The sequence below is a fragment of the Hylobates moloch genome, unplaced genomic scaffold (assembly GCF_009828535.3).
Source record: "Hylobates moloch isolate HMO894 unplaced genomic scaffold, HMol_V3 SCAFFOLD_3, whole genome shotgun sequence".
In the NCBI taxonomy this organism is placed as follows: domain Eukaryota; kingdom Metazoa; phylum Chordata; class Mammalia; order Primates; family Hylobatidae; genus Hylobates; species Hylobates moloch.
Genome location: NW_026652278.1, coordinates 107167197 through 107289092, shown reverse-complemented (window position 1 = coordinate 107289092; position 121896 = coordinate 107167197). Strand labels below are relative to the sequence as shown.

Genomic DNA, 121896 nt, shown 5'->3' with positions numbered 1-121896 from the left:
CTGAGTTTTGAAGGGAATCTCTAGCTTCAATCATAAACTATTACTTTAACCCAAACATTAGCTCTTTTCAACCCTGGACATCCAAATCCTGCCCCTGTGTCTATGTGGAGGGATATTAGAAGCTGCCACTCTAGAGGAAAAATGTCTTAATTCTCATTTGTGTTTGACATGATGATAACCAGTTATGGGAATATTTTAATAGTTGCAGAAACTCTTTCTAAATAATAAATGAATAAATACTTTCTTGAAAACTTTACTTTATTATAGAATCTAGCCCAAGTGTGGAAAATTTAAAAATCACCCTATTTACCAAAACTGTCTAACAATAATCTTACTAGAAACAAAAAACAACAACGATCAGTAAATACCTACACTTAACATTCTTAATTCTGGAACAGAATTTTAAGATCCATGTTGATGTCCTTGTAAGGTAAATCCCTCTGTTTAACAATAAAAAAAAAGTCTCACATTTAACACATTTTTTCCACACTCATAAATACATACAAAATTTGGGAGACCTGTCTTAGAAACACGTTTAAAATGAATATATATAATATTATGAAATAAAATCTGAATAAAAATTTTATTCCAACAACACTTCTCTATTTTAATCACGTTTATTATTTAAGTTTTTATCACAGTGGAGATTAACCTATGCTTAATCATCCAATCAGTGCCTACTGTCAACTTAATCAAATTCCAAAAAAGTAAAATCAACTCATTCATACACTCTAAGTCCTCTTACTATCCCACCATTCATTGCCTGTGTCTTTTTTCCCTTTTAACGGCAACATCGTAATAAGATTGTGAAAAGGTATAACTAATAGGTTTCTATGTATGTATAATACCATTTCTTCAAGTATTCAGAGAGCAGTACATTTGTCTGCATTGTACATTAGAAAACTACTTGTGATATTATTTCTAAGTGCAGGAGAGCAGCTCCTGGTGGGAGAGTAATGAAGTTGTTTGTCATAGTGTATGCCAAAGATTTACAGCACTCTAGAATTTTCACAACTCTTCCATGTTAGTGAATGACATTAGGTAAATGTTGTATTTGCCTACTCTCAGCTATCAGATGTGGGATTTCAAACTACAAACAAATAAAGCATACACTCAACCAACAAGGGTAGTGCAAGTGCTAAGTAAACAGAATGACATGGAATAAATTCATAGTTGCCAACTAGTGAATGCTTCAGCAGGGAGGCCCTGATTTTATGATGTCTGTGACTTGCATCCCTGTTCTCAAATGAATACTGTCACTGTTCCATGTCAGCCACAATGACCGGAAAAGGCTGCTGGGGTGAGGGCTGAGGGAATGACGAAGATGATAGGAACTCATTTTCACAAACATGTGGTTCAATTTATCTGTGACGTCTGTATATGGTGTAAAGTCTGATTTGTTAACAAGATCTCAACCCCCTCCAGAAAAAGCAGGTACCAATATGGAAAACTGCAAATGTTCCATTTAAAAGAATTAAATGTTGGCACCTATGTAATATAGATTGTGTGGCCCAGACAATAAAAGGGATCAGAAGATGGTTTTTTAAAAGTAAAACTTTGGAAATGTAACACCTGAACATTCAAAAGTTACATTATAGAAAAGCCATCAGTTACATAAACATTCAACAATACAATGGTGCTGTTTAAAAATGCCCTAGAAGCAATAATCTTCAGTACTTTGAATAAAGTCAGAATTTCATTGCTTTGTCTTAATTATGCATTCAACATATTGTTACTCATTAAAATGAAACAGAAAAAATTATAAAATTCTTCCAGAGGAAAATTATTGGTAGTGGGAAAACAAAAGTAAAATGTGAAAACCATTGTATACATTTACTTAATTATATGTTTTTCCCCCAGAAGTGGCCATACTCTATCAGAAAAGAAAAGCAATAAAAACAACAACAACAACAAAAAATAACTAAAACAAAAAATACAAAAAACTGTGCCATTTCTTTTTTTTTTTTTCTTCCTCTGCATCCAGTTTTTTGGGGAAAATGGTCTTTCATAGTAGTGTTCTGAGTTCACACATATTAAATGCTAGAAAAGAAACATCTGGATCCTGACTATCCTTTTACTTTATTCTTGGGTGTGTTGTACCCTCAACAAATGTAACAAGCAGCCAGTAAAAATTCTCTTAATTAGGACGCGCACACACACACACACACACACACACACACACATTAAGAAAAATGAAACCATTCCTGATCTGGGACACACACATATCAAGATTTAAAACTAAGGTCTGACACAGTCACTTAATTGATTTAAATAATTAAGGCTTCTAAAAGGTTCAGTGCCAAAACTCTCTACATCAGTATTTGAATAAAATACATTTCTGCATTTTAGGTTTAGGTTTGTGCTTTTTACAGCCATCTTAATTCCACAGAATTTCATTAGTAGATCTCATAAGGGCATGTTAGAATTGTTTACTGATGTTTTACTTTTAGTAGCTGTTAGACTAAATAATAGCAATAAAAATTCAATGAGTGAACCAATTTATTTCTATCACCTGGGCTGTTGGCTCATTTCACTTTCTTTTCATGTTTAATATGGCCATTTCTTTTGTACTTGCCATTGAGGATTCCATTGTGGTAATGTCCATTAACTGTACTATGCTTATTTCTAGACCACAGACTTTTGATTTTTCTGTAGATAAATTTTGTCACCCAAGACAAGAGAAAGTATAACAAGGCAGCACCAAGCAAAAGCACAAAGGCAATATCCAGTAAAAAATACTGACAAAAGGAGATTTGATGGACAGCGGCACGTAGGTGATGGGCTCCATTGTGACGAATAATATAATCTATCCAATAGATAGTTCGATTGACAGGGTGACCAGGTTGATCCTTGTGAATTTCCGAAAGCTTCTGGGCCCTCTGACGGTAGCTATGGAGAGGGGACAAAACACAGAATGATGATATTTATAATAAAGTTCTATATTTATGCATATCTTCATTTAAAAAGGGGAAATAATTAAAACAACTATTCTTTGGTAAGTACCTTGCATGTACAAGCACTGTGTTAAGTGCTTTAAACACATTATCTTATGTTAACCCAATAAAATGTATTTTAAATTGGTGAGAAAAATGAAAATCAGAGACTAAGTAACTTGATTATGTTACAAAGTGAAGACCCAGAATTTTCTGACTCCAAACCCTATGCTGTTTCCACACTACATTACATGTAGTTCTTCTCTCCACATACTTTTAAACAGTATAAATCAACAAGTTTCAACCAGGATGGAAACTAAATTTATTAGATTCTAAAAGAAAGATGGAGAAAAAGACACAGAACTTCATTCTACCACTTTTTAAAGCAATAATATTTAATTTTGTTTTAATTTAAAATAACGTTAAATATGGGGTGAAGATATATTAAAGAGATAAAGAGTTGGGAAACACCATGAAGTCAGATTTGATGTTATATGCAGTATATATGTATAGGTAATGTATGCATGTATATATGTGTAAAGAAAACACCCTCTTAAATGATTAAAAGACCAAGGAAAATGGGGAATCACCAAGTGATAAAATATAAGCATTTTATTTTAATCTAAAAACATGTGACTGCACATTCGTGTGCCAATCTTTGACAAACGGCTAAAGCCCCCTTGCATGAATTCATGACTGAAATTTGTATTGTTTAGACATAAGAAATAATTTCCACCTCGAGAGATACAAAATCTATCATGGAGGATATAGCACTACTGAGTTGTGCATTATAGAGGAACAAAAGATTGGACATGTGTGAAGACCTGATAAACTCAGAGAAGAGTGTAAACTAAATCATAAAAGTGGGAGAGTGAGAATATGCCCAGAACAAATTCATTTTGAAAAAGTATGAAGTTTAGTTAGAAATTAGATTGGAAGAAGATGAGTCTTCCCCATGGGTATTCTGAATGACAAGATATAATAGCTTCTTTCTTAGAACCAAAGAGCCATTAGATCAGGGAGACTGGCTGTTAAAGCAGAGGGAAGATACTCGTGATGGAAAGTCCGTTAAAAAGACCTCAATAATGGCCAATGAGAGACTGACTAAAAAAATGGTGGTGGGATTAGACAGAAAAAGGGAAGGGAAATGGTGTAGTAGAAGAGTTGGCAGGAGTTGGTAAGTGTGGATTAAATGTGAAGGGAAAGGGAGAGATCATATGTAACTGCAATGTTTCCATCTTGAATGACTCACATGGCAGAGTTAATTAACAGGACACAGTAACACAGAACACGGGGCATGCTGCTGGAAATGATTACAGTTTGGGATGTAATGAAAGGAAAGGGCCACAGAGCTACTAGAAATGTGAGGATGGAGCTATGAGATTACAAAGCCTAATGAAAAATCTACTCAGATATTTATGAGTTGATTTGATGAGCCTTTATTTTTTATTATTTGACTCTAGACCTAAACATTAAGTTTTAACAATTATGCAACTAAATTTGAGAGGCAGTGACCAGAAGGTTGTTAGGAGTGAGAGAAAAAACAAATGAAGGCTATTACATAAGTATGTAATTAACAGGCATGTGTTCTCTCTCATCAATGCCTCATAAGAAAATTACGACCAGATAATAAATCTAGTTGTGTTAAAAGTATAAAAACCTCACCAAATATTAAAAGGCCATCCTCAGTTGCTTTGTAATTTATCATAATTTCTAACTGATGGCAAAAGGGAAACTAGAAAGTTTCTACTACTCCATTTTATGAGAAAATGCTTATGGGGCAAAGGAGTATCTTTAAAATACAAAAATGAAATGTGACATCTTAGAAAATAAAATCCAATCTTTTATTTTAACAAAGATGGAAAAGGAGGATAAAAACAATCTTAAGTCTTCAGGTACCTTAATGTCACTGTGTATATAACTCTTTCTCTAGTGATGATTAAACAGATTAAACAGATGCTTTAATGGGAAATCTGACTTCCTGTACTCTTGAATAAATTATTAACTCATATGGAACTCCAATATGTTCACTTGGTCCTAGATAACTAGTTATCAGAAAAGCTCTTGACATCTGACTCAGCTTATCTGAACAGGGACTTTCATCAGTCAGAATCTTAGTCCCACCTAGGAGTAGACTTATAAAGCTGTATTGCTTACTAACCGATTTCATTTTGTATGACTATTCTGTTCAGAGGAGGTCCATGGATCAACTGGAAAGGAATATTGGAGAATTCACAGATAAATTTTTGAGGGGCAAGTATTTTCCATGCTGAAACTTGTCTCAAATTTAGTGTAGTGGCACTGTCCCATGAGCATAGTTTATTTTACAACTCAAAATTCCTTCCAGTAAGAATATGAATATTGCAAAAAATAGTGTGATTAAAATGGTCACTCCAGACACCTCTTAAGTTATTCCAAGGGATCTCTTAGATAAAGCCTCTTTTAATAAAACAATTACCTTGTAAGAGGCTCACATGTACATTAAATTTTACAAAAGTATAAATATCTTCTAATAAAAGTTGACCACAGGTTGGATATGTGCTAATAATGATCAACTCTCCATCTTTCTAACTTATTTTGTAATAATAAAAGCTCCACACTCAAAAGAATCCTCTCAAACAAATAAAAAAGCAATAGGCTTTTATTAAATGAATCCAAAGCATTAGGAAGCAGAGATGTAAGATGTGTAATTTTACTTAAGTTGTGGATTAAAAAAAGGAATACTTCTTGGGGTTTTTGTTGTTGTTGTTATTTCTTCTAAAAAAAGAGAAAACAGAATACATGTGCAGAATGTGCAGGTTTGTTACATAGGTATACATGTGCCTTGGTGGTTTGCTATACCTATTGACCCATCCGCTAAGTTCCCTCCCCTCACCCTCCATCCCCAACAGGCCCTGGTGTGTGTTCTTCCCCCTCTCTGTGTCCATATGTTCTCATTGTTCAAGTCCCACTTATGAGTGAGAACATGCGGTATTTGGTTTTCTGTTCCTGTGTAATGTGCTGAGGATGATGGCTTCCAGCTTCATCCATGTTCCTGGAAAGAACATTACCTCTTTCCTTTTTAATACTGTATAGTATTCCATGGTGTATATATGCCACATTTTATTTATCCAGTCTATTACTGATGGGCATTTGGATTGGTTCTATGTGTTTGCTATTATAATTGGATTGCAATAAACATACATGTGCTTGTGTCTTTATAGCTGAATGATTTATATTCCTTTGAGTATATACCCAGTACTGGGATTGCTGGGTCAAATGGTATTTCTGGTTCTAGATCCTTGAGGAATTGCCATACTGTCTTCCACAATGGTTAAACTAATTTACATTCCCACCAACAGCGTAAAGCGTTCCTATTTCTCCACAGCCTCACCAGCACCTATTGTTTCCTGACTTTTTAATAATCACCATTCTAACTGGAGTGAGATGGTATCTCACTGTGGTTTTGATTTGCATTTCTCTGATGATCAGTGATGTTGAGCTTTTTTACATATGTTTGTTGGCCACGTAAGTGTCTTCTTTTGAGAAGTGTCTGTTCATATCCTTTGCCCATTTTTTAATGGGGTTGTTTGCTTCTTGTAAATACGTTTAAGTTCCCTGTAAATTCTAGATACCAGACCTTTGTCAGATGGGTAGATTGCAAAAATTTTCTCCCATTCTGTAGGATGCCTTTCACTCTGATGACAGTTTCTTTTGCTGTGCAGAAGCTTTAGTTTAATGAAATCCCATTTGTCAATTTTGGCTTTTGTTGCAGCTGCTTTTGGTGTTTTAGTCATGAAGTCTTTGCCCATGCCTACGTCCTGAATGGTATTTCTTATGTTTTCTTCTAGGGTTTTTATGGTTTGGGGTTTTACATTTAAGTCTTTAATCCATCTTGAGTTAGTTTTTATATAAGGTGTAAGGAAGGGGTCCAGTTTCAGTTTTCTGCATATGACCAGCCAGTTTTCTCAGCACCATTTACTGAATAGGAGATCCTTTCCCCATTGCTTGTTTTTGGCAGGTTTGTAGGAGATCAGATGGTTGTAGATGTGTGGTGTAATTTCTGAGGTCTCTGTTCTGCTCCATTGGTCTATATGTCTGTTTTGGTACCAGTACCATGCTATTTTAGTTACTGCAATCTTGTAGTATAGTTTGAAGTCAGGTAGCGTAACGCCTCCTGCTTTGTTTTTTTGTTTTTGGTTGTTTGTTTTTGCTTAGGATTGTCTTGGCTATAGGGGGTCTTCTTTGATTCCGTATGAAATTTAAAATAGTTTTTTCTAATTCTGTGAATAATGTAAATGGTAGTTTGATGGGAATAGCATTCAATCTATACATTACTTTGGGCAGTATAGCCATTTTCACAATATTCATTTTTCCTCTCCATGAGGATGGAATGTTTTCAATTTGTTTGTGTCCTCTCTTATTTCCTTGAGCAGTGGTTTGTAGTTCTCCTTGAAGAGGTCCTTCACATCCCTTGATAGCTGTATTCCTAGGTATTTTATTCTATTTGTAGTGATTGCTGAATGGGAGTTCATTCATGATTTGGCTCTCTGCTTGCCTATTGTTGGTGTAAAGGAATGCCTGCGATTTTTGCACGGTGATTTTGTATCCTGAGACTTTGCTCAAGTTCCTTTCAGTTCAATAAATTTTTGGGCTGAGACGATGCGGTTTTCTAAATATAAAACCATGTCATCTGCAAACAGAGACAATTTGACTTTCTCTCTTCCTATTTGAATACCCTTTATTTCTTTCTCTTGCCTGATTGCCCTGGCCAGAACTTCCAATACTATGTTGAATAGGAGTGGTGAGAGAGGGCATACTTGTCTTGTGCTGGTTTCCAAAGGGAATGCTTCCAGCTTTTGCCCATTCAGTATGATACTGGCTGTAGGTCTGTCATAAATACCTCTTATTGTTTTGAGATATGTTCCATCAATACCTAGTTTATTAAGAGTTTTTTACATGAAGGGGTACTGAATTTTATCAAAGGCTTTTCTGCATCTATTGAGATAATCATGTGTTTTTTTGTCTTTGGTTCTGTTTATGTGATAGATTACCTTCATAGATTTACATATGCTGAACCAGCCTTGCATCCCAGGGATGAAACCAACTTGATCATAGTGGATAAGCTTCTTTTTTTTTTTGAGACAGAGTCTTGCTCTGTCGCCCAGGCTGGAGTGCAGTGGTGCGATCTGGGCTCACTGCAAGTTCCTCCTCCCAGGTTCACGCCATTATCCTGCCTAAGCCTCCCCAGTAGCTGGGACTACAGGTGCCCACCACCATGCCCGGCTAATTTTTTGTATTTTTAGTAGAGACAGGGTTTCACCATGTTAGCCAGGATGGTCTCGATCTCCTGACCTTGTGATCCACCCGCCTCATGCTGCTGGATTCGGTTTGCCAGTATTTTATTGAAGATTTTCACATCGATGTTCATCAGAGATATTGGCCTGAAGTTTTCTTTTTGTGTTGTGTCTCTTCCCAGTTCTGGTATCAGGATAATGCTGGCTTCATAAAAGGAATACTTCTTTTACAGTATTAGTTACTTGGTTTAAACTAGAATATCTCGGACACAATATTAGTGAAGCAAACCAATATTTTCAATAATTATCACCTGTTAAATGTGGAATATTATCACATTTGAAACAAAGATAAATGACTTCAGTTTATATAATGACTTTTAGCAAAGGACATGCTACACAAATCATTGGCATTTTTACATCGACTAAGACATCTTTCCATGTACAAAATCCTTTCAGTTAAATATTTAAGGTTTTCAAGTTACATGCAATTAACTCATCTGATATGTATACTTTTGGGAATGATATAAATTTATTCACTGCATTGAATAACTCTTAAATTAAGCACTTACATATCTTCAATATTCTATAGCTGGAATTTAATTGCCATGTGACCTAAGATTGTAACCTGTTCTTGCTCTAATTCAGCCTGGTTCATGCCTCACAAAACACGGCTGGACTAACTTCCTGCGAATAACCTAGATTTTTGCTCTTTCCTTTTTATCTGACCCAATCTCAGCAGTTCTGCAACTGTTTCCCCATAATTCTGCTTAGGGCTATATTTTACAAACTTTCCTGAAAGACTACAGATAGATACATACATACACACACATATATGATACATGTATGATGTATATGTATGTGTGCATATATATATATGAAATAACACCATGTTTTGAAAAGCACACCTTTAAAGAAAAACTATAGATAACAGAAGAAGGGATATACTTAGGCAACCCTAGTTATGGAACACATTGCTCCAATGGCAGAGCTGTATCCGACACTGGATCCTTTAAGAGTCCAGAGCATGAAGGTCACCCCTGAGCTCACATAAAAGCAGCATAATGAACTTCAGTTGAATTCAGCATTTTATATGCAAGCTGCACCCTTTTATATGAAATAATTTTTCTTATTATTGGTTATTCCTTAGAATGTGGCAGTGTTTCTCAAGTGTTTCTCAAGTGTTAAGCCATATCCCCTAGGCATAAAAAGAAAAAGCTTATGCACTTCTAATATTTAATGCTATTGGAAATGCAAGATAAATTAAATACAATGTCTACAAATGAAGAAAACTGCTGCTTTGTTTTAAAATTACACAGGCCAGTTCTTCACCCTTTGAGACTGATTTGTGAACTAGCTTAACTCAGGACCCATCGATAATTTAAAAAGCAAAATAAAGATTCTGATTCATCATTCACCTGTGTAAATAAATCTCTGTATTTCTGCAATACTCAGTGCTAGGGAAACCCAGCAACACCAGGCTTACCATGCAGTACAAAGAGCACTGTCTTGGGAATCAGACAGTCCTGGCTTCTAATTTCGACTACAATTGCTGTGTAAGCCAAATTACTTAAGTTCTATGAATATCAAGTGCCTTGCCTCTATAATGTGGATAATAAAAACTGTGACATACAGCTGTTTTAAGTATGAAAATGAAATAAAGCACATAACATTTGACACAATGTAGATATCCAAAGATTATTCCCATTGCAGTTTCTCCCTGTTTGGAAGATCCTTGTAGAATATTATCTGGTGTCATAACATGGTGGTCAAATGACTGCTGTTTTCATTTTCTAAATTATAGAAAACATGCATAAAGCATTATCATAGGAATCTAAAGGATATTTCCATAATTTGATAATTTATTGAAAATCTATTGAAAATAATTGGCTACTGACAATATACTGTGGTATGTATGTGCATCAGCTTTAATGTTAATTGAAACCTTACCTGGGATTATTGATAACTTTCACTAGTGCTTCATAGAGCTCTTTTTCAGTAACTGTCTTCCAAAAGGATAGTTCCATAATTTGATAATTTATTGAAAATCTATTGAAAATAATTGGCTACTGACAATATACTGTGGTATGTACGTACATCAGCTTTAATGTTAATTGAAACCTTACCTGGGATTATTGATAACTTTCACTAGTGCTTCATAGAGCTCTTTTTCAGTAACTGTCTTCCATTCTAGTAATATCCCCATGCCTTTTGCCTGTACTCTGGTCATAGTATCATAATGGTCTCCAAAGAGTGGAATTCCCACTACAGGCACACCATGATACATAGTTTCAAAAATACTGTTCAAACCACCGTGGCTCAGGAAGGCTTTAATCTTTGAATGCCCTGAAGAAAGATGAAAAAGAAAACAACTTACAACATTATTACTCTACAGAAGAGATTTTCCCAGAAATTTATTAAAAATCGACACTACAGTAAACATGCATTTCAGATAAAGGATTCCTAAAGGTGTAATTTCACTGATTCCTGCTCTACACCAATTAAAATATTTGTTATATACATAATTGTCAGATTTTGATATATCAATTAAAAGCCATTTTTAGGTAGTTGAAATGTACATTACTATTTTTAACACAAACTTTGCACGACTAACAACACATATTTAAATGGCCAATAATTATTACGAAGCCAACGAAAGCAAGAAATGCCAAACAATACCAGAGTGAAAAAATAGACATCTACCTTCTGGCTACTCAAATGTTTATCAATATTAAAGTCAAAAACACTTTTTAAAAAAAATGTAAAAAAGGGCTGGATTCCAGAAGTCCATGAAGAGTTTGTGTGCTTCTCCAAAAAAAGAATGTTGTAATCACTATTTACAACATTCAAGTTCTATCAGCATTAATATTTCACAATTTTAGGGTTTAATTTTACATTTATGTGCTCAAACATGTAGAGATAAACACTTATAATCATTTATAAGACATGAGACATCACATAACATTTAGTTGTTATAAGAATAAAAGAGATAATTTGTCAAAATTAATATGGAAGTTCAAAACCAAGATTTGTTCTCCTGGTAAATGGCCCACATTTCCATAAAAGGGATCAAAAGTTGGCATTAGAGTTGTAAAAACAAAACAAAACAAAAACATTGTATTTAAGATATATGTTATTGGCCAGAAAGAAATTATAGCTAGCCAAAATGTCGATCTTTTAAAATACACATGTGCCAGGTACAAAATTAATATGTGTGGGAACCATGGTCTCAGTGGTGCTCCCAGAGCTCTTTCATTCTGAAGTCTAGTGGAATTGGTTAGTCAGTGTCTCTAGCCCTTACCCACAAGTGGCTTTTCTGACTCTTAGGTCCAACTAAAGGATCTGCCCTAGAAGTGGATTTCAAACTTTATTTTTAGCAAAAACCCCTCTCTTTAAACAAAACCTAGCACCAAGCCCAACAGTAAAATAAAGCAGAGCTGCTGTGTAAAAAGGAGGGGTGGCTACGAGGGGCGGGGAAAGACATTGATTTGGTTCCTACTTCTCATCCCGGAAGAATCTTTTGATCATAGTTAGAAGCTATTAGAGGACTCACAAGGATCATGCCTATTGTTAAAAAAGATACTGATCTTGAAAAAGTCAGAGAGCTGACACTGAGAAGCCTAGAGCAGCTATCGACTTGAGGAGAGTTTTCAGGCATGGACCTTGCAGTAGAGCCTCACAGTCAAAAAAAAGAAAAAAAGAAAAAAAAAAACAATAACAAATGGAAAACCCACACACAATAAAAGTTTAGATGTTCATACATAACAGTGTCACACTGTTGCACTGAGATAGTTGATAGGTTGTCTTACTTAAACTTCCTGCTTCTTTCCTATCTTCTAAGGAATCTAAGTCATAATAGTAAAGCCATAAAAGATTTAAAAATAAAAAAAATACAAGGATCAAGACAGGTAAATTGCCTTGTATTCTTTTTTCTTCAGTTTTAGCATTTATAGAATAGTATTATAATAAGCTAGATGAAAATAAATTATATACATAAATAAAATTCTTTACTGGTTTTCAGTTAAATTATCTAGATTCAAACACACTTAAAAGATATGCATACACTAATTATTATTTTAATTTTGAGAATCAAAATCCCCAAGATTAAATAATATAAAATGCTTCAAAAATGCCCAATGATTTAGGACTAAACAGAGCAGATAATCCAATTAAAGTTAAAATAAATTGACTGTTCCCGTGGTCTTCTGATTCTCTTTGGTTTCAGACAAATGAATAACTTCTAATTTGTCTTGGTTCTCAGACCATCTGTAATAAACCTGTAACCTAAATCTACAGTCTTATTGTTTTAACTGTTCTACTTTCACCTGATTACTCTAATTAGGTATAATCTTATTCACTACTAATTTATATAGTTCATTAAGTACATAATTTCCAGATAATTAAAATTGATGGCTGGTCTAAAAATTTTAATATAGAGGCTCAAAGGTTCACATTTTGCAAAATGTTTTCCAATAAATAAAGAGTTAAAATTTTGGCCTCAAATTTAAGACTTGAGATACTGGATAAAAAACATAACTCTACCATATACTACACACATACTGTATGAACCTCTCAAGTTAAAAAAAAAAAAAAAGTCACATTTACATAATTAAAACCTAACAGCCAAGTAAGTAACCACACATCACTGACTTACCAAGCAGGTCATTTTGTGGTAACCATTCTATGAGTTTAGTGTTGCTTCCTAGATTCTTTGGTTTGGGTCCAGAAAACCTAAAATGTACACCAGACAATTAGTCTTTTAAAAATCAAACCTTACTCATAGTATGGGCTCTCTGATTAAGTATGAGATTTAAAATAAATGTTTGATGATCTTTTGTTGATATTCTTAAGAATGAAACCATGCTTTGGTAACAACAAATATTTGATTAAGTTTCTTTTTAATAAAAACTTTCACTGGTTGGAGGAAAAACAAGAAATAATTTGCTTACATAGAGATCTATTTTCCATTGGTTCCTCATGCCTATACACATACAGAGATGGGAAAAACAAACAAACAAACAAAAACCAAACAAATAAACCTACACTAGAAGTTATTCCCCACAAGCAGCCAGAAGCTGGAACAAGAAGTGGCAGGGAGGGCTGCCACTGCTATGGCAGTCAATATCCCTAAATCCTTAACACCCTGAGTCTGAGGGAAGGCACAAGAATTGAAAAAAATCAGAAAGTTCTCTTCTTTAGCTTCACCAGAAATAAAAGTTTTGTGGGGCAAAGCACATAATTAGGTTGCTTCCTGCCTGATCTTTAAAAGATAAAACATAAATATGCTTAACAACTAAGAGGGTGACAAAAGAGTCTGAATGGAGTAGACATAAACTGTCCTAAATGAAGCAGAAGAGGTACTTTCTGGAGTTAAGCCTAACAGAGGAAACCCAATGGGACTGGAATCTGAAGGGAAAAGTCCTGAACAGTTAGAATAAAATAAATATCATTGCATAGTTCAGCCAGGAGAAGTGGGAGCTAATCCTTACTCATATGTTATAAAGGGAAAATCTCTATTACTCAAAGCCTACTTGCAATGGCTTGAGGGGCACTTTCTTCCATTCATAGTAGTAACTATGGGACCAACGTTGTATCCCTAGAGTTCAACAGTGGTAGTACGTGTTCAATAAATACATGCTAAATAAAGTGTTCATGTCTGATATTTCACCACTGGGTTGGAAATTCCAAAGACAGTCATGTGTTGGCAATGCCTTCCAAAAGAAGTTGGGGTCAATCTATGGTTCTGTCTTAAACTGTGTTAAATGGTAAGTGATTGTGTTTTTAAACGCCGGGTTTCTTAAATAAAATAAATCAAAAACATATGTAAAAGAGACAAAGTGGGAGCCCAAAAGAGTCCACGGTATTTTAGGTATTCGTTAATCCATCATTTTCTTCCTCATTTCAAAACTGATTTGAAGGAGTATATAAGAAGGCATGCAATTAAAACTAATTTTTAAAATCATAATAAATAATAAAAGAGTAAACGAGGGTAGAACTCTGAGAGAAACATTAAGTATGCATCTGACACAAAGAAAAGTCATTCTGAATCATATCTTCTTTCTGTGCTATAGGTCAGAGGTTTCTTTATCCATCATAGAGCCTTATGAATTAATTCCTAGATTTCAATACGCTAAGAAACAAAATGAAAGTCAAGAGCATCTTGCTAATCTTGTCAGGGAAACAATGTGCTGTGCTTTACTGGGACCTGTGGACTAAACAAGGAGATATTGAATGTCAAGAGCAAAGAAACAATCTACATTGTTACCTTACCTCCAAATCACTTTTTGAGGCAATCTCCCCAGAGCTCCTGCCAGTTTGTTAGCAATGTCTTCTGACAGATACTTGACACCAGCTCCAAAAGACACCAAGACAAAGCCATGTTCATTAGCACCATTTACCCATCTTTGGAGATCCTGTAAATCAAAACATGGCAGTAAGTTTTACGAAGACCAATCTAGTTTATAATTGGTGTTAACAGCCCAGTTAAAAAAAAAAACACCTTTTAAGTAATTTTCTTAAACAATTAGAAAGTAAAGGATACGATATTTTCTTCTAAATAACTGCTTTTGTTTACAACATTTCATCCGATAATGCTAACTGAAATGAGGATATATGGTTTATTTGGTAAGATCAATAAGTAACAAAAACAACTTAAAAAATCAGTAGCTAAAGGCTTAAAATCTCAGAAAAAGGGCAAAAATTGGAAATGACAAATGATGCATGGTCAGAAAAAAATTTGTACGCAGACACAGGCAAAAGATCTGGATTAAACATATGAAAAATCAATCATACTGGCAAAAATTCGTTAATGCATCATTTACAAATTTTTGCCAGTATGATTGATTTGCGTTGAATATCAAAGCAGTTCATTTTAAGAAATACCATCCTTACTTCGTTTTATTCTATAGGCACAAGCTTGTTTTTAATGATGTCATCCCTTTGAATAAATCTTTGCCAAAGACACCCAGCTTCAGTTTCCCATAGGAAAACAAATAGAGACACGGCACGTTGAGGAACACATTAATTCCACTGTAAGAATGACACACTTGCTGTCCATTGATGACTCCTATGCCATAATGCAGTCATGAAAGCAGAAGCCTGACTCATTGTGTGTTCATAATGTGTAGAGTGAGCTGCCACAGTTATATCTCACAGACCCTGCAGGTCTCTTGCTCAGTAAGAATGAGTTATTGCCATGGCTGTGTCAGCCATGCTTCTGCATTTTGCACCACTTTGTAGCATAACCTGATTTGTAGCTAAGGAGTACTGCACAATAAGAAGCATCATCACGGCCAGGCACGGTGGCTCACGCCTGTAATCCTAGCACTTTGGGAGGCCGAGGCGGGGCGCATCATGAGGTCAGGAGATGGAGACTATCCTGGCTAACACGGTGAAACCCCGTCTCTACTAAAAATACAAAAAAAAAAAAAAAAAATTAGCTGGGCATGGTGGCGGGCACCTGTAGTCCCAGCTACTCGAGAGGCTGAGGCAGGAGAACCTGGGAGGTGGAGCTTGCAATGAGCCAAGATTGCGCCACTGCACTCCAGCCTGGGTGACAGAGCGAGATGCTGTCTCAAAAAAAAAAAAAAAAAAAAAAAAGCAGGGTCACAATGGCATCACTGCACAGCTTAATTAAGTATTTAATGGAACATTAAGCCTAAGTTTTCCTTCCTTTCCCTTTTTCCCTTTTCTATTCATTTTATCACCTAAAGAGATTTGTATTAACTTTCTCTATTGCACTCAGCAGGGGACAGGAGACCACATTTTATGTCCCTCAAAAATTAGCGAATAATGTCACTGCATGACCGAGAGTGATGACAGAAAGGAGGTACATCCTTCTAGCTACTGAATGAGTAAAATAGGCTACCATTATTTGGTAGGGAAGAAAACCTTACCAAAACATCGTATTTTCCAGGAAGCTCTATTTATAAATACAGATAATCTTTGACTTATTATTTTTCAACTTTATGATGCTGTGAAAGCGATACTCCTTCAGTAGAGACTGTACTTCAAATTTTGCATTTTGATCTTTTCCAAGGCTTGTCATATGCCTGGGACAGTGACAGTGAGCTGTAGCTCTTAGTCAGCAATGCAGTCATGAGGGTGAATGGCCAAACACAACTGTATACTGTCTTGGCAGATGATTTTCTCCAAGTGTAGGCTAATGGAATTGTTCTGAGTACGTTTAAGGTAGGCTAGGCTATGACGTTGGTATGTTAGGTGTATTAAACACATTTTGACTTAAAATATTTTCAACTTATGATAGGTTTATCAGGACAGATCCCCATTGTAAGTCAAAGAACATATGTATATAAAAGAAATAGAGACTATATCAATTTTGAATTAAAACTTTTATATTCTGCTACATTTACCAAGTATATGTAAGATGCTGAAAATTTAAGTGTTATCCATAGGTTGAAAGTAATAAGCAGGAGCAGAATGATTTAAAATTTTATGTACAGTCCTAAGTTAGATGCACTTAAATATAAATGCTACACAGTAAAATTATATGAATACATATGGCGTACGTAAGCACCATATATAGCCTCTACTGATACATAAAAGAGTAGAAAAAATTATATTCATCATGTTTCCTTCAGGAAAAAAACTCAGTACTTTTAGAAGATATTATTCCACTTGGCTTAGAAGGAAGAGTGGGAATCAAGGTGACATGCAAACTCCTATTTCCTGAGTTAGAGATGAAAGACTAGAGCAGAGATAGTGAGCAAGTGGATGCCTTACTGTCCCTCAATGTAACCCCTCCCCATGATCTCTAATCTTCAGCATAAATTCACAGAACATTTGGTGTGATGGATGCTTTATGGGAACATTGAAGGGGTTGGATTTTGGATTCGGTTGACAAGCAGGTGATTCTGCAGTCATGAACAGATGCAAGAGCCAGGAGTTGAAGCAATCTTAAATTTGCTGAACTCACGGCAAAACTTTGAAATTGGAACTTCATGAAAAGTATACTGGTATCTTCCAGTGGTTTGGGAGGCCCTCAGGATATCTTAGCCATATATAAAAATACAGGATTTTTTGGAATGTAAGACCCAGTTATAAAAGGCAAATTTATTTAATAACAACTCTTAGAAAACAAACTCCATGGTAAATGTGTTCAACACACACACATGCACACACACACAAATCCAAACTCCAGAAATGCAACATTTTTAGAAGTAAAAGTACTTCTGCTCCTGGTCAAATATCTTCTGCTCCTGGTCAAATACCAAATTTTAAAACTGGACTAAATAATTCATTTATAATAGCAACAAAATTCATAAAGACCTAAGAATAAACCTAACAGAAATATACCAAATATACACGAAGAAAACATGAAAACTTTCCTAAAGGACAAAGAACGAAGGAAACCTGAATAAATGGGGACAATGGAACATGATGACAGAGACAATCAGCTATTGATTGAAGAAAAAATATGAGGTTCTATCCCTCCGCTAGTAGAAGTCAAAGAGGGATTAAAAGTTAAACTGAATTATAATTTTTTTTTTTTTTTTTGAGACAGAGTCTCGCTCAGTCACCCAGGCTGGAGTGCAGTGGCACGATCTTGGGTCACTGCAGGCTCCGCCTCCTGGGTTCACACCTTTCTCCTGCCTCAGCCTCCCGAGTAGCTGGGACTATAGGCGCCCCCACTAGGACTGGCTAATTTTTTGTATTTTTACTAGAGACGAGGTTTCACCGTGTTAGCCAGGATGGTCTAGATCTCCTGAGCTCGTGATCCGCCCGTCTTGGCCTCCCAAAGTGCTGGGATTACAAGTGCAAGCCACCACGCCCGGCCTAAAAGTTAAATTGAATTATAATTTTAAAAAGACACTTTAAAAATCAACAAAATAATTAATAGACTGGCAGAAATATTACAATACACCTAATAAAGGATTAATACTAAAATAAAATAGGGGGAATAAAACCACAAACACCAGAAAACCAGAAAGCACCCAATTCACAGACGACAACTAAACGGCATAAACATTAAAAGAACCTTTGTTTCACATGAATAATCAGAGAAACAAGTTCAAATTGTTTTCATATTGTCTATATAGTACTCTGTTGATATTTAATATTTCATTAATATTTAATTCATTTTAAAGAATAGAACCTAGAATTTACCCTTTAGATACTATTTTTTTGTAATTTTCTTGTAACTGTTTTTGTTTGTTTGCTGGAAGGATAAATGTCTTTTCTTAAATGACCTCTGGGTTTACTGTTATTAGCAAGCTTTTCCCACTTCAAGATTATCTTTTAAATGGTCCATATTTTCTTTTCATAATTTTACAGCATCATTTCTTTAATGTTTTAATCTTTTATCCAATGAGAATTTATTTTGAAGGAAAGAATAACAGTGACATCCATCTTTATTTCTAACCAAACGGTTAGCCAGTCTTCTCAACATTAGTTATTTAATATCTCATCATCTCAATTATTTGAAATGCCACCCTCACAGTCTGTTTCTGAATTCTATTCTGTTCCAATGATCTATCCATCTCTGTGCCAGTACCAAAGAATTTTATTTTACATTTTTATATTTGCAATGTTAGATTTTATTACTTTTCATTTTGGGGATTCTGTTAGTTACTCTTATACTTAGCATATTTTTTAAGGACCCATCTTTTTGATAACTCATAAATGGCCATTTACTACCAGTACTACTACTTCTTAAGTAAGTTATGAATATTTGTGCATAAGGTACAGAATAGGCCTTCCATTTCACTCAATACAGGAATTTAGAAATTGCATCGTCTTGTACAGTAGACCAGCACTGCACGCACATTTCTCCACTAGATGGCAGGACAGGAATGGAGCGACATCTGGGCTCAACCTGCTTACATGCCCAATTCCAGACTACCTCTATGGGTACAGGGGAACCTACACCAAGGGGAAAAACTGACATTTTCAGATTGAAAAGAAAATGATCACAATAAGGCACCAAATACCGAACTGGAAATCATCAACACCCATAGGCACTCCCCTCACTATATCAGAATGAATAATTCCATTCCTATGCAATTTAAGTAACAGATACCTACCTATACTTAGCTATAAAGTAATTTTCTATGTCTTTTGAAAAGACAACCTCACAATAAAAATAATCATTTTATCTTCTTGTAGGATTAAGTCATCTGTTTGAAGTCTTTTATGGGAAAAGGTAGCATAATAAGGAAATATGAATAATATACATTCTATTTCCTATAATCAGTTGCTATATGTTAAGTATTTGCATTTATTTTAATGATCGTGATCCAGATAGACACTGATTTGTTTCTAGTATTGCCAGATTTCTTATCTTAGAGTAATTATATACCAAATGCCTTGACTGGACCACAGGAAGAATGATGTAGTGAGGAGTGTGTTGTCCTCCCATGTCCCTCCATGTGGTGCTGTCCAGCTTAAGCCAGTAAAGCAGCCTGGCTCTGTGAGCCTGGAGATGGGGCAGAACAGAAGCTAAGTAATGCACCAGAGTCAGACTCGGGGAGCAACTACTCCCAAAGTATAAAATTTTCATTATTTTCAGGTAATGTTTTGATATTAGGGATGCCAAACAATGGAAGATGGTGAAAAAATATTCAAAGAAGTGGAAAGCAAGATCTTGAAACTTTTAAAGTTGGGTAATGCCTTCTTAAAAATATACTCATTCCCCTATCCGAAAATAAATAATTTTTTTTTACTCATTGTGGCCAATGTAAAACACATCCCAATGCAAGAAAATCATAAGTAGCTTCTTAAAAAATAAGCTTCAGAAACAGTGCAAGAATAATTAAAAGTTGAATGGTGCAAGCCCACCTCCATCCTTGCTATCCTGGATTCTGAGGACATCAGAGTCTTTTAGACCTCTAGAGAGGATAACAGGTCTGAGGTGTGGGGACACACTAGGCTGTCATGTTTGCACTCCAGATCTCTCTTGATACCAGCCTGCAACCCAAACCCACTCTTTTCTCTCCTCCAAGAATGGGAGCCTTGAGAAGGGGCCAGCACAGTGGAGAAACCTATAACACTGCATCCTTTGTTGGCCCCATCCATTCTGAGGAAAAGAATGCCTGGACTGTGAGAGAATCCTACACAGAGATGATAATGGGAGATGAGGGGGGTGGGTGTTGGAGTTCCTTTTCTTATTCCCAACACCAACATCAATAGGCCTCTTTTCCCATTTAATGTTTCTGATATAAAGAATGCTCTGCTTTGGTCAGGTGGGTTGCAAAGAATTTCATTCTGCAAAATTTAGTAGGTAAAATGACAGTGAACATTTTGGTAGAAAATGCTCTTAAAAAAATCTTGGGATATCAAATGTGATCTCTGACTACTGCTAATATAGTTAACCAAGACTTATTAAACAACAACAACAAACAACACTGAAAATATAAAGGTCACCATTCAAAATAAAAATGCACCAATCATTGTTTTCACTGATTTGTTTGGCAAGAGGCTTGCTTCAAACCCCAATTCCACAATTTGCTGTATGATCTTAATGATGCCACCTATTCCCTCTGAGGCCCAGCTTCCTCATCTCTAAAAACACTTATGATACTTTACAAGGACGTTGCAGAAATTAAATGAGATTAAATATATAAAAGTGCTTTGTCAACTAAAAATTATGCTGTTCTTTTCCCTGGCCATGATAGCTGATAAGTAACACACAGATTATGGAATGAAATGATATCCACATTGAGAAAAGGAAAAAAAAAAAAGGTCATTCTGCGCCAAGATATTTTCTCTCAGTTATATTTGTTCACTATGTTTTAGATTTTTCAGAATAAAGCTGTTTAAAACACATAAATGAAAAGTAGTACAAAAAATGTTTACATGCAGCATCAAATCTAGTTTTCAGTTTTTCAGAAAACTCAAATGATTTCCCAGATCATCTAGAAAGGTATAAACTACAATTACCCTATAGAAGAAGCAATAGAGAGATCAATGTCAAGGCAATGGTTCTATTTTCAAAATCTCAAAAGATGCCTTCAACACAGTGAAAGTTCAGAAGAATGAAATAAGCACCCAGAAGGGTGTATTCATTTCCACTGAGATTCTGCAGTATCGGTTTTTCTTCATTGTGAGATTGATTAATTTTGCCAGTACAGTTACAATTAAAATAAGTAAGCAAAATTTGAAACCCTGATTTGACTTTGAAAAGTTAAAATTTCAAGGTTCTTAAGACCTTCAAGGAACTGAACACAAGCAGCAGGGACATCCCGAGGATATGATGACAGCAAGGTACTGAGGAGATATGGAAAGCAACCACGAGATAGAAAAAAAAGGACAGAAATAATAAACGGAGGTGAAACTTTCACCAGAAAAAAAAAATCACTAGGGAAATGACATCTAAATCTTTCTTATGTTACAAAAGAAAACTGATTAATGGACTTGGAAACCCACCTAATTTGCTGGGTCACTATTTGATAAATGATTATTTGATAGCCATGACCAGCTGCTATGTACCATATCTGACACTTGGGACATATCAAAGAATAAATAAACAAAATGTTCTGCCTTCAGAGAGTTTATATTTTTTAATGAGGCCGTACCTACAGTAAGTAGATACGGGGAAATGAAGAGCAGATAAAGTATTGAAACTTGGCCTCAGATTCATCAGGTACCAATATTTTATCTACTCTTCACTCCCCCAAATACAGCCTACCTTGGGTGCCTGAAACTTCCCCCTCACGGCACAGTTCTTTACCAAGATCGCAACAAAGTATCACCTCTATTGTTCTCCCCTGCGAGACCTGTTCTTTGAACAGGGCACTACCACACTTCTTGTAGCATGTGAGTTTATGCACAAGACTTTTCTTCTCCTAGGTGTAAGATGCAGTAGGTGCTCAATACTTATTTCTTTTAATAAATCAAGAAAGCTAATAGTAATCTAAGTCTTTGAAAGGATAAACAACAAGTACACTGCTTTATTTTGCCATTCAGTTAACAGGATAAATAACACTGTCTTTTCCCTAGAACTTAAAACAAACTATTGAGCACTTTAAAGAAATGTCTCCTTTTAAAAATCAAGCTTAGCTACTAAATTATGTGACCTACATAAACAAAAGAAAGGCAGTCTTGCTAGGTAATCTGTCTGCCTTCTTTCTTTCCAGAAAAAAAAAAAAAAAGAAAACACCCAACTTTTTTTCATGATAATCAGTATTATGCCATAAAGACACACAGATTTACATAGCTTCCAATTCTGACTACCAAGGAAAAATTAGTAGTGTGACAGCAAAGAAGTCTTGTACGTAATGCCTTAGTCAAACGATAAAAGTGGACATCATCAATAATGAAGCAAGTAAAAATCACGTACCACCTAATCAGATGCAACATGCAGAATATAGCATCCCTTCTGTGATATTCCTGTAAGGATGCATAACCTGAATCCAATTATGAGGAACATATGATAAACCCAAATTGAGGGACATTCTATACAACAGGCCGATATCCTTCAACAACATCAAAATAATGAGAATCTAAGAAACACTGAGTTCAAGGAGAAGGAGCCTAAAGACATAGCAAATAAAGGCCACTGATAATTCTGAACTGGATCCTTTCCTTATTAAGGACATTGTTAGTGGATCTCATAAAACTTCACTGAGGTGTAAAACTTAGATGGTAGTAACATATCATTGTTAATTTCCTTATTTTTATGGTTTGTATTGTGATTATGCAGAAAAATGTCCTCATGTGCTATATATATATATATATACAAAATGTATATCAATGTATATGCAGAAAAATGTCCTCATGTGCTATATATATATATATATATATATATATATATACAAAATGTTTATCAATGTTTTGGAGGGTGACAGGGTATCATATAGAAATCTTATTGTCAGATAGTTCTGGTAAAAAAGAACTTTGAACTGAGTTTGCAAATTTCCTGCAGACTGACTTAATACTATTTCAGAAATAATCTATTGGGAGATTGTTATATTACAAAAGAAAAATTAAATAAAAAAAACACAGCTTTCAATTTAACAATTCCACATGAGAAACATGGTTTACTATCAACAAGCATTACTACCAAGTAACAAACACCACCACCTAGAATAAGCCCCTGTAACCAATAATCTTCGTTTCAAAACAACTTATGTGGACTTCTTTTTGTCTCTAAAAGCTTCTCCTTACTCCAAACCCCTCAGATGCATGCATGGTCTGCAACAGCATGCATATCCAGCATTGCAGACCCTTGCTATTCCCAAATCAACTGTTTTAGAGAAAAAACACACAAAACAAACAAAAACAAATATCCCAGGATTCTGGATGATGCAAACTAAATAAATAAAATTTTATTGTGGAAAAATCTAGATAATCGATTAATTTTCATTTTTAAATTTAAACTTCCCTCCATCAATTTAAGCATCTGAATAACATAATGAGCTGCAAATTACTTTACAAAAAAACAAAACAAAATAAAAAAAACTAGGTACCGGGAACTGGTAAGCGTTCTACTTTGTAAAAACAATGTAGGGAAATATAAATTATCAGTCATACTTGAAAATTATAAAGCCATTGCAAAAGACATAGGAATTATATTGTGTGGCAGACTGTATGCTCCCATAAACAGCTAAATTAGTATTTCCAGTCCCACACGTGTTTTCAGAAAGTCCCCATCAAGAGGTGCTATGCCTGCACTGTATAAACTTGGGCAGGTAAGCTTTGGCTGACTCATGACTTCTCTGGTCAATTGATCACAGAAGAAGTAATCCTATGTGACTTCTAAGGTTAGATCATAACAAAAGATACACTTGACACCTACTTCTCTCTCTCTTGAAAACTCACCCTTCTTTACCAAACACTATGCCATATCAGTAAAGAAGGCAACATGAAGACAAGGGAAGGTGTTGTAGCTAATAGCTCAACTAAAGTCTCAGCTAATAGCTAATTTTAACTGCCAAACATGAGATTGAACAAGCCTGAGGATGCTCTCAAGTGTTCTAGCCAATTCCCCAGACAGTATAGAGCACAGAAAAGTTGTTCCTGCTATTCTGTCTGAATTCCTCACCTGTAGGTATAATAGATGGTTGCTTAAACGTTACTAGGGTAGATTTTGCAGCTCTAGGGGCTGAAATGTCTCAATGCATGTTCACTTGGTTTCTTTCTCAGGAATCATAAATGGGATCTGAAAAACAGCACTAAGAGATCCACATGAGGTCCCTAACATTTTTTTTTCTCATAAAGATCAGGGAGAATAGAACATAACCAACAGTCACTGAATACCTACTTTGTGACTTTAAACCCATTAAGTTATCTCTTCTAAGAAAATACGAGAGTGGATAAAGTTGAGGCCCAATAATACCAAATAACCTACTTCTAATCCATTAACCTATGGTCTTCATTAATACTCCAAAAAAGAAAATGTAATACTTACTACACGTCCAAATTAATTCCCAAAATAATTCTGGTAGCTATATTCCCTTTTGAAGTCCACTGATATTACCAACAAAGACAGAGTGCACTGCAGATCTTGTTTAACCTGCATGTATATTCATCAATAATTCAGTATCAGTTAACAAACTTTTACTGGTCACCTTCTATGTGCCAGGCACTAGGTGTCAGGAATATAAGAGAGCAAGATATGGTTTCCTCCTCAGAAGTTCACAGTCCATTTCAGATTCATGAGCTTCATTAACAGCACATTAATACTGCCTCTGCCCTACTTCCTCCCTGAAGACTGGGGGAATAAAGAGCCTGAAAATAAATAATAAATTTTCCAAAAATGCACTTATATTAAATCTCTGTAAATTATAGCCCAGTTTTCTCTTGATTTCAGAGTTGAATTTCTAAAGGAACAGTTTAGTGACAGGCAATTAAAGGTCACACACCAACATTTCCAAACCAATTAGAAATACATTTATAATCAGTTAAATTATATGTCAAAAATTCATTGGCAACTAAAGAATCCCTTCTTAAAGAAAATTTCTCTTTTTCTAATGTAATACTGATATTTAGCATTTCTAGATTATACATCTATATAGAGAAAGACAGTAAGTGCAGGACTTGGCTAAAACAGGTCAAATTCACATAATTTCCAGGGTAAATCACTCAAATAGATCCTTCCAGGTCAATGACAGTATCAAAGTATACTTGAGTCAGCTTCTCTCAAATGCCTAATGTAGTATGTATAAAGCTAGGCAAAGACCACAATATGCAATAAGGTCATATCCTATGACTATAACCTCATGGATATTTCCATTAGCTCTAGTGTTTCTATCTTATGAGCATGAATAGCATATATGTTCAAGGGAAGAGAAGTCTTTAACTTTTATGGGGTAAGTGACTATATAGACTAGAAAACTAGGAACTTGATCACCCCTTCTCCTTCATCTCACTCCCCACTTTTCATAATCTATTTCTACAACTATTCAGGAAGTAAACTCGTTTGCAACAATGTCAATGATCCAGAAGGGTATGGGCAATGGTGCATTAATCCTGGGATGAGTGACTTGGTCATCTCAAGGAAAGATTTTGTATCTTGGGCAGAAACATGCAGAGCCATGATACAGTGCCTGCTAGACTGTGTACTCTTCCATGTGCTACCTTATATAAAAACAATTTAAAAATAAATCTTATTCTTTTCCTACATAAACAATGAGATTAGAATAAGATAAAAATCCTAACTGGACCCAGCAAAGACTCCAATGTTAGAATAAACATCAGTTATCAAACATAGCTATTTGGGGTTGCTATGACCCTCAGCCTCCCCTAAAGGAACTGACCTGCCAAGAGCACTCTTTCTTCTCATTATATTATATACAGCCAATTCTGTGGAACTAAAATTTGGATTTATGTGCTCTTCTAATCCTTCAGTACCATGACTTCTTTCCATTAATACAATTTATCACTATGCTCACAGAGAAGTCTGTAACAGAAGTATATCTTTGAATAAGCAGCCCAAAATGTACTTTCTCACCAATTTCTTATCTTAACTCCTAGACCCACTCATAAAAGTGCACTTCCCAATGCCAATCAGTTTATTTTAAAAGTCCTATTAATATACTCTCCATTCAATGCCAATGCTCAAGTTCTCTACACTAGTTACTTAAAAAAAAAATACCCACGAGAAAAATCTTGAAATTTTCATTGGTCCAACTACCAGCTGACATCCAAGGTCCTTCTGTTTCTTACTTCCTACTTTGATCAACACTACATGGTTCTACATTCCCTTAGCTTATCCCGTCCCTGACCACTCTGGTGACTTTATTCTCTCTGATTTCCTTTGTTAGAAATACTTCCATCTATTGAAATTCAACAGGTCCTTCAAGCTCAGCTCAAATGCTAACTTCAACAGATCCTTCCAGGTCAGTTGAAATGTCACTTACTATATCAATTCATGTCTAATTATGGCAAATTTAAGAATTTATCTTCTTTGAGAGTACTTTATAGCTTCTTTGGTTCTGTTCATATTTGAACGTGTGATAAAATTATTTGTATACATATGTCATTTTTTTTTGCAGACTATAAATTCCTCTAATTTCAAGGCATCCAAAATAGTGTATTGCCCGTAATTTGTGTACACTCAATAGGCATCTGATAGCTTATAATTTTCATTGTTTGCTAAATCAAATCCATAAAAAATCCATCAACTCATAAGAGTTTATTCCAATAATTCATTTGTAAATCTTTTCAGAAATCTATGCACATTTTCCCAAAATGTTATTGTTATACATGATAATTTAGGATAAAATTACACTTCAGTATTTCAGGTATATTTTGGATGGACGATTACTTCAAAAGACATCTGGAAGATAATTTAAGGTCCTGGGTACCACAAATTAATATTCTCTACTTCTAATCCTGGGTGTCAGAGAATGACAGACTCTCTGCATATGCTTAACAGTGAGCATGTTAAAGAGCTTATGAATCTAAGATATGTTTGTAACAGAAAGGGCAGGAGGAAAATCCATATCAGTGTAGTTCAGCAAGAGGGCAGAAGTGGTGTATATGTGGAAAACTAGTTTTTCTTGCTTTTAATCTTGAAATTGCCTTAAATTTCACATAAAATTAAAATGAGATGTGAGACTTCTATATTTATAAAAGAGAAACATGTATAAAGAAAAAAAGCTTAAGTAATACTTACTAGAAAAGAACACTTGAAGTATTCCCAATTGTGGAAAAATGGAAAGAGCCAATCGTAACTTGTCAAGTCTTTTCAAATCAAACTGCATATTTTCTCGGTGTACTTTATTTTACTACGTAACTTCACAGGAAAATTGGTAACAGACACTACTCACTAGAATGAAAATTGAAAAAAATGTGGAAGTAATTTTTCCCCACTAAATTAACAGCTACAAGGAAAAACTATGCTGGCAAAGGTCTCAAATATCTTGTCAAGTTCTAAAAACCTGAGTCTAAGATTAGGCAATTGGAGAACACAAGTACAGAAGGAATGTTAAGTAAAGTAGAGATAAGATCTTTCCAGGATCAATCAAGTAAGGAGTTTTTGAAAAGGTGAGTTTCAGGTAGGAAAGTCTATATTAGAGACAGGAAATGGCAGGATGAAAAAGGACGTTTTGGGCAAAGGAAATGACATGTTCTATGAAAAAAAAAGGTGTTGCAGGATAGAAAAAAACTTGCATATCTGCAGAATCAAAACCTTTGTATGAAAAAGCAAGAAAGAAATATATCAGTGAAAGAGTAGGTGCAAAAGTTTTTTTTGTTTGTTTGTTTTTGTTTTGTTTTGTTTTTAAACAAAGCCCTGAATTTATGAGTTCGTTCTGGATTCCTGTAACCTGAAGACTGATTGTGACAAACTGAATATGCCACAAAATAGATTAAAAACCAATGACCAAAAGTCAGAAACATCCCCAAGAAAACAATTCTTTCTAAGGAATGGGAAATCATAGTCATAATATTGGACTATCTCATAAAATATAAGAATACATATATTACACTTTAAATAAAAATTGACAAATCAACTTTAATATATTTGTTAGTTGTAGTAATAGACTGCTTCAAAAGATATGAGGCTTTAAAAAATAGCTCACACCCACTTATGGCTAGTGTTCCATTATTGGAATGCTACGCATGTGGGAGTTATTTATATCCTACTGCTCAAGTCATCACCAAGTTCTGATTTTCCACTCATGCAAAAATTCAGAAAATTGCAACCTCCGGCATAAATGGGTTAAATAGATACAAATGTGGAAAAATTCTTTAATAAGTGCTATTTGCAAAACGTTCCAGGAAGATAACATGCAGATAAGATGCTAGGAAAAGGTCTCCAAGGCCAGCCAATTGCCAGGCATTCTGAAATAATGCAACTCCAAAGGCAACAAATGTGACTACACAGCTGGAGTCACTGCAAAAGATTTAGCACCTGAGGAGAGGAGAATCAATGATCCTAATACACTTGAAGTCCTCAGGGCAATTGCAGAATCGCCATGTGAGCCCAGGGTGGGTAAAATCTCTGCATACCAACGAAAGTGGTTAAAAAACCCACTGATCCAAAACATTGCTGCTTTTAATTAGCAGCTCTCATACAATTTTATATCAGTGTTTATTGAATTTAAATAATCACATATAAATCAGTACTTCTCAAAGTGGAAAAACACCAAAGTGTACCAAGGAATTAATACTATAAAGACATAAGATGAAATTTTAATTTTAATTCATAAAGTTTAAGGGTTTTTTTTTTAAATAAGAAGACAAACATAGGTAGATCACTGTGGAAGACACTTCCTCCACTTCCTTAGTAACAACTTCCAACTTTTAGCTGGGCATACTGCAGCCCAGCTAAAGACTACATTTTCTAGTCTTAGCTGAAGGTAAGTGTGGACACATAACCAGCCAATGTTCTGGTCAATGAGATGTAACAAAAATGCACCATTTGGTGGCTAGAATGCAGCAGCCATCTTGAATGTGGGGTTGAGTGTTGCACAGGAGGATGGTAGAGCAGAGTGTTGAAGGAGCCTGGGTCCCTACTGATTCTCAGCATTGTCATACCACCCTGGACTGCTTATCTCAGAACTTCCTTTATGAACACAAAAATAAACTTCCACTGTGTATAACTACTTACTTTTTTTCAATTATGTGTGTTAAAACATAATCCTAACTGATGCAACCACAAAGAAGAATACAAAACAGGAGACTTCAAATAAATCAATAAATGTTCACGCTGCTGATTGACTGTAAATATGGCTAGGCCAGTATCACTCAGATAGGCAAACTGATTCCTCTGTGGTGTGCAGGTTTGAGAAGGACTGCAATGTAAATTATTAGTATAATACTAATCTGTGTCATTTGAGTTGCTTTAAAACTAGAATACTCTACCCACACTACATTGGCAACCTCTAGTACCCTACGGATCAGAAATTGCATATCCAATATGCAATCCAGTATTATCCCCAGCATCATTAATTTTAAAGAAAAGCTAAAATCATATTGTGTTAGTAATTTATTTTCCAGCTGAGGAAACTGAAGCAAGATATTAACTGCTAGGAGGTAATCAGAAACAGAGTTAGAATTAAGCTCCAGTTCTATGTTCTAGTCCAGTGCCCTCCATCCTAAAATATTAGCATGGCCTTATACTCTGTGAAATAATCTAGGCTATTTAAAGTTCCTCAGAAGAATAAAGTTAATAAATTGAAGCAATTCATATGTTTTTACAAATTTGCTCAATGGTAAGAAATTACGTTATATTATATTCCCCAAAGTTACATTTCTTTTTCTTCCCTTATGCCATATATTTGAAGGGATAAACAATGATATACATAAAGAAATCTTAACCAATTTCGCAACTGGTAAACACTTTGTAGTTGCTGGTCATTCTTTTCTTTCCTTTAAAAGAATTTGTTTTATTGCCTAGGCATTAATCTACCCTAAGCTCTGCAACTGAAGTTTTAAAAACATGTCAACAGCTTGTTCCTCATAAATATATTCTTTTTTAATTATAATCCATGACAAAATTGAAATAAATTATATACACCCGAAGTCTCATTTTTGTGCCATAATGGCAAGATTTAAAAAATAATGCCTTTCCCCAAAACTATTACAATACAGCCTAAATAACATTCATTAAGTATCCTGAATCTGATTTGACTAAAACAAAATAATAGATTTTCTGTATGTCTGAGATGACATATTAATGATACTACTGAACATACATGCTCATGCTCACAGCATTTACAACCCCTCCTTCCTCACCACAGGCAAGAAGTGCATACTCTTCATTTCTCATATGCTTTTGAGTATTAATAAGGCACATAAATGTTATCACATACTGATCTGCTCAGAGTAAGCTCAAATATGTTGGAATGGCATTCTATCGTATACAATGAAGAGACATAAAGGGAATCAAAACAAGAAATCTTTTATTATATATGAAAAGTCAACTAGGCAAAGGACCTCAGAAGGCAGGCTGAATTAAGTGGATTTTAGAGTCTTCAGGAAATAAGAAAATCTCTCTGGCAAACAGTACACCAAACTGATATCAACTAAACGTAAGAATAAGCAAGAACACGACATTGTCCGTGAATTGGAATATCCATCTATGTTCACAAAATGTCTTCCACAGTTATGTTAATTAACAATCAAGAACAAGGACAAAGCAATAAGAGGATATAAGGGACAGAGGCTTGGTGATGCCTAAGAGCCAGTAGCCTGAGTTCAAATTCTGTCTTCTACTCCTCACTGGCTGTGTAATCTTCGCAAATTCCAGTACCCTAGGGTCACTTAGCCTCCTTGGACCTCATGCTAATCTGAAAATGGAGACACAAGCAGTCCTTACCTTCTAGGGATGTTACGAGGCTTGAAAGAGCTAATTCTGGTGGCTCATGCCTGTAATCCCAACACTTTGGGAGACAGAGGTGGGCGGATCATTTGAGATCAAGAGTTCGAGACCAGTCTGGCCAATGTGGTGAAACCCCACCTCTACTAAAAATACAAAAAAATTAGCTGGGCATGGTGGCAGCTGAGTAGTCTCAGCTACTCTGGAGGCTGAGGCAGGAGAATCATTTGAACCTGGGAGACTGAGGCTGCAGTGAGCTGAGATAGCACCACTGCACTCCAGCCTGGGTGACAGAGTGAGACACACACACACACACACACACACACACACACAAAAGCTAATTCATGTAAATTGTTTAGAATGGTAACCGGTATATAAAAGCATTCAATGAGCATTGGCTATTATTATTTAACTGTCATTGTAAGTAATGACATAAAAGAAAATCAGAAATTATTACTATAGATCCTCAGGAAGGAAGCAGTTGACATCTTTTATAACATCTCAGGCAATACTACTGGAGACTACTTACAAATTAAAGTTATAATTGATATATTTTATAAAATCTCTACAGATGTCAATATGACTTTCTAAAAAGAATAAATTATTTACCACTGAAATTGTCAATCTGTTTCTAGTTGTGTATACTTCTACAAACAGAATCAAACTGCTTTAGAATGAAGAGTTCAGACTAAATCCCAGTGACGGTAACATGCTTCTTTCCCTAGATCAATAGTCATGTTTCTGAATTCCGAAAGATTTAGTTCTGTCTCAATCTCTGAAACTTCACAAAAGCCTCTCCCCAATGATTGTGGAAGTATATTTCTGCAGGACTATGACTCCAACATGAACGTGGCAGTGGCCTCAACAATTTTGACCAAATTGAAACAAAAAATACTGTCATTTCTAGGCATATCAAAAAACACTACATCATAATCATGAATTATTAGCATCACATAGCATGGAAATCTATTTCATCAGACTTGCCAATTTGCTTTCTCATCTCTGGTTTTGTGAGAGAATTAGAACTAATGCCCTATCCAAGGTGTCCATTGTGTACAATGAATTAACTTCTCTTGAATGCATCTGGAAATGGTACTATCTCTGTGTCTTTCTGCAGGGCTTAATTCTCCTGTGAAACCCCAGTTGTGAAATGCTACTTCTGGAAAATAATTTTTTTCATTAAAACAGAAATTATGCCCATGATACTCTTAATAATTATTATCATAATGATAACAACTTCACTGTTTATCACACTGTTTCTATGACATTAAGGCTGAAGTGTTTTATTATGCATATATACATATATATACAGATATACGTATGTGTATACAGATATATATATATGTTCATCTGATATACCTTAAATTGGCAGCTTTTTTTCACATTGAATTTCAAACAAATAAATAGTTTATGTTGCTCTTTTGTTCAAATAAAGATATCTGATTCAGGGTTCTTTTAATTAGCAATGAAAATAAATTAGAATTTTTTCCCTGAAAGGCACTTTTGTTCTGTCACTAATCAATCCTATGGAAGTTTTTCTTTAAGTATCATATCACACATAAATCTTGCAAAACAGTATATCTAAGTATATCTCCTGAGCTAATTCACTTTGAAAGATCAATAAATAGATACTCTGCAATACTTCTTATTACATATACTACATCATATGGAAAAAGATATTGTGTCTCTGTGCAGTTATCTATTTAATTGCTTACATCTGACTTCCTGCTTAAAAATGTACATTATTGTTTCATTCTCTCTTCTGTCCCTTCAACCTAGACAAGCTCTATCTCACAGTATGCACTCAATAAACATTTGCTAAATCAACAGAGTCCTGAAATGTGTAAAATCTACCTATTTCACTAATCTATCCCTATACAACTCAGATAAATAGAAGCCGTACATGTGCATCATATCAAGGCACAAATCTAACAAATCTAGCCTTTGTGAAATTGTCTTTTCCCAGATGACATGTCAACTTAAGGTCACTGGTATATATTTGATGACTACTTCTTTAGTATAAGCAGGTTTTTCTATGATGACCATAAGAGAATTTTCCTTGTCTCTATTTCTCTTTTCATCTTGTATAAAATATTAGAAATGTTAGTACACAGTTACCATTTGTGGTATTTTTCTAACAATGTGATACATAAGCACAAAAAATATTATGTGTAATATGGCGTGATGAAAAAAAATTAACTCTATAGTGTCCAAAAACAGTGGTTAGAAATACAGGCATTCAAAAAGACCTGAGCTTGATATCTCGCTATGTGACTTGAATGAAATTACTCATCTTCTCTTACCTGATAAGGAAAATGGGGTTGTCAATACTTCTTACACCTCACAGGATATCATGAGGATAAAATGAAATAGTACATGTAAATAACTCAACACTACACTTCTTCATGGTAAGCACTCACCAACCAATCACCACTGGGATTGTTTTAAAGGGAACTTGGTAGTGAAACTCTTGATGCTTATCCTCATTCAAGAAATGTTCCCATGGCTTGCTAACAACTTTTAACCAATATTTGGATTTGTTAATTTTTTTGCTCATTGAATGTTCTTCAACATAAACACAGTCTGAATTCCCCCTCAAAGGTTCCTTATATTTTCCAAACCTTGAAGATGGTTAGGAAGTCTGTCTGTCTGTGAATTGCATGTGTAGAGTGTTATAATTAATTATAGTAGAAGAATATAGCAGAATTAACTATAGTAGAAGAAGCTGAAAGTAGCTTTAAGGAGCTAATAACCAGATTAGGAATATTAAGACATAAAGATTTGAATGTATAACTACATGTGAAAGTAGTGCCTAAGAATGATAACTTAAGAGGCAAGTGGGCCACTTTCAGCTGTAGAGGGACCATGCAGAGATGTATGTTGACAACTCCATGCTCAACACACCCTGCAGATATGAGGCACTCAATAACCATTAACTGAAAGAGATGAAAGATAGGTGGGATTTTAATAGGCATAAAGCAAGGGATAGAACATTTTAGGCAGCAAAAGGCTTGAAAACGCATAGATCACAAATTATAAATTGTATCAATTCATCCATTCAGTGTATGATTATGAAAGGACTATAATATACCAGCCTCAGGGAGACAATGAGTGCCTACCTCAAAAGGTCCAAATGAGGGGCCAAGAACTCATCACAGTCCAAGTAGGGAAAGGTGAGTAAAAGAATCATTGCAATTCAATGTGATATGCTAAAATAGGTTACGGGATTCAGACAAAAACATCAAAGGGTCCAGGAAGCCTTCCAAATGAAGTGATGTTAAAAATGGGAAACAGATCAGTTTACCTGAAGTGAATAACTGTGAGGCATAAAATGAGAAGGATACCAATGAACAGGTAGGTCTGACTGCCAGCATCAGATATTCCTAATCTGGTTATAAGCTCCTTAAAGCTACTTTCAGCTCCTTCCACTATAATTAATTATAGCACTCTACACATGCAATTCACAGACAGACTTCCTAACCATCTTCAAGGTTTGAAAAATGTAAGGAAATTTGAGAGGGAATTCAGGCTGTGTTTATCATCATTTACACATGGGGCCCCAAAAGAACTATTTCACAAGAGAGAAATGGCATAAGAGGTGCTGTGGTATTTGCAGATTATTCAGTCATTGTTTTCAGTGTAGATTAGATTCAGAGAAGAATGGCACCGTGGCTGAAGGGTAAAGCCTGGAAAACAGGTTACTAGGTGCTGCAGTTGTTCACACGAGAGGTCACAGCAATTTGCAGAAAATAGGAGCAGAAATAAAATGGAACAGAAAAATATAGATGACATTTCTAAGGAGGAACCACCAGTATTTGTTGAAACCAGAAAGAAAGAAGCAATGAGAGTTTGAGAAATGTGTATTTCATGTTTGATGTGTTGTGGCTTTTAAGGGATCCAAATAACATATTAAAAAAGAATGCCTATGTTAGCCAAAGTGATTCCCTTTCTCTAACTCTTATGTAATATGCTTAGTCTTAGTTTTTCCACCACCTGAGAAACTGATGTAAAAACTACAAATGCATTTATTTGTCCAACAGATTCACTGAGTACCTACTGTGCATAATGCCAAATACATACTGTGCTCAGCACTATCAGAAGGAAATACAGTTGGAGTGATTTATCTTTTGTTTGTGAAATACGATCTAAAACAATGCCCTGAAGCTATTTAAAGGCTAACTAGTATTAGCTTCACTCAGAAAAATGTGATAATATAACATTTTTTCTAATCCCCATAAGTTTCTCTTTATCAGTACCAAATGGAAAAGCACAAAACAAGAACAACTTTTTCTGGTTACTATACGGATCAGTGCTATTTTTTTAAAGGACAGTCCTGCCTAATTATTAGTCCCAACTGTAATTCAAGTGGCTTATTTAGGTGCACTATCATTCCCCAAACCTGTGTAACTATTAAAATTTAAACTTCTGTTTATAGTATTTCTTTCTGTTCTGAATATGAGTGCCTAATTACCTAGAAGCCACTGCCATTGACCTGCATCCAGACATTGTTTTTTGTAACTTAATATTAACAAAAAAGTCAGAGAGTATGTGACTGTGCATCTTAAGTCCTGGGCACTACTGTTTCATAGTTTTTACCTTGGACCTTCACCTACAATTATACAAACTAAAACAACATTAAAATAATAAGAACCAAAAAAGCCTTTGTTCTTCTTTCAAATATCTAAAAAAGCTATTTCCCATTGTGGATAAAAATAATCCTTTAAAGGAGTAGTTGTTTCTAATTTTGTTCTGATTGAGGTATGATACTAATCAGAGATCACATAGCTGATCTCAGAGACCCGTAGATAATAATTCACAAAATAAAAATACCATATTCTGCATTAAAAAGAATTTTTCTAAAATATTGTCATTAAACAATTCCACCCTATTTATTTTCTATCACTTTCCCCTTAAGGGCCTTTAAAACAACAATTTTTTTGAAATACATTTTTCTCATATACCAAAAGAAAGCCAAATGACAAGCGAACAAATCCTATTGCTTACAAACTAAAACAGCTACAAGAGAGAAAGATGAAATAAATAAAATGAGCTTTTATTTACTGCAGTGATGAGTGCTAGTTTATTCAGCTGTCCATGCTGGGTGATTCAATATACAGCTGCTCATTCAAGTGAAAATATAGGAGGATTCAGGAAGCAAAATAGTCACAGCCTGAGAAGTTAGTTGGAAAAACATCAGGTTTAGCTGAGCAGTCTCATATTGGAAGAACACATCAATAAAACTCTACCCCCCAAAACTGTAATCATATGTTAATCTTGCTGCAAGCTAAGTTATAGCTACTGCTCACTGAGGGCCTAATATGTGCTGAGCATGGCAGAAAATGGTGCTTTACTCACTTTATTATCCCATTTAAACTGCAAAACAACACTATAAAATAGATCGTTTCCCTTAAAAATGAGAACAGAAGACTCAGAAAGTCCCACTATCTCAAAGATATAAATCGCTAAAAAAAAAAGTCAACAAAGGTTAACATACGTTGAAAAAGCTCAGCATCTTTCAGCTACACGTTGCTGCATCCGACCTTACAATTCTATTACATACATAAGGATCCTGTTAACAATTTTAACAAGAGGAGGCTGTTACTCAAGCATCTAGGTAGCACTAATTCCCATCCACTTTACAAGGATAATAAGCCCCCTTTCCTCTTTTTATTGATATTTATTTATATCCCTTTAAATTTCCAACTTAAAAACTATTGAATGTCATCTTGAAACATCTCGAATTCACTTTTAAAACTATCAGTCACATTGATTTTATTTTCAGTACACAGATATATTGAAAAATATAATGTCTACCAACTTTTCCTTTTTCTGTCAAAGTGTAAAAGAAAATGAGAAGATTAATTCAGGCAATAAAGAAATTTTGATCTTATAATTTATTCAAGTTTGTTTCTGTTTCAGGTTCCAAAAATCTAATAAATTTTTTTTCTGTTCCATTCTCCTCTCTCGTTTTTCTCCAGTTTACTACAGTGGTTTACTACATGGGTTACTACAGTCACTTTACTACAATGGTTAATCTCTCACTTTATGAATCAATAAATATCATCAATAGATTAGAGGTCTTCGTATCACTGTAACCCTGGCCAGATAAACGTATATGAATAAACCTGTGTCTAGCATCCAGCATCCATTAGGGTTTACAGACACCACAGTTTTTTTAAAAACTAACATATTATGAAAACTTTCTAGGTCTAACATTTTAAATTATGAAATAACTCTCTCATAGTTTCCATGAATTGGAGTCTATGATTGGGTCATTCAGGGCAGTTACCAAACTCAAATTTAATATAATCGAAATTCCAAGTATTGCTTTGACTGTGGGAATAAAAACAAAGTGAGACCGAACAAAGAGGGACAGATTTCTCCCACAGATGAAAGGGAAGGAATAAGCTCCTAATGATGCTCTTATTTTAGGGTAACGTTGTCTATGAAGATAGTAATGCCACCAATAGTAGAGCTTTTGTGGTTCTTTTAGCAGCCATTGATTATCAATTGATAAAGATTCATTACAAATTAATTCAGGCTTTAGCTTTAGCCTTTTTAAAGGCTATTAATTTTAACTATTAAATTTAGATATTGCCTGCCAACCTTTTTTGAACACAGCACATGCAAAAGTTTAGTAGAACTTCTCCACAGAAATACTCTACGACTGATAACAATGACTAAAATGCCACAAAGATCAGAGATTCACATAAGGTAAGACTAGCCTGTCCTTTTGGTGATATTTTCTAAGATAGGTCCTGATATGGTTTGGCTGTGTCCCCACCCAAATCTCACCTTGAATTCTCATGTGTTATGGGAAGGACCCAGTGGGAGGTAATTGAATCATGGGGGCAAGTCTTTCCCGTGCTGTTCTCATGATAGTGAATAAGTCTCACAAGATCTGATGATTTTTAAAACAGGAGTTTTTCTGCAAAATCTCTCTCTTTGCCTGCCACCATTCACGTAAGATGTGACTTGCTCCTCCTTGCCTTCCACCATGGTTGTGAGGCTTCCCCAGCCAAATGGAACTGTGGGCTCTCCATTAAACCACTTTCCTTTGTAAACAGCCTAGTCTCAGGTATGTCTTTATCAGCAGTGTAAAACGAACTAATACAGGTCCTTTGGTGAGATCTCCTAGCGTATGTCTTTGAATTAAATAAAATCCAGCTACCTTAGGGTATATCATATATTTTTTTAACTTTAACAATTAAAAAAAATCTCTTATTTTACTTTGGATGTCAGCTAGGGCCTACTTGAGTCAATAGCTATAAATATATTCCTCCTGGAAAATATAATAGAAGTAGAAACCTGAGAAACTTTTTTCTTCTAAAAAGCATATTTTTACATGAAACTATCAATCTATAAGATCTTAACAGTAAAAAGGGAAATGCACTAAATATGAAACTAAACTGAAGTCAACAATTGATGTTCCCTGCACCCAATAAGGCATCCATCATCTTGATTCCAGTTCATTGCTTTCATGTGATCCCCTTCTCCTCCAGGCAAGCTCTGTTTCTGGAAGACAACGCTAGGCAACTAAGGAGAAGTAGGTTTACTGTGTGCCAAGTACTTAACACAATTTATTTTGTTTATTGTTTTACATTTCATGGATAAGTTGAAGTTGTGAGAAATTAAATCATTTTCCCAATGACTTAAAACTAGTAATAGTAAACCCAGGATTACAACACAGGTTTGCCTTGTGTTAAAACCTGTGCTCATTCTAGTACCAACGAACCTCCTTAGGTCATCTCAAAGATAGTTTCCAAAAGGCATCATGCTCAGTTGTTATGGAAAAGTCAAGAGACAATAAAAGAAGAAAAGGCAAAGCAAAATAATGGGAAAGATTACAAAACACAGATTCTTCATTACAAATTAACTAAAGGCCAGCAAGTCTACCTTTCATGGCACCACTTTCTGGATACATAATCCCATTCCAACTCTTGGCTTCAACTACGCCTAGGTTTAATGAGAATGTGAATGTTCTTATGTTAAACAAGAGAACCAGGGACATCAGAACACCTAGAAGATGAGGCTTGTAGCGGCGGGTTCTTCGAGTATCTGACTGGAATAGGTCCTGATACTGAATATATATTTGCTGAGAGAATTGACGAATGACAGAAATGAGTGAATGGAGTCTGATAATGAGTGTGGAAGAGAGTCAGAGACTGCTATTCTTTATTTCCATTTGGGTGTTCTTTCACAAATGGAAAGGACATTGGAATCACAGTGAGCTAGAAAACTTACAGATTGCCTGAAAGATCTTTGAGGGCTTTAACGGCTATGGCATTTTATTTTGTATCTCCAGCATCTAATGGAGTCTCTTGCAGTTGATAGGTACTCAATAAATATTTTCCAAAAAGTAAAAGAATAAGCCAATGATATAGGTATGAAGGGCTGGGCATTTTCTTTTACAAGGATAAATATTCTCTACTAAGATCCCCACCGTGTTAGGAAAGTCTGTGAGAAATCCTCAGTGAGCTTGGAATGGAAGCTAGAAAATCTTCTGCAGTAAGAGATATGTAAAAATGCCAGTCAGGCCTGAGTATAAATGGGCCACAACAGACCTACAAAACTTAGTGGAATTACAAAATGATATAGAGAATTCATCACCCAAACAAGTAGCCAGTGGGAGGAATTAAACTTTCCAATAAAGTAGAGAACATTCAGCATAACCAAAGATCAGAATGACCTAAAATGTCCGTCATGGTAGGAGGAAGGAGGTCCTTGCTCTCTGTCACAGGAGATGAGTTTAAAAGTGAGACAGTGCACAGTGTCTTACACGTGGTGACCTTCAATAAATTACTATGGAAAGAAATGAAATGAGCAAGGAAAACAGATGGAGGGAGGACAGATGAATGCTCCTAAAATTTGCCTCGTCTGGAGTTTTTCGTCTTACTCCTGTTAATGAGCTTTAGTTACTGGGTTCTCCAGAGGGTCTTGATGTCAGTTACCTAGTAAACATTTTCTTAGCACACATCTAGAAGTCAGGGATGGAAAAACTACAGTGGAACACTGTTCCTTACTCCCAGGCCCTAATGTCATACTCTTCAGCACCCTATGCTTTCCTTCATAGCACTTCTAAATGTTGAATAATGGGATTCGTAGTTTAATAAGGGCAAAAATCAAGTGTGTTCTGCTAAATCTTGTCTTCTCAGGAGCTAATACAGTCACTGGATTTAAATGAATACATGATTTACTATTTTTAAGTGTCATTTTCTGGTCTGATCATAATGATAAAAGGATATTTTTTGCTGTTTTAAGTAAATAAAACAAGCACCACATGTCATTCTAAATGTATACCATATATGTATTCTATGGTAAAGTTAATTTCAAAAAAAAAATCTGCCAGAGGTTTAAAATATATTAATCTGGTAGAAAACATGTATGAGGTTACATATTTTAGCCTGTAATTCTGAAGGTTAGTTTAGCCCAAACTCTTTATTTTGCAAAAGAATAAACTGGGCCTATCATGATGAAGTAGTTCTGGAGCAGTGTCTCTGTTCTGTCAGGTTATTAAATTGTCAGTATTCATTGCTTTCAGCATGCCTGCCTCAAAAATGTACTTGCTGTTTTTAACCTTCGTAGGCTTGGAAATAAAATAGCCAAGCTGTTTAGCAGGTATATAATTGGAATAAATTAACTCTGCGTGATGAAGGCCTAAGGGCAGCTACTGTGAGTCAAGTAAATAAATGTTAGTTCCTGGACATTTTGGCATTTATTTTGGCCTCTCAAATGTCTTTGTGACTTTCTTTCTAGCTCTTGGTGTCATTCAGGTAAATGAGACCTCCAGAAAAAGTCTGTTTATTACTGGAGTTAGTAGAAGAAATGACACCAAAACTCTAGAGCTTTGGTTTTCCATTAAATGTTCTCTTAAAAATGCAGCTCATGTAAAACTAAGTGTGTACTTACTGAATTTCAGGAAATCACAACTTCATTACTTCCCAAAATGTGTATTTCTAAACAAGAACACATACTCAACAAAATATGTACAGTCTAAACAGCAACATGGGATGTGTCCGGCCTATTTTATTCTCAAATCAGAAAAGAAATAATTAAACCTACAGGAGGATGTTAAGCATCATGCCAGACATTGTAGCATTCACTATTACCTGTGAATTCACAATGGCCGTGAGATGTGAGATGCAGATGAAAATGCTGCCTTACCTCCTTCCTCAAAGTTTGAGCCATAATCGCCCGTAGGAGTGGACCATAAAACTGGTATTAGGGGCATTCACATTGTGTCTTCCTAATCCTCTGGAACCATCACCTCTCTGACTTTTACTAACCAGATTATGCTGCTGGTATTGATTCTTCTGACTAATGCCTCACTGTTACTAGACCTCCAATTTCAGTATAAAATATTCACTACTGCTTGAAAGGTAATATGTTAAATTGCTATCAGCCATTAACACATAGTGCTGAATGAATGTCTTCTCCTTTATTCTTTGCTGCAGCTAAGTGTATCTGAGGTTTAGAAACAAAGTGGTTTAAGTTTAAGAAAATAAAAAGACAGAGAAAGAGAAGGGAATAGGGAATTTTGGAGCCTGAGCCACAATAAGGTTAACTGAGGATGCTACAGTTGGTTTGTGGCCCCACAGGGTTCCAATGTAGGGTAAAACAAAGCAGAGTGGAGAAGGCAGCGGGAAGTTTGGGGGAAGGGAGAGGGGGCAGCAGAATGCTGAAATGGAGCAGAATAGAAGAAAGTGAAAAATAGAGAAATCAAAGGCTAAATAGAAACTTAATTTTGATAAGGCTGACCATATTTTAAAGAGATTACGGATTTCTGTGAAGGGATAATATCAAGAAATTATTTCTAGTGAGTTAAAACATTTAGTTAAATATTGCCTGCTTTACACATTCAGCACAAATGCTTATAATGAAACACTAATGCGTAAAGATTATTTATTTATGGTTCTCAAACAGAAATGGTATTGTATCAACTCCACTGGGTACGCTTTGTCCGGTTTGATTTTCTAATTAGCAATTCTTAGCATGATTAAATGCTAAATACACAGCTGTGTAAGGCTTCAGCTGGTAGTAACCAGTAGTGCCTAATACTGACTTTTTAAAGAGAATAACAAAAGTACTCAAATACTGGATATAAACCTTTTGAGGCCTTATTCCCTATTCAGCTGAAAGAAGTAATCAACATAAGCACTGATTGTATACAATATGTGAATAAAGCTTGTATCTATGTATTATTTGTCATTTCTGTTAAAAAGTTATGTGGACTAGATGGAAAATAAGCCTAGCTTAAATAATGTATTCAGTCGAAATCACATATATAACATATTACCATGATTTCCATTACACTGTAATTTTAAAAGACTAAAGTTATTACTAAGCAAGTCTAGAGGGATAAACTATACCATCCATATCAAAACATTATCAGAATCCCATATGTTCTGAAAAATGAGCTTTTTTGTATTCATATGAAAAGTTGTATATAATCTAGTACATAAATAACTTCTCTTTTCATTTTTACATTATCTCTTCTTGTAACATCTAATGCTTCTAAAAATTGGAAACAATAGAGACTTTTCTGTCTTCATAACAGGAAACTGACTCAAATTACATATCAGAATAAATTTCTGCTCTTTAAATTTGTAAATATCTGGTAAACAAGCCTCATTTGAAGTTTTATTTACAAAGCAAGTTACTTCAAACTTAGCTGAAATAAATGGATCTTTTTTATGAGGGGGAAAAGCATTTGAACTTTACCAAAATAAATTTGCAAAAGCTTGAAGCATTTTTCTATAATTTCAGTTTTTTCCTTAAAATGTTTCTAAATAAATATTTTACAAAATCTTTTCCACAAATTCTCTATCACAAAAAGCTGAAAGGTATAATTTTTAAAAGGTAAGAAAATTATGTATATGGCTTGATGCATTTCAAAATTCTCTTTAAGATTAAACTTGAAGAAAAAAGGTCTTTCAATAAAAATGGTAATTCAATTATATTCTCGGGGGAAAAATATGTACTTTCTGTATTGTACAAAATCAAATAATACGGTGGCTTGAATTTTTTTTTTTTTGAGACAGAGTCTCACTCTGTCACCCAGGCTGGAGTGCAGTGGCACAATCTCAGCTCACTGCAACCTCTGCCTCCGGGCTTCAAGTGATTCTCCTGCCTCAGCCTCCTGAGTAGCTGGTATTACAGGTGCATGCCACCATGCTCAGCTAATTTTTGTATTTTGAGTAGAGATGGGGTTTGATCATGATGGCTAGGCTTGTCTCGAACTCCTGACCTCAAGTGATGGTGGCCTGAATTTTTAATCATTGGTTTTTAAAAAACAAATATTACTTGTCTTAAGGCTATTTAAAATTATTGCTCATGGTTTACTAAAAAAAAAAAAAAAAAAAAAAAAAACAAAACAGTTTCACTAGTACACAAATTGGAAAATTGATCCTTTTCTATGCCTCTCGCTTGTCCATCCTCTGCAAGACTCCATCTTTATGAATTATCAGAGATCTGCCAACTGCACTAGAAGTGAGAACGATTTAAGAATGGAAGTCTGTATAAGGTTCAAAATTTTCTCTTTCACACCATCACTGAAGTGGAAGACACTTTAAAGACCGTCCAAGCCCTATCACTGACCCACTCACAATTTAGTGATTAAAAAAAAGGTAAAGTGATCTTGTCAAGGACTAGATATTCACCTGGTTCCCAGTGAGTACTCTGTCACCTCTACCAATGGTCTGATGCCACAAATGTAAGTAGATTTGTTAAAGGAGAGTATAAGTTTAGTCATTTATTACTATACATCTACTTAGCAACAACTAAAATTGTCCAGTGACTCAGGACCACAGGTATACATACCCAACTAACTCATGGAAACATCCAATTCACCAACACCAATAAAGGATGGACCTATGATATCATTTTTTCTAGTTATCTTTTATCCTTTCCTAGTCATGACTTCTCATAATTCTTGGAGACTCCTCTTCCTTCCTCCTCTTCCTTGGAGAGTCAATAAGCCACTGCATTTATTTCCATGGCTTTACTATAATCTCTTGGAAGGTAACTCCCATAACTGAATACCCAGCATTGGCCTTTCCTATCAACTCCATGCTCACATGTTCAAACATCAATTTGACTTTTGAATCCCCTCATATACCCACAGGTTTCTCAAATTCAATATGCCCCCAATTAAACAATGTATTTTCCTAAAGAACTTCATCCCTTACTCTTTCGCATCAAGGAAATGCCATCCACCAGTTGCTCAAGCAAGAAAACTGGGTTTTTTAGAACCGCCCATCACTCAACTTCACCCCATTCAATTCTACCTCCCAAATATACTTGGAATTATCCCACTTCTCACCATCTCTGCAGCCATCAATGCACCTCTGAGCTACTGCAACATTCACTCAATTGATCTTCCCTGTCTCCTCTCTTCCCCTTTTATTGTTTTTTTTCCACAAAGCAACCAGAGTGATTCTTTTTTTTTTTTTTCAGACAGAGTCTCACTATATCCTCCAGGCTGGAGTGCAGTGGCGCCATCTGGGCTCACTGCAACCTCTGCCTCCTGGCTTCAAGTGATTCTCCTGTCTCAGTCTCCCAAGTAGCTGGGATTACAGGAGCACACCACCATGCTTGGATAACTTTTTTATTTTTAGTAGAGATGGGGTTTCACCATGTTGGTCAGGCTGGTCTCAAACTCCTGACCTCTTGATCTGCCCACTTTGGCTTCCCAAAGTGCTGGGAAGACAGGCGAAGCCACCACGCCTGGCCCAGAGTGATCCTTTCTAAAAGTAAATCCAATCATGTTAAAGCCCATCTAAAGCCTCAGAAGGAAATCCAAACCTTGGACAGTGACATCTCTGTTCATCTCTCTAAGGTCACCTCAGTCACTCTACCCTAGCTCCATGCCATCAGCTTCTCAGCCCCCACTGATCTTTCTCAGTTCTTCAAAATGTAAAGTCCTTCCCACTTTGGGATGGGTGTTGGTTGCCTGGAATACTCTCCTTCCATCAGCTGTCTCCACCTTCTCAGGAGGCATTACTCTGATCGCCTGAGAAGACTCCTCATTTTCTATCACTGCATTCTTTTGGCTTCTGTTACAGCAGTTTAGCTTTGGAAATATAAATCACATTAATTTGTTTACATCTTTATTATTTCCCCTATTAGACTAGAAGCAACACAAACAAAAAAACTATGGATTGCACTTAACATTGCTAGCTCAGTGCCTGGCACATATTAGGTACCCAATAAATCTGCACTCAATGTATAACTAAATGGCCATCTATCCTTTTTAAGTGTGGCCATCTCTTTGTGGTTTGTAAAACCTTTTCAATGTTATACATGTGAAAAAGTTCTAAGAGGACTTTGTAGTAAAAAAAAAAAGTCAAGTCGGTTTATCTGTTTCTCATCATGGCCTGAAAATGGTAGTCAAGGAATTTAGTTAGCCTCAAGGTTTTAACAATATTTATCAAGTCAATTAAGTTGCTTTTCACTGATAAAAAGTCTGGAAATTTATAGTGTAATAAAAGTTTTATTCCATTTTTGCAAAATAAATTAGGCAACTGTATTGGCTTTTGCAACTTCGGATTACATTAATTCAAAACATATGTATTGAAGCCCATACTGTGCAAGCACTGTAGTGCTAGGAATGAAAGTGGGTGGGACATAAAAGTTGACTGATCTGAGATCCCTCAGTATTGCTTCCTCCATTATTTGTTTCTGAAAGATTTAAAATTCCTTAGAACCTAATGTTTTTCTTAAAGATCTGTGCAAATCAAATCTTTTTAAATGCTATCAGAAGACCTTTTCTCTAAATCTAATTCAGTATAAAATAATTCAATAGACATTTATTAAGTAGTTACTATATTCAATGAAGTACAGAACCAAGTCAGCTTACTTTGTAAAGTTTATTTTTACTCTATCACATATCCAGGGAAGAAAAAAGCAGAAGAAAATTAAGGGAAGTTGGTATCCACCATGTGGTCTTAAGTTTCCCCTCCTGCATACACCATAATTTTTCTGAAAATCCACCCTGTCAAAGGCCGCCCATATGAAATACTATATGTAAATGACCACTTTTATAGGAACTTCTTTGAAGTTTTAGGACAAAGGAAGACATGCTTGTCTGTCTCTTTTTCTCTCTCCTATCTAACAGCAGTTTCATCTCTCACAGCTTTTTCTAGAATAGATGCTCTGTTAACCAACTAATTAACTCTCTATGTTTATATTAATCAGAATTCTTGAATCTTCTCCTCAAAGTGGTTCCTACAAACAGCAATAAATGCTGCTTTACCAAAATATACCCGAAGGCCAAAAGCAAATGGTGAAGATGAATTAAAACAGGGAGAAGAGTTGAAAGTTATTAGTTCTGAGGCCCTTACCTATTATTGACATGCCTATACATGGCCATTCTATTTAGATCTATATCTTAAAGCAAGAATTGATCATTCAACAGCATCATCTTAGTTTCACAAAATGGAACTGTAAGGTAATGAGCTGTTCAAATCTACAATGTAATCCAGGGCTTTTCTAGTTATTGAAATCTAGATACATACCCATTTGTTTGGATGCAATTTACACTGAAAATAACTTTCTAAAACAGAGAAAATCTTTAATTACCAGAAAAAAGATTCTCATACAAAATACATTACGCAATGCTATTAAAATTTATGGATCACATGGATTGTATGAGTTTAAATTAATGGTCTCAAATAGTGGCTGGTCCTCTGACCAACAGTATCAGCATTACCAGGTAACATGGTACAAATTATTAGACCCACCCCAGATCTACTAAGTGGCCTACAATCATGTGCTGACAAGAATTTCATGGAATTCTGATCTAAACAATACTGAAAGAGAATACAATACTGAAGGAGAATACAAGGGATACAATGGAACATTACTTTTCTTTTATTGTTGTTTTTGTTGAGATGGAGTCTCACTCTGTCACCCAGGCTGGAGTGCAGTGGCACGATCTCAGCTCACTGTGACCTCTGCCTCATGGGTTCAAGCGATTCTCCTGTTTCAGCCTCCAGAGTAGCTGGCACTATAGGCATGCACCACAACAACGCCCTGCTAATTTTTTTGTATTTTTAGTAGAGATGGGGTTTCATCATATTGGCCAGGCTGGTCTAGAACTCCTGACCTCAGGTAATCTGCCTGCCTCAGCCTCCCAGAGTGCTGGGATTACAGGTGTGAGCCACCGAGCCCTGCTGGGATATTAGTTTTAATGACAAAAACCACAATTACTTTTGCACCAACCTAATAAATAATATAGGAAGAAGTCAGTATAAATATTGGGGTTGGTTGCTGAGTCTGAACCTTAGATCTTAGAAGAAATTACTAAGGCTTTTTTGGCATTTCTAGGTTACTGAGTCTAGTTCTTCAGGGTCTGAGTGTGGAGGAGATTCAGTACAATGCTGGGCTAGAAGGAGGGCAATCATGTATTTGCCTAGAGTTCTCCCCTAAACTCCCTCAAAAATGAGAATCACAGAGTCAGGAGAATGGATACGTGTGGAGCCAGCAGAAGAGGGGCTGGAGTCCCAGTTCCTCCACTGAAAGGCCTAAAAAATCACAGTGTCCCAGAGGTTAAAGAAGCCAGCATTCTGATGAAGCTACTCCCTTAATGCTTCTTTCCGCCCTAGAGAAGATATATCTATCAATTTCTGTTCATTTCTTAAGAAACTCCAGGTGATCTAAGAACCACATATCTCACACAATTGTCATCGTCCTTCTACTTCAGTAAGAAAAATAATGGAAGAAAGAAAAAAAAGATCCCCAAGATGGAAACAGAAGTACCAGTGTCAATTGCCCGAATGAAGAGAGGTGAAACCATAGATGCTCCACATCCCTCCTATATCTCTATCCACTCTCCTGAGAACCATTCTTCTCCTCGGCATGTGGAAAATAAGAAGTGATCAGTGATTCCATACTCTTGGCTCACTGTAAGTTACAAGGGTTATTACAGCAATAATAAGAGTAATAGAGTAATAACTGCCACCACCAGGTATTGTCATGGCTCTCATATACCAAAAGTCCTCTGAAGTAAGTACTGACATGCTATCCTCATTTTAATTAGGCTGATTCCTTTATCCAAAAGAGTCATATGAAGGTAAGACTAAAAGTCAGGGACATTTGACTAAAAAAGCCCCTGTTTTTCCACTTTGGTATTTTGTACAACAAGGAACATACCTGGAGAGTTGAAATACAGTTTTTTCATATACAAAGCCAGAAAATAGGTAGTTTGTCTTCAGTGCCACTGATTTGTCACAAGCTCATGCTTACACCACAAAATCTGAGCTCAGAAATACATCTGACAAACCCTTTGGCAGTAGCAATTTAAATTTCATAAATAGACCTGTTTGGCTTGGAATAAGAGTATTTGTGAAGAATATCATCCCCAAAAACTAGTGTCAACAGTAATTTAATTGAGAAAATTGTCATTTCTAAAAATTATCAGTTTAAAATATTTCCCTTAAAAATATTGCCAGTGTTTGACTTAATACCTAAATGAACAATTCTCTAGGGCTTATTAAAGCTTAAAAACTTAACAATGTGTGCTGGGGTTAAAATCATGTCAGATCTTGCAATATCAATTCAAAACAAGTTTGTTTGATTCTGTTCATATATTGGATCTCCTATCATATCAGGAAATCCTTGTAAGCCCATAATGCTTATAGAAGCAGATGACAAGCTATTAAAAACTACAATGTTGCTTAGAAAATTTCTGTATCAGTGAACTGAACAGTTAAGTCATTGATAGTTTCAATAGTGCTTGATTTACTTACTTCCTGGATAGATTTCTTTAACAAGAAATTTGGTTTCTTACTACAAATTTGGTTTCTTACTACAAAATAATAAGAAAATACATGATTAACCTATAAAGCGTCTGCAAAAACATTTTACATTAATGAATTCCCTTAGAGAATTTATTTTTTCTGCCAAACTATCAATTAACAGTTCATTAAATATTAAACTTTTATTGAGTGCCAACCACTTTTCAGGCATTCAGGCTATAGAATATCAACCTTTTGAGGTACTCACATTCTGGTTAAGAGAGCCATCCAACAAACAAACAAACAAACAGTAGTTAAAGTACTATCGTTTCTGAACTCAGAATTAGTAACTGGAATGAAATTATTAGTCTCTTCTAAACATTGTCATCCTCAATTTTCTGACCCCCACATAGCTAACAACATAGCATAGTACTACTATATAGATGAAGCTTTACATCTCCAGCTTTAAATTTCATAAGACAACAAATTGCATATGTAATTATCAATAAAATGGCCTTAATTTTCCACATCTGCTGCAACCCTAGACCAAGTCTTTTACCCCCAAGGACCCTGGTCCCATATCCAAGCCTAGAGACTTCATTCATTAATGGTGAAATCAGCTTTCAATCACCATATGTAATAGGAAGTAATGGCTTCTATGTTAATCAGGGTATAGAAAGCCACTATTTTGTTTCTTCATTTCATTTTTCTTCTCATAAACTCACCTGCTCACAAGTGGCTAATCTAATAACTCTGTTGCTCAATCTCTCATTGTCCCCAAGATCATTCTCTGAGGGAGTCCAGCAAATAACAAAATGACAAACAGTGAATATCTCCTGGTCTAGTCCTTGGTCCCATGTGCTTTCTTATCTCTGTTTATCTGTTATCTCTCCCCAAGACTATGCTTCCTTAAATAAAAATGTCTCCACAACTGGTGAACCTAAGATGCCCTAATACTCCTAATGTGGAAATATAGCATCTCTGAAGAGCACCAAATGAGTGCCATGCTGCCTCAAATCATCTTTCAAAACAGCAATAGCTGTCCTGACTTTCAATACTGTCCCTGTTTATATGCATATTAGGAAGAGAGAAAAGACTATTTTCGTTCACAATTGGGTAATGGTATGGTTATCTTCTTTTCTCACCATCAGTAACATTAGTTATTCTAATTCATTAAAATAACTTAGTACCAGCTGGGGCAGTGGCTCATGCCTGTAATCCCAGCACTTTGAGAAGCCAAGATGGCCCGATCACTTGAGGTCAGGAGTTTGAGACCATCCTGGCCAACATACCGAAACCTGTCTCTACTGAAAATATAAAAATTAACTAGGTGTGGTGACACACACCTGTAATCCCAGCTACTTGGGAGGGTGAGGCAGGAGAATTGCTTGAACCCAAGAGGCAGAGGCTGCAGTGAGCCAAGATCACGCCACTGCATTTCAGCCTGGGTGACAGAGCAAGACTCCATCTCAAAAAAAAAAAAAAAAAAAAACTCAACAACTTAGCATGGATTTTGGGGTTGCTTAATGGCTGGGACAGTATACAGACACAAATTTAGAACAAACAGATGATAGTTATAATATTAACATTGTTGCACTAACTGAATCACCTATTTTTGGCAACTATTTCTATTTGATACAGTTCATTAAATATTAAAGTTTTATTGAGTACCAACCATTTTTCAGGCACTCAGGTTATATAGTATCAACCTTTTGAGGTACTCACATTCTAGTTAAGAGAGCCATGTAAAACAAACAAACAAACAAACAAACAACAAAAACAGTACACCAACAACAAACAGTAGTTAAAGTGCTATTAGGTGCTATAAGAGTTCAGGGCTGTAGAAGTTGAAAAGTGGCAGAGAGCAACTGCCTGGCAGCCTAGGCCATTTCAGCCAATGGGAAATCATCTAAAAAGTATCACTTGAAACATTTACTGTTTAATAACTATTAGATTCCCTGAGTAAATATGTACTATTCTTTGGTGGATTATCTGCTAATAAAATTAATAAAAATTAAAATCACTTTCCAATTAGATGTCATTATTTCATTCACATTTAATATTTAAAGGATCTATCTGGCCAGGCACGGTGGCTCACACCTGTAATCCCAGCACTCTGGGAGGCCGAGACAGGCAGATCACAAGGTCAGGAGATCGAGACCATCCTGGCTAACACGGTGAAACCCCATCTCTACTAAAAATATGAAAAATTAGCTGGGTATGGTAGCACTTGCCTGTAGTCCCAGCTACCTGGGAGGCTGAGGCAGAAGAATCACTTGAACCTGGGAGGCAGAGGTTGTAGTGAGCCGAGATCATGCCACTGCACTCCAGCCTGGGCGACAGAGCAAGAGATTCCATCTCAAAAAAAAAAAAAAAAAAGAAAAAAAAAAGAATCTATTCGAATAGGGGCCTGTCTACAGACCTCCTTCTTGATCAAAGGATTTTTATTTTTTTATCTTTATCCATGTTCTCTACTAGCCTGCAATGATAGAGTAGGTAAACCACTATATGAATGTGATCCAACTCAGAATGTGATTCAACTCAGAATTCTTCCCCTTAGTCCACATCGTTTAAAGACTCCTATTAGAGGCAGCCAGGTAGTAGATGATAAGTTGTCTTTCCAGGCACATTTCTGACATGCATTTTAAAATGATTTCTACTATCAAGGCACACAATTTCTTCACTCTACACTGACACAACATTTTGTAATCAAAAGCATTTGAATTTAGGCTGATTTAGTTTATCAAATCTCTAAAGCATAAATAAGAGTCCATATGGTTTCATTTGACTTGAGTATTAAGCCCTGACAATCTTTGAGAGATATAAAATAAATAAGATTCAAAAAACTGCTGTCTCTGCATGGTTTTATCCACAATTATAAGTAAGTAAATGACTAAAATTACTGACAAGAGATGCAATCACCTTGAAAAAACACCTAATAAACAGCAAAACAACCCACATTACACCTGACTTTGCCACAGACTATCTGTGTGGCTTTTGATGAAGTCTTTGTATCTACTATGTGAGAAATGGATGGACTATTCCCTATCTCTATTCTACCTACTTTAAAGGAAAGAATAAATAAAATGAATGGAGCCGAACTATATGCTCTCTACAGGATTTCTTTAGGATCAAACATTGTGAAAGCTTATTTAAAATGTCCTTTATAAATTTTCTCTACCCTTTCATCCCAGGTTGTGAAATTCAGTCCCACTGTCCAATCATTTACAGACATCTGGAAAACCTAATCTATGCCCAGTGTAAGATACCAGGGCAATTAACAATTAAGCTGCTATATGTGAATCATGTGTTCTATGCAGCTACTTTCTGGGCCCTCCTGTGTTACTGTCACAACAATGCCCTGTAAATAATACAGGCATTTGAGAAACTCATTAACTTTCAGAATGAAAAGGTACAGTTTATTATCTCAAATAAATCTACTAGAAAAATCTCACTGAGAACACGTGTTCATAAGCATATAAAACCACATCAGAATAAGGAATACCTGAAAGAGTACTGCACATCATTCTTCAAAATACTCCCTGCTCAAAAACTATAAATAACATTCTGTAATGAAAACAGCCCTTCACAATGATAATCTAACAGACTTCCAATAATAATAATATACTTATCTATGTCCACATACTATATATAACACATGCACACATGCCATGTCTGTGCATGCAACCAAACTAATTGGCACAAAGCAAACTTTGTAAATAAAAAACACATTTCAAAAGAACCACTACAAATAGCCCAGAGGAAAAAGAAGAACTCCACAAAGAAAGTCAAGCCAGTGTCAAATGAGAAATTATGGCAAATTAAAGGATATTTTGAGTAATACTTTATGTCAAGTACCAAAAACCACTAAAAAGATGTTTTTCATGTAAAACAAAATAGTGACACTAGTAAGGACATCTGTGTGCAGAGGAATCCAAGAGAGAAAAAAATGCTTGGATGGTAGAAAAAAAATTCTCACATGCTATGCATCTTTTTGAAAGGTAGAGTATTGAAAATAAAACAAAGTATTTTCCTACACTTATACTGTGTCATTCAAGTTGCTGCAACTCAAGACAAATATACAGCAGGAACTGGAAGGAATGAAAAGGCAATCAGGACAGGACTCTTTTTTTTTTTTTTTTTTTTTTTTTTTAGACAGGGTCTCACTCTGACGCCTAGGCTGGAGTGTAGTGGTGTGATCTCAGCTCACTGCAGCCTCGACCTCCTGAACTCAAGTGATCCTCCCACCTCAGCCTCCTGAGTAGCTGGGACTATAGACATGCATCACCATACCTGGCTAATTTTTATTTTTTGTAGAGACAAGGTTTCACTATGTTGTCCAGACTGGTCTCGAACTCCTGGACTCAAGTGATCCTCCTGCCTTGGCCTCCCAAAGTGCTGGGATTACAGGCATGGGCCACCGTGTCTGGCTCCTTTTCATCATATGCTTCTTCTTCAATCAAGTGACTGAAGAAGAGAGACATCACCCAGATGAAAACCAAAGGGAGCTGGCAGAAGGGGAGTGTTCTAGCTGGGAAAAGATGATGGCCTAGAGAGAACAAGCATGATTTTTGTAACATTTTAAACGACTCAAAGGCAAAGACACACCTTGATTACCAAATCTTTTAGAAGCTGCTTCTAAAATCTGATTTTAGCTACCTTTAGGAAGGTGACTCTGCCAGAGAAGATTTGAGGATTCAAAATGAGCTTGGATAAATTCATGAATGGCTAAGATAAGCTGAGATTAATCCCTATCCTTTACAGTTGACGTCAGAGAGAACAAGTGTGCCCTCATAGCCTCCAGTGGCTGTATATATTTGAAATGCTGTGGGTGTACAGGCCATTTCTATGTTTCCATGTTACATGAAATATATCAATATATTATTTATTAAATATAACTCTAATGGCCATACTAGAAAAGCCTACAGGTCGTATATTTATAATCACCTTATTGCCTCATGACAAAATTCAGCCATGTGATTGTCCTCATCTATATGAGAAAATCTGGATTTACTCTTCATCAAGGCCCTGACAGAATTTTTAATATGTAGTACCAGAGCTAGAAATCAACAATTTAGCAAAATTGTTTTGAGTGGCTATTTCCAGAGGTAGGATTAAAAGTAATTTGAATAGAGAAAGTCCCACAACAAGCCCTACACTTCCTAGTAAATGGGATCTGATGTTGAGGTTAAATTGGGAGATTCAATCTGAGGTTAGAAAACTCACTACAATAGGTATGTGTATGCCTTCTGCTAATGTGGGTTACCTAATAAAAAACAAGGATGGTGAACAGAATATCAAGGGATTTACTGTTGGCTCAACCAGTAAAAAGAATTTAAATTTGACATAGAGAACAGAGTTTCTTAAAGTGCCATTGATTCCATCATTGAAATGAAATTGCAATAGAGCATGCTTTCCTTAAAACCATTACATTTACTTACTAGCTTAAATTAACCGACTCCCTACTTTGATGGAAGTTACCACCTCACTTTCATTATTGGACATAAACTAGTGGTAATAACCTCCCAGAGAAGAACCTCTGTTCACTAACCCGAAGCTAAACATACATACCTGTAATTGTGCTATTTGGGGTAGAACAGAGGGGATTCTGTGTGTAATTAAAGATAAAATCACTTATACTCATTAAAACTAACCATTTAACTATATTCTCCTCACATACTATAACTATTACTTAATCAGAAAACTACTTCCCAGCCAGTCTATTGACCATATGGCATAGTGGTCTTTTCAGTATTATAGAAATGCTCATTCAAAGCAGGAATGTTTCCCAGGGAAGTGGTGGACCCACATGAAGGGACTTTGGAGGCCCCATGTCCTAATCATCTTTTAGGGTACAGTATATATACAATATATATAAATAACAAATCGTATCTCTTCCAAAAATCAAAATTGACTTTTACATTAAAAAAGAATTACCAAGGAATTCAGCAAACCTTACTTCTGGTAGTGGGCTGGCCGGTTTGGTTAGGATTCCTCCTACATAAACAACATTAGGCAGAGTGGGTCTTGGGAATTCCAGTGCTACGTCAGTACACAGCATCCACAGGCTGGACCCATGAACCAAATCATACATGGACTTCTCTGGCAGCAGGTTGTACTTCTGCATTATCCTTTCGTATTTGGGAAGAACCAGAAAGCTGACCCCTAATCTGGAAATGAGGTAAACACCGGTATTTTTCATCCTTTGCAGCAAGTTCATGTGGTCTGTGAGGAGTGAGTTAAACTCTGGGACATATGCTAATGGAGCAGGAGCACCCACTTCAGCAGGATACCAAAGGCCAGTTGAAAATACAGCATATTTAACCCCTAAAAGATGAGCTATCACAAATCCACACATATCATTAGGGTCCACCAGCAGCAGGTCAAACTTTTCTTTCTTCAGACCCTGGATCAGGGCATGGTTGCCAACCATCATGTCACAGTTCTTAGTATAGTGATCCAGTATGTCAAACAGTTCGATTGCTGTCAATCTCCCAGAGAAAATATTCCGCATCTTGGACTGTAGGAAAGCATCTGAGGTGGTACTGTTAAAGATCCCTGGGTAGCGCTGGAGGCTGTAATGATTAGATGGGGCGATGTCTCTGCCTTCAGAGAGGAGGAACACTGTATGGTGGCCTCTCTCGTGCAAGGCTGAGGCTAGCGTCTTGAAAATGTACATATGGCTTTCGAACATAATTGGCGGCACGATGATGATTTTGGCAGCCTTCGCTATCCCAACAGCACTCCAAAGGAGCATGAAATATGGAGTGTAAGACTTCATAGCTGTAACAACAACCAGAAAACAACTTAAAACAAAATACAATGCTCACCATTCAAAACAAGCAATCACAAAGCATTTTTCCCCAAAAATATCTGATCTAATACTTTGTCTAAAAAAAAATCACTATTAAAAATTATCCTGATATTTGTTCTAATTACCTCTTTATTTTTGAAAGATTAATTATGTTTAAGTATAGAATTGAAAGCAAAGTTGACATAAGCTGAAATATATTAAAAATGGCTGTTTGGGAAGAAAATTGAATTAGTAAACTATTTTCAAACATTTGAAATAATGGTAAAACAAACATCCACGTACTTACCACCCAACTTAAGAAATATATATGATGTATGATGCGTGTATTAGAGTTTTCCAGAACAGAATAGGAGATTTTAGATATACATATATATAAAATATATATGTATTTTTTACTATATATATACATATACATAAAATATATACTATAAAATTATACTAATGATTTCCTTGTTCTATTTCTTCATATCTCTGGGTATAAATATTATGTAGACATGGTCATTAAATAATGCTTGACAACTAATAAAAGATCAAATTCATAGAATAATATTAGACATCATTATTTTTGATAAAGAGTAAGAGTAAGGTATTTTAGATTCCTCTCATGAATCAGGATTTGCAAGATATTTGTTTTCTTTTTCAGCATATTAGTTAAGTTGTTTTTAACTCTCTTGGGACCAATTTCGCTCAACTTTCATAAATATTCTGGTAATAATTGTGTCAGCACCAGGAATGTCTAGCAAAATATCTTTCTTTTCTAACAAAGATTAAAACAAAAAACAAACAAACAAACAAACAAAAAAAACATTTTGATAAGGTTGAATGACATATAATATATCTTTTTGGAAGAATATCTATGAAATATCTATGGAACATCTGTTCATCTTCTAATCGAATGTCAATGTTAATCCCAGGAAGAAGAGCTGACCTTTTTAATTTCCAGGTATATCAGCATGCCTCTCTTATTTAAATCATTTTAATTCAATGGTTATGTTTGCAGTTATAATCAAAGCATACCAAAGAAAGATGGTTTTAGAAAATAATTATTTTGAATGGTAGTTTGGTAATTCTGCAGAAAAGACTTTTTTCCAGAGGAAAAATGATCTTTAACATATATTTTCCCTTTACCTAAATATCATAATTGTCCTAGCAATCTATATTTATGTAATCTATGTCAATTTGCTGATGCATTTCAGGGCATTATGTAAAAGAGAAAATTTTTTTTATTATACTTTAAGTTTTAGGGTACATGTGCACAATGTGCAGGTTTGTTACATATGTATACATGTGCCATGTTGGTGTGCTGCACCCATTAACTCGTCATTTAGCATTAGGTATATCTCCTAATGCTATCCCTCCCCCCTCCCCCCACCCCACAACAGTCCCCAGAGTGTGATGTTCCCCTTCCTGTGTTCATGTGTTCTCATTGTTCAACTCCTACCCATGAGTGAGAACACGTGGTGTTTGGTTTTTTGTCCTTGCGATAGTCTGCTGAGAATGATGGTTTCCAGTTTCATCCATATCCCTACGAAGGACATGAACTCATCATTTTCTATGGCTGCATAGTATTCCATGGTGTATATGTGCAACATTTTCTTAATCTAGTCTATCATTGTTGGACATTTAGATTGGTTCCAAGTCCTTGCTATTGTGAACAGTGCTGCTATAAACATACATGTGCATGTGTCTTTATAGCAGCAAGATTTATAATCCTTTGGGTATATACCCAGTAATGGGATGGCTGGGTCAAATGGTATTTCTAGCTCTACATCCCTGAGGAATCGCCACACTGACTTCCACAATGGTTGAACTAGTTTACAGTCCCACCGACAGTGTAAAAGTGTTCCTATTTCTCCACATCCTCTCCAGCACCTGTTGTTTCCTGACTTTTCATGTTAACAGATACGTGTAATAAAGTTGTCTTTTATTGTTTTTAGAGATAAATATACTATACGTGGGGATCATATAGTGTGCAAATACACCCACTAACCTATTCAATATAATGAATTCTTAGACTCTAAATTAGACCCCCAAATAGAAAAAAAGATCTAAACAATTGCTCATGCAAACTGGACACATTTCAAAAATCTCAAAATAGATTTATACACACATCACCAACACACATATAACCAAATTGATACCTATTTTTACTCCTTAGAATACATTAACCCTCCTATTTGTATCAATTCCCAACATCTAAATGCGGTTTTAACAACTATACCTTCTCAACATTCAAACACTGCAAGCAATGTAAAGAAATCAATAGCAGGCAACTAATAGATTCTTCCAATAACAAGACTGAACTCTAAAATACACATATTTCCAGATGCTTTTTTCCTCTCCTACTCTAAAGAAAGTTTCAAACTATTTGAAAGTTGAAATTATACCATTAAGAATAAGTAAAAGTAATGTACATTACAAACATATAATATAAATGTCACATTATTGTAAGGGCTTTAAAAATAATTAACTTTGGAGAAGATACTGATTCTATAGTAAAGTTGACTGTATAATTACAAGATCAGTGAAGAAAGAAAATTAAGGAGCTGATCTTAGAAAAACCTTCCAAATGTTTATTCTACTGTACTGCCTCACCTATGTGTCTCTCCAATGTTGCCTTCTCACAAATCTGAAGAAGGAAAAAATGAGAGATTTTACAAGGAAATATTATGAACTCCAGGGATAAGACTAATGCCAAAAGAGGTAGGTATTCCAGCAGCTACTGCTCACTGCTGTCACTTCTTGCATATTCGAGAGGTGAGTACTTGATGATGGAACAATGGTAGAAAACTGCTCTCCCCACTGGTTTCTGGATCTAGCTGAGCAGACCATAGGTACACTCTGTTCAGCTAGAGTTAAAACTAGTTTATCTATCATAAATAACTTAAAACAAAAATGATCATAGAGAACAAATCCTTTCACTGTGCTTTTGTTTAATTCTTCCTTTTCAATGTTAATATTTTATTTCAGTAATTACTACAAAGTAAAAAGAAATCACGTAAGTTTTAATGAACTGCTTATATTTTAGAATAGCACTGTCAAGATATAATTATCTTATATTTTAATATAATTATGTTATTATAATAGCCTATATTATTTATATTAAAGAAACCTGAAAAATACTCAATAGAAAGAAAGCAAACTAAGCAATACAAATAAAATATGCAGACATATAAAATGCACCATATGCAGGGAATCAACATGGCACATGGATGCATGTGTAACAGACCTGCACATTGTGCACATGTACCCTAAAACCTAAAGTATAATAAAAAAAAAAAGAAAAAAAAATGCACCATAAACAAATATAATGACGAATGATATCTTAGAAATACAACTTGCAACATACATAATAGATATTTAACTTCCCTAAGTATTCTCCTGACTTCATTTAGTGCAGGAGAGGATTATTACCATCTGCAAATCTCGAAGTTATGTCAAATTCTCAACAACTGGGGACTGGTTATATAGACTGTCATTCATTCACATAATGCAGCCACTAAAATAATCTTATAAAAAGAATATGGCATAAGATATTCAAGATTTAATGTTGACTGAAAATTAGGATACTAAACATTATAAATACCATGTTGCACTTTGCAAAATATATACATGTGTACACATATGGGAATGGTACTTGCCAAAATAGTATTGTTTTTCTCTGGATAGTGTGAATTATAAGGGTTTTAACTTTTTCCTTTTATATATTCACAAAGGAATCCACAGTGGGCATGTGTTACTCTTATTGAAATAAAAATAAATATTATTTTAAAGTAACATATGATGAAAAATACCTCATTCACAATAACAATAAAGTGTACAATATACGTTTTACATTACCAACATAGAATATTTGTTGGCTATAACATGGCCAGACTTCCCCTGAAGATATATACACAGGAATATTTTCTAAATGTATAGAAATACTTTTGTTTTCACAAAAGAAAATATTCTAAAAGTTAATCCTTCCCATGTTATAAATAGATTGATACATTTCTTCCAAATCCCACTGGATGATTTGTTGTGTTTTGTTCGAAATTTAATCAAAATTATACCTATGTTCATTGGAAAAATATAAAAAGAAGACAGAATACATTTTTGAAAAATAAACAGTAATGATTTGGGATATCCATATAAATCTTAAAACATATTTTAAAATCCAGTAATTAAAAACTGGAATTAGCCCAAGAATTCTACATGAAATCAATGGATCAGTGTAGGAAGCCTATTGGAATTCCCTGAATAAATATAAGCACAATAGATGACAAAGGAAGTACCACAAATAGATGAGGAAAGAACAACTTATTCAATAGTGTTAAAAATTTGCTTTATATTTGAAAAATAAAATCACTATATTTTTTACCTTAAACCTTCCTTAAAGTAAACTGAATAGCATAGTGTTACAAGTTTTTTAGATAAATCCATTAAAAATATTTAGCTTTAAAGGATTATCTGGAAAGAGAAAAAAAAAGCATAAAGCAAAGAAAACAATCGCTTTTACAAATATTAGATATAATTGTATAATCATTAATATTTTTGGAATGTTTAGAACATCTGGAGCAAGCAGAGGTTTCCAGTTTAAAATGGCAGATTAAAGCAAGTGTTTCCATTCCTTTTCTCCCGAAGCTCCATTGGAAATTTGAGTGAAGAATACAAAAGAAAATAAATACACATGAGTTCTGAGAAGTGGTATGAGGCATTGACAGGGCTATAGTGGAATGACTGAACAAATGAACAAATTAGACTTGTCTCTTATAAAACTGGCAAGGATGTTATTTTTAGTAATAATGCTCAACTCTTGCAAAGGCACAGTGTAGTCTTAAGAAGTTGGTGAAAATGTAAACTGGTGTAAATGTTCTGAAATACAACTGGCATATTATTTTATAACACTACAGAAATACCAATACTTATGTACAAAAATGTCCATTGCATTCATAGCCAACAGCAAACAGCCAGAAACCACTATAAAGCCAACAGTAGATTAATTTAATTACAGTATATTTTTATGATGGAAAATTACAGAACTATCAAAAATAATGTTTGAAAATAATTTTAATATCAGAAAATACTTGTAACATAACACTAAGATCAGAAATAAAATTATGTATATGATATATACATATATGTATATATAAAGTGATTATAATGATAATGAAGTAAAGATGAAACTGATGACAGTTTTAAGGTTATGGACTTGAACAATTTTCTTTCCTTTTCTTATATTTTTCAGGATTTTCAAAGATTTCTACCAAAAGTAGGTAATTCTTATAACAGCTATCAGCTGGCACATCCCTGGAGCTGGAGCCTTACTCTCATCCTCCCTTTGGAGTTAAGCATCTTAAAACATCAGTCTCTATTTGCTGGTCTCCACTTACTCCCCAAATGTTTACAGTCAACCTTTGAATCCACCACAATTCTAACCAAATTCTTACTGTTAAGGGCACTAACGCTTCCCAATATTCACACAAATGCCCACTTTCCACTTATCTGTTTGGACTTCCCTTTAACAGTAGCCACTAGTGATTCTCTCTTCCTCTAAATTCTCTCTTGGCTTCTGGGATACTACTGCTGCTTGACTACAAGATTCTGGCAGTGGAGTAATATGCTGCCAGAATCTGGAAGAAAATCCAAAATTCAAAGAATGTACAAAAATTTGAAGACTCTACACAAACTGCATTATCAGTCTACCCTTTTTTCTTCCTATTAAAAATTATTTCTATGCTTGCTTTCAAGACAGGAAGCCAAAAGCATTTTAATAGGTGTGTCTACCACTCACCACAGGGAAGCCATTTAACATTTCAGTGTGAATTAATTTGGGCAAAACAGTAAGAATATCAGGATATTGGGGTGGTACTGTACTTAAACGTTGCACATCCAAAACGTTCATCTGTAAAAGTGATTTCTCCAAGGCCAAAGGAAGGGTTTGTTTGTTTTGTTTGAGACGGAATCTTGCTCTGTCACTCAGGCTAGAGTGCAATGGCATGATCTCAGCTCACTACAACCTTCACCTCCCGGGTTCGAGCAATTCTCCTGCCTCAGCCTCCAGAGTAGCTGGGATTACAGCCACACACCACCATGCCCAACTAATTTTTGTATTTTTTTTTAGTAGAGACAGGGTTTCACCATGTTGGCGGAACTGGTCTCGAACTACTGACCTTGTGATCCGCCCACCTCAGCCTACCAAAGTGCTGGGATTATAGGCAGGAGCGGCCCAAAGGAAGGGTTTTAAACACTTAGAGCTCCAGAAAACAAGTTAGATTAGCTATAATGCTTCTGTGCCTAGGTATCAATGGTTCATATATGCTGAAATTTGATACAGGAATACCCCAATATACTACTGAAATATTTTAAAGATGAAAATAGAATTTTATAAATCCCTTGTATTTCCCATTTTTCCAAAGAGATTAAAGCTAAAATACCAGAGTTTAATACCATACATGGGAGCCAAGATGGCCAAACAGGAACAGCTCCAGCCTACAGCTCCCAGCATGACTGACGCAGAAGATGGGTGATTTCTGCATTTCCAACTGAGGTACCAGGTTCATCTCACTGGGGAGTGTTGGACAGTGGCTGCAGAACAGTGGGCGCAATGCACCGAGCATGAGCCGAAGCAGGGTGAGGCATTGCCTCACCTGGGAAACACAAGCGGTCAGGGAATTACCTTTCCTAGTCAAAGAAAGGGGTGACAGAAGGCACTTGGAAAATCGGGTCACTCCCACCCTAACACTGTGCTTTTCCAATGGTCTTAGCAAACGGCACACCAGGAGATTATATCCCCCCCCGGCTCAGAGGGTCCTACGCTCACGGAGCCTCGCTCATTGCTAGCCCAGCAGTCTGACATCAAACTGCAAGGCGGCCAAGAGGCCAGGGGAGGGGTGCCCACCATTGCTGAGGCTTGAGTAGGTAAACAAAGTGGCCGGGAAGCTCAAACTGTGTGGAGCCCACTGCAGCTCAAGGAGGCCTGCCTGCCTCTGTGCCTCTGTAGACTCCACCTCTGGGGGCAGGGCATAGCCAAACAAAAGGTAGCAGAAACCTCTGCAGACTTAAATGTCCCTGTCTGACAGCTTTGAAGAGAGCACATAGCTGGAAATCTGAGAACGGACAGACTGCCTCCTCAAGTGGGTCCCTGACCCCCGACTAGCCTAACTGGGAGGGACCCCCCCAGTAGGGGCAGACTGACACCTCACACGGCCAGGTACTCCTCTGAGACAAAACTTCCAGAAGAACAATCAGGCAGCAACATTTGCTGTTCACCAATATCCGCTGTTCTGCAGCCTCTGCTACTGATAACCAGGCAAACAGGGTCTGGAGTGGACCTCCAGCAAACTCCAACAGACCTGCAGCTGAGGGTCCTGACTATTAGAAGGAAAACTATCAAACAGAAAGGACAACCACACCAAAACCCATCTGTACATCACCATCATCAAAGACCAAAGGTAGATAAAACAACAAAGAGGGGGAAAAAACAGAGCAGAAAAACTGGAAATTCTAAAAATCAGAGCGCCTCTCCTCCTCCAAAGGAATGCAGCTCCTCACCAGCAACAGAACAGAGCTGGATGAAGAATGACTTTGACGAGTTGAGAGAAGAAGGCTTCAGATGATCAAACTACTCCGAGCTAAAGGAGGAAGTTCAAACCCATGGCAAAGAAGTTAAAAACCTTGAAAAAAAATTAGACTAACTAGAATAACCAATGCAGAGAAGTCCTTCAATGACCTGATGGAGCTGAAAACCATGGCACAAGAACTATGTGACGAATGCACAAGCCTCAGTAGCCAATTCGATCAACTAGAAGAAAGGGTATCAGTGATGGAAGATCAAATGAATGAAATGAAGCCAGAAGAGAAGTTTAGAGAAAAAAGAATAAAAAGAAATGAACAAAGCCTCCAAGAAATATGGGACTATGTGAAAAGACCAAAGCTACGTCTGATTGATGTATCTGAAAGTGACGGGGAGAATGGAACCAAACTGGAAAACACTCTGCAGGATATTATCCATGAGAACTTCCCCAATCTAGCAAGGCAGGCCAACATTCAGATTCAGGAAATACAGAGAACGCCACAAAGATACTCCTCGAGAAGAGGAACTCCAAGACACATAATTGTCAGATTCACCAAAGTTGAAATGAAGGAAAAAATGTTAAGGGCAGCCAGAGAGAAAGGTCGGGTTACCCACAAAGGGAAGCCCATCAGACTAACAGCTGATCTCTCGGCAGAAACTCTACATGACAGAAGAGAGTGGTGGCCGATATTCAACATTCTTAAAGAAAAGAATTTTCAACCCAGAATTTCCTATCCAGCCAAACTAAGCTTCATAAGTGAAGGAGAAATAAAATCCTTTACAGACAAGCAAATGCTGAGAGATATTGTCACCACCAGGCCTGCCCTAAAAGAGCTCCTGAAGGAAGCACTAAACATGGAAAGGAACAACCAGTACCAGCCACTGCAAAAACATGGCAAATTATAAAGACCATCAAGGCTAGGAAGAAACTGCATCAACTAATGAGCAAAATAACCAGCTAACATCATAATGACAGGATCAAATTCACACATAACAATATTAACTTTAAATGTAAATGGGCTAAATGCTCCAATTAAAAGACGCAGACTGGCAAATTGGATAAAGAGTCAAGAACCATCAGTCTGCTGTATTCAGGAAACACATCTCATGCGCAGAGACACACATAGGCTCAAAATAAAGGGATAGAGGAAGATCTACCAAGCAAATAGAAAACAAAAATACGCAGGGGTTGCAATCCTAGTCTCTGATAAAACAGACTTTAAACCAAAAAGATCAAAGGAGACAAAGAAGGCCATTACATAATGGTAAAGGGATCAATTAAACAAGAAGAGCTAACTATCCTAAATATATATGCACCCAATACAGGAGCACCCAGATTCACAAAGCAAGTCCTTAGAGACCTACAAAGAGACTTAGACTCCCACACAAGAATAATGGGAGACTTTAACACCTCACTGTCAACATTAGACAGATCAACAAGACAGAAAGTTAACAAGGATATCCAGGAAATGAACTCAGCTCTGCACCAAGCGGACCTAATAGACATCTACAGAACTCTCCACCCCAAATCAACAGAATATACATTCTTTTCAGCACAACACGACACCTATTCCAAAATTGACCACATAGTTGGAAGTAAAGCTCTCCTCAGCAAATGCAAAAGAACAGAAATTATAACAAACTGTCTCTCAGACCACAGTGCAATCAAACTAGAACTCAGGATTAAGAAACTCACTCAAAACCATTCAACTACATGGAAACTGAACAACCTGCTCCTGAATGACTACTGGGTACATAACAAAATGAAGGCTGAAATAAAGATGTTCTTTGAAACCAATGAGAACAAAGACACAACATACCAGAATCTTTGGGACACATTCAAAGCAGTGTGTAGAGGGAAATTTATAGCACTAAATGCCCACAAGAGAAAGCAGGAAAGATCCAAAATTGACACCCTAACATCACAATTAAAAGAACTAGAAAAGCAAGAGCAAACACATTCAAAAGCTAGCAGAAGGCAAGAAATAACTAAGATCAGAGCAGAACTGAAAGAAATAGAGACACAAAATGCCTTTCAAAAAATCAATGAATCCAGGAGCTGGTTTTTTGAAAAGATCAACAAAATTGATAGACTGCTAGCAAAACTAATAAAGAAGAAAAGAGAGAATCAAATACATGCAATAAAAAATGATAAAGGGGATATCACCACCGATCCCACAGAAATACAAACTACCATCAGAGAATACTACAAACACCTCTACGCAAATAAACTAGAAAATCTAGAAGAAATGGATAAATTCCTCGACAAATACACCCTCCCAAGTCTAAACCAGGAAGAAGTTGAATCTCTGAATAGACCAATAACAGGCTCTGAAATAGTGGCAATAATCAATAGCTTACCAACCAAAAAGAGTCCAGGACCTGATGGGTTCACAGCTGAATTCTACTAGAGGTACAAGGAGGAACTGGTACCATTCCTTCTGAAACTATTCCAATCAATAGAAAAAGAGGGAATCCTCCCTAACACATTTTATGAGGCCAGCATCATCCTGATACCAAAGCCTGGCAGAGACACAACCAAAAAAGAGAATTTCAGATTAATATCCTTGATGAACATTGATGCAAAAATCCTCAATAAAATACTGGCAAACCAAATCCAGCAGCACATCCAAAAGCTTATCCACCATGATCAAGTGGGCTTCATCCCTGGGATGCAAGGCTGGTTCAACATACGCAAATCAATAAATGTAATCCAGCATATAAACAGAACCAAAGACAAAAACCACATGATTATCTCAATAGATGCAGAAAAGGCCTTTGACAAAATTCAACAACCCTTCATGCTAAAAACTCTCAATAAATTAGGTATTGATGGGACATATCTCAAAACAATAAGAGCTATCTATGACAAACCCACAGCCAATATCATACTGAATGGGCAAAAACTGGAAGCATTCCCTTTGAAAACTGGCACAAGACAGGGATGCCCTCTCTTACCACTTCTATTCAACATAGTGTTGGAAGTGCTGGCCAGGGCAATCAGGCAGGAGAAGGAAATAAATGGCATTCAATTAGGAAAAGAGGAAGTCAAATTGTCCCTGTTTGCAGATGACATCATTGTATTTCTAGAAAACCCCATCCTCTCAGCCCAAAATCTCCTTAAGCTGATAGGCAATTTCAGCAAAGTCTCAGGATACAAAATCAATGTGCAAAAATCACAAGCATTCTTATACACCAGTAACAAACAGAGAGCCAAATTGTGAGTGGACTCCCATTCACCATTGCTTCAAAGAGAATAAAATACCTAGGAATCTAACTTACAAGGGACGTGAAGGACCTCTTCAGGGAGAACTACAAACCACTGCTCAATGAAATAAAAGAGGATACAAACAAATGGAAGAACATTCCATGCTCATGGGTAGGAAGAATCAATAACGTGAAAATAGCCATACTGCCCAAGGTAATTTATGGATTCAATGCCATCCCCATAAAGCTACCAATGACTTTATTCACAGAATTGGAAAAAACTATGTTAAAGTTCATATGGAACCAAAAAAGAGCCCACATTGCCAAGTCTATCCTAAGCCAAAAGAACAAAGCTGGAGGCATCATGCTACCTGACTTTAAACTACACTACAAGGCTACAGTAACCAAAACAGCATGGTACTGGTACCAAAACAGAGATAAAGCTCAATGGAACAGAACAGAGCCCTCAAAAATAATGCCACATATCTACAACTATCTGATCTTTGACAAATCTGACAAAAACAAGCAATGGGGAAAGGATTCCCTATTTAATAAATGGTGCTGGGAAAACTGGCTAGCCATATGTAGAAAGCTGAAACTGGATTCCTTCCTTCCACCTTATAAGAAAATTAATTCAAGATGGATTAAAGACTTACATGTTAGACCTCAAACCATAAAAACCCTAGAAGAAAACCTTGGCAATACCATTCAGGACATAGGCGTGGGCAAGGACTTCATGTCTAAAACATCAAAAGCAATGGCAACAAAAGCCAAAATTGACAAATGGGATCTAATTAAACTAAAGAGCTTCTACACAGCAAAAGAAACTACCATCAGAGTGAACAGGCACCCTACAAAATGGGAGAAAATTTCACAACCTACTCATCTGACAAATGGCTAACATCCATAATCTACAAGGAACACCAACAAATTTACAAGAAAAAAATAAACAACCCCATCAAAAAGTGGGTGAAGAATATGAACAGACACTTCTCAAAAGAAGACATTTATGCAGCCAAAAGACACATGAAAAAATGCTCATCATCACTGGCTATCAGAGAAATGCAAATCAAAACCACAATGAGATACCATCTCACACCAGTTAGAATGGCCATCATTAAAAAGTCAGGAAACAACAGGTGCTGGAGAGGATGTGGAGAAATAGGAACACTTTTACACTGTTGGTGGGACTGTAAACTAGTTCAACCATTTTGGAAGTCAGTGTGGTGATTCCTCAGGGATCTAGAACTAGAAATACCATTTGACCCAGCCATCCCATTACTGGGTATATACCCAAAGGACTATAAATCATGCTGCTATAAAGACACATGCACACGTATGTTTATTGTGGCGCTATTCACAATAGCAAAGACTTGGAACCAACCCAAATGTCCAACAACGATAGAAGGGATTAAGAAAATGTGGCACATATACACCATGCAATACTATGCAGTCATAAAAAAGGATGAGTTCATGTCCTTTGTAGGGACATGGATGAAACTGGAAACCATCATTCTCAGCAGACTGTCGCAAGGACAAAAAAAACCTAACACCGCACGTTCTCATCATAGGTGGGAATTGAACAGTGAGAACACATGGACATGGGAAGGGGAACATCAGACTCCGGGGACTGTTGTGGGGTGGGGAGAGGGGGGAGGGACAGCATTAGGAGATATACCTAATGCTAAATGACGAGTTAATGGGTGCAGCACACCAACATGGCACATGGATACATATGTAACAAACCTGCACATTGTGCATATGTACCCTAAAACTTAAAGTATAATAATAATTTTAAAAAATAAATAAAAAATAAAAAGATATTAGAAGACACAAAACTGTACATTCTTACCTGTATAATCATAGATACTTGGAAGACATATATTATAGATACTTGGAAGACATATACTATAGATACTTGGAAGACATAGATTCTTACCTGTATAATCATAGATACTTGGAAGACACATATTTACATATATATAAATATGTATACATATATATTTTTAAAATGAGGTATGTGATCAAGACGAAAGTTTTAATACCACTGTTTTCTTTATTAAAAAGGAAAATTGCATTTTTTAAAAATTACAAACTTTTATCCTTATTGTCTAAATTTGGTTTCTGGAACAGAAGCATCAGTGTTACCTGGTAACTTGTTAGAAATGGAAATTCTTGGGCTCATCCCAGGACTGTAAAATCAGAAACCACGAGGGCAGGCCCCACAGTGTGTGTTTTAACAAGACCTCCAGGTGATTGTGACGCCTGCTGAAGTTTGAGACCCACTTTTCTATGATACCAGATATCCCCGTCAATTCACTTTTCTCGCATAATGAAAAGATTCTGATCATCTTAAGGACAAAAGAAAAATTCAGTTTAGATTTTAAAATGCTTTCCAGGTTAGTTTTATAACCTAAACTCGTATCTTATTTTACTTACTAATTGGTTATTGAGGCATCAACAAATATTCTTAGTTCAGATAAACCCACACATTTCTCAGTTTATTTAAAAAACAGGGTTGAATTAGTTGTTTATTTTGGTATACTTTGCTATGACATTGTATAAGTGTAGCCTAGATTTTCTTAATTTTTAATCACAGGGAATAAAGGGGATGAGGATTTTAAAAAAGCCAAAAACCCTTAGTCCTAGGCCTCATCCCCAGAAATTCTGATTTGATTGAACTATGTTGTAGATGGCAGGTTTTCAGGCATCTCTATTTTTCTAAAGCTTCCCAGGTGATTATTATGTGCAGTTGGACTATAGCCATATGTTCAAAGATTGGCCCATCTACCACATATAGGTCCATTAAAAAAATTGCACATTAGATCTATTAGGTTCTTTTATTATTTTAAGCAAATTGTCCTTTCATCTATGTTTAATTTAAAAATATTTTCTTTTCCAATAGGTTATTGGTATTGTTGATTTGCTTAACCATGTTATTGATCATTTTATTACTCTTTATTCAGCCTCCTGATTTTGCTGTAAATCCTTGCTTACTCAAAATGCACTCCAAGCACCAGTAGTCCCAAATTACTAGAGAGCTTGTTTCATAAATAAGTATGATGGGGCCCTACCCTATGTCTGCTGAGCCACAATTTATATTTTAATAGTGTCCCTATAAAATGTGTCTTCACATTAATGCTCCTCTATAACTTAAAATTTAAAATCAAGGTAAATTCTTTTTCTTTTCGTTTTGTTTCTTAGAATTCATTGGTTTGATCTTAACTACTTTTTATGAACCAAAGATATCAATCTCATTAAATCTATTCTTAAACCCTTTTTTTCCCAGTAAGTTTTAGATTAGTAAGGGATATTTTAAATTATCAAATTTCATAGCCCCACTTGATAGGTGAAGAAAATTAGGGACATAAATTAAATGGCTTGGCCTAAATTACAAAGGCTACTGATTTGGGGATCCATAGATGCATGCTGCAATCATTTTATTTTTTGTTTCATTATATGTCACTTAAAATGATATCTTTATAATTTAAACTACTTGAACTGTGAGCTAACTGAAAAGATGACTATCTTAGGTTACCAAGTACCATACATGTCCAAAAAACCTCAACATTTTATATATACATTAACAATTATTTTAATTATCTGTCTAAATTGATCTTGATAATACTTTTCTAACACACTACTTCAAATTAGTTTAGAATTTAATTAAGTAATAATGGGGAAGTTGACTATTAAACAAAATGAAAATGAAAGGAACTACTATTTCTGTTTACTAATTAAGTACTAAAAATATTCATGTGCTTCTGAGAGACTCCTGGTACTTTGTATACAGAAATTTAAACAGAAAGTTGTTTGGAATTGTTTATTCTGAGTTCCTGGGAATCTGGGGCTATGTGCATTATATTTTTCTAAATTCCCAAGATAATTGAGCTTTAATTCAGGTCTTGATAGTTGGATCCACATTACCTTCATTGTATTACCTGTATTTCTCTTATTGCACATAAATAGCGAGTGCTAGATCCCTATCTGTCAATCCAGTGGGAGAATTGCATAAATATCCCCAGCTGCTTACTAAATATGCAGATTCTTGTGTTTCTCCCTAGACTCCATAACAGCTTATTTGCTGAGGTGACTTTGGAACCTGTATTTTCAGTAAGTACTTGAGGTGATTCTTCTGGACGCCAGAATTTGAAAACAACTTCATTAGGTGATTATATCTTTGTGTTTTAAATAGTTAAATTTAATCACCATCATCAGGCATTAATTGGATACATACTATATACAAGGTACTGAGTGCAGTCTGTTGATATTCGTATTATCTTATTTTTATTTTCTCACTATATTTTTGTTTTTATCTTACCTTCCTGCTTAATGTTTGCAGAGAAACTCCCCAGGTGGGCCTAAGCCAGCTATCACTGATAAGCGAATAGGGTTGAGTTTCTCATTACAGCTTCACCACCTGTACTGTAGATGTCTGAAAAGAGATAACTGCAGATACTTGTGTTGAAGAAGTGGTAAGTGCAACTAGCTTGGAGTGGTACAACAGCAACAACAACTTTCTTTATAACCTCTCCTTCAAGAAGAGGTTCTTTTGTATTCCTCTTGGCACTTATGAATGTTCCAGGTGCAAAACTGAATTTTTTGAGTGGTATTTCTAAGGTCTCTTCCTTTCGTATTTCATGTGTGTAAAGAAGGGTCTGCCTCTGTAATACCCTTAGAGATTTCTATTAATCTTATTTTTCATAAGATGACATACTAGTTTAAGGAATGGAATAGTAACACAGTATTTTTCTTTATGCTCTTTTAAATGAGTTTGTTATCAGGCAAAGCAATATTTTAAAAACAAAAGTGATTGTGTTAGAAATTTTGACCAAAAACTTCTGACAGGGAACTTTGGATTAATTTATTTCATTAAGTTTGTGAAATGGAACGAAATTCCTTCTTCCTTTGCATTCAGCATTTTTCAGTTTTATTTCTGCAGTTAAGCTGTGGGCTTCTATACAAATAAATATAATTTTTCTGATGGAATGAAAAACATTAATTTAGTAATGTGGAGGATTTTGAAAATCTAGAGTTATCTGTATATATTAACTGCTGACAGCCAAACTGAGTTCTCTCTGTGTAAGGTTTTCACCCAGATTGTACTCTTAAAGGTGCCAGACTTTTTTTTTTTGGGGGGGGGAGGCAGGTGGCAGTTTTAACCAACAACAGGTGGCCTCAATTTTCTGAATTATTTCTTCTCCTACCTCAAATCAGTATGTTCCCATTCTAGTGATTTTAGGGGATTCTTTGCTTTTAGTAGTTTACTTGCTAATAGCCATCATAAATAACTTGATTACCAAGAATTGCCTACAGATGAAAGATACATATTTAAAACAAGGGCTATTTAACAACCAAGTAGATATAAAGCTTAGTTTTTCCCAGTTTGTCCACAGTTAACAATTTTTTTTAAGCTTTCTTTTCTTTCTCTCTTCACATGGTGGGATACGAGTACATTAAGTTACTAGATACTAGATCTTTGTCAAGTTTTTATCCTCTCAGTCTTATTATCTGTAAAGTGGGAGCCACTTTCTTGCCTTCATGTGATCTCAATATGAAATGAGATAATGTTTAGAAAGCTGGTAATGCAGGGGGAAGGCATGTAGCAATTAAAAACAGCTGCTGTTTATTGACACTTGTATGTTAAGTCAAAGTTATAGGGTGACCAGCTCGTCCCCGTGTGCCCAAGACTTTCCTAGTTTTAGCACTGAAAGTCCCACATCCTGGGAAACTTCCCCCGCCCCCCTGCCTCTCCCAGTTCTAGGCAAACCAGGATCCTGAGTCCCCCTAGGGCTTCAGTGACTTAGAAAAGGTAGCTTAGTTGCTTCACACACAATAATTTGGGCATAAGCAGGCAGGGCTGGTGTTATGGTTTCACAATCTCAGGACCCAAGTGTCTTTGTTGTTACACCTTTTCTGGTTTATAATTCTGTCTGTATGGTCTAGGATGTTAATAATTACCATGTCTCATTCCAGCTGGCAGGAAGGTGAAAAGTGAAACTCCAAGGGCATACATTAGAAATTGCACATAGCAATTCTGCTTCCGTTTCACTCTCATTGAGTACAACTTAATTTATGTGACTAAAACCAGCTATTAGAGAGGTAGAGAAAAATTGTCTTTCGTGTTTTTGGCTATAAGCCAAACTGAAGTAGTGGGGGATACCATTACTGGAAGAAAGAACAAAGGCCACAGCTGTCTCTCATGTGCCTATGCCTGGCATCTAAGTTCTAGTTTCCTTTCATAATTCTTGTTATTACTGAAGGTAATGGCAATTATCTTGGTCATTTATAACACTACTGTGAATGTGTAAAATGAAAGACCCCAGATTCAAGGAAAAGCTGTAATGAAATCAGTACTTTTACTTGCTACTTTCTTCTTCCACCTGTAGTACACATTAGCCCAGGAATTTTCTCTGTAGTTGAGTTGTGTAAATAACTTCAGTGCCTCAGGAAACAGCTTTTGATTCAGAACTTTGTTCAAAAGCAAGACAATTCATATAATTAGAAGGTTCATTTATTTAAAATTAAAGAAAAAAGTGGGGCTGGTAGTGTAGATGCATGTGATTCATCTATATGTCCTGGTTCAAAGTAATAATTGCAGTCATTTACTCAGTAAATAAATGTTGAGTGCTTACTACATAGTTAGGCAATGAGAATAAAGCAATTACCAAGTTTAACTAAAATCCCTACCTTTATGGAGCTTAAGTCATACTAGGGAAAGGCAGAAAAATAGATTTTTTAAAATAAAATTTATATTTATTTAAAAGCACCAGTAAAGATAATCAATATTTATTTTACTGAATTTATATTTATTTATTTTTTATTTTGCTGGATGGCATTTTCCAAGGCTTACATGTAGGGGGTGCTTTGAAGAGAGATGAAGTTTCTCTTACAATATTCTATATAGTACAAAGTTTCTGGTGGCAATTGATTGGTGTATTTGCTCACATTATTGCAGTCCACATAATACTAAATGCCAGGGAAACTTAAAAGTACTGAGAACCTCAGCTGTTCAGATTACATAATCTGCTTTAAACTAAATCATCCCCTTTATTTTTCCAAATATGATTCACCATATACAGACATGATTTTATATTTTCCATAAGCCCTTATTTTGTTTTTCCCTTAATGCAAAGATACTTTGATTAATTCTTGTTTAAAATAATGAATTGCTGAGCCTCTGAGATGATAGACTCTCAAAAATCAACTTATTTCATGTAGTTTACGTGCTTGTCATTTTTTTTATATGGTTCAATGGTTCATCCACATGAATGCTTTCCAGTTCGGAGTTACTAACAATGAGCAGCTCTTGAATTGGAGAAATGAGAGGAATGATTCTTTCAAGTGGTAGTAAAAGGTGATTCCCCAATTTTTTTTAAATAACAAGGGTGGAGGATGGGAGGAGGGAGAGGGTCAGGAAAAATAATTGAGTAGTAGGCTTAATACCTGGGTGATGAAATAATCTGTACAACAAACCCCCGTGACACAAGTTTACCTATGTAACAAACCTGCACTTATACCCCTGAACTTGAGTTAAAAATAAAAATACAAAATAAAGAGAGTTAACATATTTCAAAAAAAAAAAAAGTAATGTAACTGGAAGTCACGTATGGTATTTTTTTTTATAAGCATTCATCTTTTTTTATTAGACTTTAAGTTTTAGGGTACATGTGCACAACGTGCAGGTTTGTTACATATGTATACATGTGCCATGTTGGTGTGCTGCACCCATTAACTCATCATTTAACATTAGGTATATCTCATAATGCTATCCCTCCCCCTTCCCCCCACGCCACAACAGTCCCCGGTGTGTGATGTTCCCCTTCCTGTGTTCATGTGTTCTCATCGTTCAATTCCCACCTATGAGTGAGAACATGCGGTGTTTGGTTTTTTGTCCTTGCGATAGTTTGCTGAGAATGATGGTTTCCAGTTTCATCAATGTCCCTACAAAGGACATGAACTCATCCTTTTTTATGGCTGCATAGTATTCCATGGTGTGTATGTGCCACATTTTCTTAATCCAGTCTATCATTGTTGGCCATTTGGGTTGGTTCCAAGTCTTTGCTATTGTGAATAGTGCTGCAGTAAACATACGTGTGCATGTGTCTTTATAGCAGCATGTTTTATAATCCTTGTGGGTATATACCCAGTAATGGGATGGCTGGGTCAAATGGTATTTCTAGTTCTAGATCCCTGAGGAATCACCACGCTGATTTCCACAATGGTTGAACTAGTTTACAGTCCCACCGACAGTGTAAAAGTGTTCCTATTTCTCCACATCCTCTCCAGCACCTGTTGTTTCCTGATTTTTTAATGATGGCCATTCTAACTGGTGTAAGATGGTATCTCACTGTGGTTTTGATTTGCATTTCTCTGATGGCCAGTGATGATGAGCATTTCTTCATGTGTTTTTCGGCTGCATAAATGTCTTCTTTTGAGAAGTGTCTGTTCATGTCCTCTGCCCACTTTTTGATGGGGTTGTTTGTTTTTTTCTTGTAAATTTGTTTGAGTTCATTGTAGATTATGGATGTTAGCCATTTGTCAGATGAGTAGGTTGTGAAATTTTCTCCCATTTTGTAGGGTGCCTGTTCACTCTGATGGTAGTTTCTTTTGCTGTGTAGAAGCTCTTTAGTTTAATTAGATCCCATTTGTCAATTTTGGCTTTTGTTGCCATTGCTTTTGATGTTTTAGACATGAAGTCCTTGCCCATGCCTATGTCCTGAATGGTATTGCCAAGGTTTTCTTCTAGGGTTTTTATGGTTTGAGGTCTAACATGTAAGTCTTTAATCCATCTTGAATTAATTTTCTTATAAGGTGTAAGGAAGGAATCCAGTTTCAGCTTTCTACATATGGCTAGCCAGTTTTCCCAGCACCATTTATTAAATAGGGAATCCTTTCCCCATTGCTTGTTTTTGTCAGATTTGTCAAAGATCAGATAGTTGTAGATATGTGGCATTATTTTTGAGGGCTCTGTTCTGTTCCATTGAGCTTTATCTCTGTTTTGGTACCAGTACCATGCTGTTTTGGTTACTGTAGCCTTGTAGTGTAGTTTAAAGTCAGGTAGCATGATGCCTCCAGCTTTGTTCTTTTGGCTTAGGATAGACTTGGCAATGTGGGCTCTTTTTTGGTTCCATATGAACTTTAACGTAGTTTTTTCCAATTCTGTGAATAAAGTCATTGGTAGCTTTATGGGGATGGCATTGAATCCATAAATTACCTTGGGCAGTATGGCTATTTTCACGTTATTGATTCTTCCTACCCATGAGCATGGAATGTTCTTCCATTTGTTTGTATCCTCTTTTATTTCATTGAGCAGTGGTTTGTAGTTCTCCCTGAAGAGGTCCTTCACGTCCCTTGTAAGTTAGATTCCTAGGTATTTTATTCTCTTTGAAGCAATGGTGAATGGGAGTCCACTCACAATTTGGCTCTCTGTTTGTTACTGGTGTATAAGAATGCTTGTGATTTTTGCACATTGATTTTGTATCCTGAGACTTTGCTGAAATTGCCTATCAGCTTAAGGAGATTTTGGGCTGAGAGGATGGGGTTTTCTAGAAATACAATGATGTCATCTGCAAACAGGGACAATTTGACTTCCTCTTTTCCTAATTGAATGCCATTTATTTCCTTCTCCTGCCTGATTGCCCTGGCCAGCACTTCCAACACTATGTTGAATAGAAGTGGTAAGAGAGGGCATCCCTGTCTTGTGCCAGTTTTCAAAGGGAATGCTTCCAGTTTTTGCCCATTCAGTATGATATTGGCTGTGGGTTTGTCATAGATAGCTCTTATTGTTTTGAGATATGTCCCATCAATACCTAATTTATTGAGAGTTTTTAGCATGAAGGGTTGTTGAATTTTGTCAAAGGCCTTTTCTGCATCTATTGAGATAATCATGTGGTTTTTGTCGTTGGCTCTGTTTATATGCTGGATTACATTTATTGATTTGCATATGTTGAACCAGCCTTGCATCCCAGGGATGAAGCCCACTTGATCGTGGTGGATAAGCTTTTGGATGTGCTGCTGGATTTGGTTTGCCAGTATTTTATTGAGGATTTTTGCATCGATGTTCATCAAGTATATTGGTCTGAAATTCTCTTTTTTGGTTGTGTCTCTGCCAGGCTTTGGTATCAGGATGATGCTGGCCTCATGAAATGAATTAGGGTGGATTCCCTCTTTTTCTATTGATTGGAATAGTTTCAGAAGGAATGGTACCAGTTCCTCCTTGTACCTCTGGTAGAATTCAGCTGTGAATCCATCAGGTCCTGGACTTCTTTTGGTTGGTAAGCTATTAATTATTGCCTCAATTTCAGAGCCTGTTATTGGTCTATTCAGAGATTCAACTTCTTCCTGATTTAGTCTTGGGAGGGTGTATTTGTCGAGGAATTTATCCATTTCTTCTAGATTTTCTAGTTCATTTGCATAGAGATGTTTATAGTATTCTCTGATGGTAGTTTGTATTTCTGTGGGATCGGTGGTGATATCCCCTTTATCATTTTTTATTGCGTGTATTTGATTCTCTCTTTTCTTCTTTATTAGTTTTGCTAGCAGTCTATCAATTTTGTTGATCTTTTCAAAAAACCAGCTCCTGGATTCATTGATTTTTTTTGAAAGGTTTTTTGTGTCTCTATTTCCTTCAGTTCTGCTCTGATCTTAGTTATTTCTTGCCTTCTGCTAGCTTTTGAATGTGTTTGCTCTTGCTTCTCTAGTTCTTTTAATTTTGTAATGTTAGGGTGTCAATTTTGGATCTTTCCTGCTTTCTCTTGTGGGCATTTAGTGCTATAAATTTCCCTCTACACACTGCTTTGAATGTGTCCCAAAGATTCTGGTATGTTGTGTCTTTGTTCTCATTGGTTTCAAAGAACATCTTTATTTCTGCCTTCATTTTGTTATGTACCCAGTAGTCATTCAGGAGCAGGTTGTTCAGTTTCCATGTAGTTGAGTGGTTTTGAGTGAGTTTCTTAATCCTGAGTTCTAGTTTGATTGCACTGTGGTCTGAGAGACAGTTTGTTATAATTTCTGTTCTTTCATATTTGCTGAGGAGAGCTTTACTTCCAACTATTTGGTCAATTTTGGAATAGGTGTGGTGTGGTGCTGAAAAGAATGTATATTCTGTTGATTTGGGGTGGAGAGTTCTGTAGGTGTCTATTAGGTCCGCTTGGTGCAGAACTGAGTTAAGTTCCTGGGTAACCTTGTTAACTTTCTGTCTTGTTGATCTGTCTAATGTTGACAGTGGGGTGTTAAAATCTCCCATTATTATTGTGTGGGAGTCTAAGTCTCTTTGTAGATCACTCAGGACTTGCTTTATGAATCTGGGTGCTCCTGTATTGGGTGCATATATATTTAGGATAGTTAGCTCTTCTTGTTTAATTGATCCCTTTACCATTATGTAATGGCCATCTTTGTCTCTTTTGATCTTTGTTGGTTTAAAGTCTATTTTATCAGAGACTAGGATTGCAACCCCTGTCTTTTTTTGTTTTCCATTTGCTTGATAGATCTTCCTCCATCCCTTTATTTTGAGTCTATGTGTGTCTCTGCACATGAGATGGGTTTCCTGAATACAGCACACTGATGGGTCTTGTCTCCTTATCCAATTTGCCAGTCTGTGTCTTTTAATTGGAGCATTTAGCCCATTTACATTTAAAGTTAATATTGTTTTGTGTGAATTTGATCCTGTCATTATGATGTTAGCTGGTTATTTTGCTCATTAGTTGATGCAGTTTCTTCCTAGCCTCGATGGTCTTTACAATTTGGCATGTTTTTGCAGTGGCTGGTACTGGTTGTTCCTTTCCATGTTTAGTGCTTCCTTCAGGAGCTCTTTTAGGGCAGGCCTGGTGGTGACAAAATCACTCAGCATTTGCTTGTCTGTAAAGGATCTTATTTCTCCTTCACTTATGAAGCTTAGTTTGGCTGGATATGAAATTCTGGGTTGAAAATTCTTTTCTTTAAGAATGTTGAATATCGGCCACCACTCTCTTCTGTCATGTAGAGTTTCTGCCGAGAGATCAGCTGTTAGTCTGATGGGCTTCCCTTTGTGGGTAACCCGACCTTTCTCTCTGGCTGCCCTTAACATTTTTTCCTTCATTTCAATTTTGGTGAATCTGACAATTATATGTCTTGGAGTTGCTCTTCTTGAAGAGTATCTTTGTGGCGTTCTCTGTATTTCCTGAATCTGAATGTTGGCCTGCCTTGCTAGATTGGGGAAGTTCTCCTTGATAATATCTTGCAGAGTGTTTCCCAACTTGGTTCCATTCTCCCCATCATTTTCAGGTACACCAATCAGACGTAGGTTTGGTCTTTTCACATGGTCCCATATTTCTTGGAGGCTTTGTTCATTTCTTTTTATTCTTTTTTCTCTAAACTTCTCTTCTCGCTTCATTTCATTCATCTTCCATCACTGATACCCTTTCTTCCAGTTGATCGCATCAGCTACTGAGGCTTCTGCAGTCTTCACGTAGTTCTCGAAACTTGGCTTTCAGCTCCATCAGCTCCTTTAAGTACTTCTCTGCATTGGTTATTTTAGTTAAACATTTGTCTAATTTTTTTCAAAGGTTTTAACTTCTTTGCCATTGGTTTGAATTTCCTCCTGTAGCTCGGAGTAGTTTGATCATCTGAAGCCTTCTTCTCTCAACTCGTCAAAGTCGTTCTCCATCCAGCTTTGTTCCGCTGCTGGTGAGGAACTACGTTCCTTTGGAGGAGGAGAGGCGCTCGGCTTTTTAGAGTTTCCAGTTTTTCTGCTCTGTTTTCTCCCCATCTTTGTAGTTTTTTCTACTTTTGGTCTTTGATGATGGTGATGTACAGATGGGTTTTTGGTGTGGGTGTCCTTTCTGTTTGTTAGTTTTCCTTCTAACAGACAGGACCCTCAGCTGCAGGTCTGTTGGAGTTTGCTAGAGGTCCACTCCAGACCCTGTTTGGCTGGGTGTCAGCAGCGGTGGCTGCAGAACAGCGGATTTTTGTCCACCGCAAATTCAGCTGTCTGATCGTTCCTCTGGAAGTTTTGTCTCAGAGGAGAATCCGGCCGAGTGAGGTGTCAGTCTGTCCCTACTGGGGGGTGCCTCCCAGTTAGGCTGCTCGGGAGTCAGGGTGCCACTTTAGGAGGCAGTCTGCCCGTTCTCAGATCTCCAGCTGCGTGCTGGGAGAACCACTACTCTCTTCAAAGCTCAGATGGAAATGCAGAAATCACCCGTCTTCTGCGTCGCTCACGCTGGGAGCTGTAGACCGGAGCTGTTCCTATTCGGCCATCTTGGCTCCACCTCCTGTCTTCTAATATCTATGTGTGTATATATATATATATATATATATATATGGATATATATGGCTATTTTATTACATATATATCTAATAATTAGATATTTTATATATCTAATATCTATGTGTGTGTGTGTATATATATTTATATATGGATATATATGGCTATCTTATCCTACAGAATGAGATGTGGGTTTCTATTTCTGCAATTCCCCAAGACTAGCCTGGTACAGTTATCTCCACGCATCTGCATCATGTGATAAACATTCAGCAAACAATATGGAAATTATTTGTTTTGATTCTGATCCCATCTTTACACAAGTGAGAAAAGTTTCATAAATCATACAACTGAGGTTATCTGAGGCTTTACAGTCTAACATGTATACATTTTATTTTAAAAAAATACAAAACAGCAATTGACATTTTAAAATGTTTTGTTAGGACTCTTCATAATTCTCTTTTACTGGGATTTTAATTAGTAGAATACAGCAAGTGAATCTGGAGAATATCCAGATCAAATTTTCATCTTCTTCTGCAATGAAACATATTCACATGTAGGAGAAACAGCTTTTCAATACAACATTACTAGAGATTCTTAAGGCTACAGTAATGTTGTAGAATCACAAAAGCTCATGGAATTATTTCCCCCACTAATTAAGATATCCTTTCTTTACTATCACTAGTTTAAATGTATTTTTAACATTTATATTAAGAGTCACAAAATAAATTTTCATGTAATGTCTCAAACATGTTTTCAGGACAAAACTGGCGAAACATAAACAAGCAAATCAGAACAAGAAACAAAACTCTAGGTATTTTCCTATTCAATTCCTTGAAGGTCTTCACAGGTGAACAAATAACAAACTTCCCTATTTTATAAAATTCTACCATCATCACTAGGACAAGGTTGTATTAGATAGGTTGAGTATTAGATAAAAAACAGCAGTTATCTTAATCCCCAGACGTGGAAAAATTTTGATAGTTTCTGCAGAAAATCAGAATGAATTTCTTGATGTTCCTTTACTAGCAGGTAAGAATGTACAATTTTGTGTCTTCTAAGTTTCTATGATTATAACAGATATTCACCACAATGAGGCAAGTCCAGAGAAAGTCTCTTGTATATCATTGCCATTGTCTTGTGAAAATAAGATAAATATATTTAAACATTGACACAATATGTTTGTGCCAAAATGATACCAAAATTTTAAAAACCATATATTTTCATTAAATAAATGAGTCGCAATTTAAAAACTAAAGATAGGTGATTTCAAACCCCTCATTTGTAGAGAAAGGGGCAAAGTCTCTATGGGGTGGTTGTCTTTGCATTACACAGCTAGTTCAGTTATTCGCTGGCAGAGTCGGAACTAGCATTCAGGTTTCCTAGGCCCTAATCTAGCATCTTCTATCTGTACCATATAAACACCCTCCAAAGTTGTCACTGCCATATGTCAGATAATAGTTTGACTTTTTATTGAATTCTGTGATACAGGAATCAAAATAGCAGTCTTTGTAAAGCCTTGGTTATGACTTTATTAAACTTTTATACTGTAAAGCCTTAGATACTTAGACTATGAAAAAATTACAATACATTTTGGCTCTAAGACAGAAGATTTCTAGCATATATTAGGTTACTTATTAAATGAATGACTGAATTAATTCTAAATGTTACAAATACTCACTGTACAGGCCACCAGGAAATCAACATGTCTGGTTCAAAATGTCTCCCCTTCAGTCTCCCTTTGGAGGGAGTAGTAGGGGTAGAATAAGGACAGGACTGCATTTAAATAGTATTAAAATAAGCTACATCATTTTTGCTGGCAAAAATAATGGTCAAAAGTATAAAGCATTTAGAGCCCATATAGAGGCTGGACAACCAAATCCTAGTGATGGGCAGATGCCTATCCCATTTCCACTCTATCCAATCCCTCCGCCACACAAATTTGTAAAGGCAATCACTAGGATCCCTCCTCTGAATTCCCTACAAGAGACAGAAAAATTATCTCCAGAAAAGCAGAAGGGAGAGAAAAAAAGCAAGGAGAAAGCAGGACAGCCAGAGGACCTTGTTTCTGTATATGGCATATAGTTTAGAAGTTTGAAGAAAAAGTATATTCAAAGCATATATTCAGATAAAGTCTAACTGCTTAAAAGAATATAATGACCTCTCAAATGCCTTCAAGAATTATTTAAAACTGGCAAATTAAACAGACAAGCATTACTTCTGATTAATAATCTTACCTAGCTTATCTCTTTTTTTTTTCTTTTTACTTTAGCTGAGGAATTTTCTTAAAATGTATTGTTTTTTTAAGAGACAAGTTCTCACTATGTTGCCCAGGCTGGAGTGCACTGGCTGTTCACAGGCATGATCTCCACAGCACACTACAGCCTGAGCTTCAACTCCTGACCTCAAGCAATCCTCCCATCTCAGCCACCAGAGTAGCTGGACCTCAGACCTGCACCACTTCACCTGGCTTAAAATATATTCCTATTCCTATTGCTCTGCTCAGAGGGAGATGGAAAGGGAGATATTCTGACCAGAAGAATTCAGCAATTATCAAAGGAGGAAATAGGCACAAAGAATGGAAAAAAGAATTATTCATGGGCTGGTGCTTTGATTTAATTGCTATAAAAGGTCTATGGGGAAGTGGGGAGTTGGACAATTAGAATGCTTCCTAAGTTATCTTCCTCATGCATATAATCATTATTTTCTCCAACTATCGTTTCATGACATTAGGCATACTTACATTGAAATGTAAATACAAAATAAAAACTAAATACAGTTAATTATCACCGTGATTATTTTCTTTTATTAGCATTACCTAGAATTAGTTGTGAAAGAACATCCATCTATTAGAAGCCCCAGGTAAATTTAAAAAAGAAAACTTACTAAACCATTATAATTTTATAGTAGAGTTCCATGGAACTATTATATAATCTTTCTATATATCAAACTTTTTTTTCCATTGTGACTAAATAATGTAGCAATCCCTATAAGATATGTTGTTCCTATATGGAACACCTTGTTTAAAAAAAACAGGGGCCTGTTTCAAGTTTGAATGATGCAGTTCTGGAAAAAACAACAGGAAAAAATCAGAATACGTATAGAAAATCAGGAAACTTACCCTTAACTGCCTCGTGACAAACTAAAGATACCATTCAATCGTATTTGAATATCTTCTCTCTGATCAATAGTGTTTGTCCAAGGTATATGAGGAGACAAGAGACTCCACCCTCTAAGAGTTCATACTCTTCTTAGAGGGAGAATGAAACCTAATTGCTAACATCAATATATGTACAAATCAAAATCACAGAAAAGTGACAGAGACTGGGAAGCCACAGTCTGAGGTGGGACTTGAGTGTCAAAACCTTGGGTGAGAATTTGGAAGTGCAGAAGAAAAAAAAGGCAGGACATCTCAAGCGGGGGGATATCCTGAAATGAATGCCCCAGTGGGTAAACAGAATAGAATCCTATTGAGCAGTATGAGAAAATAAATAAGTCTGATCAGAAAGCAGCTAGAAAATAGAAAGCCTCGAAAGCCACTCTAAAAATTTTGGATCCTCGTGTGAAAATAAACGCATAGTCAAATCACACTCAAAGAAGGCAAGTGGGTCAGTAAGGACAAGTGACTGATGGTTATGGGCAGTAGGAGGTAATGGAAGGCCCAGGTAATGGTGAAAATGAGTCATTCAGTACCATTGGTGAAGAAGTGATGTGGGACTACACCAAGACATCAGGAGGTGAATGGAAAGACTCAGGCAAGGGAAGAAGGTCTTCATGAAGGACATAGTGATCAAATTAGGAATAGATTAGATAAAAAGGGTAAAAAAGAGTGAATTCCACAACACCAAAATCTGTCTTTGAAGACTGAGGCAAATGGGGATGTCAGATCTGAGTTAGGAAGTTGAGCTGGGAACTCTAAGCTCTTGAGAGTATAGAAGAAATCACAATTAGAAATACAGATTTTTGAATCATCTATATATAAATAAAAATCCAGTCTATGAGCATGAATAACTACACCAAAGGAGTGAGAATAGAGAAAAGGAGAGTTGCTGAGACAAAAGATGTTAATAAAAATTCCAAGAAGGAAGAAGAGGCACAACCAAAGATCAGATGGGGAGTTATCATTACAGATGAGAAAGTGGAAGGAACTCTCAAGGAGCAGGGAAGAAGCATGGAGCAAAGGAGGAGATTACTGAGGACTACAGAGAGACTACTTAAAGATAATTTCAGTGGGATCAAGGTTCAGCATTCCCAGAACACGAGGCAGGTGGTGAGCTATAGTTCAAGAACCTGTTCTAGGCAAGAAGCTTTAGTTTTAACACCAAATTCCCCGGACTGGATTGTCATTTTGACTTCAAAAGGTTACTTGGGAGTCTATCAAGTTATGAGCTGTAAAATGCTACTACCTATAGGGCTATGCTTCAGGGGCAGAATGAGGACTAAACAGTAGAAATATATGTGTAATAGATTTGCAAACTACAACAAAGCTGTATGACTCTAACACTTTACTAGGGGAGACCAAGTAGTATATCTAATATAAGATTAGTGTCAGAGATGGTTAACTATAACATTTTCCCATCAACATTCCTAGTAAACTTCAGCCCTGCCCTGGCAAGATGTTCCTTATTTTGGACATTGAGGACCACAGGCATGTGGGGTTTTTTTGTTTGTTTTAATTAAATTCCTTCTCAGATCAATACCATGGTTTCCTGCTATAACACACCCAGTTTACATAAAGCCCAGATGTGACACTGAAACACTATTCTTTTCTTCTTGAGCTTTTTTTTCCCTCCATTGTTTTTCCCTTCCTTCTCCCCATCTTGTCCTTATCCCCTGCTTCTAACTTACTTCCCCTTCCAGTTTCTCTCTCACTTTATCGCCATTAAGATAAATTCTCACAAATGTCTACAAACTATTTTCAAAACCAAGAGTCAGTGATTAGCATGAATATTCCTTAAAACAGTTTTACTCTTGGCCTTTATCCATACATTTGACCATTCTTCCCTCCTTTTGAATAGACAGGCAAACCTGTTTGACTAGTTTTCCCCTAAGAGCTGCTCCCCAGAATGGCTTGATGAGAACAACTCAATAGGGACAGCAGCACAAATGCAAAATCTATGTAAAACACAAGGGCCTTCTTCATAAAGAGAACCCAGAGGAAGGGCCTGCTGCAGAGCAATAACTGCCTAGTCTTAGAGCAGCTCTCTCAAAGCAGGAAGACACCACCACTGAATCACTCATTCCGTTGCTAGTAAAAAAGTTTTAAGTAAAATTGAATTCTTCCTGTTGATGCCTCTCCTCTGAATAATGAATATTATGAGGATGAGGGAGAATCAGATTAAGACTTAAGTGTAGAAGTTTAAAAAATTCCAACAGATGAGACTATATTCAAGATGTGTTACAGAAGTGTGTCCAAGTTTGTTGTTGTTGTTGTTGTGTGTGTCTGCTTAATTAAACCCATTAAAAATTTCAAATTTGCAAAGCAGGTATTAATAAAATCAGAATAGGATTTTTTCTATGGTAAATTGTATGCTGATATTGCTTTAAATTTCAAAGTCCCTGAGTATATTTAACATATAATGTGCTTTAATGTCACTAACCACAATTTTTTTCTGTAAACTATTTCTAACATACAGAAAAATATAAAGATTAACATAACAAACATCTGTATGCCCATCACTTAATATTTAAGAAGTGTTAAATGTTTGCCCTATTTTCTTAAATTCTATAAATGCGACTTAACTTATAAAAGCTGAGTTTATATACAGCTTTTCAGGAAGCTATTACAGAACATATAGCATATTTGCACACTTGATTCTACTTTGTAAATTCATGTGCACATTATTTAAACTTAATATTTCACTTGGAAGAAAATTAGCCCCATAATTTTTACTTATTAAAGCAAGTTACAGCTTAGTGTAATAACTAAAAAGTCATGATTTTGTGTCTTGAAATATTTTGAGTATTAAATTTCTTCAAAACAATTAAAAAGTACAAAATGATTTCACAAATATTTTGTTGTATAATATTCCCAAATCAAGCAAGTATTTACCGAATCAGATATGAATGTAAATTTCTTTAATGAACTTGACTCCTTGCAGATGCATTTCTGTTATTTATATCAAGTCAATGGAAATAGATTATACCTTCAAAATAAAATCAATATAGTGATTATTCCAAATTAAAACTTCAGATAAATAGTACAACGCTACAAGAAAACAGTATCTCTGAAATGTTCCTACTATACATCTTTCTATCTAATCTAAATGTTTTAATATTTACATAAATGTCCATCCAGAGAATACAAACTGACCTACACTGTCCTAGATGCCCTGCCATTCATAAACCAAAGGTACCATTTTTATTTTGGCTACGCACTCCTAAATACTTACCTAAGTGTGGCATTCTGTATAAGTCAATTTCAACTTGGCATCTGTTATCTCTGTAAGGGAATGCTGAGCATGACAATATATAGTCTAAAACTGAGTTGGTGAATATACAACATGGAACTAAAAGAAATCCTAAACCGAAAATCACCTGCTTAGATTACTATGCTTTACAAATAACAGGACCACAAATAATGAAGGACTAAGCACAGTGGGAAAAAAAGAAAAGCACTGAAACACAACTGCAAAATAGAGAGGTGCTGATAACGAAAAGTATGGCTAGCGATTTTCAGGTAAAGAATATGATCAAATATTAAAACTATAGATATAAAATTCATTTCATCTTAAAAATATGGAATATCTAATTTTGTTTTATTCAACAAACATGTATTGGGACAACAAATTTTTATTATATGCCTTATAGCCAATTAGTAAACAATATGCACTATGTGCAATTGTTGGTTGAGTCCCAAACCAGTGCATAGATGTAAACATTTTCTCAAATTATGCAGTAATTACAGAGTAAAAAATTTATATACATATTAAAATAGAAATCTAATTTAAAATGTTTATTCATCTCTAATATAAAGCATCACTTCATCCAAACAGAAAATCCTAGGAAAAAACTAGGTATATTTAAATATTACCATAGTAGTCTAAATTGGAAAAAAAAAAAAGCAAACAAACCTCTACAAATCAGTCCTTCCCCTATTACACAGGCTAATAATTATTTTTCACATGTTGATTTTTAAGACCCTATGAGGTATAGATGTGCCTTCGGAATCATCAAATATTAAATTACATTTTGTTAAATTTTGAAATCATCTGTATTGTTTTCTGAGTTTGTTTTCAGCTAATACTAAAATGTATAATCAATGTCCTTATAGATTACCTAAGGAACTAGAACACACTTAAAATACTAAGAGTACTTTAAACAAGACATTAGAAAACTGTAGGTTTAATTACCAGGTGCTTTTTAAACACAATGTATATGCCACCAGACCCTCCCAACTGGTGGAAGCATGGATTGTCCTGAGAAACCCAACATCTCTGCAACGCTCTTGAGGCAACTTCCACTCTCTTTTCAAGGACTTTTGTTCAGTTGGCTCCCTCTGCTCCCTTCAAAACTTTCAATGGCTGCTATTCTACTGGCTTCTAACCAAAAAAGTCAAAAGTATGATCAAATTTTCATCTTAAAAATATATTTTCAATCACTCTCTGTGAATTCTGAGAGCAAGTACTTGTGAAAGCAAAAATCACTACGGCCCTTCTAATCACAAATCCAAGTCCTGGTTTCCATAAAACAGGTAGCATTTGTTAAACACAAACGAGTAACCTCCCAGGCATTGTGCTTGATAGATTTTATCTCATCTGATCCTCACAGTAGCCCTATAAAGTAGGTGCTTCTCCCCCCATTTGGTAAATGAGGAAATGAAACTAAATTGTGAGCTCAAGGTCACAGAGCTATTTGGGGCTCGAGAGGGCGTGGGAACCGAGACTGTCTAATACCCCCTCATTTCAGTACCTGACCTTCTCGCTTTCTGAAATTTTCTCATTTTTCATCTGCTTTTAAAAGTTATGCCCTCCTAATTCTCCTTTTGCCTCTCTTGTTCTGTACCTTCTCATTTTTCTTTATTGCTTCCTATTTCTCTACCCAACTCTGAAATTTTAGGATCTCCCGAGGCCTCTGTTTCCCTATTAACTTTTGGTACTTGCCCTGGAAAACCTATCAACTTTCACGGTTTATAATTACCTATACACTGAAAACTCCTAAATGTTTCTGTGTGTCTATCCATTTATCTACCTACCATTTATCTACCTGCCTATCTACCCCAGGACCTCTGTGGTCAGAACTCACATACAATGATTCACTGGACACACATCTCCAGTTCGATTTTCTATAAGCACTTCATGTTCTACATGTCTAAAACTGAACTCTATCACTCTTGCTCTCAAATCTAGATCTCCTTTTAAGTTCCTATCCCATCCTCCTATACCACCCACTCCCAATCCTCCAACCAAATTGGTCACCTAATCTTAGAGGTTCTACCACCTGAATATCGTTGTAACCAAACCCCTTTTTTTCATCCCACTGCCAACACTTTGGTACAAGGACCTCAACCTCTCTTACCAAAGCCACCCCAATATCTTCTAAACTACCATTCAAATCTCACATTCCTCAGATCCATCCTTCTAGATTGCTGTAAGAGCTGTTTTCTCATCACCTAGCTCCTCTGTTTAAAACAACCTTGAACTGAAAAAAGTCCATACTCCTGAGGATGGCAAACAGCCCTCCATGATCTTGCTCCTGCCTCCAGTGATTCATCTTTTATGTCACCCTCTAAGAAACTCTCAAATCTCCTGTCCCCACAAAGAATTGACCACTTCCAAATTTCTGCTCAGGGTACTGTGTGTGTATCTTTATCACGGCACTTACAGAACAGCCAGCAACATACTGTAGATATTGAAAAGAGCCTGTTTCCTCCTTGTCTCCCCCTTTTAAACCTAGAGCCCTCCCAGGGCCTTAATTGTATGCACATCCCCAGAGCACAGTGCTTGGCACACAGTATGCTTTTAACAAATATTTGTTGAATAAAAGAATGAATGTTTGTGAAATGCTTCAGATTAAGGAGATCTGATTACCACTGTTTTCAAGACCAAATTAAACCATTTTAATCATATTTATTTGATTATGTACCTCCTCCATAAGTAGATTTGCAAAATAATATTTAAATAATTCATGTAACCTCAAGTATGGTTAGCAGGATTCTGAAATCATACTTCTTATTCTGGACTTCCAAGGTAGAAAAATATTAACTACACTACATTACAGTTAGTAAGTTTCAATGGCAGAAAGTAATATGTAAAATATTCTAGTATACATATTCCTAAACAAAGACAATCTGGCCTGTCATAAAAAACTAAACTTTTCTTTAAAGGCTGCTTCAGTTTCTCAGAAACACCAAGATTTTCCAGAAGACTGAACTGTCTGAAATTAAGACACCCTCCTAAAGATCTCATACACAAATTTTTTCTATAAAAGGTACATTAAAACCTTTTATATAGAGGTCACCCTTCTGGAAACCTAAACATTTCAGCTCACAGTCCAAACCACAAATAAAGCACGTAAACAGAAAGTGTCTGTCACAAAGTCTACAGGATTTACACTCAGGCAATAGCCCACATCATTTAATGGAAAAAAAGACAACAGATAATATAGCAGCAGGGCCCACTCAGTCTGACAGCAACAGAAAGTGATAGCCGATAACAGAAAGAGGATCCAGAAAAAAAAAAAAAAAAAAAAACAACATAAAAAGAAGCATGGTACTTCTGTCTCCATCCTAGTATTTCAACCCAGCAGGCTGAGACCATTTACTATAAACAAAAACAGCTCTATACACCTCAGCGAATAGCACTATTCAATTCTTTATGAATTCATAAAGACAACCCAACAAGAAAGAATAACTTATATCCAATATTCTCCAAGGGAACAAGGAAGACAGTAAGATTTAGAAATTGCTTGTGGGTTATAATGGCTCTTTTTTTTTAAGTTTCAGTAATAAACGGTGTGAAGAGTCAGCTACCTAGAAAATGTGCTTATGTAAATAAGTACCAATGCAGATGATGTCAAATAAATGAGAGATTATATCTTGCATAAATAACCAAAAGTTCTCACTCTCCAAGGATATCTTAGAAATTCCCAGGTGTATGTTGGAAAATCTTAGTATGAATTAAAAAGCAACAAATTGATATTATTTGATAAACAGGGGCATGATTTTAAATAGCATTTGAGGATTGAAGGTGGGATTTTTAGCAATATTTAAATGGTAATGAAGGCTGATAGTTGTTCATAAGGTGCAATAAAATGTTTTAATTTAAATTACTGGGAAATGTAAACTGTCAAAATCTTTAAACAAAAAGTAGTTTTTATCCAAAAAAATTGTCATAAGCATCTTTATTTACTGCATTGGTTTATTTATTCTAAGATGCGTACCAAACTTAAATACAACAAGCATAGTCCTCTGGAAATCTTAGATTTAAAAAGAGTTTGAATCTGTATAGTAGTATTACCTGGAAAAAGTCAGAAGTATAGTTTCTGCTCAGTTATCCCCAACCTCCTAATAGAGTATCAAGCCTTTACTAACTATCGGGGCACTATGCTTTATTGTAGTTTTTAAAGACCTGTATAATACTAAGTCACACAACACTAGATGTCAACTTAACCTTGTAGGTGGCAGGCAAATCATACAATACTAGAGTGTTTTTCTCTGGCATTATCTAGAGTAGTTGCTGAACACAGACACATTCCTAAAGCAAAACCTCAAACTATCAAGAGATAGTTTCTATAGGAGAAAACTAAGCTGGCTAAGATTTAATTCAAGTAACACAAAGTTCTGGTCTCCTTTACCATATAATATTAAGATGCATGACTCTAATCTTAAAATCTCCTGGGGACAAAGTATGGTTACTCTTAACACTTAAAATATTGGTTAAAGACAACTATTGGGTACTGGGCTTAACTGAGTGATGAAATAATATGTAAAACAAACCCCTGTGACATGTGTTTACCTATGTAACAACCCTTCACATGTACCCCAAAACCTAAAATAAAAGTTTTTAAAAAAGAAAAGAAAAAAGGGCACTTTCTATCCTTCCTTCAAATGGTGGTCATTTTTTTCTGGGGATACGTCAGAAGCACGCCAATTCTGAGTGAATATAGACGTTTTTGAACATGAAATTATCAGAAATGATAACAACAATTTGGCATCTAGCCAAACTGCCTAACATTCACGTCATTGATACTGAAAAACTGGTAGTACAAGGTGACAGCCTGAGGGGGCTGAAGATTTTTGGAGTATTTGGAGTAGTGTGGTTTTTTTCTAATTTTTACCAATAGGACCCCCAGAAATAAAAGACTCTATCGTCATTGCTAACACTGGCTCATAATAAAGGTGATTCTCCAGAGCACGCCTGGTTTGATACCGCCACCCACTCCTTCCCTTGGCGACATTTTCTGCTGAGTACGCCTAGTTACCGCAATCCAGCCATTCGCGTTAGTTCTCAGAACTCTCACAGAAGTTCTTTACCTTCTCTCTTCTCCCCGCCTTGATGCTGAAAGGTGATGGGAACTCGCAGTACAGGTACAGAGGCTATTCCTTTCCTAAGGAAGTGCTGCACAATGGCAGGTTTACCGTACTCAATTTTATAAACCCTCAATTAAACCAGCGAGTTTGCAATATAGAGATTGGGTACCCCGCCCGCCTCCTCGGATTGTCCTTTTGCCCCGACGCACTGCATCTACTTGCACTCTCCGATGCGGTTTGCCTCCTTCAAATCCAAAACACACGTCCCAGGCTCCCTCGCCGCTCCTCCAGTCCATGGACGGCGCCCTTCTTTTTGCCAGCAGCGCGTCCTTCTCTCCCCGCCCGCAGGCGCTCACCTCTTCTCTAATCCCGGGGGCCCGCACAGGCTTCTCTAATGCAAGGGCACCCCGTACCATTCCCAAATCGGCGCGGGGACCCGTGAAACCCTGCCACCACTGTACACTGTCCATTGTCGAGGGTCGCGCGGGCACGCGGAAACGGCGGGCCCCGAAAAGTCTCAGAGAGCTTGTACAGCCCCAAGACATTCCCCACCCCCAACACATCCCGCACTTGTTCCTCCTCAGGGGGAAGACGGAGTAAAGGGGAGTTGAAGAGGTCCCGAAGCTCCTCCTGGTCCCCCACCTCCATCCCTGCCCTGGCAGCTGGCTCTGGCCTCTGGGCTCGGCGGTGCCCATCCCTTCAGGGGTCAAGTACAAGGTCCTCGGCCGAATCGCCTCCCCGTAATACCCTCCCTCTGCCTTGGGCGCACAAACGCGAGAGAACCCTCGAACGGATGCCATATGGGAGAAACAGGATTGCTGGCGCTATCAGGGACCAGCCTAAAAAGATCTCCTTCACATCTCCCTCAACCCCTAGCCTTTCTCCCTACCCCGCCAACCTCCACTAATCACTTCTAACTTCCTCAGCCCAACCCTATCTGTGCTTTCTAATTCTTACACCCCCGCCCCTAGACAGCAGCCATTCACCCGGCACTCACCTCAGGGAGCAAACAACGCCCCTCTCCTGCACCCAGCCCGCCCCCCTTCCGCCCGCTGGAACGGCGTGGTCCCTCCGCTCACCTCGTCTCTTGGCTGCCCCGCGCGAGTTTGAGTGTGTGTCTGCCGCGTAATTGTATCCGGGACAGAAGGGACCTGTGTTTGTGCGCTGAATCAGGTGTCGCCGCCTTCGGTGGTTCGGAGACGTAAGGGAGGCTTCGGAGTTAGCGTGTTGGCTAAGGAGGGCTCTCTGGGTTCACAGTTGATAGCAATGCTTTATCCGTGTCCTCCCTCGGGTCCGCGGCGCGCCTGCTCGTCCACAGCTCCCAGCGGGCGGCCAGGCCCCCCGCCCCCCAGCCGCGCCCCGCCCTGCGCGCGGCGAGCAGAGCTGGAGCGCGCCGCTGTCCTTCCGTACTTGGCTCAGCGGGGCACGACACTGGCCGCCACGCGCTCAGCCTAGCATCACTCGCCTCTGACTGCGAGCGCCTCCAGCTCCCCCGGCTGGGGCATGGATGCAGACGCGCCTCCGTACCACGCGCTCGCAGGCTGGGCGAGGGGCAGCACGCTGGGATCCGGCCAGTCGCCCGCTGAGCGCGGTTGGCTTGCAGGCTGGGACTTTTCGCGAGCCCTCTGGGCGCTCGAGTTGCGAACTCTGACACCGGCACGTGGCCCCGCCCACTCGTCCCTCTCTGCGAGGCGTGTCCCGCGTCCTTTCTGCCACCACCCACGTAGTCCTTGTGCCCGCCTTTTATCATCAAGGCGGCTCAGTAAGCTCTGCGTGTTGATATCGCGCCTTTTCTCATCTTCCTACCTTTCCTGCCTCACTCCTGCTGAATCCGTTCAAAAGTTATACTTGGGCAAGTGGGTGGAGGAGTTAGGAAAATTAAGAGAGGGATGCTTAGGTGAGTAGGTACCTACCTGCACTGCCGCCAACCCAGGCTTCAATTCTGGCTCTCTTGAAGCGGAAAGCGTTAAAAAACGCGAGTTTGGGGATCTTGAAAAAAAGTAAATAGGGTTGCTGGGCTGAATTAACATCCCTCCTCTCAAGCTCCTGCTGAAAGGGCCATTCATGCTTTTCCTGGTTGAGCCTGTGGCGACTTTATTCTGACGAATCTGCCTTTGCCAGCCCCATAACCTTGCCAAGTTGGCGTCTTGTCCAGCAAGCAACTGTGCCCAAGGAAGTCTCTCTGTGGCGCCTCAGACCTGAGAGGCCGAGTGTCTTTGAGCGCCTGAGGTAGATTGTGAGTTTCATGAAAACCGAGAAAGTCTAAGAGTGTGCGTGTGTGTAAGATATTTTATATATATATCATATATATTATATATATAATATATATAATACAATATATAATAATATAATAATAATATATAATATAATAATATTATATATATATAACGTGAACTGAATTGTTTATTGTTTATGTTTCATGTCGAGCATAAATTCCAGAAGCTAAGATGCTGCCATAGCACACAAACGTTATGTGTTTAAACGTTGGAAATCAAAAATGCCATGTCAGATCGTTCTGTCCTTGTTCCAAAGTGAGATTCAGAAATAGGTTGGGATTTTCTGCCCTTAGATAAGAAAACGGAAATTATATTTTACTGTATATGTTATCAGTTAATGATAAATAAAAAAACTAATAACTGCTGTTATTATAAAATCCGTATGCTCAAGAATGTTCACCAATGGAGAGATCTTCAAATGCCATTTCAAAAAAGAAAGTGCACTTTTCTTCTTTGCAGATTAGGAATTTGAACATATTCCCTGTGCAAAATGCAGGGAATATTTTCACAGCCTTTGTACCTGATTATCATACTCTCTATTTATTTCTTATTTAAATTGCACTAGAAAACCTAAAGTAAATGAAATGTAACATAATAAAGAAAAGAGAACTTAGACATTTACTTTAAAAGCTTTATTTCTCAAGGGTCAAGCTTCAGTTTCAAGCTACTGTTTGATGATGCATATGTAAATTCTTGGTAAAAACTTGATCATTTGCAATTAAAACAACTTTTTTCTTTTATTTTATAAAAATGTTTAAAATTGTTTCGCCACATCCTTGCCCTTAAAATGGTGTAAACTGACCATTGTGTAAGGTTTTTGTCAGATTTTTGGATAGAGGAGTATATATTATGTGTAGATATGTCCATGTTTATTGTTTCTCTGATCGACCTATTGTTGTCCATGTTAAATACTGATTATTGAATTTCTCACAGCTCTACACAGTAAGGGTGTTCCATAATGTAAAACAAGTTTAGTCAATCATCGTATCAATAGTTGAAATACACTTTTGGAGTCTGAAATGATAAAAGCAAGAAATCAGTGAGGTTCACTTCACCACCCCACCCCACTTTTCCTTTTTTTAATGCTCCCACCTTTAATTGTTAACATTATTGACTAAATGGCTGAATAAATGAATAATGAAAACATTTGCTACTTCTCTTTAAGGAAGGATGCATATTTTCCATATTTAATGCATCCTTCAAGGTGTCATCCAGATTAAACAAGATTTTCCCTGTCATTTTTAGTTTATAGAATGTTGAATGGGAAAGCATAGCCTGCAGTGAGAAAGTTTCAGCCAATGTGGAGTATGGTATTAAAATTCCCTCATTATTTCTGTGGACCATATATATCAATATTCTCAACTGTTATTTTTTTCAGAAATACTTGTTATAATTATTCACCCCATATAACTTTATTGGGAAATATAAACAACCGTATGTGAGATATTATATAAGCTTTTAATCATTCACCATTAACTCTGGGATCAGACTCCCTAGAATTTGAAGAAGGAATTAATGAAATCAAGTGTAACTTAATAGTAGCATTGATAGAAATTTTAAAATCCTCTTAAAGTTTCTGCAAAGTGTGATCCCCCCTTACACTCAAGTTAAAGGAGAATGTTAACAGCCTGTCTTGTCTCTGTGCACAATGGACCTTATCTATACTCCCCAACTCCAAATTCCTCAAGTTTATTACAGGCCAGCGAGCTCCTGCACAGCTGCAGAGTCACAAGACCAATAAGTTTAGGTTGCAAGACATGTCTTTCTCAAGATGTAAGAAATGTTGTAGTACTTGATTAACTACCTTTGTTTCTCGCTTCTGTAACTTACTTCCCGCCTCACGTAGTTCCCACCTTAAGATGTTTAAAAGTAGGAAAAGCCCTTAGTTTGGGGCTCATACTTTCTGGACATATGTCCGGCTGGGCTGGTGATCACCTTAATAGACTCTCCTGAACCTTTTTCAGTCTCTCCAGTCTTTGATTGTCTTATAACATTTCTGGGGGCTCATCCAGGATTGGAGACGGCACATTTTTCTGTCTCCTTTGCCTGTGGGCTAGAGCCCCAGGAGAGGGGAGATCTGGGGTCCTTGGCACCGCCAGGAGAGTTTCAGCCCAGAAGGAGAACTGCCCTCCCGCGTTCTGGGGCCTTCCCCTGACAGCACAAATGGAACCAGTGGAAGGGGTGCAGGACGGTCACAGGAGCAGCGCGCAGACATCTGAAACACGGTAAAGTTTGGGCCCTAAGACAAGACCCTTCCCATAAGGACGGAAGGGGAGCCTAATCACCTCCCAGGGCATGATGACTAATCTGACCCGAGGGGGTTGGGACAATGGGAGAGGCCCACTGATTTGGACAAAACTCATGCCCTAACCGACACCAGATGCAGGTGGGGCTCGCAAGTTGGTCAGAAAGGAAAACAGTTCCAGGGACAGGGGAAGTGTGTGAAAGTGTGTGAAAGAGACAGTCTCAGGAGAGACCAATGCAGGGCGTGACATGGGGAGGCACAGATCTCTTAGTGTGGACTGTGTGCTCTGAGGCGAGTGTGGGAAAAAACAGAACTAGAACACTGCATACAGCCCATAGGACCAGCTTTATGGCTGCAGCTAGCTGTAACAGGAATTAAGGCACTCTCCTGGCTAAGCAGCATCCACCGTGGCTGCAGCTAGCTGTAACAGGAATTAAGGCACTCTCCTGGCTAAGCAGCATCCGAACTTCCTGTAATAGGACCTGGTCTGGTGGATCCAAGAGTGAAAGTGACAGTGAAAGCATGCCGTGAGGGAGGAAATGGGAGGAAAAGCATCAAAGCCTACTCCTATAGAGTGCATGCTGAAAAACTTTTAAAAAGGTTTTAATGGTGATTAAATGGTTAAGCTAACTCCACAGAAACTGCGAACCCTTTGTGAGATAAACTGGCTATCTTTTAATGTAGGGTGGCTGGCCGAGGGGACAGTACACAAGGAGCTGTCTTTTAATGTAGGGTGGCTGGCCGAGGGGACAGTACACAAGGAGCTGTCTTTTAATGTAGGGTGGCTGGCCGAGGGGGCAGTACACAAGGAGATAATTGGCCAAGGGTTTCAGGTAGTCACCGGGCTTGGAGAATAGCCCAGGCACCCAGATCAGTTCCCATATATAGACTCCCAGCTAAGTGTAATTCAGACCCGCCCTAAGTGGCTGCAGACCTGCTTTGAGACCTACTGTCAGACTCTAATGGTCTGGACAAAACCAGGAACCATAGAAAGAGACTGCAAGTCATGAGAAAAAGAAAAAGAGTCACAGGAAAAGCAGAAAAAACCTGTCCTACAGGCCCCACCTGAAGAGTTAGAAACTCTACTCCCTATGCACCAATTTATCCATCTTTGGCAAGGCTTAGACAGGAGGCTCAGACTCAGAAGAAAGCATCCCTCAGGCAACACCACGCAGAGAGAAGTTAGAGCCCTTACCTGAAAAGCCAAGGGAGGAATTCCAGGGGGATGAGGTTGGCTATCTTAGGTCAGGTCATGCCCAAGCAATGCAGATGCCCCTCTGATAAACATGGGGACAAATATATTTGAATGCACAGAATGAAGTCTAAGGGGGAGAATGGCTCTTCATTTATCAGCCCTTCTCTGCTACTGATCTCTGAAATTGGAGACAACATACTCCCTCCTATACAGAAAAGCCTCAGGCTCTTATAGATTTAATGCAGTCCATTTTCCTAACTCACAATCCTACCTGGGTTGATTGCAAACAACTTCTTCTGTCATTATTTGATATGGAAGAGCACCAAAGAGTTACACAAGCCACCCTCCAGTGGCTGGAGAACAATGTGCCTGCAGGCACAGGAGATATCAGGCAGTATGCACAACAAGCACTCCTGATAGAGGCTGACCCAGGCTAGGACCCTAACCAGGCTCAAGGGCTACAAAGTTTGCAGTGGTATTGAGAGGCACTCCTAAATGGAATAAAGACTGGAGGGAAAAAGGTCACCAATATCAGAAAGGTCTCAGAGGTCCACCAGAAGCCAGATGAAAGTCCCAGTGAATTTTACGAGAGGCTGTGTGAGGCTTACCGGCTTTATATGCCATTTGACCCTGAGGCTGCTGAAAAACAGTACATGGTAAATATGGCATTTGTAGGGCAGGCCCAGGGAAATATCAGGCATAAATTGCAGAAGTTAGAAGCTCCACAGGCGTGAGTGCTACTCAGCTTACTAAAGTGGCTACAAAGGTGTACATTAACCGAGATCAGGAGGCAAAGAAGGAAGCTAATTGGAAGCTTAAGGAAAGGCAGATTTACTGGCAGCAGCCCTCATGGGAAGGGAAGCTGACTTTGCAAGGAGGTGTGGGTGCAGTCGTGAAAGAGGCCAGTCTGGACAGGGATTTAAGAGCTGGCCAAGGCTAGAAAAAGATTAATGTGAATGGTGCAAAAGGAAAGGACACTGAAAGGATGAATGTCAAGAGAATAAGGAAAATGGTCAGGACCATGATATAAGAAAGCCACTGGCTGAGGGCTACTGCACCCGGGAAAAACCCAAAACCTTCTGCACCTACTGTGGAAGGCAGGATATAAAGTGTCAGGAAAAAAAGGCTCAAATCTGCTTTAAAAGTGTCCGGTATTTAGGCTTCTGTATAAGCGAAGGGAAAAGATGGCTCAGTGGTGAATGAAAGCAGGCAGTTTATGTGTTTCCTAATCCAACCACCCGGCGCCAGATAAGAAAGTTCCTAGAGGCAGCAGGGTTCTTCTGCATTTGGACCCTAAATGTCTTGCTAATGGCAAAGCCATTATATGAAGCCACAAAGAGGGGGAAAAGGAGAGCCCCTCCTATGGGGAAAAGAGCAGGACATGGCCTTCAAAGAAATCAAGAAGGCTTTGATCCAGGCCCCGGCATTAGGACTGCCAGACATGAAAAAGCCTTTTTACCTGTATGTTCATGAAAGTTAAGGAATAGCTACAGGAGTCATGGTACAAATACTAGGGTCATGGTATTGGCCCATGGCATATTAGTCCAAAGGGCTAGACTTGATGGCTATGGGATGGCCACCCTGTTTCAAGGCATTGGCAGCCACTGTCCTGTTAGCAGAAGATGCTAACAAGCTCAAATCGGGACAAGGGTTGGTAATTCAGGTTCCCCACACGGTCATCACCCTGATGGAGCAGAGGGGGCATCGCTGGCTTTCTAACCCTAGGATGTTAAGGTATCAAGGGCTTTTGTGTGAAAACCCCTACGTAACCTTGGAGATTGTGAATACTCTAAATCCAGCCACACTGCTGCCAATAGAATGGGTAGAGCATGGAAAGCCCACATTGTGTGGCCCAGGGTATGACTGTTTTGTGGAAATACTGGATGAGGTTTTCTCAAGCCGAAAAGACATAAAGGACCAGCCCTTAAAAGACCTAGATGTCGAATACTTTACTGATGGGAGCAGCTTCATATCTGAAGGTGTCAGATGGGCTGGATATGCAGTGGTAACACTGAATTCAGTATCTGAAGCCCACCCTCTGTCAGTCTGAACTTTAGCCCAAATTGCTGAGCTAATAGTTCTCACTAGAGCATTGCTCTTGGCAAAAGAAAAATCAGTAAACATCTAGACTGACTCAAGGTATGCTTTTGCCACTTTGTATGCCCATGGAGCCATATATAAGGAAAGAGGGTTAACTACTGAAAGAAAGAAAATCAAAAATTAAAAGTTAATAGAGCAGCTCTTAGAAGCCGTATGGGTTCCAAAAGAAGTAGCAGTCATCTATTGAAAAGGGCATCAAACAGAAGGAGGTGATGAGGCTAAAGGAAACAGAAAGGTGGACAGAGAAGCCAAAAGAGCTGCAATGACAGAGGTAACTAAGAAGGAAGAGGAAACCCTTACCATGCCTTTACTGGAGCTTCCCCTTACAGAACCCCCTAACTATTCCGCTAATGAAAAGGCTTGGTTTGAGCAGGAGAGTGGAAGTTACCAGAAAGGAGGTTGGTGGAAGTTCTCAGATGGGAGGCTCGCCATCCCAGAAGCAATAGCCCCCCGCCACCCCTGTTCATGAAGCATTTTCATCAAGGAACGCATATGGGGAAAACTGCGTTAGAGACTCTTGTAGGATGGCATTTCTATGTGCCGCGTCTAATTATCATCACTCGAACCATTTGTGAGCCACAGCAGGGGCCAACACAGCCCCCAGGGATTCAAAAAACTGAAGCTACACCTTGTGAAAACCTGCTTGTGGACTTTACCAAACTGCCTCGAGTTGGAGGCTACCGGTATAGGAGACTAATGTTTGTCTGCACTTTCTCAGGGTGGGTCGAGGCATTTCCCACCAGGACAGAGAAAGCTCGGGAAGTAACCAGGATCTTACTAAAGGACATTATTCCTAGATTTGGACTGCCTCTAACTTTAGAATCAGACAATGGCCCGGCATATGTGGCAGAAAATAGTACAACAGTTAATGCAGATGTTAAAAATCAAATGGAAACTGCATACAGCTTATCGCCCACAGAGTTCTGGAAAAGTTGAAAAAATGAACCAGACATTCAAACAGCTGTTAAAGAAGTTTTGCCATGAAACTCATCTAAGGTGGGATCAGGTGCTCCCCATGGTCCTTCTCCGAGTCAGGTGCACCCCTACTAAATTAACTGGTATTCACCCTATGAGGTAGTATTCGGCCGACCACCTGCAATCATAACTCAGATAAAAGGGGATGAGAGCAAGACTCCGTCTCAAAAAAAAAAAAAAAAGAAAGAAATTGGGGGATTAACCTTAAGAAGGCAAATGCAAGCCTTAGGTGAGGCCATGCAGGAAACACGAGGGTGGGTAAGAAAAAGAATACCTGTTAGCCTCACAGATGCAGTACATTCCTTCCAACCTGAAGACTCTGTCTAGGTCAAATGATGAAACCCAACCACTTTAGGGCCTTTATGGGATGGCCCCCATATTGTGATCTTGTCTACCACCACTGCTGCTAAAGTTGCAGGTATCACACCTTGGGTTCATCATAGCCAGCTGAAACCAGCAGCAGCCACTGCCCAGGACCAGTGGACCAGTCAACAAAATCCAGACCACCCGACACTGGTGAAACAAAGCCACGGCTGACAAGGACAACTGCCCTGCTCCAATCACACAATCACACTGGAAGCTGGTTGGTCCACGCACAACTGAAGCTTGAGAAAACATCAAGCCCTGCTCTAGTCACACAACTGGAAGCTGACTAGTCTACTCACCGCCGAAGCCTGAGGAAGTCAATGGTAGATAAGTAAATGTGGATTGAATTTGCAAACAATAGTTATACTCCTACTTGTACTGATTTATTTTGCTGTCATGTTATCTTTGTAAATGCTGCCAAGCTTGTTGCCCAAAAGGGTGCCCATGCATAGTATAAGTTTAATCATATTAGTAATACTGAAGCCACTGACACTTTCACCTATGATTATAAAAGGGGAGCAGGATGACTGTCATCACTGTATGATAGAAGCCTGGTCCAGAAAAGCTGTGACTAAAACTCTGTTATACCAGACCTACTATGAGTGTACAGGGACTCATACAGGAACTTGTGTCTATAACCAGACTAGTTACTCAGTCTGTGATCCTGGAAACAGGCAGCCCTAAGTATGTTATGACCCAGAGTTCTTGCCCTATGACTTCTGGTTTGAAGTCCAAATTGGCGAACCCCTAATGCCATCATACACAAACCCCACAGAAACCGGGGTCAGTAAACTTGTAAACAAAATGGAATTATTCCCTTACTTGCATAAAGGGCCTGTCTTCATACATTTTGATGGCTGCCAAGCTGCACATCTCAGTAAACTAAATAATATTGGGACCATCCGTAAAAATCTAGGACAAAAAAGAGTCAGCACAGAGCTGCCAAGGCCGTAATAGGAGAGTCCAAAAAAGACTGCCCTGATTGTGATAATCAGTGGACCACACATGAATTTAATCAGCACCTATACACAGGAAGGGTTGCTCTATTTGCCAGCCAAGAGGCAAATATAGGGTGCACAACTGTAACGTGCAACCCACTCAATCTGACAATACTAAAGCCAAATATGCCTTTCTGGACTAAAGGGTATAAAGGGTTACTAATTTTTGATCAGGCAGGAGCACTCCTAGGACTTAGTATTCCTCTAGTCATCACAAAGAAAACCCAAAGGACCCAAATTCAAGTTAGCCCGATACAACAGTTTAGATTTTATAAATCTTTCAGTAAACACTTTAATCCTGAGTATCAGAAATTCAAATTCCTCCTATATCAGCTGAAAATCTGCTTGCCCAGCTAGCCAAAAGTATTGCTAATAATTTACTAGTTAATTCATGTTATGTATGTGGAGGTACTAATATGGGAGATCAGTGGCCCTGGGATGCCAGAGAATTGATGCCACAAGACAATTTTACCTTGCCTGAATTTGTTACAAAATTCAGCAAATCCAAGTGTTTGGCTATTAAGGAACCCCATCATCGCAAAATACTGTATCGCCCATTGAGGCAAGGCCTTTCAGACCCAGGTAGGGGAAACAACTTGCCAAGGTCAACAATATTTCGAAGAATCTGAGAACAGAACACAATGGAGAAGCTTTATAGACAATTCCTCTTTGTCAGATTTTAATCCCTTTTTGCAGTTCCCAACACTAAATCAATCATGGTACCAGTTAGATGCTCCAGCTGTTTAGAGAGCACCTGCAGGGTTATACTGGATCTGTGGAACAAAGGCTTATCAATTACTACCCGATAAATGGACAGGGGCATGTGTATTAGGAAAAATATAGCCATTCTTTTTCCTACTCCCACTGCAGCAAAGGGAAAATCCAAGCTATTCGGTCTATGATGAAGGCAGAAAAAGAGTCAGAAGAAATGTGTTTACAAAAATAAGTACTGTGGAAAAAATAAATACTAACATTAAAAAGGACATTGAAATGGGGAGCTGGAACAATAATTAATGGCCCCCTGAAAGAATTATCAAATACTATGGACTGGCCACCTGGGCACAGGATGGGTCATGGGGATACCATACTCCTATTTATATGTTAAACCACATCATAAGGTTGCCGGCAGTTCTGGAAATTATAGTCAATGAAACACCCTGAGCCTTAGGCTTGCTAGCCATACAGATGATCTAGATGAGAGATGCCATTTATCAGAACAGGTTAGCACTGGATTATCTTTTAGCTTCAGAAGGAGGAGTTTGTGGAAAACTTACTTTAACAAATTGCTGCTTACAAATTGATGACAATGGGAAAGCTACATTTGCGTCAAGCACCAAAAGGAGAGAATGAAGAAGGAATTAATGAAATCAACTATAAACTAATAGTAGTAGTAATAGATATTTTAAAATCCTCTTAAAGTTGCTGCAAAGTGTGACAACGCCCTCCCCTCCCCACCCCCGGCCTTACACTCAAGTTAAAAGAGAATATTAACAGCCTGTCTTGTCTCTGTGGACAGTGGACTTTATCTATACTCCCCAACTCCAAATACTTTAAGTTTATTACAGGCCAGTGAGCTGCTGCATGGCTGCAGGGTCACAAGACCATTAAGTTTAGGTTGCAAGACATGTCTTTCTCAAGATGTAAGAAATGTTGTAATGCTTGATTAACTGCCTTTGTTTCTCGCTTCTGTAACTTGCTTCTCGCCTCACGTAGTTCCCGCCTTAAGATGTTTAAAAGTAGGAAAAGCCCTTAGTTTGGGGCTCAGACTTTCTGAACATATGTCCGGCTGGGCTGGTGATCACCTTAATAGACTCTCCTGAACCTTTTTCGGTCTCTCTGATCTTTGATTGTCCCACAACAAATTGAACTTCTGCCTCACCATTTATTAGCTGTGTGATTTTTTGGCATGTTACCTAACTTCTCTGTGTTTTGATTTCTTTATCTGTGAAATGATATAATAATAGTGTCTATTTCATAAAGCAAGACATAGCTCATGGCACCTAGTAGTGCTCAATACATGTTAACAGTATTCTCTATCTACAACTCTAACTGGTAATGGAGAAAATTATACAGCTTTCTAAGTTTTGTTGGGGTTGTTATATTTATTGACAGATTTAATTGGGAATTTTTCTGTTACTGGAGGCAGCACAGCATAATGGAAAATATCCTTTTTTTAGCTCCCTTGCTACCTTTTTTGTAACTGCAGGACTGATTTTTCATACAGTGTTCTGACAAGACCAAGTTCTTCTAATACTTTGCCTTTTATTATAATAAGTAACGTAGTGTTTCTTTAAAACAGTTCTTACATTCATTTTATCCATCTCACTAGCTGTACTGCATTCATCCATCTAGCAAATGTTTGTTAAACACTCAATTTATGCTCAGTTTTAATGAACACTGTAGAGAATTTGCTCCCTTAACCCCCAACAAAAATTATTTTATTGATTCTGCCCTTAACAAGCTGGGGAAAGAAGTAACTTAAAACGTTTTGAAAAAAAATAAGTATATAAGCATACTGTATTTAAATGTAATCAATGGTCAAACACGTAATAAAAACAAGTAGTGAGGAAGAAGAGAAGGTGATTAATATTAGCTAGACTTGTTAGACAAAGGATATTGGGAAAGATTGTACTTGACGAGGGCATGAAGAACAGGTAGGTTTTTTAGTTCTTCAAGAGCTAAAGGGTATTTTGTCTGAGAATAAAATAATGTATTAGTAATACTTCTTGGACAATTTTATAAATCAAGTGAATAAACCTACTACCTTAAAATACATCATACTGGCCGGGCGCGGTGGCTCACGCTTGTAATCCCAGCACTTTGGGAGGCCGAGGCGGGCGGATCACGAGGTCAGGAGATCGAGACCACGGTGAAACCCCGTCTCTACTAAAAATACAAAAAATTAGCCGGGCGTGGTGACGGGCGCCTGTAGTCCCAGCTACTCGGAGAGGCTGAGGCAGGAGAATGGCGTGAACTTGGGAGGCGGAGCTTGCAGTGAGCCAAGATTGAGCCACTGCACTCCAGCCTGGGTGAAAAAGCGAGACTCCGTCTCAAAAAAAAAAAAAAAAAATACATAATATTATAATTTTAAAAGTACCTTCTATATATTAAACTTGAAATATATTGCTTTGTTAAATTGTACTTTTCATACTGTTTCAATCCAAATGAATAAACAGTTGAGCACTATAGGTGTAGGCCCTGTTAGACAGTCCAGCCACAAATATGAATGTGTCATGATCCTCTGATCCTCAAGGAACTCAGAATTGTGGGAAATAAGGGTAAATATATTACACATGTAAAAATAGAAGATGATGAAAGCATGGAAGTAATACAGAGGAAGTAAGATAATTGTGTGAGAAAGTTTCAGAAGACTTCAAAAATAATTGACACTTGAACAGTGTTTTAAAGGATGAATAAAAGTTCTACAAGTCAAAAAAAGAAGGAAAATTCAATTAGAGGGAATAATTTAGTTATTACATTTCCCACTCTAATGAACTTCATCCATTTTTGTCCATAGTTACCGTAATATTTTTTGACTCAAACATTTTCTGATAAAATTACTTACATTGATTTTTTTCTCATTTTCAAGTAGAAATAGTAGAGACATTACCCACTGACAAAATAATATATGAATGAAAGAGTAGACCATAAGATTGATAGATACATGTATTATAATACATGTATACATCTTTTTGCAGAAGAAGAATGTGGAAATGGGAATAGGTTTTGTTTTCGTTGGTTGGTTTTTTCCAATTTTTATTTTAGATTCAGGAGGTAGGTACATGTGCAGGTTTCTTACGTGGTTATAGTGTGTGATGCTGAGGTTTACGGTATGATGATGTTGGTAGTTTGATAGGAATAGCGTTGAATCTGTAAATTTCTTTAGGTAGTATGGCCATTTTAATGGTATCAGTTCTTCCAATCCATGAGCATGGAATGTTTATCCATTTGTTTGTGTCATCTATAATTTCTTTTAGCAGTGTTGTGTAGTTCTCTTTTCACCTCCTTGGTTAGATGTATTCCAGATATTTTATTTTGTGTGTGTGTGTCTGTTGTATGTAGGATTGCATTATTGGTTTGGCTCTAAGCTTGAATGTCATTGGTGTAGAGACATGCTACTGATTTTTGTACAGTGATTTTGTACCCTGAAAATTTACTGAAGTCAGGAATAGGTTTAAAATGAAGACTTTTTGAAAAAGAATGCTAGAGAAAAAAGAGTGTGCTCAAAGCTCTACATGAGTTTTAGGCATTTTATAGTAAATGCAACATGGTTTAAAAAGTTTTTGTGTGTTCAGATATTAAACTACTTGCAAGAATATACTTTTGTAATGTCATGATTAATGAATACTTTAAAATATACAAATTTTCCTTTAATACTTTCAAAAATGATACCTCCTAAAATAAATTATTAATGGTACACTTTTACATCAAATGACCCTGTAATGAAGACCATGTAAAGTAGAATAGAGCAGAATGGATTTAAATTCAATCATAGAGAGAAATATGGGTGGCTATACATTCCAACACCCCTTTGCTAACAGATCCAACTATTTGAATATATTGTGATGGGGCACCTTATAACTCTGACAACATCACTGACTTCACAAACCAGCTCCTCTTTGAGCTCTTTAAATGTGATTGTCTATTTTGGAGACCTGAGGAACATAGAGCATCTAAATGTACACAAAGATTCATTAGGTCTAATTTGATGCTGCTCTCCGTAATAATAATTATAAAAATTATGGCTTCTGCATTGAATCCTAAGTAGTGTTTTCCAGGTGCAATTACTGTGTAATTTTAATTATAAAAATCCTTGAGGTAGGTACTGTTATTATCCCTGCTTAAGGTAGAGTAGCAGAGGGTTTAGGCATGAAACTTACCTAAGGTCACTGCTGCAAAGTTGCAAAACTGAGAACTGAATTGAGGTCTGTTTGAGTCAATGATCACGCCCTGAACTATGCAGGCCATTAAGACTGGATCTCACAGCACAGTTTAAATCTTGGTGGGAGGAAAGGTTGAAGAGCATGAATCCAACCTGGCCATTTGAGAAACCCTACAAATACAAGAAGCACATAATCCCAGACTGCCTTTTTATGTCTCCTTTTTTACCCCAGAACAACTGCTTTATAAATAAGTCGTAGTCCAAAAATGTCCATGATAATTGGGCCTTAATTTCCTATATATCCAGTTTTAATATTGTGCCTTTTTTTGTTTTAATTCCCATTTCCTGCAGATTCTGACTTGCTATATTTATAAGAACACTAAACCTGATAGTAAACAGAATGAAGATCATGCACAAAGTCTATACCATCACATCTTCACCTTCTCTTTTTGCTTTTTCATTCTTTCTTTCTCATCATCTCTTATTTTCTTCCAAACTCCAGTTTCTTGCTTTCAGTTTTAACTATATACTTCAAATTTATAAACTATACACCACAGCACATTTTAATATGTGTTAATTAATTTATTTCATTTCTAATAATTTATGATATTTTGTTAAGCATTAGAGACTACATTAGAAAATGTTGATCCATGGATCAAATTTTAATAGAGAAGGATCAGAGGAGCAAAAAGGGATTTCTAGATCTTTGAAAATGATAGAGATAGCTGTATTGCCTGACAACTTCTAGACTCTCATTAAATATTTTATAAACAGTCTAAAGGAATATCCCATAAAGGATCAAACCAAAAAAGCTCAAATTTTTAATAATTTTAATTACATGATTATATACATCATGTAGACATATAGACATCTATATGTCCTTCTAAAGCAACATGTATTTTCATGATTAGAAAATAGCATCAATGAAACTCTACTCTCTAATCTAATACCTAGTAGTTGAATCTTTTTAAACAATTTCAAAAACTTCATGATGAACTCTGCTGAGTTGTAGGAAATCTATGGAAATAGAAAATCTATCTTATATAACCCTTAAACCTTTCAGGACTGGAAAGTTTGCTATACTGGATTGTTAGATAGCCTATATTGAGTTTCTGATAATTCAAGACCAATCAAGATTTTAGAGGAGAATACTGCATGAGGTCAAAGTTAAGGCTATACCCAAAACACAGCTTTCTTCCCATTCATTTTGTGGGTGTTACTTACTATTATAGCCTCTCTGGGTTTGGGCTGTAATACCTCCTGAGAATAAAGAGCTTCATAATATAATGCCTTAGTATCACCATAATTTATTTTATTTTATGTAAATAAATTGCAAGCTCCAGGAAATACCAAGTAGTTCTAATATTGCAGCACTAGGTTAATGAGGTCACAATATCCTCTTTTTATTTTATAGATGCTAATCTTCACCCAGATCTTCTTTTAATTGTCAACTTCTATTGCAGCTCTCAGTTCCATTAAGCATAATTCAAAAATATCAAAACTTTCTGACCTGTATCATATCCCCCCGGTACCATGGTTTCTGTGCTTCCCAAAAGAAACAGTTTCTCACATAGTCAGCTTACCCTTTTTTTGTTTGTTCCATGACAGAGTTTCACTCTGTCGCCCAGTCTGGAGTGCAGTGGCATGATCTCGGCTCACTGCAACCTCCACCTCCTGGATTCAAGCAATTTTTCTGCCTCAGCCTTTCGTGTACTGGGATTACAGGCGCCCACCACAGCGCCTAGCTAATTTTTGTATTTTTAGTAGAGACAGGATTTCGCCATGTTGGCCAGGCTGGTCTCAAACTCCTGACCTCATGATCCACCTGCCACAGCCTCCCAAAGGCTGGGATTACAGGCACTAGCCACTGCGCCTGACCTAGTCAACCTAGTCTTATTTGAAACTTCTGTGGTTTGAATGTGTCCCCCAAAAGTTCATGTGTTCAAAACCTAATCCCCAGTGCAACAGTGTTAAGAGGTGGGGCCTAATAGGAGGTGACTGAGTCATGAGGGCAGAGCTTTTATGGATGGATTAATGTTGTTGTCTCAGTAGTGGGGGAGTTATAAAGTGATTCTGGCTCCTGGTGTCTCTTTAGCATGTGCTCACTTGCCCTTTTACCCTTCTGCCATGAGATAATGAAACAAGGAGCCCTTCATCTGATGCAGCTTCCCAATCTTAGACTTCTCATCCTCCAGAACTTTGAGCTAAGTAAATGTCTCTTCTTTCTAAATTACCCAGTCTTTGGTATTCTGTTGTAGCAACAGAAAATGGACTAAGGAAGGTTACAGAAGACTTCAAAATCCACTGTTATTTTTAGGGCAATACCCTCTGCTTTTTAACATAAAAACCACTTGTATTAGTTTTAAGAAAGAAGTAAGGGGCTTGCCCTGGCAGATTGGTATAAGCAATATTTTGTGTCCATGATTTCACTTGGTTATCTTAAAATAATGATGCTTAAGTAGTGACTTTCTCAGGTCAGGCTTTAGCTCCCAGATGAAACTACTAAGTATGTTTGTTTGTACATGTCAGTCCCAAGCCTGACCCTCCCTTGGTCCACAAAGAAAGTATTTTCTGTATCCATGAGAAACAATAAGCACTAAGGACTTTGCCCCTAGTGTTCAGACTTATTATGTTACCTGTGTGTATTTTACTTTATGATTGGAATCTCATTGTGAGTATCTCCATTGCCTTGTTTCTCATTCATTGCCTCCCTTAGTTTCTGTAACAAAGAACTATGGCATAGTAAACAAACTGTCTAAAGGAATATTCCACATAAAAGGGCAAGCTAGGTAGAAAAATCCTGGCCAGTTATAGCATATTTCTGTTACATAAGGACATCAGTTTGCATATATTTTTCCAAGATATAATCAGAATTTGAAGTTCTTACTGTAAACCAGATACAGACTATTTTTACAAATTGGTTTTTTAAATGTGATGGCTACAGACTCTCCATCCTAAGCTGATTGCACTGAGTGATTGCTGACCTGCATCTTTCTAGGGTGAAGCCCCCAGGGGACAAGCAAAAGACCCTTGGTCACAGCCACTTCTAAGGTCCTTTCCTCTGCTGCCTCCAAGTTGAGGAAGGAACATATACCCTGAAATTGTTCTAGAGCTACAGCAGGCTGCCCAAGAGTTCCAAGCCACAGTCTCCAGCCAGCAGTCAAAGGGGACAGGAGCCCACAATTTCAGAGCATTGAGAGGGCACACAGCTGCAACTATGAGGAAAGAAAGGGGAGCCACACAACCAAGCCAGCATCTACCAAGAGACCAGTATACCTAAGCGCCTCCTACTGGATCACATCCCAAAACTTCAACTACAAATATACCTTGCTAACATACCCTACTGTGCAACCAAAGACAACAAGTCAGTGAGAGTCAAATAAAGACTCTGCAAAAAGCATTGGCCCTGTGAAAACATCCATAAAAGAAGTCTATTGACTGTATTCAATCTATGCCTCAGTTAAAGGAACACTCACATGCAAAGGTGAGAAAAAACCAATGCAAGAACTCTAGTAATGCAAATGGCCAGAGTGTGGTATTGCCTTCAAGCAACTGCACTGGTTCTCCAACAAGAGTTTGTTTGTTTTTTTTTTTTTTTTTTAGACGGAGTCTTGCTCTGTTGCCCAGGCTGGAGCGCAGTGGTACAATCTCAATCTCGGCTCACTGCAAGCTCTACCTCCTGGGTTCACGCCATTCTCCTGCCTCAGCCTCCCATGTAGCTGGGACCACAGGTGCCCGCCACCACACCCGGCTAATGTTTCGTATTTTTTAGTAGAGACGGGGTTTCACCATGTTAGCCAGGATGGTCTTGATCTTCTGACCTCATGATCCACCTGCCTCAGCCTCCCAAAGTGCTGGGATTACAGGCGTGAGCCACTGTGCCCAGCCAAGAGTTCTTAACTAGGCTGAGCTGGCTGAAATTACAAAAACAGAATTCAGAATATGGGTAGAAATGAAGATCAAAATTCGGGAGAACAACAAAACTCAATCCAAGGAAACTAAGAATCATAGTAAAATGATACAGGAGCTGAAGGACAAAATAGCTGATATAAAAAAGAACCTAATGAATCGGACAAGGCTGAAAAACACAATAAAAGTATTTCACAATGCAATCAGAAGTATTAACAACAGAATAGACCAAGCTGAGGAAAGAATCTCAGAACGTGAAGACTGGCTCTCTGAAATAAGACACTCAGACAAAAATAAAGAAAAAAGAATGAAGAGGAATGAACAAAACCTCTGAGAATTATGGGATTATGTAAACAGGCCAAATCTATGAATCACTGGCGTTGTTGAAAGGGAAGGGAGAAAGCAAACAAACTTGCAAAATGTATTTCAGGATATTGTCTATCAAAAATGTTCCAAACTTGCTAGAGAAGCCAACAGTCAAATTCAGGAAATACAGCGAACCCCTGCAAGATTCTACACAAGATTATCCCCAATACCTGTAATCATCAGATTTTCCAAGACTGAAATGAAAGAAAGAATGTTAAAGGCAGCTATAGAAAAAGGACAGGTCACTTACAAAGGGAACCCCATTAGGCTAACAGTTGGCCTCTCAGCTGAAATCCTACAAGCCAGAAAAGATTGGGGACCTACATTTGACATTCTTAAAGAAAAACAAAAATTTCATATCCAGCCAAACTAAGCTTCCTAAGTGATGGAGAAATAAGATCCTTTTCAGGTAAGTAAATGTTCTAGGAGTTTGTTAGCACCAGACCTGCCTTACAAGAGATTTTGAAAGGGACACTAAATACAGAAAGGAAAGACCACTACCAGCGAATACAAAAACATACTTAAATACACAGACCAGTGACACGATAAAGCAATCACACAAACAAGCCAGAATAACCAGGTAACAACACAATGATAGGATCGAATCTACACATGTCTACACTAAGCTTGAATGTAAATGGTCTAAATGCCCCAGTTAAAAGGCACAGAGTGGCAAGTTGGGTAAAAAAGCAAGATCCAACACTGTCTTCAAGAGATCCATCTCATGTGTAATGACACCCATAGACTCAAAGTAAAGTGATGGAGGGAAATCTACCAAGCAAATTGAAAACAGAAAAAAAGCAGGAGTTGCAATCCTAATTTCAGACAAAACAGAGTTTAAATGAACAAAGATCAAGAAAGGCATTACATAATGATAAAGGGATTAATTCAACAAGAAGACCTAACTATCCTAAATATATATGCACCTAACACAGGAGCAGCTAGATTCATAAAGGAAGTTCTTAGAGATCTACAAAGAGATAATAGACTACCACATAATAATAATGACAGACTTAAAGACACCAGTGACAGTATTAGACAGATCATTAAGCCAGAAAATTAACAAAGATATTCAGAACCTGAACTCAGCCTTGGACCAAATGGATCTGATAGACCTGTACAGAACTCTCCACCAAACAACAGCAGAATGTACATTCTTCTCATTGCCTCGTGGCACATAGTCTAAAATCTACCACATAATTGGATGTAAAACAATCCTCAGCAAATGCAAAGGAACTGAAATTACACCAAACACATTCTTGGACCACAGCAGAATAAAAGTAGAAGTCAAGACTAGGAAAATTGCTCAAAACCATGCAATTACATGGAAATTTAACAATATGCCCCTAAATAACTTTAGGATAAATAATGAAATTAAGGCAGAAATCAAGAAGTTCTTTGAAACTAATGAGACTAAAGATCCAACATACCAAAATCTCCAGGATACAGCTGAAGTAGTGCCAAAACGGAAATTCATAGCTGTAAATGCCCAAACAGTTAGAAAGATCTTGAATTAACAACCTAACATCACAACTGAAAGAATTAGAGAAGCAAGAACATATCAACCTCAAATCTAGCAGAAGACAAGAAATAACCAAAATCAGAGCTAAACTGATGGAAAATTAGACATGAAAAACCATTTTGAAGATCAACAAATCCAGGAGTTGGTTTTCTGAAAAAAAATAATAAGATAGGCTGCTAGCTAGACTAATGAAGAAGAGAGAAGATCCAAACAAACAGAATTAGAAATGATGAAGGGGATGTTAATACTGATCCCACAGAAATAAAAATAATCATCAGAAACTACTGTGAACACCTCTATGCACACAAAATAGAAAACCTAGAAGAGGTGGATAAATTCCTGGACACATAAACCCTCCCAAGACTGATCCAGAAAAAAACAGATTCCCAGGACAGAACAATAATGAGCTCCATAATTGAATCAATAATAAATAGCCTACCAACCAAAAGAAGCCCAGGACCAGAAGGATTCATAACCAAATTCTTCCAGACATACAAATAAGAGCTGGTACAATTTCTACTGAAACTATTCCAAAAAATTGAGGAGGAGGGACTCTTGAGTAGGTTTATTTTATGAGACCAGTCTCATCCTGATACCAAAACCTGGCAGAGACCCAGCAAAAAAAGAAAACTTTGTGCCAGTGTATTTGATGAACACTGATGCAAAAATTCTCAACAAAATATTCTCAAACCAAATCCAGCAGCACATCAAAAAACTCATTCACCACAATCAACTTGGTTTCATTCCCAAGATGCAAGGTTGATTCAACATATGCAAATCAATAAATGTGATTCTTCATATAAACAGAATTAAGACAAAAACCACATGATTATAGATGCAGAAAGGCTTTTGACAAAATTCACAATTTCTTCATGTTAAAAACTCTCAATAAACTAGGTATTGAAGGAGCATACCTCAAAATAATAAGAGCCATTTACGACAAACCCAAAGTCAACATCATACTGAATGGGCAAAAGCTGGAAGCATTCCCCTTGAAAACTGGCACAAGACAAGAATGCCCTCCCCTACCACTTCTATTCAAGATAGTATTGGAAGTGTTGGCCATAGCAATCAGTCAAGAGAAAGAAATGAAGGGAACCTGAATAGGAAGGGAAGAAATCAAACCATCCCTGTTTGTAAATGACATAATTCTATATCTAGAAAACCCCATAATATTGGCCCAAAAGCTCCTTCAAGTAATAAACAACTTCAACAAAGTTTTAGAATACAAAATCAATGTACAAAAATCACTAGCACTCCTGTACACCAACAACAGCCAACCTGAGAGCCAAATCAGAAAGGCATTACCATTCACAACTGCAACAAAAAGAATAAAATACCTAGGAAGACTGCAAACTAGGTAAGTAAAAGATCTTACAATGAGAATGACAAAACACTGCTCAAAGAAATCAGTGATGGTACAAATAAATGCAAAAACATTCTGTGCTCACTGATAGGAAGAATCAATGTCATTAAAATGGCCATAACTGCTCAAAGCAATTTACAGATTCAGTGTTATTCCTATGCAACTACCAAAAACATTCTTTACAGAATTAAATAAAACTATCTTAAAATTCATTTGAAACCAAAAAAGAGCTCAAATAGCCAAGGCAATCCTAAGCAAAAAGAACAAAACAGGAGGCATCACATTACCTGTCTTCATACTATACTACAAGGCTACAGTAACCAAAACACCATGGTGCCAGTACAAAAGCAGGCACACAAAACAATGGAACAGAATAGAGAGCCCAGAAACAAGGCTGCACACCTATGACTATCTGATCTTCGACAAAGCTGACAAAAACAATAGGGAAAAGACTCCCTGTTCAGTAAATGGTGCTGGGATAACTAGCTGGCCATATGCAGAAGATTGAAGCTGAACCCCTTCCTTACACTATATAAAAAAGTCAACTCAAGATGGATTAAAGACTAAATGTAAAGCCCAAGACTATAAAAACTCTGGAAGACATCCTAGGCAATAGCACCCTGGGCATAGGAATGGGCAAAGATTTCATGACAATGACGCCAAAAGCAATCGCAACAAAAGCAAACATTGACAAATGGTATCTAATTAAACTTAAGAGCTCTGCACAGGAAATGAAACTATCAACAGAGTAAGCAGACAACCTACAGAATGGGAGAAAATATTTGCAAACTATGCATCTGAAAAGTCTAATTCCAGCATCTATAAGAAACTTAGACAAATTTACAAGAGAAAAACAACCCCATTAACCACTGGACAAAGGATATGAATAGAAACCTTTGAAAAGAAGATATACATGCAGCCAACAAGCATATTTTAAAAAGCTCAATATCACTGATCATTAGAGAAATGAGAATTAAAACCACAACAAGATACCATCTCATGCCAGTCAATATGGCTATTATTAAAAAGTCAAAATAATGGATGCTGATGAGGTTGCAGAGAAAAAGGGAACACTTATACACTGTTGGTGGGAGTGTAAATTAGTTCAACCATTGTGGAAAGCAGTATAGTGATTCCTCAAAGAGCTAAAAGCAGAACTACCATTTAGCCCAGCAATTCCATTGTTGGGCATATACCCAGAGGAATCTAAATCATTCTACCATAAAGGCACATGCACACAAATGTTCACTGCAGCACTATTCACAATCACAAAGATATGGAATCAGCCTAGATGCCCATCAATGACAGATTGGATAAAGAAAATGTGGTACATATACACCATGCAACCATAAAAAAGAACGAGATCATGACCTTTGTGGACGGATCTAGAGGCTATTATTCTTAGTAAACTAACACAGAAACAATATTAAATACCACATGTTCTCACTTATAAATGGGAGCTAAATGATGAGAACTCATGAGCACAAAGAAGGGAACAACAGACACAAGGGTCAAATTGAGGATGGAGGGGTGGAAGAAGAGAGAAGAGCAGAAAAAAAATAACTGTTGGGTACTAAGCTTAACACCTGGGTGATGAAATAATCTGTACAACAACTGCCTGTGACAGGAGTTTACCTATTTAACAAACCAGCACATGTACCCTGAACCTAAAATAAGAGTTTTTAAAAAAGTGATGGCTAATTAAAGATGCCCCTTGTTATGTTTATCTAATCTCTATTTTTTAGACCAAAAATAATCCTCTCTTCCAGATCATCTTCCCCAAAGCATTTGGTTAAAATATTGCCTGCCATTGAACATACCTAGGATTTCAGAAATCTGTCCTAGCACAGATCAAGTGAAAATTTTAACAAAACGCAGATGGAATAAGATGGCTTCGTAAGTTTATGTTTTCATGTAACCTTTCTATTCCAAACAAAAATGAAGAATGATAAAATAAAAAAGGGAAAAAAATGAGAAATTAAGAAATGAGGAAAACATTTTCGTGAACTAGCAATAAAACACAAATGCAAAGCAAGGAACCAAGCTGAGGCCAAGGGCCGTGACTTCTGAGACAGAACATAGATGGTGATTTTGGGACTAAGGGTGCATATAGCAGATGGACGCTAAGGTGATTCAATGATTCTCACCCCCTGGCATTCATGCCTTCTATAATTCCCACCGTATGTGTGTAGTGGGAATCTATGACTTGCTTCTAGTCACTAGAATATGGTAAAGATGTGATATGGTTTGGCTGTGTCCCCACCCAAATCGCATCTTGAATTGTAGTTCCTATAATCTTCACATGTCGTGGGATGGTAATTGAATCTTGGAGGGGGTTAACCTCATGCTGCTGTTCTCATGATAGTTAGTGAGTTCTCACGATAGTAAGTGAGTTCTCACAAGATCTGATGATTTTATAAGAGGCTTTTCCCTCTTTGCTCAGTACTTCTCCTTCCTGTCATCATGTGAAGAAGGACTTGTTTGCTTCCCCTTCTTCCATGATTGTAGGGATAATTGTGAGATAATGAATGTGTGTTGTTTTAATGTGCTGAGTTGGTGGTTATATGTTATATGAGAATACCTAATATAGTACCTTACACAAGAAAAGGATCAAGGCCAGGTTTGCTGCTTGAAACCAGGGCAGAACCAGCACACCCTCATATGTGAACAGTGTCTGAAGAAAAAGGCTGGTTACCTGGTTAAATAGAAAACTATGGCTATAGAGAAGTATGAGAAATCAAAACCGGGAATTGAGTCAAGTTGCTAGTAGCAGCTGGATCTTTGAACCCACTCCCCACACCTATCAGTACCCTTAAAAATGCTGTTATAGGCAGGGCATGGTGGCTCACACCTGTAATCTCAGTGTTTTGGGAAGCTGAGGCAGGAGGATTGCTTGAACTCAAGTTTGAGGTTACAGTGTGCTATGAGCTATGATCATGCCATTGCACTTCTAAGCAACAGAGCAAGACACAGTCTCTAAACAAAAAAAGAAAAAGAAAGTTGTAAAACTTTGTTCTGGATTAGTGGATCGGGAGTACCAAGTGACGGCAATTTCAGGTACTTGAAAACTATTAGTCTAGGAAGCTGAGACCAAATAAAAGAAAATCATTCCCTCCAGTCAAAAGAAGACGTATACCTAAATTCAAAGATTTATGAAGAACGCTACTGCTAAGGAAGGCAAACAAAAACCACAGTGTCCCAGCATGAATTCCTTGCAGGAGAAATTAATTATATGGAACAGTTATGCTTAATGAAGAAATAGCATCTATTAAAAGTCATTAGAATTTGAAAGCAGAAGCATGTCCTAATAAAAGTTTGAACATGAAAATGAAAATGGAAATCTTAAAAATAAAAGTTCATTATATGGAATAAATTCTACACATTTATGAAGAGAAATCAGCAAATTTGAAGATGAGAAATTCAATCCGGATGGAGGAAAGGAACACACACAGAGACACATAGACACATATACACCAAAAGGCCTGAAGAACATATTGACTCAATGATATATGTAACTGGAGTTTCAGAAGAAAAGAAAGAAGGAAATATCAAAAGAAATATAAAATATTAACTAAGAATTTTTCCAGAATAGAGAAAAGAGTAGGTCCTCAGATGTTAACTAGTATCTGCTTTTCACTAGATAGAGCAACCAGCACCTACTAGAAGAGAAAATGTCATCAGTGATCGCTGAGGAGGCTTGAAAAGTTTTAAATTCTCAGGCACTACTCCAGATTCACCAAATTAGAAAGAAATGCACCAAAAAATCTCCAGTCTTCCCAAAATTGATAACCCCAATCTAATTGTGAAAAAAATCATCAGACAACCGTCAATAGAATATTCCACAAAATATCTGCCCAGTATTCCTCAAAATATGCCAAGGTCATCAAAGAAAGAGAGAAAGAGAGAAGAGAGAGGAAAGAAAGGAGGGAGGGAGGGAGGGAGGGAAGGAAGGAAGGAAGGAAGGAAGGAAGGAAGGAAGGAAGGAAGGAAGGAAGGAAAGAAAGAAAAGTATAAGAAACTTGCATACAGAGCAACCCAAGTAGGCATGATGACTAAATGCAATGTATCCTGGATGGGATCCAAGAACAGAAAAATGATATTAGATTACAAATTAAGAAAAGATGAATAAAGTATTAATTTACTTAATAATCATGGATTAATATTGGTTAATTAATTTTAACAAATGTACCACATCAATGTAAATAATAAGATGTTAATTATAAGAGGTGATAAATGTGATGTATATTGGAATCCTGTACTATTTTAACTAGTATTCTGTAAATCTAAAACTATTCAAATATTTTTTTAAATTGTTAAACATAGAAGTTTTCCATTTTATTTTGATTATCAGCCAGATTTAGATTTATTTTATCCCATCATGTTAAAGATGAGAAAACTGAGACACTTGAATTGTAAGTACTCACCTGATTCTAATAATTTTAGAGATAATATGTTATTAAATTATAATTGTAAATTGTGATTACAAGTGTTTTTTTCAAATACCTTAGAATTAAACATAATTTGTATTCTGGAGTTTTAACTAAACTATAGCAATATAACAGTGAGAGTTTAATTGCAACAAATGCTTATTTTTAAAGCCCTTAAAATGGTACTGAAAAATGGTGTGGATTTCAAAATCAGCCCCCATTAGTATTAAAGTAAATAAAAATCATCTTTTTTTTTCTTTTTTTTCTTTTTTTTTCCTTACAGAATCTCACTCTGTCTGTTGCCCAGGCTGGAGTGCAGTGGCGTGATCTTGGCTCACTGCAATCTCGGCCTCCCGGGTTCAAGCAATTCTCCTGCCTCAGCCTCCCAAGTAGCTAGGACTACAGATGTGCACCACCAGGCCTGGCTAATTTTTGTACTCTTAGTAGAGATGGGGTTTCACTATGTTGGCCAGGCTGGTCTCCAACTCCTGACCTCAGGTGATCCGCCCACCTCAGCCTCCCAAAGTGCTGGGATTACAGGTATGAGCCACCATGTCTGGCCTGAAAAGCATCCATTTTTAAAAGAATAGGAATCTATTTTCTGTTTCCTCTTTTCTCCTTAAGTCCTCCCTTCTTAAGTATTTCTTAACATTTTCTATTTTTCTTCACACCCACTTCCTGGTAGTTTTCCTAGAAGGGAATCACCTCCACACACAAGTTCTCGTCCCACCGATCACACTTACAACATACTTTATTGTCAACTGATTTTTCTTATTATCTCTGTCCTCTAACATGCCTCCCTGTATATCTGGCTAGCTCACAGAGACAGCTATCTCTAGTGAAAAGAGCTTTGGAATTTTACACTGGTACTCTCCCTTACTAAGTATGTGTGAACTAAAGTGTATCACATACAACCATTGCCTCAGTTTTCCAACTTGCAAAATGGCTACAGGATTCCCACTACACAGAGGTGTTGTAAAGATTAAATGAAGTAGCTCATATATGAGAATATTCTAAAGTATTTGGTATATTATGGATGTATGTCACCAAATTCCACTTCTGAGAATGCTTTGCAGTTTCTAAGGAAACCCATACACCAGCTGTCCCCAACCTTTTTGGCACCAGGGATTGGTTTTCTGGAAGACAATTTTTCCATGGACAGGGACTGGGGGTGGGGGATGGTTCTGGGATGAAACTGTTCCACCTCAGATCATCAGGCATTAGTTACATTCTCATAAGGAGTGTGCAAGCCAGATCCTTCTCATGTACAGTTCACAATAGGGTTCCTGCTCCTATGAGAATCTAATGCTGCTTCTGATCTGACAGGAGGTGGAGCTCAGGGGGTAATGCTGCTTGCCTGCCACTCACCTCTTGCTGTGTGGCCCACTTCCTAACAGGCCACAGACCAGTACTGGTTTGTGGCACAGGGGTCGGGGACCTCTGCCATGCACTATATAGGAAAAAATATAGTTACTTCTTAATTGACCTTCAATGGTCAAATCAGTTTTTTCTAAATTGATTAAGCCTTCGTGTGGAGAACTTGGATATAGTAGACACTACATTAACTGAAGTCTTGTAGGTTGTTGCTACTCAACTTCTAAATGTTATTCTTCCCCAATATATTTAGACATGGTGAAAATGAAGTACACTGTTCAACCATGCCTTCCTTTACAACTCAATTTTAATTTCATTTCTAGGAAACAACTTCCTTGTATGTTTTCCCACAGACTCTCAATACAACGTAGAATAATAGTATGATGTAACATGGGCACAACTAGATAATACATAGCATCATTACCAACTGTATTAACCTAAAATTGTATAAATTCCCAGATTCAAACCATCTGAAACATTTGGAGTAATTGCCTACGTTTTCCTTCTCCAATATAATTTCAAGAGTTTTGTATCTTATATCCCAGAGGTTCAAGCTAAAACACTGTTACTGCTGACTGCTAATTAAATCTACCATCAAAGATTCATGATGTATTATGGAATCTCAAGTTTGGTTCATATTCTTGGAGCTCCATATACTGAATGGATTCTATTCAGTGCATTCTATTTAAGTTTATGCATTTCCATGAAGTTGAGAAGGATCTTGCTGAAAAGGCCCCAGAGTTTTCACAAATAGAGTGGATACTGAATATTTGCTATATTCATTCACTTACTTAGAAATATTTATTGAGTATATTTTATTTTAATGCAAAGATTATAAGATATTGGTTTTTGTCTTAAAGTAGGTGACAGCCTAAGAGGGGTTAAGGGAAATAAATAGGAAGGAGAGAGAGAGAGAAGAGCAAATCATTGTTATAGAGAAAGAAAATTCTAGTAGCGCTAACAGAGTAATATGGGAACAGAGCCAAAAAAGTGTTTGAGAAAGTTTTCTGGAGAAAAATGACATTTGAACAAAATTTGATAATTTATTTTCAAACTAATAGAAGCTACCATAAAATTTAATCTCCATGAGTGGAGGGACTTTGGCTTTTATGTTCACCTTTGTATCTTCACTGCTGGAAACCTACCTGGTTCATGGTATGCTAAAAATCCTGTGTTCAATGGATGAATAAATGAATGGCTACTTGGCAATAGGAGCAGCTGAATGAAAACATTTACTTCCTAGAGAGTTAAATAATATCTTTTATGGCAACTCCTGACACCATTATGTTTTTCACATAATTTGAAATGTAGCATGAATCAAGCTGATTAACCAGATGACTCCATCTTAGATCATTCAAATTTCCATGGTGGCCATGAAGAATTTTAGGAAATAGGAAGGATCTGATAATAAGAATAAATAAGAAGTCATCTTAAGTTGAGGAAAAGGCAAGCACACCTGCTTATTCCACTACAATTCCCCACAAATACATACATTTACATGGTGAACCAAATATTTATATGATGAAAAACTCTTACAGAATTTTTTTTGGATCAGATGAACAGAAATAGAATGAGGAAAAATTAGAAACTAATTGCAGACATTCGATAGGCATTCAATGCAGACATTGAATAGACATTCAATCTTTGAGATACAACCTGAACTGACTGCATCCTTTTGTAAAACCTTCACTCCAGCAAAACTAAAGAGTCTCCAAGCTATGGACATGTGCTATATGGTAAAATAATATGGAGAAAGTTGCAGAACATATGCTTCCATGTTTCCATTAAAAAGAAATACTAACCATCTTTGAAATGTCAGCTCCATGGTGAGGCATTCCTGAAATGATCTCCCCGACTTCCATCATGCACCCATAGCTCTTTGGTCAGGTCTTTCTCTTGAAACTAATAGAGTCTGTGCTGATTTAAGTACATCTCAAATTCCTTTAAGAATGTGAGTTCCTTGTAGACATGAATGATATCTTTTCATTTTAATATTTGATCTTATCTCTTATAACTTCCCCTCAAATACACAGACTCACACATAATCATTTCCTGAGTGAATGTTGAAAGAAAACTATAACCTGATATACTTACAGAAAAAGAGACTTGACGTTTTCTAAAATAAGAAACCATAAAGAAATACTGATACAAGACTTATGATGGCAATGCAAGATGTAAAAGATGCTATGCAAAATAAACAGAAAGGTAATCAGAATGTGTGATATAAATATGTTGCAATGATAAGAGTACTCAGCCTGTGCAACATGACAAAACCCCATCTCTACCAAAAATACGAAAATTAGCAGGGTGTGGTGATACACGCCTGTCATCCTAGCTACTCAGGAAGCTGAGGTGGGGGGATTGTTGAAGCCCAGGAGGTTGGGGCTTCAGTGAGCTGAGATCATGCCACTGCAATCCAGCCTGGGTGACAGAGAAAGACCTTGTCAAAAAAAAAAAAAAAAAAGAAAAAAGAAAAAGTAAAACAAATTAATACTTACTGATTCTGATAGACATATTTTATTAAAATCAGGGAATTCATGTTATTTAGGGGAAACGATATCTCTGCTTCTGATAGCTACAGAATCAATAGCTTTTACACATCATCAAAATGGCTTTTGATCATCACTTGAAAGTTGCTGCATGCTTCTTATTCCTTGTATCAGTTAGGATGCTCTCATCAGCAAATACTGCATTACGCATCTACAGTAGCATAAATAATAAGATCTTGATCTCATATAGTAAGAAGCCTGGAGGTTGGAGATCTGAAGTTTGGTGCAGTGACTCAATGGTGATATCAGGATTTAGGCTTTTTCTATCTTATACTTTTATGGTTGCAATATGAATGCCATAGCTGCACATCTAGTATTCCAAGCCAGAAGGCTAGGCAAAGACAGGAACAGAGACTTTTTTCTTGAGCACTTCTCTTTTAAAAGGAATGTCTT

At 37.0% G+C, this 121896-nt stretch overlaps 1 protein-coding gene across 3 annotated transcripts; it reads right to left on the bottom strand.

Annotated features, from left to right (window-relative positions):
* Positions 1-240: 240 nt before the first annotated feature.
* UGT8 (UDP glycosyltransferase 8) lies at positions 241-92579 on the bottom strand. Of its 3 annotated transcripts, none has more exons than XM_032146295.2 (6): positions 92033-92579; positions 54624-55447; positions 14477-14619; positions 12861-12937; positions 10333-10552; positions 241-2889 (listed from the first exon to the last, which is right to left on the bottom strand). In XM_032146295.2, exons 2-6 carry the CDS (start codon positions 55443-55445, stop codon positions 2526-2528), a joined length of 1626 nt encoding a protein of 541 aa, XP_032002186.1. In that variant the 5' UTR covers positions 55446-55447; positions 92033-92579; the 3' UTR covers positions 241-2525. The 3 variants fall into 3 exon arrangements, with proteins under 3 accessions (XP_032002186.1, XP_058292676.1, XP_058292677.1); XM_058436693.1 differs by lacking the exon at positions 92033-92579 and adding an exon at positions 85536-85541 and having other exon boundaries at positions 54624-55470; XM_058436694.1 differs by lacking the exon at positions 92033-92579 and adding an exon at positions 58074-58126.
* Between the last annotated feature and the right edge of the window lie 29317 nt (positions 92580-121896).

Coding starts and splice junctions, on each gene's coding strand:
- UGT8 (XM_032146295.2), bottom strand. CDS start 55,445: ATGAAGTCTTACACTCCATATTTCATGCTCCTTTGGAGTGCTGTTGGG. Junction 14,620..54,623: donor CGGCCAGCCCACTACCAGAA/GTAAGGTTTGCT, acceptor TTTGATTTACAG/GATCTCCAAAGATGGGTAAA. Junction 2,890..10,332: donor AAAGTTATCAATAATCCCAG/GTAAGGTTTCAA, acceptor CCCTCTCCATAG/CTACCGTCAGAGGGCCCAGA.